This window comes from Myotis nattereri, assembly GCF_964212035.1.
Source record: "Myotis nattereri genome assembly, chromosome: 9".
NCBI classification, from domain to species: Eukaryota; Metazoa; Chordata; class Mammalia; order Chiroptera; family Vespertilionidae; genus Myotis; species Myotis nattereri.
In genome coordinates, this window is record NC_138084.1 from 55,542,292 (window position 1) to 55,686,470 (window position 144,179).

The 144,179-nt window shown below is 41.7% G+C and overlaps 1 protein-coding gene across 1 annotated transcript; it reads right to left on the minus strand.

Moving 5' to 3' along the window:
- Positions 1 to 56,716: 56,716 nt before the first annotated feature.
- Positions 56,717 to 108,799, minus strand: RAB38 (RAB38, member RAS oncogene family). The gene is made up of 3 exons (XM_081099881.1): positions 107,739 to 108,799; positions 85,216 to 85,496; positions 56,717 to 57,639 (listed from the first exon to the last, which is right to left on the minus strand). The coding sequence occupies exons 1-3, from the start codon at positions 107,938 to 107,940 to the stop codon at positions 57,487 to 57,489; spliced, it is 636 nt and encodes a 211-aa protein (XP_080956007.1). The 5' UTR covers positions 107,941 to 108,799; the 3' UTR covers positions 56,717 to 57,486.
- Positions 108,800 to 144,179: the final 35,380 nt, after the last annotated feature.

Genomic DNA, 144,179 nt, shown 5'->3' on the forward strand with positions numbered 1-144,179 from the left:
GGAGCTGGTGCAGGGCTGAGACCTACGTGAAAACTCCAGCGGTCATGCGATGCTGGAATATACTGGAGTTCCAACCCAGGCTGCGCTGGAGAAGGCCCGGTGAGCACCTTGCTCATTATCTGGGGCCTCAGAAATGCTCTGCCTTCGAAGTAAGGACCACATCGCATGTTAACACGTTAAGCACCCAGCCTGTTTTGTCTCTCGGACGGAAATTATAGTGTCAGTCACCGGTGACTGACAGGACACTTAATGTGTTAAGGGGAGTGTCCTGGAATTACTAATAGGAAAATTAAAACAAATGCCCCCAAATGAAGAGTACACCCAAGTCTAACATGATCGCCAAAACCCAACATTACTTAACGCGCCAAAAGAAAAAAATCATCAACACTCCTTTTAGGCAGACAATAAAATTCAGTATTCCTACAGTGTATCATCAACATCCTACATGAAATAAGAATTCACTAGATAGTCAAAGAGGCAGGAAAATCAATCCATAATCAAGCAAAAAAGGGGTAAATAGAAATAGATAATAAGATGCCAAGTTATTAGAATTATCAGGGGGGAAAACTTTGAAATAAGCTGTTGTAAATATGTTCAAGAACTTAAAGGTTTATATAATGAGAGAACAGATGCAGACACTCAGCAGAAAAAAATAAACACTTAATAAAAGGGAACCAAATAGAAATTTTAGAGCTGAAAAACCATAACTCTAAAAGGAAAAACTCATAGGTTGGGCTTGACAGCGTATTTGATATTGTAAAATAAAAGGCCAGGAGCTTAAAACAGACTGGTAGAAATTATCCAATCTTAAAAACAGGAGGAAAAAAAAGACAAAAAATAAATGAGCCAAACCTCAGTGCAGAAAGCAGAATTCCATTTTCACGGATAACTCCTTATTATGGGTCAGTATTTTATTACTCCCTTTTATACCCACTGTCTCATTTAATCCTCACAAGAACCCTCAGAGGTACCTGCGTTCCTGTTTTATAAATGGGGAACCTGAGACTAAAGAGGCGTGACTTCCCCAAGCTCCCAGGCAGGATTTAAGGCCAGGTGTTCAGAACCTCATCCTCCCCACCTTCCGCACAGTTACTTCTTAGGTGGCAGGTCCCCATGCTCAGGCATCCCTTCCGTGCCCTGTTTATACTCCCAAACATCAGGTCCTGTCGGGAGGTTTCTGCAAACTCCAGGATCAGCTACTCACCTTTTCCACCGCCATCTTCCCTGAAATTGACCTCCCTGGCATGTATTTATTAAGAACAAAGCGGTCAGAGCCACTTACGGTGACATCTGGTGATTTGATAGACGACTTCAGACTGATTTCTATTGCGAGACAGTAGTACATGGCCTTGTGGTTCTTTTTCACCTTCATATATTTTAACTGGTGTTAAGACAGATGTAGCTCCCACTTAATATGGATAAGACTTTGTATGAAGAGCTTATACTGCATACATTATTAATTTTTTATTTGAGCACTAATTGCATGGCAGGCACTCTGCCAGGTGCAAGGAACACTACATTGTACAAGATAGGGTCGCTGCTTTCATTAAAATGCATAGTTTCATTCAATCCCGTGTAATCCTCACTGTAGGCCCATTGTTATCAGATGTGTATATATTATTCCCATTTTACAGGTTCAAAAACTGAGCTTTGCAGAGGTGGATTGACCCGCTAAGAGGAATATAAGTAATAAATAAATGTAGCCCGTATTCAAAGCCAGCTGTATCTAATACAAAATCAGGTGCTTTTAAGAAATAAATCATTGTTGATTATTTCAAAAAGATGACTGAAATGGCAGAATTGCCAGGAAATTAAACAGGGTGAGTAAGAATAAGAATCCTGCAAGGCTAGTCTTTATATTAATAACTACCACCTTGGGGCTTGTGCCTAGTAGGTACTTTTCTAGGTCTCCTATATACATTATGTCATTTAGCTCTTCAAAATAACCTTGTAGGCATTACCGTCTCAGCTACAAGTCAGAAAAGCAAGGCTCAGAGGGGTTCAGCATTTTTTCTCAAAGTCAGACAGCCCGTAACTGACACGGCTGGCACTGAAGCACAGGCCTGTCCAACTCCAGATCTTTTGTTCTTAGCTACTAAGAGGCACTGTCCCTTGAACAACAGCTTCTGCTTTGAAATGGCCCGCTCATGCTCAGTCCTGCTTATCTAAGTCAGAAGGGCCACGGGGCATACTCTCTCCCCCCACCCCCTTTCCACACGCCCCTTTCTTAAGGTATCTCAAATGGTGTGGAATTCGCCTGTGAGGTGGGACGGCACCGGCTCTGGAATCAGATTCCCACCCTAACCCTAGCCCTGCCACAACTAAGTCAAGTAATGTCGCCTCTCTGTGCCTCGTCACTTTCCAATCTGGAAATCCAGTCACCCAGAGGAATGGGGCAGATGAGGAGAAGTCTTTAGACTGAGGCCTACTGATTTATAAAGCTAGGTCGCATCCAGGAGCCTCTCACGCCTCACCTGGGACAGGAACAGAGTTGCCGTGTTGTTCAGATCAACACTCAGCATCTGTCACCAAGCCCCACACCTGAAGGGAAGAGCCTGGGTCCAGGACTGTTGGTAACTAACAGGAAGGAAAGGGTGGGCTGTTTTTCCTACGAAGGTTTCTGTTAAAAAAAAAATTTAAGCCTGGAGAGCTAGCATATCTGGCAGCTTATTTTTCAGGGTTCTAGGTGGGAACTTGAGGGAAGAAGAATTAACAGGTCCCTCAAAGTAATCTGGGCCTTTTGTCATGTGGACCCAGGAATCCCGACACAGGAATCACACACACGGCAAACCCCAACCAGCCAGGGAGGAAGCAAAAAGGCTCTGAAAGCTCCTTGATGACAAGGCTAGAGGATTATTCCTCGTTTATATTTAGTAGAACTCCTCCACGCTACTTCCTGCCCTTCCTCTGTGCCCCAGGGGGGCTGGAAGAAGCAAGCTGAATTTGATCAAAGTAGTGTTTCTCTACTATGTTACGGAAAGAATCTGGTATTTTTAAAAACTCGAAAGGGAACCTCTTATTCAATATGCACAATTTAGAAATAATTTCAAAGGACCAAATGCACAGAGAGGCCAATAGTATGGATGATCCCCTGTGGACTCCCAAAGCCCACACATTCTGAGGTTCTCAGGGCCTCAGTTCCCTCCGTTGTAAAGTGAGTTGGTTGCCCTAGAAAAACCTAATGCCGAACATTCTCTCTAGTTCTGACATTTTGTAAGTCTATTAATACGTTGGAGTTCATTTACCTCAGAACCCCTGTAGGTAATAAACTGTCATAAGCACCAAAAATAACCCAGAGGGGAATCTTAAAAAGTTATCTGATCTCGGGTAGCTTTGAGAATATCAATTATTCTCAAGGATAGAAAACTGGAACAAAGAAACAATACCCTTAATATTAATTGCCCTTTCTTATCTGTCTAAAGCAGGGCTGAGCAAAACTTACTTTATTTGCTTTAGTCCCTCAATCTCTTTTGTTTAGAGTACGCACATGTTCAGCCAAATAAAAATGGACATTGTTTTATTTTCAACTAATAACATCCAAGGATGTGGCTTCCCGATTGCTTTTATGTTTCTGTTGTTTTCCAGCGTTTGGAATGACTGGAACAAAAGAAAAGGAACAGCTTAAGAATAACTAACAGCATGAAAAGCAATGCTGAGATTGTGTGCTGCCTGACTCACATCCTGAAGATTTGGAGATTTATGCTGGCCTGCAAAACACTGCAGTGAAACACCAAGAAAAGAGCCTGGAACAGTTAGGATGGCGAGCTGTGAAATCTGTCAAAGTAGGTGCTGGGGCCGAGACGGATGAGAAGCTGCATGGCCAAGTCCTATTCTCCAAGAGCCTCCAGACCTTATGGTTTCCTAATGGCGGCCTCATGCGTTCACCCTGCCCTGCAAACTCCCTGGGCTGGAATGGAATAGCTAACGTTCAAGGTCATGCAATAAAAGCTTGATGGAAAGCAGACATGTTGAGATTCAACCCAATGGTGCAGGTAAAGTGCATAGCACAGTGGCCTTTTCAGAAGCTGCAAAGTCAGTGCTCAATGAATTATACTGGAATCGTAGCAGCAGCAGTAGCACTGGTAACACAAGTAGTCGTATCAGAAGTGGGGATTGTAGCAGTGGTTGCTATTGTCATGCTATCATTAAGTGGGAGGTAGAAGACAAGTGCACATCTGGGGGCAATCTCCTCCCACCTCGTGCTCTTTGGTACCCAGTAGTCAAAGATAATGGGAGCGTTAGCAGGAGAAATGAAGGAGTTTGAAATATGTATGCCAAGTCTTATGGCAGCTGCTTCTATACAATGGCTTATTTCTATATTCCATGTGGGGGATAGTTTCTACTCTGCATTACCGATGAGGAAATTGAGAAACACGAAGTTAAAATTCTTTTCTACAATTTAACACATTTACTAAGTTAGTTACCATACAAATTAGTCACAAATTAGGACACAAACCCAGACTGCCTGGGCCCATCCATGTGCCTCATAGTGCCCACCTCCCCATTCTATATATCCGAAAATGACAAGAACAGGAATGATCCAGTCTGTTACTCATTTTACCATTTATAACATTGCTACTAGGTAGATGTTATTACGTATTCCCATTTAGAAGACCAGAAACTGAAGTTCTGACTTCAAAGATCTCCTCCATTATCCTCACAGCCTCCACACTCTTGGTAGAACAGCAAACCCTCTGTGTTTTTGTGTGCATGTGTGTGTGTGTGTGTGTGTGTGTATGGTGGAGGGTTGGCAAGTAGTCACCCAAAATCCACCCCCCTTAACTATCCTGTGACAACACCTGCTTTTTACCCTGACAACCCTAAGGTTTAGGGAGGATCCTTCCCCAAAGATTTTGCTTCCTACTGGACTTCATTACATGCAGAGCTACCGGGGTGAGGGTGGAAAGGGACAATTCAGAACCCCTGCTGCTCAGCGATGGAGCCAGGTGATATTAACCAGAACAACAAGAGGCACAACCTTCAAGGCCAACACTGGAAATGTTATTAGAGTGAGCATGGGGCAGTACGGGACTACAGGACTTAGATGGGCACAGAGACAGAAGGATATAGCAATCTCTAGAAAGTTGTAAAGAACAACCTCGAGGATTCCTGAAAGTAAAATTGACAATCAAAGCAAATAGATCAACCTTAACATCAAAGTACCAGGTTGTACCTAGTTGCCTAGATTTCTTCACAAATTCTGTCAGTTACAAATTCTCCAAGATGTTAAATAGCTGTTGGTGAGAATTGTAATTATTATTTTCCTTAAGAAACACATGGCTAGTTATGTTTCCATTGTATTTAGCTAGCTAATATTAATAATAGAAAGACAGCAAAGGGAAGGCCAGACATTATAAGCATGGTCCTCTGGGCAGCTTCATCAGGAAGCTGCAACTTCACACTCCCCAGGGAACATCCGGTCCATTCCCTGCAAATTACTGGTGGGTGAGGTCCAACAAAGGGGAAGGTGGGCACATGCACAGTGAAGTCTGGGTGACGTAGGGAAGGTGCTTGTCTGTCAGTCTAGCCTGGGGAACAAAGGTCATTGGCTAGGAGAGGAGAGCCACTGCAAGCGTGCAAAATCCTGAAATGTTAATTGGTGAAGCTCCTAGTTATAGCCCTGAGACAGAGTTCTTGCTCTCCCATTTCCCTTGCTTGCCTTTGTACTCTCTTGCTCCAAGACCCACACTTGGCTGTCATGTGGCTTAAGCAGCTGCATGGCCCAGAGCCATGTGGACCCCAGACGCAATGGACTGCAGCTGGGAACATAAGCTAAGCTAGCCAATTGCTGGACAGGACTGTGCTTTAATGTGGAAAGAAGACTCTGGACAGTGGCTTTCATTCTAGCTCTGCTAAAGGCAAAACTGGACTTCTTCCATAACCTACCAGAGGTAGTTGGAACCTTGGAGGAAAACTCCCTTAATGTTACATCATCAATAAAGCTTTCCCTGATATGTCATCCTTCCATGGGGGCCTCAGAAGATTTTTATTCCTGTAGTACCCTAAGAGCTCCTCTTCCACCAGTAACAGGTGGGGATACAGAGGGCACCCCACCAATAACAGCTAGACCCTGAGCTATTTCGCAGCTATTTGACCAGCTCTACAGAGAAGGAAAGGGGAAGCTTCAGCTGTTCTCTTTCTTCTGGGGTCTCTGATGTGCGGAGTAAACTAAGGAAGCACCCCTATAGGTGAGGACTCAGTCCCTCAGATACTGAGGATCAGCTATTTATATTTAGTTCTTCAGGCAGCATAGTGTAGTCTCACTGTTCTCTTTCCATCCCAGCTCTGCCAACTACTCACTGTGACCTTGGGAAAGCAAACCAAACAACAGAGCTTCTCTTCGCCAATACAATATAATTGGCTGTGAGGATTAAATGAGATGATCATGCTGGTAAAGCACTGAGCACTTAATGAGTGACCAACAGGTGTTAGCTGTTATTTTGATCATTGCCTTCAGGATATGGAAATGTGTTCATCATGCCATTGTGGTGACTTGGATGTTGGAGGAAGGGAGTTGTTGAGTAGGTTATGAAAGCATCCCTCAAATCAAAACTAATATTGCTTCTTTCAGTCAGTAAAGTAGGTGCCTGGTCCTTCTCAAAGGTTCCTATGGGCTGCTGCACCCCCTCCCCTGCCCCAAGCTGTTGGCTAGTCAAAGAACACCTTGAGAAGAAGAAGAAAAATGTTTCCAGTCGGAATTTGGAGCCTTTATCGGAGGCAGCCTGAAGATCTGTTGCCCTCTTCTCTGACCTTTGTTCAGTGTGGAATCTTAGCACCACTGCTGGGTAACTGTGAGCTTGTGGATCAGAGAAAGAAATCCATGTACTTGCCAGCCATCTTCCCTCCACCCACCACGGTAGCCCATTTTTTTTCACATAATAAGTTGCTCACTTGGTGTCCTAGGATAGAAATTAACAGAAGGAAAATGGACCTTTGATTTCCGCACCTAACCTATCAGCCATGAATCAGCTTCTTTTGCCTATTTGGTAGCTAACATAATTTTGGCCACAGGGATGGCTAACTAGTTTTGTAGCACCCAAATTTTTATTGCCCAAATGGGCAGTGGGGTGGAAAGTTCATTACACAGAGGAATTCAAATACCAGTGTTCCAGGCTGTGCACCCTTAAGACAACTGTTTTAACTTCTGAACCTCCGTTTCCTCATTGCAGAATTAGAATAAGAAAAGTTGCTTCCACAGAGTTACAGTGAGGCTTTAGGTTAGATAATAAGAGATGAGAGTATCTGCCTAAAGCACCAACCCAGGTGCCCATGGAATCTAATAAAAATGGTTGAGATAATTGATATGAAGGTATTTTTTGCTCCAGCTAATGCTCACTCCTGCTTCCTAAGAGGACTTCATGAATCCATGGCCACTTTCACCTCCAGAGATGCCACAAGGGGGAGCACTTATCCCTGTGGATGTGCACTGCAGCTCCATTTCCACCCTCCCACCGTGGTCTCTTTTCTAAAAACAGATAGATGCTGAATAAAATGAATAAAGAGAGGCCTAAACTGAGGGGGAAAAAATAAAAAACCACCATGGTCTGCCTTGTACTAACTGCCACTAATTTCCTTGAGTAAGTCACCTACCCTGTTGTAGATCTCATTTTTCCTCATGTGTAAAATTCATTCAAAACTTGCCAGGCACTAATCTAGGCAATGATATGAACCAGAAATAAAAATACTTTAGTCTCTGCCTTCAAAGAATCAACAGTATCATGGTTTAAATGAACTTGCAAACCAACAATTACAAAGCGAAGTGATTAAAGCTTCTATGGAATAATCGGGAGCTTAGAGGAAGGAGCCCTAGGGTTTGTTAAGAATCAGAAAACACTTCACACACAAGGTAAAGCTAAATTTTTAATCTGAAGGAAAAGCAGCAATTCAGTAGGCCAAAAAAAAAAAAAAAGATGGGTACTGCAGGGAGAGAGGATAAAAATACACAAACACAGACACAGGAGAGGGAAAGTCAGTTAGCTTAGGAGACATGAGGGGCAGCATCAGAATTCTTATCCTTTGGTCCATGAACACTTTTTCATGTATGATATTGTAATTATGTGCTTATTTCCATTTCTCTGTAGAGGAGATCCATTTTCCTTGATCTCATTATATTCTCAAATTGATTGGTAATAAGGCAAATGTATATATCAGTGTATATATACTGAGTGGCCAGATTATTATGACAACCTGACGTTTGTAGGCAAATTAGATATAATTTCGCGCTGAAGTTGCTAGAGGGCCAGACCATTATAAATAGGGAAGAAGGTTGTTTACCACAACAGTAGAAGTGATTTTTTTCTGAAGATATGGGTAAACAACACGATTTAACAGCCTTTGAACGTGAGATATATTTGAATGTGAGTGGCCAGATTATTATGACCACCCCATCAGTACTTAGTTGGGCCACATTTTGCCTTCAATACTGCAGCGACTCTTCTTGGCATTGACTCCACGAGATGTTGAAAAGTGATGCAAGGAATTTGACAACATGCCTGATGAATAGCACTGTCCAGTTCTGTGTGATTTGATGGCTGTGGAACCAGCTGCCTGATGGCTCTTTTAACTTCGTCCCACAAATGCTCAATTGGATTGAGATCTGGTGATTGTGGGGGCCACCTAAGCAAGGTAAAGTCTCCCTCATGTTCTTGAAACCACTCCTGCACAATATGAGCACCGTGGCATGGCGCATTGTCTTGTTGGAAGAAGCCATCTCCATTGGGATATGCCATCAACATGATAGGATGAACCTGAACAGCAACGATACTTAGGTATGTTGTGCTATTCAGACGTTGTTCCACATGAATTAAAGGGCCCAAATCATGCCAGGAAAACATGCCCCAAACCATAATACTGCCCCCACCAGCTTGAAGGGTTGTACTCATGCATGTGGGGTGCATGCTTTCATGCTGTTTCCACCAAATTCTCTACCATCTGCATGATGCAACTGGAAACATGATTCATCAGACCACATGACTTTTTTCCAATGCTCGACTGTCCAATCCTTGTGGTCCTGTGCAAATTGGAGACATTTTATCTTGGTAACTGCAGACAGCAAAGGGAGGGCAGTTGTGGGCGACCAGGCTGGCAGGGGAGGGCAGTTAGGGGTGACCAGGCCAGCAGGGGAAGGCAGTTAGAGACAATAGTGCCGGCAGGGGAGCAGTTAGGCATCGATCAGGCTGTCAGGGGAGTGCTTAGGGGGTGATCAGGCTGGCAGGCAGAAGTGGATAGAGGCAATCAGGCAGGCAGGCAAGCGAGCAGTTTGGTGCCAGCAGTCCTAGATTGTGAGAGGGACGTCCGACTGCCTGTTTAGGCCCGTTCTTACCGGGATCGGGCCTAAATGGGCAGTTGGACATACCCCAAGGGGTCCCAGATTAGAGAGGGTGCAGGCTGGGCTGAGGGACAACCCCCCCCCCCCCGCATGAATTTCATGCACTGGGCATTTAGTCAACAAAATGAAAAGACAACCCACTGAATGGGAAAACAGAGTCACCAATGATACATCTGATAAGGTGTTAATATCCAAAATTTGTAAAGAACTAATACAACTCAACAAACACACACACACAAAAAAAACACCTAACAAACCAATTAAAAAATGGGTAAAGGACCTAAAGAGACACTCCTCCATAGAGGACATACATATGGCCAATAAACATATGAAAGATGCCCAACATCACTCATCATCAGAGAAATACAAATTAATTCTGCAGTGAGATATTACCTCACACATGTCAGAATGGCTATCATCAAATAACAAACAAGTGTTGGCGAGGGTGTGGAGAAAAGGGAACCCTCGTGCACTGTTGGTGGGAATGCAGACTGGTGCAGCCACTGTGGAAAACAGTATGAAGGTTCCTCTAAAAATTAAAAACGAAACTGCCTTATGACCCAGTGATTTGCTTCTGGGCATATATCTGAAGAAACCCAAAATACTAATTTGAAAGCATATATGCACCCCTAAGTTCACTGCAGTGTTACTTACAATAGACAAGCTATGGAAGCAACTCAAGTGCCTATCAATAGACCAGTGAATAAAAAAAGCTACGGTACATATATAAGGGCGGGGCAAAAGTAGGTTTACAATTGTTCGTATGGAAGATAATACAATAATTAATAAATAATAATATAAAAATAAACTCTGCATTTTTGAGAGCCAAATTTTTTAAACTTAAACTATATCGGTAGGTACATTGTTAATAACTTTATTAGGGTACTCCTAAGGCTTAGGAAGAGCCACACTCAAGGGGCCAAAGAGCCGCAGTTTGCCGACCATGGACCTAGAGGATATTATACTAAGTAAAATAAGCCAATCAGAGAAAGACTAATACCATATGATTTCACTTATAAGGGGAATCTACAGAACGATATAAACAAATAAACAAAACAGAAAGACACTCATAGATACAGAGAACAGACTGATGGTTGCCAGAGGAGAGGTGGGTTGGGGGACTAGGTGAAAAAGGTGAAGGGAATGACAGGTACAGATTGATAGTTACAAAATAGTCATGGGGATATAACGTACAGCATAGAGGATATAGTCAATAATATGATAACTACAAATTGTATCATTTAGGAAATATAAGGGGGAACACTTTGCAAAGTATATAATTTTCTACTCACTATACTGTATACCTGAAACTAATACAAAATAATATTAAATATAAACTGTAATTGAAAAAATTTTTAAAGTAAAATAAAAAGTAAATCATATCATGCCATTCCCTGCTAATAATGTTCAAAATGTTTTCCATGTAAATTCCTTGTAATGGTCTACAAAGAAACATTTAGCCCCTACATACTTCTCTGTACTCATATTCTACCACCCTCCCTAGCACTAAGCCTGTTCCTTAAATACTCCTGAATGCATTCTGCCTCACTTTCTTTACGTTACAGCATTCTCTGCTAAGAATATTTTTCATCAAATATTTATGATACTCTTCTTCACTTCATTTGGTCTCTATCCACTGTAACCTTCTCTGAGAGTTTTCTGTGAAATATCCAAAATGGCAGCCCAATATTTTTCTTTTTCCATCCTAGAATTATCCACACCTGATACCACAGCATTTAATAGAATTGTATCTGTATGTCTGCAGTCTGTCTTTTTCACACACACAGCTCTTGGAGAGCAGAGACTGCTTTCTGATCCACCCATGTATACTCACTCTTAGGACAGTGCCTGGTGCATGGCTAGCACTTAGTAAGTATATAAGTAATTAAAAAAGAGAAAGCAGATGTAAATGAGTCTTTGCAACAACCAGCACATAGTTCTTGTTCAAAAATAGTCTCTGATGGAAGCTACTGATAAGGACCACCAAACTTTTTTTGGTCATTTGTTTCTAGGGTATGTAAGAATTTACATAGGGTATGCAGAATTTACATGGATGAATTGGGCAGAAAGTCAGTCTTTAAGCTTGGTGAAAGCAATCGTATATCATAAAAGCCTAATATGCAAATCGTCCCCTCAACCAGGAGTTTGACCAGGGGGTGGGGCCAGCCAGCCAACCGCAGGAAGGGAGGTCCCCGGCCAGCAGCAGGCAGCCGCTAGGGATGCTACGTGTGCACAGATTTTGTGCACTGGGCCTCTAGTAATTCAATAAAAGTGGACACCTTGGTAAGGGTTTCTAACAATAGTATTTATAATGGTAATAGCTAATGTTTACTGAATGATTGTGTGTAAGGTGCATGGTAAGTGACTTGCATGTATGAAGTTAGGTAATCCTCACAACACCACTATGAGGGAGATACATTTAATTTCCCCATTTTACAGGTGAAGAATTAGAGAGCAAGATGTATTTTCACAGAACTAAGTGACAAAAATAGGTGTGGAGTCTAGGGATCTGTTTCTTTCTTTTTTTTTTAATATATCTTTATTGATTTCAGAGAGGAAGGGAGAGGGAAAGAGCGTTCGAAACATCAATGATGAGAGAGAATCATTGATTGGCTGCCTCCTGCACGTCCCCTACAGGGGATCAAGCCCGCAACCTGGGCATGTGCCCTTGACCAGAATCGAACCTGGGACCCTTCAGTCCGCAGGCCGACGCTCCATCCACTGAGCCAAACCAGTCAGGGCAGGATCTGTTTCTTAATTACTCTGATACTTTTTCTTCTTCAGGATGAAAACACAAAATTATTAGGATAAGGTTCATTATTTGGGCTGTTTTATTGCTCATTATGAATCTGTCATCATTCACCTACTACTGCTTTTTAAAAAGGTTATAGCTCAGAAACAGCCAGATTGAAGAGATGCATAGAGCAAGGTGTAAGGGAAGGGTAAGGAGTTCCCAAGCCCTTTCTGAGCACACCACTCTCATGAGTCTCCAAATGCTCACCAACCCGGAAGCTCTCCTAACCTTGTCCTTTTGAGTTTTGGGAGGCTTTATTACATAAACACGATTAATTAAATCATCAACCATTGGTAATTGAACACAATCTTGAGCCCCTCACCCCACTAATTGTATTTCTTCTATTTCCATAATTTGTATATACATTCATAAAAAAGATAGATAGATAGATAGATGATAGATAGATAGATAGATAGATAGATAGATAGATAGATGGATAGATGGATGGATAGATAGATAGATAGATAGATAGATAGATAGAATGAAACAGAGAGAGGTAAAGAACAGAAGGGAGGACGGAGTTGCATATACAATTAAGTATGATTGTATTATATAAGCCAGCAATCATGTCCTTGGCTATATATCCTACAGAATTAAAACTTATGTTCCCACAAAAACCTGCACATAAATATTCCTAACAGCTATGTGCAATAGCCAAAAAAACTGAAAACAACCCAATAATTGTCAATGGGCAAGTGGCCAAACATACCATAGAATATTACTCAGGAATAAGAAAGAATAGATTATTGATACACTCAGCTCATATGAATCTCAAGGACAATATGCTGAGTGAAAAAAAGCCAATCCCAAAAGGTTACATACTGTATTATTCCACTTCTATACCATTACAGAAAAGACAAAATTATAGATATGAAGGACAGATTATTGGTTGCCCAGAACTAGAGGATGGGGAAGATGGGTGTGGTTATAAAAAGGTAACACTGTGCTTCAACCTGGATATTTCCTACGGACTTATTTTCTCACTTAATAATCCTCTCTTCTTTTACTTCTACCATGTTGCTAACTCTATTCCTTGCATTCTTTATTTCAAACATTATAATTATCAATTTTAGAATTTCCATTTATTACTTTTCATAGGTTTGAATAATCTCAGAAGCATATTAATCATAATTTTTAAAAGTGTTTTATGGTACCTCTAATATTTCACTCCCTTTGGACTGGTATGTATAATCTATGTTTTTTTTTTCTTGGGATTTGATGTTTTGGTTCTGTTCCCTGGCATGCCTGGTAGCTTTTGACAGAATGTCACACATTGTTTAAGAAAAAAATGAAGAGATTCTGGATCATATTATTTTTCTCCAGAGAAAATTTAAATTCTTTATGGTAAATAGAGTATGGTCATATAACCTTGATAAAATCAGAGATTAAAACATTATGTTTTAGGCATTGCTTTTACTGTTCTACTTCTCTTTTGTGCTTACACCTGAAGCATTTGAGATTTAAGAATCTCAAATGGAAGTTGGGTATTTTTCAGTTCTTCCTCCTTAATGTGCCCTGAACTTAAACTTTTGTCTTCAAAACTGTGAGATTGTAGTTGTTAAGACGAAAAAGGAAGAGCCCCTGGCGTTACTTTTATACATAGGATAGACAAACTTAAGAAAAAAAAATAAAGAATCAAAGGAACAGGAATCAATTTATTTGGGAGCACATGCCCGGGTTGCGGGCTGGGTCCCAGTTTTGGTGGTGGTGGTGGGGCGAGGGGGGGGTGGGGGGGGAGGTAGGCATAAAGGAGGCAGCCGATCAATGATTTCTCTATTATCATTAATGTTTCTATCTCTCTTTCCTTCTCCCTTCCTCTCTGAAATCAATGGGGGGAATTTTTTTTTAATTCAGGTTATTTTTTATGGTGGAGCAGCAGAGCACTGCAAATCAGATCTATTCATTCTACAGAGACTTACTTAACAGGTCCCTTAGGCAAATATTAATCAAATAGGCACCTATCACCCTAAATAAGCAGAACTGTGGTATGGGGAGAATGCAAAATAATGTGCCCAGGGACTCAGGAGCCTCTTGAGAGGAAAAGCTTAAGATCCAGGCCTTTTTAATTTTTTTTTTTTTTGAGGTTCAATCTCATCCTACACCTGAACTGATTAGGTCCCACAGAAGATCCACTCACAGAGGAAAGGGCCAGGAGGGAAAGTTCCAAGAGGGAAGGAGAACCTGGCCAGCCACCTAGGCTCACAGTCAGGCCTAAATGGGGGTGAAAATTGTAGCATGGTTGATCATGGAAACCCTTCCTTATCCAAGAAGAAAACTTTAAATACAATGACAGAGTCTTCCATGTAAGCTGAAGAACTCTGACCTTGAGCAACTCTGGATGAAGAGGACACTCATGGGAACAGGATCCAGACCAGCAAAGATGTCTTGGTTTCTGTTGACCAAGAAACACTTCCCAGTACAGCACCAGTCTCAGCTGTACTGCTTGGCAACAAAAGAAACCAGGCAGTTAAAAAGTGAGCATCTACCTGTGGCCAGGCATGATTCTTCAGTTCTCTTTTAGCCAGGAAGGACTGGCCTCTCTGGGCTGAGGAACTCCCCAGGCAGGCCTAAGCCATTAGTCGGGCACCCCCCAAGGGCTCCCAGCTGCCAGAGAGTTGTCTGACTGCCAGCTTAGGCCCGATCCCCCAGAGCGGCAGATGTACATCCCCCAAGGGCTCTCAGACTGCGAGAGGGCACAGGCTGGGCTGAGGGACCTCCCCCACCAATTGCACGATTTTCATGTACTAGGCATCTAGTCATATATAATGCTGAGCTAACTTGCTTCAGAACTTCTGTTAAAACAATAAGTAAATATAGAAGACACTAGAGGCCCAGTGCACAAAATTCATGCGTGGGGGGGGGGGGGAGAGGGTCCCTCAACCTGGTCTGACCCCTCTCACAGTCCAGGAGCCCTCAGGTGATGTCCTCCTCTGTGGGAGGTGACCGGGCTGATGAGGGAAAGGTGCTGCCCCCATCACCCTGCTGCTGCTGCCACTGCTGGCCACTGCAGCTGCAGGCCCTTGGCCCTTGCTTTTTAGTGTTGGCCCTGCCCCCCACGCACTGGTGGTTGGGGGACAATCTGGGGCCAGGCCGGCTGGGGAGGGGCTGTGGGAGGTTGAGGCACAGCAGGTTGCACCCCATCCAGCCTCTGCAGAGGTGTGGCGCCTGGACTGGGCCCACACTGCTGCCTCTGTGGCTGCCTCTGCAGAAGGGGCACTGGGACTGGGCTGTGCCGTGGCCTGTCCCATGCCACCTTTGCAGAAGGGGGCACGGTGCCGCCTTTTCGCCACCTCTGCAAAAGGGGCCATGGCGCTGGACCGGTGGTGCCAGACCGGCCCACCTCTCTCGCTCAAGCCCCAGACCCACCCGCCTCTCCCACGTGGCACCAGCCCCAGGCCCTCGCAGCTGCTGTGGCTTTGTCCAGATGGACATACAGAAGACGTCCACCCTAATTAGCATATTACCCTTTTACTAGTATAAATGTTTGGGGCTCCCTGAGAGTCCTTCTCCATCCTCCTTCACATCAGTCCCTCCATAGAATTGATCAATATTTACCCTAAATATATCTCTATGGATGCTTTTGTTATTCCATTATAGCCTTATCTGCAGTCTACCAGTTACATCTGCTTTTAATATTCTTATGTACATACCAACTTCAGAATACAATCCATACTTCCTAGCATGGTGTAGGCCTTAAAGATTTGTCCTTCTTGCCTTTCCAGTCCCACTCCCTGCCCTGCCCTACACCCCAGTGAGATGAACAAGTCATCTGCACTCATGGAGCTCCTCTGCTCCTTTGCACGTGTTCTTCTTTCTGCCTGGAATGACCTGGCTTCCTTCCATCTGGTTTCTTGTGCCCCATTTATACTCTGTGTCACTGAATAATGCCTCTGTCAATACATATTATATTGGATTAAAATGATAAGTTTTCTTGCATGTTATACCCAAAGGATTCAGAGTGCCATTAATGTAAGGAATTAGCCTTTCCTAATTCAATGTCTAGGGCTTGGCACATAGAATATTATTAGCTCAAGTAGGATTTCTTAAAAAATAAATGATTAATTGAATGAATTAATTGGTTGTTGATCAAACTAGTGATAACGCTACCTGTTGGCACATGCTTGTACCAAGACATTGAGAAAAATTTTAGTTATTGAATAAATCTGAAAATGATGTGTTTCAGAGTTCCTATTCCAACAGAAACAGCACTTAGATAAGAAAAAAAAAGCTAAATGTATTTTCTAAAAATTGTTTCTCCTACTGAGACTTTCACAATGCAGCTGCTTTCCGTGTGTGTGTGTGTGTGTGTGTGTGTGTGTGTGTGTGTGTGTGTGTCTGACAGGGAGCTGAGCAGCCTCCACTTGACACCTGACAGCGAGTCCCTCCTGATCCTGCTGGGAGCTGCCACAATCCATCCCGTGGCAGGAGCTCTTCTTCCTGCCTCATTAAAATGGAGAGCCAGATCCTGGAAACGAAAATCCACCCAAACCTGTAACTCAGAGAAAGGAGTGGGGTTTAGGGACACATGTAATAGACCCACGCAAGCAAATTGAAAAGCTGGTCCACATTCTAAAATCTTAAAGGCCTTTTTATCCCATCTGTGTTCAATTTGTGTATTGAATCCGAGGTCATAGGATTCCCAGCAGAAGGCAGCTTCACCCCAGGCACCACGTTCTCCCCACGCAGCCAGCCCGTAGGGGAGCCAGCCTGACCCGCTCCCCACTAAACCGAGCAGCCATGCCTGCACACAGCCCTGCTCCACCACCGATGCCCAGTGTTAATTGCTTCCCTGGGCCATGCTGAGAGGCCAGGGTGGGAGAAGCCTGGCAGTATCCTCAGGTGATTGCTGAGGGTTCTCTTCCTTCCTGGGCTCATTATCCCTTTCTGACACAATCACCCTTCAGGTTCCCTCAGAGCACCCAAGTCAGTCATGCTAGAGGATGGCATCTTGGGACACCCTACCCTTCCTCCTGAATGATATAATAGGAGGTTAATTCCCAGCCGCAGTGCCCGGGGAAGCTAGGGAGAGTACCGGAGAGACTGGGGTTTCCCAGGGAGATCTGTGTCAGCTCTCTCACCCTAATTACTGGGAGCAGACAGAAGCTGTTAGGTTAGCAGACCTTACGGGGATACTGGCTGCCTACAGAGTCATCTCGAGAAGAGAGACAGAGAAGAGAGTTGAGACCCCCTGGGACTCTGCTGGGAATGAAGCAAGAGCTCAGTAAAACAGGACACTCAGGTGGCCTTTCTTGTGGCCCTGAGAATGCCTGGCCCAGATCTCAGGACTTACTAAACAATAAGCTGTCTCCAGACTTGGCTCAGAGGCTATGGACAGAAATGTCTCCACAGAGGAAAACATAAGGAAATGCAACTTGATGAAGTAACAGCTAAGTTTGGGGTAGCAACAACCTTTGAAACACAGTAGCACATGCATTTTCAATAAAAGACCTCCCACCACACACCTCACGTGCTTAGCAGTAAAGGAATTTCTGTCTTTTCTGTTGTCGTTGTTAGAGAGGAAGCCTGTGCAAAAGTAAGTCTGCGGGCCACTGACAAACTCTAAGGAGATGAGAAATGATCTCGAAGGCCCATTTCTGAGTCATTGCCACACTGGAATGTGTATTGTTCCAGAATTGTTTCAACTCTTTCATGTGCTCATGCCTGGGTTTTTTTGTGTATTTTTTTAAATAGATGACAACACTCCTAGCTTGATCAGTTTTATGTCATCCACTTTTGTAGAGTCTACAATGTCTAAGAAAGTGCCAAGGCATAAAGAAGGTGCCAAGTCGGTGTTTCTGGAAAAGGAGAAAAAAGGGGAGAAAGGAGCTATGGCAGGATGGAGGCAGGAAAGGAGAGAGGGGGAAACAGATGAGGGACATTTTAGGGTTTTCCAGAATTATGCAGAAATCCACCCTGTGGGCCAAGGCGTGGGTTAAAAAAATTTTTTTTTCATTGCAATGAGTATGAAATGTCCGGAGGCCATGAAGTTAAGCAGCAGTGGACAGATTTTATATACAGCTCTTATTCCCCAAATTCAGTGATCAAGCACTATTTAAATACACCCTGCACAGCTTTTTCCAATCTTCTGCCTGAAGCCGGTCGTATTCAATAAACAAAACAGTCCTCGGCCGAGGAGCAAACAAGCAGAAATCCTAAACAAAAGACTTCACACAGGGCATTTGAATATGTTTTTCCTTCTTGTTCAAGATAGACATGCAGATAGCTAAAGGAAGGGCAGCGCTAAGCTTGGCCCATCTTGCTTAAAACCAATGTCTACCCTTTCTTTGAAGTATTGTTTTTTCTTATAAATATGACAAATGATAACAAGGTCACGACTAGCAGAGACTGTACCCAGGGGAGAGGCTTGTCCTCTGGTAATTTTCCCAAAACAGGAAGAAAGGAGGAAATCAAAACAGGGACTCAGAAAGTATTAATTTTGCCCCAGCTGGTGTAGCTCAGTGGTTGAACGTCAACCTATGAACCAGGAGGTCACGGTTCGATTCCCCGTCAGGGTTGAGGACTCATCCCCAGTATGGGACGTGCAGGAGGTAGCCAATCAATGATTCTCTCTCATCATTGATGTTTCTATCTCTCTCTCCCTCTCCCTTCCTCTCTGAAATCAATAAAAAAATGGTAAGTTCTTAATCTTAACATTTTCTCTTTCACTAATTTTGAGGGGAATATAGGGGAACCTCTATCTAAATATACAGCACCCTTGTCTCTCTCTGAGGCATGAAGACAAAAATGAGTCTCAGGGAACTAGAAACAACCAGAGAGATGAGGACGGAAAGGAGCTCAGGAAAATAACCCCACTGAAAACTGTTTATAAACCCTTGGGCTAAACCCAAAGCTGTGCACGCATACATCTGATTCTAAGTAGCAAAACCTTGGAGAACTGAAACCAAGATACATGGCCACTCAGGACACAGACTGGCCACTAGGTGGAGCACACACAAGACAGATAGAAGCAAAGGCTTTGAAAACCCAACAGACATTAGAATCCAGAAGGCAGGATTGACTTGCAGACTGAAGCTACATAAAACAAAATACAAAATTTTTCTATAATATTTAAATAGGATGCAGTTCTACAATTCAAAATTAGGCAGCAGATAAAGAACAAAGAAAACCTCGACTCACATTGACAAAATCGACAAATGCCAAGGCTGAGGTGACAGAGATGTTGGGATTATCTGACAAAGTCTTTAAAATAAAGTCTTTGAAACAAAATGAAAATATAGAAAGTTTCAGCAAAGAATTGAAAGATGTATGGAAGGACCAAATGGACATCTTAGTGCTGAAAAATACAATGACAGAAATAAAGACTTCACTAATTGGGCTCAGTAATGAAATGGAAATGAATAGAGAAGAAAAGAGGAAGAAAGTCAGAAAACTTTAAGATGAATACATAAAATCAGACACTTTGAACAGTGAGAAACAAGATTGAAAAACAAGTCTCATAGATCTATAGAGCAATAGAAAAGTTCTAATATTTGTGTTGTCAGAGTCCCAGAAAGTGATGAGAAAAATTTTGATGCTGAAGAAAATAGTTGAAGAATGGCTGAAAACTTCCTAAAAATTTTAATTCATGTTCTAAATTATATAACCTCTAAACCAAACAGATAACAGTAGAACTGGATTTCAAACCAATGTTTCTCTTACTCAAAAGCGTATTTAGATCCTGTTCGTATGCTCCCATAGATCTGCATTTGAATTCTATCAGACAGATATTCTCTTTTTTTAAACGTGAAGAGAAGGGTGCTGTTTGGCTCTCTAATTTCCTCTTCCCTCCAAGATTCCTGACACTGAACTCTCAATGCTGCAATGACAACCATGCTCTGGACAGTTTTCCTCAAAGCTGTTTTTTGGGTTTTTTTATAGATGAAACTCCCCAGAGGCCTAATAGAAATGAGGTCACCTGCGAAATCAGCATGGAGTGCTCCCAGTGCACGGGGCTCTTACAGGCTTGGCCTTTGGCTGACAAAAAAAGGGGTGGGGGTTAATGCGAATTTTATATACTTTCCCCCACTGCCTATGGGAAAACCACAAACAAGCACGGAAGTCACCAGAAAGCTGTGTCCAGTGAGAAAGGCGCATTTATCAAAACCAGCAGGAACTTCACCCACACTGGTACAGAAAGGCAAGGTTAAAACCAAAGGAGACCAGGAGGTTGGGGCCATGAGACCAGGCCAGAGAATTTAAATGAGTTGTATTAAAAGCCTTCATTACCTAAAGGTTTGCCAAAGACAAATAGCCACTTTAGTTCTCAGCCAGGTGCCCTGTTAGAGAAAAGGGTTTAAGCATTTTCTTCCCACAGCAAAGCCACTGGCCAAGAGGGAAAAAAAAATCTGAATAAATGACTGAGATGAGAAAGGCAATCTTAGTTATATGCCCGGTGCACATACAGCAAGAAAAGGCCATTGGGATAGTGGAAAGCAAATGCACTTTGAATCAGAACTCCTTGTAAATTTCATATCTCCCACGTGAACTTGGGCAAATCATTTTAACTCTCTCTTGACCTCACTTTCATAAACGATGGAGACTGAAGATGTAATGCTTCCTCCCAAGATTGTTGTAAGAATTAATGCATGTGCAGGGTCTGGCCCGTACCAGGCCACATCTCTAAATGGCTGGGTATTCTGAAGGAGACACTTTTTCTTGTACATGGAATGGCAGTCACTCACATTAGAAAGGCCTTCCATTTTCACCTGGTTCTATGAAAGCCTGAAGAACCAAGGCGAGGATGAAAAAAGGTCTCCTTGAGTTGCTACATCTCTGGGTAGTTTTCTGCATTCCATCAGCCCCAATTTTTACATATTATATAAATAAAACACAAAATACTTCAACTTCCTGGCTTTAGCTGAAGCAGGTAGGTCACCTGAAATGTCAGTATGAATTTTAGAAAAAAGCAAGACAGAAATAAATATCACAAGGAAATTCTTCAAATATGGTTTTAATGCTAAGAAACCTACTGAGAGCTCAGTCCAACTAGGATTCACTGAGCAACAACTGGATATGACATGATCTTTGCTGCCTAAAGCACACTTAGGGAGACAGAAATACCACTAGCCATTCCAGGTGATAAATCCAGTAATGGCGAGATATACAAGGAGCTGAAAGACCATTAAGGAGGCACTAACTTTGTCCAGGAGGACAGGTATGCTTCACAGAAAGTGGTTTCTGAACACAGTGATAGGCAGGTTTCTCAGGGTGGAGGTGGGAACAGGGTTTCCAGGCAGGAGGGACGATGTGTGCAAAGGCACAGAACTAAGTGATGGCAGGAAATCATCAGATCTCCTTCACATTACCATGCTCCAGACAACATGGGGGAAGGAAGAATCCTTTTTCCCAAAGTCAGGACTGTCAGGTTCTAAATGTCCCCCAAGTGGTACAATGTAAGAAATAATATGTAGACAAAAGACCTAGGCTGACCATTGCATACTGAACAAACCACTCTGAGCATTAGTTTTCTCTTCTATAAACACTAGAGGCCCAGTGCACAAAATTCGTGCATGGGAGGGGGAGGGTCCCTTAGCCCAGCCCGTACCCTCTTGCAATCAGGGACATCCCTCTCGCAATCCAGGACTGCTGGCTCCTAACCACTCACCTGCCTGCCTGCCTGCCTGATCACCCCCTAAACCTCTCACCTGCCTGCCTGATCACCTCTAACTGCTCACCTGCCTGCCTGATTGCCCCTAACCACCTCTGCCTCAGCCCCTGCACCTGGGACGCAGGCTTCCGGCCAGCCGCAGGCAACCAGGACCTGGGCTTTCCTCCCTCTGGCCAGCCGCAGGCACCCAGGACCCCGGGTGGCTTTGACCAGGCTGGCCACAGGCACCTGGGACCTGGGCGGCACCACCCGGGCCCCAGCTTTGTCAGGAAGGATGTCTGGTCTATCTGGTCTAATTAGCATCTTACCCTTTTATTAGTATAGATGGGTTAAAGATAATCACTACTTCTTAAGTCTGTTTTGAGGATTTGTTGATATGATAGTCTTCTTTAAATTGTAAATCTAAATGAATGGCAAATACTATGTATATTTCTTAGCTTTGATCATTTATAAATAATCCATATTAATCTTTAATAGCTATATTTATAAAGCAACAGATACTCAGTTCTATGAATAATATTAACATATAATACATAGCAACCACTAAAATATCCTAGGAATTGAGATAGGTATAAAGAGATCTAGATATTTTCAAATCACTTTCAAAATATTTAGTGACTAGGAAGAGAAACATCAATCATTTATATTATGACTTCCCATCTGCAAAGTGTAGGGGAAATGTTTTAGCATGAAAGAGGTTTTATGATGGAAAAAGTAAAATAGTGCAAAAAAAGTAAGAAAACGCTCACATAGATGGTTTATTTTCAAAAACATGACAATTAGGCCCTGACTGGTTTGGCTCGGTGGATAGAGTGTCAGCCTGCGGACTGAAGGGTCCCAGGTTCGATTCCAGTCAAGGGCATGTAGCTTGTTTGTGTGCACATCCCCAGTAGGGGTGTGCAGGAGGCAGCTGATTGATGTTTCTCTCTCATCAATGTTTCTAACTCTCTATCCCTCTCCCTTTCTTCCTGTAAAAATTCAATAAAATATATTTTAAAAACATGAGAATTTTAGGATGAAAATATAAAGCAGTTTGAGAGTTGGGAAAACCTAGCCCAGTGATGGCGAACCTTTTGAGCTCGGCGTGTCAGCATTTTGAAAAACCCTAACTTAACTCTGGTGCCGTGTCACATATAGAAATGTTTTGATCTTTGCAACCATAGTAAAACAAAGACTTATATTTTTGATATTTGTTTTATATATTTAAATGCCATTTAACAAAGAAAAATCAACCCAAAAAATGAGTTCACGTGTCACCTCTGACAGGTGTGTCATAGGTTCGCCATCACTGACTAGCCAAAGGATTATGAGGAATAAGAGGTAAAAGCCATGCAGCTTCCTGGGGAGAATGAAGGAAAGTAAAAAAAGAAATGAAAAAAAAAGATGAAAAAAAAGAAAACCCCCAGAGTGAGAGGTCTGACCCTTAGAGGGCAGCAGCTCAGAAAAGAAGGCACCAGAAATACGAAAAGAAGGAACCAGGGCATTGGGCGGGGGGGAAGGAGGCAGCTCCCAGGCGAATAACAACCTATTTGAGTTAGTTTTGCTTTGCTTTGCTTTGCTTTTGAAAGCCCTCATTCTGCTTCTTAGGTGCCATCTCAGAACTTTTGTGATGCCTTTTCATCTCTGTGTGCGTGGAGGGGGAGGTTAGCTTGTGTGTATAATTTTCTATAAGAGCATCGTAAAGTATTTTTTTTACCTTTTGTCTGGACTATTAATTCTCTATAAAAAATCCTATAAATCACCTGATATGATAATCAAAAACAACTAAAATATTTATTTATTTATTTATTTATTTATTTATTTATTTATTTATTTATTAGTTAACCAAACAACCCTACTTTATGCCAGGCACTTGTCTGGCACCATGAATACAAGGGTGAATAAGGGAGCCACAGCCTCTGCCTTCAGGATGTTTCCAGAGGAAGTGGGAAGATGGCCAGCTGAGCAGGATGGGCCATCACCCCTCTGATAGGAGACGTATGGAACGATAGTAATCGCCTGGTAGAAATTTTGTGTTATTTTGGGATGGGCAAGAATTGGAGTTAGGTTTGTCAAGAAGTCTTCCTGCATTAAATGCAGTTCTAGTGGGCTTTTTCTTCATTCAAAATATTTAATGAGCTTGGCTGGCGTGATTCAGTGGTTGCATGTTGACCTCTGAACCAGGAGATCATGGTGCGATTCCAGGTTAGGGCGCATGCTCAGGTTGCGGGCTCAATCCCCATTGTGGCGTGCAGAAGGCAGCCTATCAATGATTCTCTCTCATCATTGATGTGTCTATTACTTTCTCCTTCTCCCTCTCAGAAATCAATACAAAATCTATTTTAAAAACATTTAATGAGTACCTAAAATTTTGATGCTGATTTAGTAGAAAGAGAACCAGCAACTCTAATACACTTATTGAATGATTCATGTGTTCACCCAGGGAATAGTTAATGAATATTGCTGCCTTTTATAGGCCAGGGACTGTGTGTACAGAAAGAACATGAATGACCTGATTCTTTCCCTCACTGAGCTTCAATGTAGCTGATCTAAACTCTTCAGTGTGCAGCTGAGAGGCAGTAACACCAACAGGAACATTGATCACCGTGCTCCGGGAGGAGCGTGTCCAGAAAATAAGCTGGGAAACACCCTGAGAAACCATTCAGCCCATTCCTCTGCCCGCACAAAGGACACCAACATTCACCTGCATTCCTGGGTGGTACTTGCTGCCCTACTCCCCCAAACCAAACACAGCACACACATTCTCAATCTGAAGGCCTCATCAGGCCTGGGTAGCCCGAAGACATGAAGGAGAGATCATGTGGAAGACGCATGAAGGTGAAATCTCAGCCTCAGACATTGCACCCATGTGGCCCTAAGTAAACGCCTCATTCCCTGGGCCTCACTTTCATCATCTATCCAAAAAGTGGGGGAAGGCATAGCTGTCCTTTAAAGTTGTGGTGAGGATTCAATAAACTAATCTACCTAAAGAAGAGCACAGTATGCAGCGTTCAATGAATTTTGTTTCCTTTGGCTTTAAGATCCTGTCCACTGTCAGGTCCTGTAGTAAAATTCTTAATTTCCCTTGGCAGAATATGGGGTGGTCCTTCATGTTCCTAACAGAACTTCAATGCAACTTTTAAAAATTAAAGCTGCATGCTTTCCCACAAAGCTATGAACTCCTTGAGGGTAGGGATTGTGTCCTCTGTGTCTGTGTAGCCCTGCCTTAGCCTAGTGCTTAAAACCTTTTACCCACCACCCTCCCTTCACCTCCACCCCCTGCTCAATCGCCAGGACTTTTCCCATGAACAGGATATAGAAACAGCAGGAGGCCAGGGAATTTCTTGGCACGTCCTCTCAGGTGGAAAACACTGCTTGGCAAATCTCTGCTCAGTGGACACCTGCAGTGTAAGGTCTTATACATTTCCAGGTGAGTGGCCATACATTTTTGGCAGCCAAAACAAAGGAGGAAATGTATTTACATGATTTGATGTGGAAAGAGGAAGGCCAACCAGAGGCATTAGGAAAAGCACAATTATCTCTGGTATTAAAAATCAAAGAACCATTTCTCTGGGGCCTCACAAAGAGGACACTGTTTAATTTAATTAACAATGCCCACAAGAGCATCTTTGCTGTAAATACAGCACACAACAGAAAGGCCTCACCATGAAACCTAGGGACATTCCTACTGGTCATCTGCAACCTAGAGACAAGTTTTTGTTTGTTTTTTTGTTTTGCAATATATTTTATTGATTTTTTACAGAGAGAAAGGGAGAGGGATAGAGAGTTAGAAACATCGATAAGAGAGAAACATCGATCAGTTGCCTCCTCCACACCCCCTACTGGGAATGTGCCCGCAACCAAGGTACATGCCCTTGACCAGAATCGAACCCGGGACCCTTCAGTCCGCAGGCCGACCCTCTATCCACTGAGCCAAACCGGTTAGGGCTAGAGACAGGTTTTATAGTATGTAGAGCAGTGATGGCAAACCTGACACGCGCGTCTAAGGTGACACGCAAACTCATTTTTTTGGTTGATTTTTCTTTGTTAAATGGCATTTAAATATATAAAATAAATATCAAAAATATAAGTCTTTGTTTTACTATGGTTGCAAAAATCAAAAAATTTCTATATGTGACACGGCACCAGAGTTAAGTGAGGGTTTTTCAAAATGCTGGCATGCTGAGCTCAAAAGGTTCGCTATCACTGAACTAGAGAAACAAGGGGCAATGCAGAATCCGTGTTTTCTGGGCAGGGTGGTGGCAGAGCAGGCCCCCGTGCTGGGTAGACAAGCAGAGTTTTCAGGGTCTTGTGCTTGACACAGATACAGGATCACCGCTGGCCCCAAGGACAATCGTATTCAGGTGACTTTCTGGGAAATTCGCAGGTAACAGGACCTAGTCATGCTCAGTGGTGGCTGCAGCCGTGTCCTCGTCAGGCCCGTTCCATGTGGGGTTTGAGTTTCTGGAAGCTTCAGGTTGAGCCTATTTTTCTACACGACCAAATAATTCTGCAAGCTCCCCAACATCCTTGAATAAACTATTTTCATCCTCAGCTTCTGTATCTTACAACTGAGAAACTGGATTCTTATACATGGTCACATGCATTTGAGAAAACCAACTTAGACACATGCTTCCCTTGCTGCAGTTAGGGTTTTTCAAAATGCTGACACGCCGGGCTCAAAAGGTTCGCCATCACTGATGTAGAGGAACAAGCAGAGAGCAGAACCTTCAGACAGTTCTGCATAACACACTGGTTTCTCCGAGCCAATTTGATATGCATGGAGCACCTGTGACCTTGAGAGCCTGTTCCCTGAACGGTAGATCAGCAGCATTGCACAGTGGTTACGAATCCAGACTGGACTCATATTGACTTAACTACTTATTATTAATTCTGTGACCTTGGGAAAAATCACTAAACCTCTCTGAGCCTCGATTTTCTCATCTATAGAATGGGAATAACAACAGGTTCTATATCATAAGGGTTGTTTTGAGGTTAAAATACAATGTGTGAGAAGTGCTTAGCTCGGTATATAGGACATGGTAAGCATTTTAAAAAATGTTAGTTATTAACACACACTTTGAAGGGGAAATTCATTAACTCTTCCATCTAGTTGTGCCCTTCCCTTGAGTTTGATTATATTTCCCTCTGATTTGTCATTTCTGTTCCTCCCTGGTTGGGGTTCCCTTCGGTACTTGTGCTAACATGAGGCATGGAATGCACTTGATTTTGCAGTTTTCCCTTTGATGGGAAGCCTAAGCCTCTCTTCTTGGAGGAGGCATTATCCTTCAGGAATGCGCCTAACATGGTCATGAGTTAGGCAGCTCCAAAGCCTCCACACACCACCTGCCCTGGTTCGGAGGCGACTGCCTTGGTCTCTGCCCAGAGTGTTCCCCTCAGGGTTCATTGTCAAATGTCACCAGGCCTACTCAGGAGCATTCTGTTCCGGCGTTTCTGTGAGGCCTCTCAGTAATCATTTATTAAGCACCCACCCTGTGCTAGGGACTGTGTTTGATCCTGAAACTGTTACAGTGAACAAAAAGGATCCGTGCTCACAGGGCCCCAGGACGGCTCCTCAGCTCCTAAACTTCAAATGCTCCAACCCCCTGTGAACAGCCCATGGATTCCAAGAGCCCGGTCTAGCTCACTGCCTGCGTGGGCCCAGGGCCTTGAAGTGGGACCAGTGGGCTGCAGCGTGCCCACACATGTGCCCCCTCACTAGGCCGTGCTCTGATTCTCTGGATGCTCACCATCTCCTTTGGAGATGCTAACCTCACTATAACCATCTTGGTAAAAGTAAGCCTTTGTGACTCTATGAAATCAATTAATTACACAAATAGTCAATTTTGTGGATGCTTACTGAGCTCAGGAAATGAGTGGAATTGACCTCTTTCTCTGTTCGTGCTTGGCAAGCTTCAGCTTCTCTTAAAGTGGTCTCTGTTTGGGAGGCAAAGGCCGAAGCAGTTGAGAAGAGAAGCCTTAACATTTGTTTCCTTCTCTCTCCACGAGCACACGTTTGGTTAGAACTGTCCCTTTTTTGTTACCAGAGACCAGCCAGATCCCTGAGTCTTATTAAGACCCAAAGATTCCCTGGGTCTTATTATGACAAGAATACTTGCTTTCATCGCTCTCCCTAGTTTTATAATATTTTATGCCAGACAGAACTTTGAGAGTACAAGGAAAGTTCATGTTTGAGTACCTTCTATGGATCAAGCATTGAAATAAATGTTTTAAAATTATTATTTAATTTAATTTCCAAAATAAAAGTAAATAATGTCATTATCTTATACATGCAGAAGATAGGTGCACAGAAGTCAACCAACTTCTCCAAGATCACCAAGTATGTGAACAACTAAGTCAGGACTGGAAGCTGGATCTAACACCAAGGCCATATTTTCCACTAGAACAGGGAACATTCCGGACCAGATAACTCTCTGTTGTGCGTATGTCCGACGTATTTTAGGATGTTTAGCAGCATCCCGGACCTATACCAACCGCTGCCAACAGGACTCTCTATTTGTAACAGCAAACATTTCTCCAGAGTTGGCCAAACATCTCTCCATTAAAAAAGACTGCCTTATAATGGACTAAGGGAAACCATTTATCCAACCTAAGGAAGCTGTCCTCCTGCAAAAGTATTGAAATATCAAAGTGCATAAGGCAATATGTTAAGGACTGAGGGAATGCAAAGGTACATGAAATATCTTTAAGGAGCTTAATAAACAGGCTTTGGAATCAAGGAAAGAAAGTTGGGCTTGAGTGCGGGGACAATAACTTCCTGTACTGTTCACTAACCTGACCAGCATTATCAATGCCCTGTAGTGATATGATGATAACGTGGAGAGGAATATTCACAGCAGTGACAGTCAATTTGTGATATTGAGCGTTTTACTGATTTTATAAGTGAGGAAACTGAGGCTAAGAGAAATTCAGTAGCCTGCCTCAGATCGGGCACTTGTGAATAGGGAAGGCCAGGATGGGCATCTATTTCTATCTGGTTCTGACCAGCATTCAAGAGGGTCACCAACAGTGAGCAGTCACAGATGCTGTGACAAAAGACCCAAGTGCAAGTGGCTGGGAGGAGCCTCGGAAGTGAAGTGCGAAGAGCAAATTTGGCATGAGTTGCAGAGAGTGAGAACCAAATGAAAACATTTGTCATGCATATTTGAAAAAGACATTCCAAATGCCTAGAGACATTAGCCTGTTTATATACCATAAATGAAGACATCCCTTCATTTAATGATCATTTAAGAATCAAACTGCAATATCTATTTGCCTCAAAAAGAGGGATGATTCTAACTAGTAACATCTTACACTAGAGAAAATTAGGAACATTGAGGCAATGGGAAGGATTTTCTTTTTTTTAACATAACCTTAATTGCCTGCAGGTAAAGAATATCAAATGAGAATATTTTATTTCAACTTGTTCATAGATAGAACCCATTCTGGAGATTTTTCTGCTCTCTCTGCATATGGGAAACTGCCCTAGGCTCTAGAGACCTGCTCTGTAGGAGTCAGCACAGGTGTGAGGTCGGACCTGCGCTCATGTGAGACGAAGCTCAGGAGGAAGATTTACCAATCCACTCTTCTGGGAGCCCACTTGGCACCATGCCGAGGTGTCCCAGCGCGGGGAAACCTGTCAGGCTCACTTTGCTGTCCTCTTCATATGGCAGCGAGTCTTCAACTCAGGAAGCCTGGATTCAGTCCACTCGGAAACAGGGTCATTTTTATAATTTTGGTGAGGGAAAGAACTTTCTTATCCTTTAAACAGATACCATACAAAGTGTTTTAAGTACTAGGGGAAATGTATACTATAAAACAAATTTGAGGAATATTTCTAACACATGATTGAAAAGGACACGAGATTTATCTATAGGTACATAAAAGGCTAAGTGACCGTCCGACTGGTTGGTAGGTATGACATGCACTGACCACGGGGGAAGGTGGGTTGCGGCGGGCAGGAGACAGATGCTCAACGCAGGAGCTGCGGTGACTTGGCAGGAGTGGTTCTCGGGTGATGAGCACCCCAGAACAAGAGAGGAGGGAGCCCAATTCCAGGGTGCATCTCCCGAGAACCGCCCTCTCACAATCCAGGAGCCCTAGCGGGATGTCAGAGAGCTGGTTTCAGCCCGATCCCCGCAGGCCAGGCAGAGGGACCTCACCTGCCAGAGGGACCCCGTTCACTCTGCAGACGCCCTTGGCGCCACTGCGCCGCCCCAGGTGCGACTGGCTGGGGAGGGACCATGGGAAGTTGGCTCCAGGGCACATAACCAGTCTCACCCAGTCCCATCCCATCAGGCACCTTCTAATTAATTTCTTTTCACATGGGCAGGAATCCGTGTACCAGGACACTAGTCCTATCTAATAATAGAAAAAGATGGTAATTAACTGTACCTTCGCTATGCCTCCCATTGGCTAATCAGTGTGATATGCAAATTAGCCGCCAACAAAGATGGCGGCTAATTTGCATACTGCAGGCAGAGCAGAACAGCTCGAGCCGCCATCCGGGCCCTGTGTGCAGCCCCGTCCCCAGCCGGGGCCCACGTGTGCCGCCTAAGCCCCACCCCCATCCGGGACCCCCGTGTATCGCCTAAGCCCTGCCCCCAGCCGGGACCCCCGTGTGCCACCTAAGCCCCACCCCCATCCGGAACCCCTGTGTATCGCCTAAGCCCCGCCCCCATCCGGGACCCCATGGCGATTAGAGAGCAGGAAAGTGCCACCCACAGGCAGCACCCAGCAGGGCCTGACCCCGGGTGCCTTGGCGATCCAGCAATTGGTGACCAGGAAAAGGTGGCCTGCAGGCAGCCCCTGTGTGCACCTGCCCCTGTGTCGCTGTGGCGATCCCAGAGCAGGAAAGGGCGGCCTGCAGGCAGCACCCCATCCTGGCCACAGCTCAAGGGAGAGTACAACATGCAGTGGAAGCCAGGAGCCTGAGAGATCAACAGAGAGGGGCGCCTGCTCCAAGCCTCCACGGTGTGGCTGGAGGCAGGCCCCCAGCAGACACACACACACACACACACACACACACACACACAGCACCTACTCTGAGCCTCCAATGTGGCTGGGGGCAGACCCCCAGTGGGGACACACACACACACACACACACACACACACACACACACACACACGGCAACTGCTCCAAGCCTCCGTGGCGCAGCTGGGAGCAGGCCCCAGCAGACACATACACACACACACACACACACACACACACACGGCGCCTGCTCAGAGCCTCTGCTGCCAGACTGTGGCCGTCAGTAGGACATCCACTGAGGGCTCCCGGACTGAGGGGCAGACTGGGCTAAGGAAACCCCCCCACCCACCCCCAGTGCACAAATTTCATGCACCAGGCCTCTAGTAATATATAAAAAGCATTCATAAACCTGGAAGACAAAGATGAATGAATAATTCAACAGAAACAAAGTATACAAGAAAGAATTTCACATAAAGAAATGAAATTGTCCAAACAATATAAGAAAAACCTGTTCCCCATCATAAACTTTACAAATCCAAATGAGGTACATTTTATACTAATTAGCTTGGTATAAATTTTATATGTAAAATTTTGTTCTCTTTAATATTCTCTTAAATTTTGCTATTCTAGAATAAAGTTTTCTTTTCAAGCTCCCACTTCCTTGGAATTGTCTGGTAGACATATCCTCATATTTTTCAATTACTGAATATAATAGAAAAAAGGAGGAACATTCAATAAATAAAGAAAATTAAAGTAATAATAAATAAATAAATATATTTGGTAGTTACATACGAACTTTACAGTGCTGTGATTTTGCCTGTTTACTTATTTAGTTAATTACTAAGTTATTGTCTCTATTTTATTTGTGTTGTTTTGTGAATCTCTTCTCTCCAGAAATATCTCTACACTTCTTATGAAAGGTAGCACCTAAAAAGTGATAAACATACAGTTGCTATTTAATGGAATTGCCCTACTTAACCTGAGCAAGGAAAAAGATGAACTAGACCGGTGGTCGGCAAACTGCGGCTCGCGAGCCACATGCGGCTCTTTGGCCCCTTGAGTGTGGCTCTTCCACAAAATACCACGTGCAGGCGTGCACGTACAGTGCGATTGAAACTTCGTGGCCCATGCACAGAAGTGGGTATTTTGTGGAAGAGCCACACTCAAGGGGCCCAAGAGCCGCAAGTGGCTCACGAGCCGCAGTATGCCGACCACTGAACTAGACTAAGACTCCAGAGACTCATAGAGTTGCCATAAGAGATTACACAAGGCATACTTATTGGAGATCACCCAAGGGTTTGCCTAAGTCATATTCCTTCCAAAAAAGTGAACTGGAATCTGACTAAGCTTCTACATCTAACTGCCAATTTTCAGACATACAGTTAGCAAGGGAACAATTAAACATCACTGTAAAGTTGTGAACAAGAAAACCCAAACTATAAAAAACTGTGCACCCACCTCACCTGCACCCTCCCAGAGCCAGCAGTGGGTCTTCCACATACCAACCCATCCAGTGAGATGGATTGTGCATGGACAGAGCGGATACGTGCAGAGCGATGGTAGCACTCCCACTGGGGCTGCTGTTTCTTGCCCTGCTCCGACCAGCACAGATTTACTCAAACCAAAAAACCTGCTAGTAACCCGTCCCACAAACCTCAACATCCCAAGTCCAGTGAAAGCCACCGCGAAGGCAGTGGTGGTGCTCTGCAGTCAACAGCCAGTGCCCACGTTCTCTCGTTTTCGCTTTTACATATCCCCTGTTAAAAGACTTGGGCCAAGAAACGTCTACGCAGAGAAGTTAAGTAGCTTCCTAATATTACAAGCTAATTAATAAGTGACAGGGCTGGGATTCAAGCCTCTGTCCAACTCTAGAGCTACACTCATTTTAATAGATCACAATGATCCCTATATTAAAGACATATAAAGAGAAAGAAAAATAATATTAAGTCTTAAAATGGCAACATATTAAGCTTAGTGCTTTTCATACAATATTTCATCTAATCTTCAGAGAGGTTAGTTTTCTCCCCACTTTATTTTGAAGAATCATACTTAAGATTTTAGTCTAACTTCAAATAACATCTTCCCACTGTCTATCAAAAGCAGGAAGACTTGGGTTAAATCAGGCCCCAAATATCCCAAAACACTCTACAAAAGGGCCAACTGATATTTCGATATTAAGATTTGAGGTTTAAAATGTGGTCAAAGACTAAAGTGGGAAACATGGTATGATGTTAGATATAGGCAGATATACCCTTATTTATTACATATACATTTTAAACATGGGTGGGTTTACATAAACTATCTGGGTGTTGTTAACTGGGTTCTATTTACTTTGGATTTATACTCTAAATTTTTGGAGCTATTTTTTAAATTCTGTTTGCTATTTTATATATGAAGGTGTTGTCTGATCCTGGGATCTAGAAATATAGCAATGGCTTATATAACTTTAACAAATCTCATGTAAAACAGTAAATTTTAAGACTAGGATGCAAGCTGGGATTGCAACAAAGGACTTAGCATTCCCACACCCTATCATTTTGTATCAGCCATAAATTTTTTCCTTTTCATTCAATTAATATTTGACCAAAACCATGTAAAGAGGCACTTCATATTAAAAGCCAATATTTGTTGTAAAGCTATTACATAAAGATATGTACTCAAATCAGCATTTTATATTATTACAAGCTTATACTTTGCCTAAAATGAAAAGTCAAGCTTTTCAATCAGGCTGTGCTAAACAATGTATTGATATCTATATCAAGAAATTTTTAAAAAATCAAGAAATTTTGGGGGTCAACCGAAGGCAAAGGACCTTTAAACCCAGCTCTAATCCATTTTAATTTAATGAAAATAAATATAGTGAGGCAATTTTTTCAGTTCACACAGAGCTATCTTGAGTAGAGCACTGGAAAGTAACATGGGCCTGACCTATTTTAAGAGCTTTCCCAGAAATTAGATACTAGATATATGAATATCCTCTATATGACAGGTGTAATGTATATATATCTAGAGAGAGAGAAAGAGAGAGAGAGAGAGAGAGAGAGAGAAGAGACTGAAGACTGAGGTCACTCTCTGGTTAGCAAACATCAGAATATCAAAATGGAAGAAAATTCCGCTTTTCACTCTAGATGGTGAAAGCTGTACGATAATGTTGTTCCCACCAAAACAGCAAGAAAAGGAAAACAAGCAATCTATGAAATTATAACTTTTCTCATAGCCCATCAGATAGCTGAAATTGCAAGGCAGTAAGACCTGGATTGAATTTCAATGAGTGATAAGTTCCTCCAAGGAGAGGCAGAACACTTGAACTATGTCACTGTTTATAGAACAGGGGAGGAAAAGTGTCTGCCATAAAGTTAAGAAAACATCAGGTAAAACTGTAATGGATTTTTAAAGGACAAATGTGTGCTAGCATAAAAGTTTAACATAACTGGGAGCTGAAAAGGCTCAGGAGGAGTTCACAAATACACACTCAAAAGCTCTTCTTCTTGGGCCTTGACTAGATGCTCATAAGGAAGACTGTTGGTAGGGCAGGAAAGTGGAAATAGCCCTGCCAGGTGGTGCAAGCACACAGGTCATGATTGCTTCAACTGAGGATAAGCATAAAATGTCCCTGCACCTAAATAAACACTTTTTGAAAGAGGACACGAGGAAGGCCAAGAGACATATGAAAACATGCCCAAAGTCACCAGTCATCCGAGAGATGCAAATCAAAGCAACAATGAGTTCCATCTCACACCAGTCAGAATGGCTATCACCAACAAATCAACAGATGACAAGTGCTGGTGGGAATGTGGAGAAAAAGGAACCCTCTTGCACTGCTGGTGGGAATGCAGACCGGTGCAGCCACTATGGAAGACAGTATGGAGTTTCCTCAAAAAATTAAAAATGGAGCTCCCATTTGACCCGGTATTCCCACTTCTAGGAATATATCCCAAGAAATCAGAACCACCAATCAGAAAGGATATATGCACCCCTATGTTCATAGCAGCACAATTTATGATAGCTAAGATTTGGAAACAGCCTAAGTGCCCATCAGCAGATGACTGGATTAGAAAACTGTGGTACATCTACACAATGGAGTCCTACACTGCTGTAAAAAAGGAAGAAATTCTTACCATTTGCAACAGCATGGATGGAACTGAAGAGCATTATGCTAAGCGAAATAAGCCAGTCAGAGAAAGATAAATATCACAAGATCTCACTCATTTGTGGAATATAATGAACAACATAAACTGATGAACAAAAACAGAACCAGAGTCATAGAATCATCGAATAAGCTGTCCAACCTATTAAGGAAGGTGGGGGGGGGAGGGGGCGGTCGGGGCGGTAAGGGACTAAGGATCAACCAAAGGACTTGTATGCATACATATGAGCATAACCAATGGAAACAGAGAGTAGGTGGGTGAGGGCATGTGCTGGGGGTTGGGGGCGGCCGGGGAGAGGTCAATGGGGGGAAAAGGAGACTTACTTTAAACAATAAAGCATTAAAAAAAATCTCCCCGTCCTCCAAGATACTTCTCTCATAGAAGTCAAAGCTTTCAACGTCATGGATGGAACTGGAGAGCATATGCTAAGTGAAATAAGCCAGTCAATGAAGGAAACATACCACATGATCTCACTCATTCATGGATAATAGAGACCATTATAAACTTTTGAACAATAATAGATACAGAGGCAGAGCTGCCTCAAACAGATTGTCAAACTGCAGCGGGAAGGCCGGGGAGGGTTGGGGGGCAGGAGGTAGGGGGGTAAGGGATCAACTAAAGGACTTGTATGCATGCATATAAGCATAACCAGTGGACATAAGACATTGGGGGATAGGGGAGTCTAGGGGACTGTCTAGGGCGGGGGGATAAAATGGACACATATGTAATACCCTTTGTAATACTTTAAGCAATAAATTTAAAAAAAAATAAAAATAAAAAATAAAAGTTAAAAAAAAAAGAAGTCAAAGCTTTAATCCACTGGGAGAGGGGCAGAAAACTTTTCACAGAGACACAAACACCTACCTGGGTGTAGGCATAAGATATACCACTTTAGAAGGAGATAGAAAGAAAACCCATCTCCTGTAGTGGATGGGTTAAAACAAAACAAACAAACAAACAAAACCACCTCTCACATGCAGCAGGGCAAGCAAGATCTCTTGTTTCTCGGAGAGTGGCAGAAGCTAAAGCCATCTGACCTTCGTAAAGGAGCAGGGAATTCTCTAGGGTTTAGGATCCTGCACCAATTCAAAGCAGAGCTCTCCTACCACTGCAGGTGCAGCAGGAAAATCTTTGCCACCTGAGACACACTACAATTAAAGACAGTGCTTGCCATTTTGAAAGAGTGAGAATATTGATAAAGATCCATATTCTCACCTTGAGGTCCACAGGGTTACCTAAAACTGAGGTTGGGCAAGGAGATTTGAAACTCTCCCATCAATCTCGCCACAAGGAACAAGCAATGGCACAGTCTATTGCTGAGAGGAGCCAGAGCAAGGAGAAATAACCCTGAGGCACTATGCAAATTCAAGGACTCCTGAAAGCTGAAGATAGATTGGGATCGCCAGGAATAAGCCCTCTGGTACGCCAGACCCTACACTAAACACACAAGTGGATGGATTGGAAGGCTTTGGTGCACTGAGACTAATGTCAGCAACAACAAAACCCAATCCAGCTCAATTTCTGATTAGAATCACTCAACCTCTCATTTACAAGCTCAGTGGGGAGACATAGCCATTGCAGGGCATAGATATAATTTGCCTATATGTCCCCTTTCATATATATATACACTGTCCAAAATTCAATGAAAAAAATGACAGAACACACACAAACACAAGGAGAAAATATCCCATGGTCTACAATATAGTCTATATTATGAGAATCAGAGATAATTTATATGTTGGAACTATAAGACAGAAACTTTAACATAGTTTGATTAATGTTAAAGGAGCAATGGGGGAATTTTAGAAGAAAGATGAAATGTATAAAAAGGAGTGAAATGGCATTGCTAGAAATAATATACACAAAATCAGAGGCGAAAAATTCCTCATCATGTTTATCAGTAGACAGGACACAGCAGATGAAACAATAATTATACTTGAAAATAGCTTAACAGTTACAGTGGGAAATAAACATGAACGAATAAAAAGAGGACAAGGCATCACAGAGCTGTAAGACAATATCAATGGTCTTACATCCATGTAACTGAAGTACTAGAATAAGAAGAGAGAGAAACTGAGTCATAAAAATAAATATTTTGGACTTAGTGGCTAAGAACTTCCAAAATTATTTACAAGCCAAATTCTAGGAACCTCTGAGAACCCAAAGCTGATTGACTAAATGTTAAATAAGAAAAATCTATCAAGTAAACACACGTAGGTCCATCATATTCAAACTTGTGACAGAGATAAAAATAAATCTTTTTTATAAAAAAAAATAACCACAGGAAAAAAGGAACAAAATATTTCCTTTTCTATAACTGCAGTTCAGCAAGGGCTACCCCCTTGTTTTCATGGCTAGAGAAGCAGTGGGGTTTGGTACAAGGCAACATCTTTCAATTTACATATACCCAGAATTGACTGTTGGTTCTAACTCTCAATAGCTCTGAGATCCAGGCAAATTGCCTAATTTATTCGAGACTCTAGTCACTCTCATATGAAATGGGGCCATTTCATAGACTTTCATAGGGTTAAACGCTTATCTCTTTCCCTGTTGTCCTGTGTCGTCTTCTTCTTCAGAGGACTAAGTCTTCTCTCTTTCATAACCTTGCTTAAGTTACCCATCAGAAAATCCTTTCTTGAATCCTAGTTGTGTCTTATGCTTAAGTCTATCTAGCCTAAAAGTTTAGAAATATGGTGTTCATAGATTATGAATTCAGGTCTGAATAAAAATAACTATTCTTCTATACTGACTGACAGTCTCTACCAAATTCCTATCCATCTTCTAACACAATCCTAATCTCTCAGTCTTTTCAGTAAAATCAGCATTTCTCATCCACTATTGCCCCGAGTTTGTTTAATGTGACCATCGTGTGTGCATGTATGTGTGTATGTGTGTATGGGTAGAGGTCAGAGGGTTATTTGGGACCCTGCTATAAGCATCTATCCATAAGTTAATTCAAAATATGCCTATTCCCACATCTGATAGTCATTCTGAACAAGACGCACCAGTTCTGGACCAGTGGTAAAGCATTTGGCTCCATTCAGTTCTGGGAGGCTGTCTATGGCCCCTCTGCCCTGATTGTTCCACAACTGCTTCTGCTCTACTTACTGCTTGCACACAAGAGTATAGTGAGCCTGAGGATCCCCTCACTGTACTCTGTTATAGAAACACAGGGCCCTGTGAACTAGAACCTTCCACCAGGCATCAAAGTTCAGAGCCCATCTTCCTGGAATGGCTAATCTCTGACGGATGCATTCCAGAATAATGTGATCAACAACCTCTCCTTAGGCTTGCGTGTTGAGGTTTGAGTTACAAAACAGCTTTTAGCCAATGTGACCAATCAACCACAAATGCCCCGAGGACTATAACTTCAAGAGTGATTTTATATTGCAACACATGAATGAGTCCTAGGAAATTTACTCCGTCATTGGGAGAGCAATTGTGACACACACAACAGGCAGTTCATTGTAAAAGTGGTTCACACGTGAGGTAGTGTGGCTTAGTGATTGAGAGAACATTCAGTCTCAAGCCTCTGCTTTCCTTCTCACTAGCTGTGTGACCTTTCTGTGTCTCAATAACCTCTTTGAAAAATGGGAATAATTGGCCCTCATCCTGGTATTGATGAGAGGATTAAAAGAGATTGCGTATATAAAGTTCCTGAAACACTGCCAGGTATGTAATCAATGTCAACAAAATGATAAATATTACTGTTAATATATATAACAACAAAATATTGATTTATGAAAAAATGGGAAGTCACTAGATTTATCTTTTAAATCCTAAATCTCAGGCTCAGTTTTCTGCGAGTTTATTAATTGTAGACATTTTTCTTATTGAACTTTTTACTTCACTGGGTTAGACCTACATTTCAGGATGCAATGGATAACTAATGGAGGGGCAATGCTCCTAGCAAGAGAAAACAGAGGAAAAAAACACAACACAATAAAATATAGAAAATATCTGTTAGGAAGTAGCAGAAAATTTCTGATGCAACTGGAAGTTAAGGGCCTGAAATTCTGGAAAGGAAAGCCTCAATCTCGTGGACAGACCCCTTTTACGTCCTTTACCCTGCGGGACGTTTATTGATTCTGGGAATGGACAGGAGGCTGACAATTCAGGCTTTGAATCTGTGCGTGGGGGACAGAAGAACTAGCAGGGTAGTTGGAGGCAACTTGAGGAGCTTCAAACACACTACCAGCTTTCTCCTCGGGACGTGTGCAGAATACTGGGCCACATGGGGTGGAAGGCAAAAGGGCAGGCGAAAAGCCTCTAAGAAACTGAGCAGGGGCCTTGGCCAGTGCCACTCAGTGGTTAGAGCTTCGGTCCACACTGAAAGGTTGAGGGTTAGAGTTAGGGCATGTACCTGAGTTGCAAGTTCGCTCACCTTCCCCAATGGGAGTGCACGTGGGAGGCAACCAGTCTATATGTCTCTCTCCTCCTTCTCCTCTCTCTCCCTCTCCCTTTCCTTCTCTCTCCCCCTCTTTTCTCTGAAAAGCAATGGAAAGAAGTATCCTCAGGTGAGGATTAACAACAAAAAAGGAAAAGAGCTGAGCAAGGGATTTTGAGTAGTCTCAAAAACAAAGTAGAGATTTCTGCACTTCTGAGGAGGAGAAGTAAGGAGTCTAATAGGCTCCCAGTTGAACACTCTGGGCGGAGAGGGAGAACCAGGAATAAATGGAACCTCATACATAGGGCTGCAACTCAGCCTTTAATCACAAATGCCCATGACTGGAGTAAGGCTTACTCTCTGCCTAGAAAGAGTAAAAATGGCACCATCTGGAGTCTCTATCATTTTAAAGAGACAATAAAAATTTTTACAAAATTAATTAGACCCATACATACAGACCACCTGACCACAAAACAATAGAAAATTAAAACAGACAGCAGAAATAGATCCGCCAGTTATCTGTTGGAATAGGTAATGGGGACTTTGTGATTAACATGACTAAGGTGAGGGACAGAGATAAGAAATGACAAAAAGATTTTAAAAACTTAGCTAAAATTGGTTTTATAAGACAAGTGAAAATTCTAGAATTGAAATATATAATATCTGAAATTAAATTAATTGAAGTTTTAAAAATAGAACTGATAAGACGCCTTTCTGTTCATTAAATTGTGCCACTAGTGTACCACATGCATCATGAATGATGATTCACTCTTCTTTTCCCCATTTAGTGTTCTTTCTCCCAGCTCTCAGGCTGTCTCTCAGGCTCCAATATTAATACAACCACATACACAGCACTGAGTGCCATATACAAAGAATCCAGGATGAGTCACTGCAGGTGGAAAGAGTAGCTGAGAGTTCAAGAGAAAAGACTGGTAAGGCATGGTCAGTCCCCTCATAAAAATGAAGAAGCTCAGAATACACATCAAAATGCAGGGGAGTGCCTTCTAGCCCAAGCTTCTTATGAACTAGCTGTGAGACCTTGAAAAAGACATTTTCCTCTAAACCTCTATTTCATTCTGTGTAAAACAAGAGGGTGACCCCGATATATATATATGCCTAAGATTTCTTCCAATATTAAGATTTAAAGCAAACTGAGCTTTAAAAAGGCATAGTTCAGAAACCCCCCCATAAACTTGTAAAAGCATCTACTCATGGCCCTCCAAAAGATGTTTTAAAATTGGCTTTGTTGAAGTATAATTTACATACAATACATTCCACCCATTTTCAGTGTGCTTTTCAATACCCTTTGGCAAATATACATATAGTTATGTAACCATGACCACAATCAAGATAGAACACCAACAACCCCCAAAGTCCTGTGTCTCAACAGTGAACCCCAGCCTCTGGTAATCACTGATCTGATTCATGTCCATGTAGTTTTGTATTTTCTAAAATGTCATATAAATAGAATCATTACAGCATGTAGTCGGGCTTTTCTCATTTAACATAATGATTTTTAAATCTATCACGTTACTGCATTTATCAATAGTTGATTCAGTTGGTGTGTTGCTTAGTAGTATGCCATCCTATAAATAAAACATGCTATGTTTATCCATTCATCAGTAGATGCATGATTGGGTTGTTTCCTGTTTGGGGCTATTATGCATAAAGTAGCTGTGAACACTCATGTACAGTTTATTATCTAGACCTGTTTTCATTAACTTGGAGGAAATACCTCTAGGTAAGATATCTGGTTCATATGACAGCTGTATGTTTAACTTTATAAAAAATATATACCAAACTGTTTTCCAAAAGTAGCTGTACCATTTTGCAATTCAACTAGCAATGTGTGAGAGATCTGTTGATGATGCTAGCTATCTTCTCATGTATTTACATATCATATGTATATCTTTTGTGAAATAAATGTCTATTCAAATCCTTGGCTCAACTATCTCATTTTTTAATTGAAATTTTTACTGAGATAATTATAGATTCACATGCAGGTTTAAGAAATAACATACAGCAATCCCTTGTAAAATTTTCTTAGTTTCTGACAGCTTGCAAAACTGTAGTATAATATCACAACTGGCATATGACATTGGCACAGTCCACCAATCTTATTCAGACTCCCCCAGTTTTATTTGTGTATATGTGCTAAATTCTCTACAATTTTATCACCTGTGTAGGTTTGTGTTTCCACAGACTCAGTTAGGATACTAAACAATCTAGAACCACAAGGGTCCACCTGTGGCCCTTTTATAATCACTCCCACCTCTCCCACATTCACCTACCTCATGTCCATCCCTAACCCCTGACAACCACTAATCTGTCCTCCATTTCTAAAATTTGGTCATTCCTTTAAAAATTATGTAATTGAAATCATACCGTATGTATCCTTTTGTGATTGTATTTTTCACTCAGCATATTTCTTAAAGATTCATCCAAGGTCTGTGTTTCAATAGTATGGCCCTTTTTGTTGAATATTATTCCACGGTATGGCTACAGCACGCAGACTGGTTAAGCACTTGCCTAAAAGACATTCAGGTTGATTCTAGTTTTTGGCAATTACAAAGAAGGCTGCTATGAACATCTGTGTACTTAGGGACACTGGGAGAAGGATTCCACTTTGCTCCTTTCCCACCAAGACATAGCAGGAGGCCCAGTCTGGTGAAATGCCTTTTCCTCCTCAGGCAGTCTCGGCAGGGTTTCTATCATCTACAGTAGTACATGTTACAGTGTTTTATTTTAATTATTTGCTGCATCACAGACTTTTTGTCACATATTTGATTTGCTTCCTCTACACATTTGCCTCACACCCTTTGCAAAAATTATTTTGAATTAGATCCTAGATCTAAAAATAAAAGCTAAAACTCTAAGTAAACATGGAAGAAAATCTCTATAAATTTGGATTATGCAAACATTTCTTAGGACACAAAACACATGAGACATAAAAGAAAAAAACAATATTTTGTCCCCAACTAAAATTAAAAATTTTGGTCTTTCAAACACACTAAAAATAATGTGAAAATGCAAGCCACATATTAGGAGAACATACTTGCAATTCATAAAAGTGATAAAGGTCCAGTTGTTCAGAATATTTAAAGAATTTTACAACTCCAAAGTAGAATGCAGACAAGACAATTAAAAATTGGGCCAAATCAGGGCAGGCAAATGGAAGAGTAAAAAGGGACTCAGTTAAATAAGGACCCAATCCAGGAAATTTCTAAGATTGTCCTCTTCTACTTAGAGAAATCTCCATCTTGGAAGGGATGGGTGATCACTGGGGCTTGGGTTTTGGTCCATTAGTTCCACTGATGTGTCCAAGTGGCATATGGTCATCTCAATGTGCATTTTCTCCCATATCCATCTATCTCCTGGGCTAACATATTCTGCACCACCTCCACCCAGCTGAAGGTAGGAAGCATGGAGAGTGTTACTCCTGAACATGCCCCCTTTTCTATGCCACAAATCTCCATTTCTATTCTTCCAACATTCCCCTGCAGCAGTAGCAACATCCCCTTAGGCCATAAGAAGGGAGTTACTTCTGAGGGCAATGAGGCTGACTACACAATGGGTCACAGCTCTAGAGGTCAGGGGTCAATGAGGGCTTAGTTTCTCAGTCAAAATCAGGTGCTAGTTATAACTGGATATCCACACATGCAAAAAAGTGAAGTTGGACCCCTTTCTCAGCTAATAATCAAAGATCAACTCAAAAGGTTTCATAAACATAAGAACTAAAAGTTTTAAAACTCTTAGAGAAAAAACAGGACTAAATTTTCAGGACCCCAGGTTAGGCAATACCTTCTTAAATATAACATCAACTACACAAGTCACCATAGAAACAATAGATAAATCAGGTATCATAAAAATAAAGTTTTTATGCTCCAATGATGCCATCAAGAAAGTGAACAAACAACTCATATATTGGGAGAAAAGATTTACAAAACATATCTGACAAGGGATATTTCTATATAGATTTATATAAAGAAATAGTTTACAACTTGATAATAAAAAGACAAGGTGCAAAACGTACAATGGTAAATGATTGAACAGATATTTTTTCAAGGAAGATATACAAATGGCCAATAAACACATTCAAGGATACTCAGCACCCTTAGAAATCAGTTAAATGCAAATCAAAACCATAATGAGTTAATACTTCACATCCACTATTGTCAAAAAGAGACAATAACAAGTGTTGGTGAGCATGTGGAGAAATTGGCAGCCTCATACATTGTTGGTGGGATACCAACATTTTGAAAAAGAACTTGGCAGAACCTCAAATAGTTGCTGCATAGAGTTACTGTATGAGCCAGAAATTGCACTCCTAGGTATATATCTAAGAGAACTGAAAACATATGTCCGCAAAAACTTGTACATGAATGCTAAGTGAAAGAAGCCAGTCACAAAAGACAACATATTATGCGATTCAATTTATATAAAATGTCCAGAATAGGCAAATCCATAGTACAGTGGTTCTCAACCTTGGCTGCACATTAGAATCACCTGGGAATCTTTTAAAATTCCTGATTTCTGGGCCTCATCCTCCGGAAATTCTGTTTCTTTGTTATGGGGTGAGGCCACAACATTAGTAACAAAGAAACAGAATTTCTGGAGGATGAGGCCCAGAAATCAGGGTTTTAAAAAGATTCCCAGGTGATTCTAATGTGCAGCCAATGTTGACAATCACTGCCATAGTAGAAAGTAAAAATTAGTGATGGGCCACGGATGGGGGTGGGTGGCAATTGAGAGTGACTGCTCATGGCTACGGGATTTCTTTCAGGAGTAAAACAATGTTCTAAAATGGACTGTTTTCATTCATCAGATAAGTTTGTAAATATAGTGAAAACACTTCATTATATTTAAAAAGTGTCTGCTGCAACTTTATGTTCTCACAACTGTTCCTCTTGTTGATTAAGGCGCTTACCAATTCTTACTTGGATTATATAACGGCATCCTAACTTGCTCCCACTCCAGTGCCTTCAATCCATCTTTCATGCTACAGCCAGAAGAAACTTTCTAAAACAGCTGTGGGCAAACTACGGCCCGCGGGCCGGATCCAGGCCGTTTGAAATGAATAAAACTAAAAAAAAAAAAAAAAAAAAAAAAAAGACCATACCCTTTTATGTAATGATGTTTACTTTGAATTTATATTAGTTCACACAAACACTCCATCCATGTTTTTGTTCCGGCCCTCCGGTCCAGTTTAAGAACCCATTGTGGCCCTCGAGTCAAAAAGTTTGCCCACCCCTGTTCTAAAACCTAGAACTCATGGTCTCTCTGTTTAAAACCAATGGTGACTCCAGCTGCTTACAATACAAGACATCCTTACCATGGTTTCAACCCATAGTTTCAGCCCCAGCTTGACAGCTCCTATACTGCAGCAGTCTCTCCATTATTCACAGGGAATGCATTCCAAGACCCTCAGTAAATGCTCAAAAATGCAGATACTACCAAATCTCATATATACTATGTTTTTTCCTATACATACAAAACTATGATAAAGTTTAATCCCTAAATTAGGCACAGTAAGAGATTAACTATGAATATAATAGAACAATTATAACAGTATACTGTAATGAAAGCTATGTGAACGTGGTCTCTCTCAAAATATCCTCTTGCACTGTACTCACCCTTCTTGGGATAAGATGCCTCCGTGATAAGATGAAATGAGGCGAATGATCTAGGCATGGGGACCTGGGGTTGGGTGACTCCTGGCCTCCTGACAATTCGTAGGGTCGTGAGCCTTGACAATGTCATGTCTTTTATCCACAAATTCAGTGCCTTTTCCATAAGCTTTGTCACACACTGTGCCCGTTACTTTTGCAGTTTGAGGTGGAACAGTAAGACCAACACTTACTTATTTTTCCTTCTTCACAATTTCACAGGCAGATCTGTTCTCACCGTAGATCTCACCATGGGATTCTTTTCACCTCCTCACTTCATGAGAGCACGTCACTGACTCTCCTTGGCATATCCGCATTGCCAGCTCCAAGAGTCTTGCGCTTTGGGGCCTTTATTCGTAAAGTAAAGGTTACTTAGGAGCAAGTTGCTCTGCTAACCAAGGCGGCTGCCAAGCGGCTACAGGTGGGAGTGTTTAGTGCAGGTGCAGGTACAGCGGGGAGGCGGGGAAAGAGGAGGAGTCACGCAGGGACGAGGCAGGACATCGCGAGATTTCATCTCGTTACTCAGAGTGAAAAACAACACGTGAATTGTTTATTTCGGGAGTTTTTCACTTAATATTTTGGTCCACAGTTGACGGGAAGTAACTGAAACTCTGGAAGGGAGACTGCGATGAGGGGGACTGCGGACTTACACAGGAAGCGCGTGGGCACCTGCCAATGAACTCCTCCCTCACCTTTCATTCATCTCCATACATTCTCTGTCTGTGCCAGACGCCGTACCCTCCTTGTCTATACTGAAAGATATACTTAGCTTTCCTTGCTACCTGGGAAGGTTTCTCCAACTGCCAAATCCAACGAGCTACTCCTGTACTGTGTTTCCATGGCCAGCTGACTACTTAAGATATAGCTTTGATGATTTGTTTTGAATATTTTTAATATATTTTTTATTGATTTCAGAGAGGAAGGGAGAGGGAGAGAACGAGACAGAAACATCAATGATGAGAATCATCGATTGGATGCCTCCTGCATGCCCCCCCCTCCCCCCCCCCGGGGATCAAGCCCACAACCAGGCATGTGCCCTTGACCGGAATCGAATTCCAGCGGCACTCTATCCACTAAGCCAAACCAGCCAGGGCTGAAGATCTGCTTTATGTCCTTTTCCACTAGCCAGAAGCCCTGCAGAAGTAGGACCTGTGTTTTATACGTGTTGACATCTCCACTCCCGACACAGTGGACATCTCTGGGTGAATGAGGGAAGAAATGAAGCCAGGTTTACCAATATAGCACCATTCTCTCCCATTCCAGGATAGACACAGAACTGAAATACAGTGGGGCCTTGACTTAGGAGTTTAATTCTTTCTGAGACCGAGCTTGTTAAGGAGCTCGTTAACTCAAATTACTGTGTCAACTCAATGCAAAATATCGGCTGAGAGACAGCTGGTATCTCAAAAAACTCGTTAGTCGGGACACTTGTAAATCAAAGCCCCACTGTATTACCCAGCCCTAAACACAAGGAAATCCTATCATTTGCAACAACATAGATACACCTAGAGGGTATTATGCCAAGTGAAATAAGTCAGATCAAGAAAGAGAAATATCATATGATTTCACTTATATGTGGAATCAAAAATAATAATCCAATATAATAAAAGCCTAATATGCAAATCTACTGAACAGCAGAACAACCGGCAGAACAACCGGTCACTATGACACACACTTACCACCAGGGGCAGATGCTCAATGCAGGAGCTGCAGCCAGCCCTCAGGCCCCAGGCCAGCCAAGGTGGTACCAACGGGGACCCCCCAATCACCATGCTGATTGCCCCATAGATCAGCCCTGATTGCCAGCGTGGCTTAGGGACTCTACCCATGCACGAATTTCGTGCATTGGCCTCTAGTAAATAAATAAATCACCAAACTCAGAGAAAAGGACAGATTTGTGGTTACCAGATGTGGGTGGGGGGATTAAAGAAACGTGTTCAAAAGGCATAAACTTCCAGTTATAGATAAATAAGTCCTAGGGATGTGATGTACAACTTGATGGGAGCATCTGTTAAAGTTTGCCAGATGAGCCGCCCCCAATACTTGTAGTGCTTGACATTCTCTTAGGACAGAAGTTGGGGTCTAATCTCTCTAAATTCTAAATCTAAATATATGGTCACTGCAGAACAGACCCTTGGCATATAGGGAACTTTTGCCTGTGATAACTTAAATTTTAATTCATATCAGAATAAGAAAAGTTAACATTTCCTCAGTTCAAGATTCCACAGACTCCTCTAAATGCTTCAAATTGTTTATCTCATTTAGTCCAGTCACCAATTTGATAATAACGAATTATGTTCTTACAGTTTTATCAAAGTGTTTAATTATGGGTGACTTCTGATGGCTTTCCTTAACAATAAATAAAACAACACATACACACTATAAAGTAAAAAGTAAAAAAAAAACCACCTCATCCTCTTACCCAATCCCCAGGAATGAGGGTAGTACAATTTAGGACAGATGTCATAAACTCTGAATCAAGGTCAGTTAAGGAAAATTGAAAAACATTTATGAAATGTCCCCTTATAGGGGCTTAACATTTTTCTTCTTCTTCTTCTTCTTCTTCTTCTTCTTCTTCTTCTTCTTCTTCTTCTTCTGAAGGAAAGAAAGAAAGAAAGAGGAAAGAAAGAAATAGAAAGAAAGAAAGAAAGAAAGAAAGAAAGATGGTGTGTAACCTTAAAACAACAATAAATAGTAGTATAAGAAACTACTTTATAACAGCATATTAAATTTTAATCCACTGTCCAATAGTCCTTGATATTTTATATTCCACCAATCCAACATATTAAAGAACCTGGTTCCCTTTTGAATTCAAATAGAAAGCAATATTTCTGGAAGAAAATGCCATGTCTGTATTTATCCTATTATTAGAATTCTAGTTTATACAAAGTTATGGTGTAAACAACCTCAGTATACATATTATTGCCATGAATTTAAAACTACTAAGATAATTCCATTAGTAGTCATATTGTAATAACACTTTTGGTGAAATAGATGTACTATAATACTAACTTTAAAACACAAAGACTTGAATTATTCATTTTAGGATTATTATGCACAACCAGGTTTTGCAAAGGCGTCCAGGTTTCATCTTTCAAGTAGACAAATAATTCTTAAGAAACCCTGTTTTCTCATAAACTTATCTTTTATTTACTGCTATAGCACTTCTTTTCAACATAGAGAGCAAACTAATCTTTCCCAAGGGTACTACAAAGGAGGGAGAGAAAAGGGACTGAACGCTGAATTTAGCCTGATCTCCGATTAAAAGTGACATTGCTGTATGTAGCATCTTGCTTTCAGTGTTTGCAAAGCTTTCTATTCTCATATATTTACTACTGATTTACCCCCAAACACACACATTGGAAGACTTCTGTAGGAGATCTGCAATTTTATGAGTACATGTAGGGGAGATGATCATAAATTGCCATGCTCTTTGGATATTATCATACATCACTGATGAGAGTATAAGTTGGTAATATATTTTCTGAAAGTAATTTTTGGATTGTTTTAAAATTTTGCATAATGTCTGATTCGATAACTTCACTACTGGGAATTTATTCTGAAGAATCAATCATAGATGTGCAAAAAAATTATTTTGTAGCACTAGTTAAAGGCAAACTATTGGCAATAACTTAAATGTCCAGCATTAGTTGTTTAGTTGAAAACAACACATGATATATAGCAATACAACACAATTTTTATTCATCCTTAAAATGTATGCTATATAAAAATAATTAAGGAATTAAAAGGTGTTCATGATCAATTATTAAGAGAAAGAAATTAGGTCCCAAGACACCATGTTTAGAGCAATTCTATTTAGACAGAGCTGGTTATTTAGTATAGTGGAATCATGCATACATTTTATATTAATTTTAATTATTTTCTTCTTATAAGAAGAAATATGTTATAAAGACATTGCTACTCTTTCATACCACAAAAAATATTGTTTTGATTCCCATTGACATAAGCTTGCTAATATTTTCAACAGCTGGCCAACAAAGAAATGTAATAATATACATAATTATGTTATTTAAATTTTATGGTTTACATTCATATTTATAATTATACTACTGTATTTATACAGTTATTTGCTTATATAGAAAAAAAATTGGACAATCTGCATTATCATTCCCATGAATTCAGACAGAGAAGGTAAAATGAACCTGGGAATCATGGGGAAAATAAGAAAATAACGATAGCCAACATCTGTTCTTACTATGTGCCATAATGTTTGTCTCAAGTAGAGTACTCAGAGCTGTGCCTGGTAGAGAATAAATGCTATATGTACACCTGATATTGCTACTCTTGCCTATTTATTTTTAGGATATTGACTGTTTAGTTATTATTAGCAAAAACCATCTGTCCTTCCATCAGCTGTATCTTTAAACATTTTCCTAGTAGTAGAATAGTTGAAGTCTCTAGTGTTATAAAAAACTCCCACTGAAGTGGGAGCTATTATCCTATATAATAAAAGGGTAATATGCAAATCAATTGATTGGCAGAACGACCGGTTGCTATGACGTGCACTGACCACTAGGGTGCAGACGCTTAACACAGGAGCTGTCCCCCTGGTGGTCAGTGCACTCCCACAGGGGGAGCACCCCTCAGCCACAAGCCCGGCTGATGGCTGGTGAGCGCAGTGGCCGCCTCCGCGGCAGCATGGAGAATGTCCGACTGACAGCTTAGGCCCACAGGGAGTGGGCCTAAGCCATTAGTCAAACATCCCCTGAGGGCTCCTGGACTGTGAAAGGGCGCAGGCTGGGCTGAGGAGACCCCCCCCCCCTCCAGTGCACAAATGTCGTGTACCAGGCCTCTAGTTGTAAATAAACATAATGTCCAAGAACATGGACCTTGAGGACCATGTATATGGACAGACTCAGGGCAAGTCTAACCACGCTGTTAATGACTGTGTGTACATATTAGTCAGGAGAATCTTAGTTACAAGTAGCAGAAAATCAACTCAATATATCCTGAACAGATGAACGAAGAGCCCAAAGAGGAATTTCTTGCCTCATGTAACTGGGAAGTCAGAGGTTAAATCAGAACTCATATAAAGCCAAATGTAGGGACACAGATGGGGTTTTTATTTCTCCTTGCCGTCCTTTCTCTCACTACTTGACTCATCATCTCTGTGTATTGGTATATGCTCACCTGTCACATATCACATGGGATGAGAAAATGATGGCCATTTCCTATGACCTCCCCACCTCCCTCTTCTTAAAGCTTTGATGGGGGCAGGGAAAGGCAAAGGAGTAAACTCTGAATGGTCCAGTTGGCTCACAAGCACAACCCCAGATTTGTCACTTTATTTTATTTTTTTAATTAAAAAATATTTTATTGATTTCAGAGAGGAAGGAAGATAGATAGAAACATGAATGATGAGAGAGAATCATTGATTAGCTGCCTCCTGCAACCCCCACATTGGGGATCAAGCCCATAACCCGGCACATACCCCGACCGGGAATTGAACCATGACCTCCTGGCCCATAGATCAATGCTCAACCACTGAGCCATGGTGGCCAGGCTAGATTTATCACTTTAGGAGGAATGGGATCCTCTGGTGAGCCCACTGTGGTCAGAAGGGCAGATACAGTCTTTATTTTAGAAGCCCTGCCAGAATCACATGATGCATTTGGATACCCATTTTCTGTCATCCTGTTTTCTTATCCATAAATGTGAAATCAACCCCCTGAATTGAGTGATAATGATGATGAAATCACATGATGTTTGGAAAAGATGTGATAAAGGACCTAAGCAAAAAATAACTATTAACATTAATTACAATAATAAAAATGAAGAATGTCATGTAGTACAAACAGAAACAACCGTCTTTTTTTTTGATCCATAAATGTTTTGCCTGTCTTGTTAACCTACTCCATTTCCCCAAGGACTTAGCAAACTTAAAGAGCAGGCACCCATGACTTGTATTCTTCATGTTTCCATGACAACAGCTATCACAGAGAAAGGAAAGAAACTAACATATATTAAGCACTATGCACTTTAGTAGAAACCTTGACATGTGATCTATTTCATGCAACAAACACAGCAACTTGCTCAGAGCAGTCACTTGATAACTGTTTGATTAAAAAGTTCAATGAATACAAATTGATGTTACACATTTGGCATAAGGTAACTGCTTAAAAGATCAGTTCAAGACCAAATAGAAAAATTGTATTGTATTACACGTAATAGCAACTTATATTTGGAACAAAAACACTTTTGTAAGGTCTCCTTAAACTCTTTTGAAAGAAATTTTTGTTCTAATAGAAAGTACAATCTGAGTAAGTTGGGATTTTGAATTTTGGAGTCTGATGTTTACCATTATAGTTTCAGTGAGTACAATGTCCTTAGGGGGATAATAAGGCCTCTGCCTAGGTATTAATATCAATAATATTAATACTGATTCTGAAAATCAATCAAATTGAACAAAATAAGTTGGTTTGTTGAAATAGGAATTCCCAGGCTCATCACTGTAGTGTAGCAGTGCGTGCACACTTCCTAGGAACCTTTGCCCTCATCTTTGAGAGTTACAGGCTTAGCCCATCAGTGCTTCTGCCCTTTTTATCCAGATTTCTCAGGCTCTTTTCTTTCCAATATTGGGGAGTTTTCTGGTGCTTGGGGAGTGCATAAATCCAAGGACATTTTCATACAGAAACAGCACAGATGAAGTTGAATTGAAACACATGCATTATTCTAGTTCCACTATCTAAGAGTCATGAATTCGGAAATGATGACTAACCATGCTGATGACAGCAGTGCTAAAAAGTACCTCCAAGGACTCCTTCCTATGGAATAGCACAGTGGTCGGCAAACTGCGGCTCGCGAGCCACATGCGGCTCTTTGGCCCCTTGAGTGTGGCCACAAAGTTTCAATCGCACTGTATGTGTGCGCCTGCACGTGGTATTTTGTGGAAGAGCCACACTCAAGAAGCCGCAGTTTGCCGACCACTGGAATAGCACCAGGACCATATTCTATGGCAGGGCTAAATAATGCGTTGGGGAAACAGGAAACACTCATACTGATTTCTCCTGTGGCTCCATTTTTCTCTTGTCACAGCTTTAGTATTATTTATTTACATACCATACATTTCACCCATTTAAAATATACCATTCGATGGGTTTTAGTATACTCACAGTGTTGTGCGGGAACCACTACAATCAATTTTAGAACATTTTCATCACCCCTCAAAAGAAACTCATATCCTTTAGCAGTCATCCCAATCCCCTCAAGCCTAGGTAACCAGTCATCTTCCTGTCTCTGGCCTCGGTCAGGTGGCTTAGTTGGTTGGAGCATCATCCGGTATACCAAAAAGATTGTGGGTTCAATTCCCTGTCAGGGTACATTCCTAGGTTGTGGGTTTGATACCCAGTCAGGGCACATATGAGAGGCAATCAATGTTTCTCTCTCATTTTTTATCTCTTCTCTTCTCTCTCTATCTCTCTCACTTCTTCTTTCTCTGAAATAAATAAACTTATCCTTGGGTGAGGATTAAAAAGAAGAAAGAAAGAAAAAGAAGAACAAGCAAAAACTCATAGACACAGATAACAGTATGGTGGTTACCAGAGGGAAAGGGGTTGGGGGTAGTAAGGAATAAAGGGGGTCAAATATATGGCGACAGAAGATGATTTGACTTTGGGTGGTGGGCCCACAATGCAATGTACAGAACATGTATCATAGAAATATACACTTGAAAACTATATGATCTTATTAACCTATGTCACCAACACATTTAATTTAAAAATTTTAATTTTTTTTTTTTTTTTTTTGTAAAAAGAGCTGTGCAAGTGTTGGAAGTAATTTGAATTACTTACAGAGATGTAAAGACTGCAAGGCTGTGCCATTGTGCTGATCCTTGAAGAATGAATAGAATTTCCAGGCCAAAAAAAGGGGGGTAGGGGGATATTGCAAACAGCAGGAAGAGGTAGCTGAACAAAAAGCTTAGTGTGGCTAGATCACAGTGTTGGGATGTCAGAAAGAAAATGGTAGGAACATATTGTATTTCCTTAAACATGATTGGAGCTGCAGTCTCTGAATCTAGAAACAAATTTTTTGTTTTCAGGAGAGATCTCTTGGTTTGAACATTTGACTTCTCTCTTGGTACATGGTGAATTGTTTACATGTTTGAGTCTCCTTCCTGATCATAACACCTTAAGACCTGAGAGCATGACTTAGTCTCCATGACTATGCCTAGCCAAGTGTTGGGAATATAGTAACTATTCGACAAATGCTTAGTGAGGAATTAAAGGGATCCGTGAATCAGTGAATATTCACTTTGAAGACTGAACAAACCACACTTTTCTGTAGTGGATGAGGATTAAAAAACATTTAGTTCTGACCTCACAATACATATCTCAGAACTACATTTCAGTGGATATTTAGGGGGGAAAGACAGTAGATTAGAGATTCCATTGGAATGAAAGTTATTGTTCAGATGCACTGTCTTAAGTACTACCTACAGCGGAAGCTCACTCAAGAATGAAAAGCGCTTCACTGGGGGGTGATCCTTGGAAGCAAGGATAGAGGAGTAGTGAGACAGGGAAGGGAAGGAAACCCAGAAAGTTGTGCAGTGAGCAGGTTAGCACTGTGTGAAACTGCCTCAGTCCCACTGGGGACATCTGAAAGAGTGTACAGAGCAAGCCTCAGATTATCCCACCTGAGGGGCGAGGAAGCTGGACTTTACCGATTTATGTCAGTTTTAGATGCAACTGCTCTTGGAGGTGTTAACTTTATAGCACTCTGACCTGTCCGGCATGCAAGACAAATACACTCCATGCATTCATAGAAAGCTTTTAGACGTATGCTGAGAGGATACAGACATTCCTTCTGCTATTGTCTAGTGCACACCTTGGACTTTCTGTGCTTTCACCAATATTTTTAAGGAAGTCACTAGGGGAGAAGGGAGCGGGGGAGAGAGATTGAGATTACAAAGTGTACTTTGGTGGGCCAAGCTAGTCTCCACCGTTGTACTTAATCTTGAGACCATAATTGATATTTATCATTTCCATCCTTTACCACTTCTATCCCTTGACCAACCTGCTTCTAGTCTAGGTTCATCGCTGGTGCAATAATGCAGTCTTCAATACCTGAGGGACTGAGTCTCAGGTTACCTGTCCTCCTTGTAACCCAGTTACTTATTCTCTAGTTATTTGTCCCGAAGCAATGAGGGAAGATGGGAGTAGAACTTAACAAGGTAAAACACCACCTTATCATAGATGTTGTTGCAATCACCCTTTAGGTTCTCACCAGGCCTGGAAGCATCAAACGGTGCCTCACTGAGTCCCATGATTTCCAGACATACTCCTCCCAGCTCCATTATTTAGCAGCCACCGTAGGTCCTCTTGACAATTAGGATGAACTACCTCTGCCTGCAGAGCAACTGTCTTCTCTAACACCTGGCCTGTGGGCATGGGGAGCCAACAATAACCAGGTGGCAGGTGAAGCTGTAGATTTAAGGGAACCTTTATTATGTCCCCTGGTAGAGCTTTCTAAGCCTCTAACTCTGTAGATCCTGAAGTTGTAAAAAGGGGAAGCTCACTTTCTTAAGTGAATTAGTAAAAGTGAGAGTAGGGGGCAGGGTGATGGGCATGATGCCTACTTTCACTTCACGAAGCTAGCTATCCAGGACACAAAACTAAATATACTAACAGCATGTAATAGCACCACATCTTCAGCCTGAAACATACAGGGTGTCATTCCAAGTAAAAAAACAGCAACATAGTTACAATGTCAGACCTGGTCTACAGAGAACAGTCACCACTGAGCTTCTCATTGATGCTGGTGTCCCTCTTTTTGGGCTCCTTATTGCTTCAGTGAAGGGAGTGTCTTTTGGTCTCTCCTGGGGAACATAATTAGCTGGTAATTTCTCTGGCATCACAACATAAACACATTATAACATGCCCACCTCTCGGGGACCTTGGAGCTCTTCTCCAGTACTTTGAAGTAGTTCTGGCAGCTCTACATCATTTATTTTAAGCCAACATTGTTTCCAAGCTTTAAATAGCTATTCCAGTAGCACATTGGGATCAGCTCCAAGTGTACTTGTCAGACTCTTAAAAATTAACTCATGAAAGAGTAGTTTTATAGAAAAAGATTATTTATTATTTGGTCTTACATTCTGTCCTCCCTTATCCAGCATCTCAAGATTAGTTTCTTAGAATGTTCTCAGAGTCCTACTAGTTCTTACCAGCCAGGTTCCATAGTTCACTTGCTTAATGAATGACCCATTTCACCCTGCAACATAGGTCATGCCTTTCTGCTCAGGTCATGCTGAGAATTGATTCTAGTTATTTGTCCAGGAGCATTGAGGGGAGGTGGGAGTAGAATTTAACAAGGTAAAGCACCACCGTATCAAACTTCCTACTGAGGTGCGGCTCTCATGAGTCTGTTGGCTGTCTTCATAAGATCATGCACCCAACTATCTCCTCTCCTTCAGTGTCCAACTCCTTTCTGAAAAGGATCCTGATTTTAATGGCTAAGACTTACTAGCTTTGTGAATTCAATCTCCTATACAACTCTGCTTCTCTGAAAGTGAAATCTCAGGCAGGGTTTTCAGCATGGTCTATCCTGTAGCTCAGAAAAGGAGGGTTATTTTGATAATTGGTTGGAGGTTTTCAAGCTTTCACCTCAAATCCTGAATTGAATGTTGGCTTGGTTAGTCTGTAATTTTTTTTCCTAACAAATTTCTATGGAGGTTAACTAACTCCACAATCCCATATCTTTTCAACACAAGAGCAAGAGAATTCCTCCATCTATATTCTATCCCTGATAGGAGTCTTAGTAATTATGGGGCTACATTTTGCCAGGGATCAGCCCCATGCCATTGTGCACCAGCAAGGGGGTCCTTGCTACTGCCTGGGTGGTGCTTGATTCATTTCAAGAAGCTGGTATTGAGGAGTTGCTTCCTAGGCCATCTCTGTTCTGAATAACTTAGGCTGGGCTTGGGTTCCTCCATAAGACCCTGAACAAAGATTTGAGAGAAAGTAGTTTATTTTGGAAGTGAATCCAGAAAACACCAGTAGAGGAGTGGGGGAGTGATGATAGAAAGAAAGGAAGCTAATAAAGGATGAGTAGGATAGAAGGTTTCCCCTGTGGGGACCAGGGACTTATTACCACTGGGATTACCACTGGGAAGTTCTGAGACATTGCATAGCGCATGCTCCAGGATCGTCTTTCTTGAGGGACAAAGACCTAGGGTATTTATCCCAGAATTCCTGCTGTCATAAGTTGAGGGCTGCTCCTAGAGATATGAACTCTCTGGAACTTCTGGTCAACCTGCCTTGGGATCAGGTGCTCCAGAGATCAGAGAATGCCCTCACGAAAAGGGTCACAAACACAATAAGAAGCTGTGTGGTTGGTGCTTATGGAAACAGTGAATGCCACAATAATAAGGGTAGGACACACAAAACATCTGTTTCAAAAGATAAAACTCCTGAGTAAATGATGAACATCAATGGAAAATAATGCCATTGAAATGTAGTAGCTACCTGCACCATATCAGCACCACAGCCACTGTGTAAAAGCAAGATATCACCATGCATATTTTAGCTGTGTGTGTGTGTGTGTATGTTAACTGGTCTGGCATCTTTATTGATCAGATTATCTGAGGCTATATTTCTCTGCTTAACCAAAGAAATTTGTATACACTACTTACTTTCTTGGCCTAAATGTCAATATGAAGAGTAGGTATAGATGGAATGACTCATATCAGTTTTAATAGTGCTCAACAGTTCCTTTAAATGCACATGTCCCATCTCCTGTTTGAAACAGAACTTTAGAAATGAGTCTTGAGAACCATGGATACCCAGTCCCCCAAAAAGTTCACAATACTACGAAACTTGGAGCATTCTCAGAAATAAGGAAACAGAGTCCGTTAATGTTTTATTTTTCACTTGTGAAAATATATACAATATATATTACATGTACAGAGTCCCACAGCATGAGTCAGAGAAAGCTAACAAAATGGCACAAACAGGGGGCAGATCTTTTTCATACATTTTCCAGTTAAACCAACATTCAGGGCATGGCAAGCGACAATAAAAGCAACAACAGCACAGGAAGCCTGTGTGCATGACTCCGAAGAGCTAAATCTGAGGAAACTCCTAGGCTTGTTGGGAATGGAGGTCATGTCTGGAGAAAAGACCATTTCGACTTAAGAGGCCGGTCAGAGCAGAAGAGAATATATTCAAGCCTGGGCAAGATACCAACGGCAAAGCCAAAGCCAGTGCTCAACTTGCCAGCGAGTCTGCCCTTCTCCCCTTTCTCTTGAAAACCTGAGGCCTTGGCTGATGCAAAGAAGCAAATAGCACGGCCCAAGCTCATCCTGCAGAAGGGTGGTCAGCTACCAGACATAATTTTTTAACACACTAAATATTCTAAATGCTTGTAAACACAGTTGCTGATGCTGGGTGGTGCGGGTGGGAATAGGGGGCGCAGAGGCAGACATTAAAAACACATTTGCTATTTCTCTCACATAGGAAAGACAGAGGCATAGATCTTTGGCATGTCGCCTGTGTGTCTCTATCATGACATTTTCCCAAAATGGTAGAAGCTGAGGCACCACGGCTGAGAGAATGGGGTGATGTGCAGCACGTGCCAGCACAGCGCCCACTAGGACTTGGCACAGCTGGAGCAGCTGAGCGCCCGGGGCGGCGTGAGGTGCGGCTTCACCACGTCCGGCTCGATCGACTCCATCAGCTCACACTCGTTGGCGAGGATGTGCTTCACCAGGCACCTGGAGGCTTCGTCGATGTTTATGTTTTCCTAAAGGGGAAAAACAAAACAAAGCAGCTTGACTTACTTGGTATTCTAGATGATGCTGGAGCAGAGACTTTTATGTGACATGAGGGCAATATTTCTGGCAACTCATTTAAACATCCCTTCCTATAGGCTGCCCACGCGGCCTCTCTCTCTTCCCTTCACTTTCATGTATTCTTTCAAAGCGCTTTGCTTTTGAGACCTTCACAAAGGTAAACGTGCTTCTGTTGGTCTGTCGGGCAGGAGAGATAGTGTTTTGTAGGCTCACTTAATAGGTTGAATGTATGCTAGAGGGCAGTTTTCTTATTTTTCACATACCCTTACACTATAACGTCATATTGCAAAATATTTACTTCCAGTGTACCAAACACAAAATCTGGATCTCCAGTGAAGTCAAATTTGACTGTTTTATCACAATTTGTAGAACTTCTCTGATGTGTTTCCTCATATTCAGTGTAAGCAGATAAGGACGTCCTTGTCTAATTATTTTACTATAAAACCTTGTCCAATCTAAAGTATAACTACTTATCCCTAATTTGTGTATGTGTGTCAAAGTTGTTGATATACAGGGTGTCCCCCCAAAAATGTATACACACTTTGACAGCTGATGGTTCAATTTTGAAAATGATATGTACTTTAATCAACACTGCCTTTATAATTATTCAAAGTGTGAATATACATTTTTTTGGGGGGACACCAATATTTTTAGGTCACTGTATGAAATATTATTACATGGAAACTGTAAGAGGCAGTGATTGTTTCCAAGTGATATTTATGACTAACGCCTAATGGTCATATATCTAAAACAAGGTTAAGTTCTGGTTGCTTTTGTGCATTTTTGTGATGTGTCCTTGTTTTTTTTTACAAGACTAGTATTCATGTCCCTGAGCCTCCCCTTTCCTCATCTATATAATCATCTTGATAATATTTATCTATCTAATAAAAAGTTGCTTCCCTTCACAGTGTGAATGTACTGGGTACTTCGTATACATAATCTTTTAAAATCCCAGGGTTTGTTTTCTGTTCTTAGTGATTTTGTTGTTATTGTTGGGGTGGGTTGTGGGGAGGGGGCCTGTCTGCCTTCAGCTCAAGTACCTGCCTCATGCTGGGGAAGTTGGTCCATAGAGAATAGCTGCCTTCCGCCCTCTTCTCTGCTGTGCAGGTTCCCATGCCTTCAAGTCACGGCCCATGCTTGGCATGCTTTCCGGCACTCTTCCTCTTCCTGGGGTGATGCCCACAGGTCACACTTGAATTATCTGTTCCCAGACAGTAATCTCTCCAAGGTCGGGGCACACCCAGCTCAATGCTTTGCTCTCGAGTCCAGTCACTTGTTGTGACCAATTGGAAGCCAGGACCAGGTCCTCTAATGCCTCAGATGCAAGGACAGTGGGGAGTGCGTGTAGCCTGACTTAGCCTTCTGGGCCTTGGCTTCCTGGGCCAGCACATCTCCCTAAATAAGACTCACGTTTGGGAGGTTATGGGGTGCTGGCCCAGCCATTACTAAACCAATACTTTCGTGTCCAGTTGAATATTGCTTGTGAGTTGGGGAAGGAGACAACAAAATCCCTTACAAAACACCAACCATGAGTTATCATCACATCAGTTTATAGAAAATAAAACTGAAGGTTAGAGAGATTAAGAAACTTCCCCAAGATCACACAGTGGATGGGTTGAAGGGCCAGAACTCAGACCCAGTCTTTTTGACATCAAAGCCTGGGTCTTTCTAAGCCATATTCCTTTTCAAGATTGTTTCAAAGAGCAAGTGCAATAACAAATAAAAAGTTTTTACCCCAGCATTAGGCCCAAAAGATGCTAAATGAATCTTAGTTCCTTTCTCCTTCTTATGTTAGGAAAAAAACAACAAAACAAAACATGTTTCTATGACAGGAAAATCTAATTTTAAGCATTAAAAAGGGCCCTCCTTCATGTACAATATAAGTTAGTTTTGGCAATCATATTTTTTTAACCCCCACTCACATCTAACATGCCAGTTAAATGGGGTTTTCTTTCATTAATATGCAAAGTGGCAAAATCTAATAACTTGAGAATAAAATGCTGGTGTAGACAAATCAATACAAATCTATCATCATTCTGAGAAAAACAACTAAAACCTAAGCCCAATTAATGGCAGCCTAGACAGTCACTTTGGTAAAAGATAAAATAAAACTGATGGGTTAACACACTGAATAAAGGCTAGTTGGTGTCAGGACTAGGACATGGGGCCATATCTAGTTCTATCAGAGCCTGCTTTCAGACTGTATATAGGAGCAAGTGGCAGTTCATGGTGACTGAGCCACATTTATTCATTCAATTAATATTCTTTAGATTCCCACTAAGTACTAGACATATAAAGAAAAACACAATAAAAGAATTCCTGTCCTTGACTGAGCTTATACACTATCAAGGTTTAGGTAAACAGAAGAGTAATGTTGGAAATGGCATCTTGAGCCAGATCACTGGCTTGGATCCTAAGTTGGCCAGGTAGTCGCTGAGGTTGTTCTGCAGGTGACGTGTCAATAAGCACAATACCGGGTTACAAATCCATTACCAGACAAAACTATACGATGCTTAGCACTCTGTTTTATCCCTTCATCTATCAGTAAGTATTTAGTAAATACTTCTCATGTGTACCATGGTGCTGCTTGCTGTGGTAGTCCTATGTCAGATTAGAGATTTCAAGAGGAAGCCAGAAAGAAAAGCAAACCCATTATATACCACTACACTTACCACATACAAACTACACAAAGGCATGGTGTACGGTGTTTAGAGCACAGGCCTGAAGTCAAACTCTTCTCTCAGCTCTCCCACTTTTTGGTTGTATAACCTTGGAAATATTCCTTTGCTATTTCCTGCCTCAGTTTCCTCATCTGTAAAAAGGGAACTAAGAGATCTACTTTCAAGGTGATTGTAAGTTAATAATGTTAATAGCACATATGAAATGCTTAGACAAATACTTAGACAAGGGCATAGAGGATACATTCAATAAATGTTATCTATATATTCTTCTCATTTAATCATCAGAACACCATTATGTGCATGTTCTATTCCTTCATTTTGCAGCTGAGGACAGAGATTGGGAAGGGGTAAGTGGCTGGCCCCAAGTTACACAATAGGAAGTGGGATTGCCAGCTATGAGCCCAGCAAGAAGAGTAAACACTAACATTCACCATATACTTACTACAAAAAGCCAGGTGCATAGTGTTTAGAGCAGAGGCTCTGAGCCAGACCCTGTCTCAGCTCCCCCAAGATATGCACTGGGAAGGAGCCACATTGTCACTGATTTCAACACACGACAGTCACATGGTCAGCATGGAGATATGGAGGAAGAAGAAGTTCCCCAAATAAAGGAACGGCATGGGCAGGAGATACGTTTCCAGTATAAACAGAATAGGAGCATGTAGTCAGGAACTCAGGCAAGGCTGGTTCCTATTGCTCATCCTTCTGTACACCACGGAAGTCACAGCCACGTGCCTAGACTAGGAAAGGGAATAGCAATATAGAACCAACGTTCCACTCCCTCTGTCCAAGGCCAGCATGGTTCCTCCAACCTGACCTGATAGAACTACAGGCTCAGACCTATTGGGTGGGCAATTATATTGCAATATAATTGATTGAGCTGTTTGGCACCCAAGTACACAGACAAGCACACAATTTGTAGGTGATTGTGAAGACATAGAGCTGCTGACTGAAGGGGGAAATACTCCCTGAGGATTTTTATTTGCATTTATTCTAGAAAGTAGTAATACCATCTCTGGGAACATCTTTTGCTAAAAAGGAAATTCATACTTTCTATGACTTCCAAGAGAAGTACACTTAGACTGAACCTGTGATTTATTTACATATTTACATCATGACAAGATGGTCTATTGTGCAGGCTGCTTTAGGTTGTTGTATGCTCATCTCTGTGCCTCTGCTCAGAATCTTTTCATTTATATCAGTGAGCATGCCTGGGAAACAGGCTTTGACATTCCCAATAAAGCACTTTAGTAAAAACAAATGGTGGTAACCACCAGTTATTATTGAGTGTCTACGCTGGGCATAGAGTAGGTGCTTGACTTATGAAATTATGTTCACATCCTACCCTCACAAAAATCTGTTAAAGAGTGAATAGCCATGTGTTAAAGGAAAGGAGACTTTAACCTTTAACAAAATTATGCCCAGAGAAGAACAAGGCCTTGGTCAATCTGTCATTCCAACCAAGCCTGGCCTAACTCCACTTCCTATCCAGTTCCCATACATTACCTTACTGTGTCTCCCAGGATTAAAAGAGCTATGGAAATAAATTTCATTTATAAATCAGTAGGTCTCAATCCTGGCTGCATATTCAACTCACTGGGGAAAGTTAAAAATAATTGGTACCAGGGCTCTCCTCCCAGATGTTGTTATAATTTATCTGGAATGGGGCCCAACATGGGTATTTTTTAAAAGGTTCTCCACTTCTTGAAATGGGCATCCAGGTTTGAGACACACTTGTATAATTAGGAATATCTTTAAAGGCACTCCTTTTTAGTTCAATAGTGAACTTTCTGGAAATATCATTTAAGGCAGTGATTTTAAGTTGCACTGATTCTGATCTTCCTGTAGATAAAGGCATATAAATCTAACTATCTGAGGTCTTGGGTAATTGTCAGTTTTTTAATTAGCTCTTCAGAACATCTGTCTGATGGCAAATTATTTCATCTCTGACCGCTGGTGCCAGAGAGCAAAAATATCCTAACAGAAAACCTTCACATCTGCCTACTTGGAAACTGGCAAATAATTCATCTTCCGCTAATCTTTCCAAATACATCAACCTCAAACAAAACACCATGTACCAGCGGCTCCAAGGTTAGGGCACTAAATTCCTCAGCCTTGTGAGGTATTCATTAGAGTAGATGGTCCACTGGATAGTAACACCATTCTAAGAAGTCTTGCACAGAACAGGGGTCATAAAGTCCTTACTCTAAGATTCAGCATTTGTTTTTTGAGCATATAAGTGCCGAACATTTTGCTGGTTTTCATTTACTTTAGTTCCTATCTAACATGGGGTGAGCATAGTGGACACCTATATTTTTGCTTAGCACTTCCCCTCATCTCTAATATCACGCCCCATTTCCTTGGGTAACTGCCTCCTCCCACTGTGATAATGAGCTTCTACTGGGGCTCCTCCAAACTGAGCCCCATGTCTCAGAAATTGCTCTCAGAAGGTGGCATTTCACCTAATCTTTGTGACAAAGCTGAGGTGGGAGGTGCTGCCCTCATTTTACAGATGAGAAAAGAAGTGAGATTCAGCAAGGTTAAATGACATACACATGGTCTCAGTAAGGGGTAGCATCTGATTTCCAACTTCAATCCCCAAAGCGTCCATATGTTCTTCATTTTTCTTCTCCTGCTGACTTCTTAGGGTCTATGGCCAACAATTTGTTAGTGCCCAGGTGAAGGTCTGCCTGAACCCAAAGCTCATGCCACACTTTCTCCATGAAGGAAAGAAGAATATGAGTCATTCAAACCAGGTACTAATGATGCCCTACTCTCTGCGAGTTCCCAGACTTTAGTCTGTGTGATATACACTGGGAAGGAGCCATAAGGTCACAGGACAGAGTCATCATGGAGATATAGGGAAAGAAGATAAAAGTTCACAAATAAAATCAGCTCTAAAGACTGTGCCCCTCTGACCACACCTCCCCCGTCTCCAACATAGTCCTACTTCAGCCACTGTCCTTTAAGCACTAATGTCAAAGTCCATTCAAACCCTCTTTCTCCCCTCTTCTATAGTCTCAGGGCCTCCTACCCACAACCTTGGTACGTGCCCTGACTGGGAATTGAACCCACCACCTTTTGGTGTACGAAATAATGCTCCAACTACCGAGCCACATCGGCTAGGGCTCCTCTTAAAAACGTTTATGAAATTGAATGGTCAACTCTAGCTGAACAATTTCTTTCCAGAACTAGAGTTTATCTTTTATTTATATAAAAACTCTTCTGTTCATAATTTAACTAACTCTTTGTTACAGAGTTTGAAACCCTTGTTTTCCAAGACAGCATAAATTAAACTCTGCCAACATTGTTAGAAAAACATTGCTTGAGTGAAAGCATATAGGAACACAAACTATGTGTAAAAATGGGTGTGTTGCTAAAACTTAACAAAACCATTTTATAATCACCTTTTTGTATTTGGAATGTCATGATACTAGCTAACTACAAGAACTCTGGCATCAACCCTTGAACCTAAGTCTGCCTCTCCCTACCAAATCCCTGATGTCTAACTCCTAAGTTCCTCAGTCAGATAACAAGCCATTCTTACCCTGAGCAACCTCACTTAGCACATGCTATATAATTTACTTCTTCCAGATATGGATTAACACCATCCTTTTTTTCATTCCACAAACTTTTAATAGCAAAGAAAGAGGCGATACATCAATTTGAAGTTCTCATCATGTAATATTGACATACATACCATGTAACTAAATGAAATCATTTATAATTCAGCCAATAATCACTGAGCATTTTCCATGGACCAGGCACTATTCATCAGTCTTTACACTCCTTGCTTTAATATGCTATGGAGTCAACCCTTAGGTGATGATCTTATTAGTTCAGGCCTTTTCCGGCCTCCGCTTAGAGATCATGATGGTGATGTGCTCCCACCTTCTCACAACCACTGTGGCATTTCATCCTAGGTCAGGTCTTGTGTGTTCTCTTCTCCAGTCACATGCCTCCATTTCCCCCTATGACAATCATCTTATATATTTTTTCTAGACTGTCTCCTGGCTACTCTAATTTAAGTGTAACTACAATCTTATGTCATCCCCAATTCCCAGTTCAAAAAGACTCTGTTGGCCCGGCCAACATGACTCAGTGGTTGAGCATCAACCTATGAGCCAGGAGGTCAGGGCACATACCCAGGTTGCAGGCTCGATCCCCAATGTGGGGCATGCAGGAGGCAGCCAATCAATGATCCTTTCTCATCACTGACATTCTTGTGTGTATGTGTCCCACCCCCCCTCCCTCTCTGAAATCAATAAAAATATCTTTTAAAGACTCATTTGGCTCACACTGCCTGCTCAGAATCAGTCCAAACCAGCAAACTTGAGAGCAAACCAATCTGGCCACAACTCAACTGTCCTGGCTCATCTCCACTGGCCCCCCTTACTCGGCTGACTTCCAACTGAACTAAACCACAGGCCATTCCCTAGAGGTGCTTTGCTTAGGTTAGTCTTACTCCATCTCTATCTGTAGATCTTCTGCCCATTCAGAGTGAACATATCTCATCTGGTTTTCTTTTTATTTAAAAAAATAAATAGTTGACATTCAATATCATTTTACATTAGTTTCAGCGTAGGGGTTAGACAATTATATAATTTGTGAAGTGATTCCCCTGATAATTTAAGTACCGACTTCATTTGGAAGTGTTTACTAGTAGCTACTAACATCTAACTGATTCACAAGGATTTCATTTTATTCTGCTTTAAACTTTTATTTTATTTTTGAAATGTTTTTTTGTTGATCTGAGAGAGAGAAAAAGGAAGAGGGAGAGATAGAAACATCAGTGATAAAAGAGAATCATTGATCGGCTGCCTCTTGCACACCCCCTATTGGAGATCAAGCCAGGAACTGGCCATGTGCCCTGACTAGAAATCAAACAGGCAACCTTTCCATGCATGGGACAAAGCTCAACCAACTGAGCCACACCAATCAGGCTCTGCTTTGAACTTTTTGATATAATTCTGGTATATTTCCCAGTTTCAGAATCTTCTGGTCATCTTAAAATTGTATTATTTGTTCATTTGTTTATTTAAGAAGAAAGGTAAAGAAGGACTCCGAACTAGCCCAGCTCTGCCAAATGCTAGTTGTGTGACCTCAGAGAAGTCATCATAACCTCCCTCCCAACCTCAGTTTCTTTACCTATAATCTGTGATTAAAAATAATGCTGCCGAAACCGGTTTGGCTCAGTGGATAGAGCGTCGGCCTGCGGACTGAAAGGTCCCAGGTTCGATTCCGGTCAAGGGCATGTACCTGGGTTGCGGGCATATCCCCAGTAGGAGATGTGCAGGAGGCAGCTGATTGATGTTTCTCTCTCATCGATGTTTCTAACTCTCTATCTCTCTCCCTTCCTCTCTGTAAAAAATCAATAAAATATATTTAAAAAAAAAATAATGCCAACTTCATAAAGTTGTTGAGGATGTGCATAAAATGGGATGAGAAATGTGAAAGAACTCAGCAACAATGTTGACATAAAATAGGCCCTGAAAAGAAAATATAACACTTGGGAAATAATGCAACATTACATTAATATTATTAAGTTATATATAAGAATGTTTGGCCCTGGCTGAGTTGCTCAGTGGTTGGAGCCTAGTCCTGTGGACCAAAAAGGTTGCACATTCAATTCCCTGTCAGGGCCCATACCTAGGTTGCAGGTTTGATTCCTGGTCAAGGTGTGTACAAGAGACAAATGATTGATGTTTCTCTCCCGCATTGATGTTTCTCTCTTTCTCTTTCTCTCTGTCTCTCTGTCTCTCTGTCCCTCTATCTCTCTCTCTCTCTCTCTCCCCTCTTCTCTCTCTCTCTCCCTTCCTCTCTCTAAAATCAATAAGCATATCCTCAGGCTCAGGATATAAAAAAAAGAATGTTTGGAGGGACAAACATACTTCCTTGTTAGAGTAACATATCTCAAAGTGGGGTCTGAAGTTTCATAACAGTATTAGAGGCCCAGTGCATGAATTCATGCACAGGTGGGGTCCCTAGGCCTGGCCAGCGATTGAGGTCTATGGCGGGGGTGGGGAGGAAGGCGCGGCCAGGGGAAGGGACCACAGGAGGTTGGCCAGCCGGTGGTGGGTGGGGCGGGGGAGGCTGTGGGAGGTTGGCTGTGGGAGAGCACTGACCACCAAGGGCCAGCTCCTGTGTTGAGCGTCTGCCCCCTGGTGGTCAGTGTGCATCACAGCAACTGGTTGCCAGTCGTTCTGGTCACTTAGGCTTTTATGTATATAGATAGGATAAAAAGGTATCTTATGGTTAAATAAATTTATGAAATGTTAAGTTAATAATAATTCTTTATCACAAGGTTCCTCAGAGTCCTAAATGCTCGCAGAATGTGGCATGCGACTGAAATTCTTGCATTAAATGGAGAAGAGGTTTAGCATTCTGGTGGGAGCACACACGGGGAACCAAAGCAACAGGGAAGAACTCGGATCAGAAGGTAAAGATCCACCACAGTAATGTGAATTAAAGAAAGGCAGATCAGGCTGGAGGAAAGCAAGCAGTTCCCCTCCCCCCACCTCTCATCTCCAAGCACAGAATGAGCTTCATAAACTCTGGTAACAGAACTCTCATATCATGCTCTGTCTCCCTGGGCTGGTGCTCCTCTTTGCAAAATTTGGCAACTACTGATCAGGAAGACTGGTAGTACATATGGGAGTGTCTGTGGATGGGGGGTGAGGTGGGGAATAGAGACAGTTATGAAGTGATTTTGTATTATACTTATGGTTTTTTACCCTTACCTAGGTGGTGCTAGCCCCAATTTTACCTTTCTCCATTTTTCTGAGCCTAGCCCAAAACAAAGTTCCTATGATTTCAGCAGAGCAGAGTGAGATCATGCTAATAACAAAGTTGGGAACATGGGCCTGACAGATGATGATAAAGTCCTGATATTATCCACCCTGATGCACCTTCTCTGACCAGTGCCCTACCTCCCACCTGAGCTGGTCTGGGTTGTGTAACTCGCAGGTGCTTCCACAGCAATCCCTACCCTACCTGTTGTTACGCACGATTGCAAAGACTTTTAGAAATGTACCTTCTCACTACACAGTAAACTTCTTGAGAGCAGAAGTGGCACTTTTATGTACTTGGAGTGTTGCCAGCATCTTATACAGGGCCTGTCGGCATGTACGTGTTCAAGAAATTTATGAATAGCCCTAGCTGGTTTGGCTCAGTGGATAGAGCGTTGGCCTGAGGACTGAAGGATCCGAGGTTCGATTCTGGTCAGGGGCACATGCCCAGGTTGCAGGCTCAATCCCCAGTGTAGGGTTTGCAGGAGGCAGCCGATCCATGATTCTCTCTCATCATTAATGTTTCTATCTCTCTCTCTCCCTCTCCCTTTCTCTCTGAAAACAATAAAAACATACTTTAAAAAAGAAATTTATGAATAAACTGTGAAAGGGAAAGAAAAGTAGACCAATACCAATTAAAAATCACACAGAAAATACTGAGTTGTTCTATGTTCAAGTCTATAATACGGAAGTTTTTTAAATTCAAGACAACTTTAGAGAGAGAATTAATAGATGTGGGTCCTAGCCCCCATGTAGCTACAAACCAGCTTATTCACTCTAAACAGATCAGGTCTTCTCTCTGGCATCATTTTCCTCAGCTCTGAGAGGAGAGAATATATACTTTGCCTTTTTTCCAAACAAGATTAAAGGTAACTTGAGACTATCTCCAGTCGTTGACTAATGCAGTTAAACTTGTGGGTGTCCTAAGAATAATGCTCCCTTAATGGGAAAGATTTCTCACATTGAGAGTTTAAGTATAAGACATTTATTTAGGCAATCATTTACTACTGCCAGTGCACTCTATCAACATGATTACCCATAATCTGTTGGCTGCACAAATCAGAAACCCACTGAACTGCCTAGGTCATCTGGAGGGTAGCGCCCAGGAGTGATGGAATGGCTGAATGATTCAGGCCGCTCCAAGGAACTTAGGAAATAAAATTAGACTCTGAAACACCATTAGTTCAGCTTCCATTTTGCTATCTGCCCAGCAGCTTTTTGCATATAAAGAGGGAGATAGCTGCAGCAGCCTTGAATTACATCCTCATAGCTTCGCCACCCAAGTGAAAAGGCCTCCGACTCCCAAACTGGGTTGAAGAAATCCTGGGGAAGGACTCTGATGAGTCTGGCTTCAGTCACATGTTCACACTGGAGACTAAAGCAACTCTGAGTCCAGAAGACAATGGTACCAGGAGGGGCCCCACTTAGGTTATGTGGGAACTATTGGCCGTTCACTATGACTTGAGAGACAGAGTATGGACAACCTGTGGGGGAGCTAAAAGGGAATGGCTGGTATAGGAGCACAAAACTGGCCATGGAGGGTCACTGCAAAATCAAAAAACCCTGTTATGTTTACTATACTGCTTTATGGACATTTGCAATCATCTACACTAGTGAAGATGTATGTATTTACATTTCAGACAGACATAAACAATTTATGATTTTAAAAGAAATGGAAAAATATTTTTCATAAAGTGTGGCTTATAAAAGAGACATATCTAGTGGCATCTGATGACTTTTACACATGCAGAATAAGTGGGCAGTGGAGGCTCCTATATCCATCATGCAAAAAGGGGAAAGCAGAGTTGAAACACAAATCATCTGATAAAAAGTGCCTCTTCAGAAAGGCATAAAGTAGTTGCTGAATAATTTTTTTTCAGGAAAAAATAAAGAAAGAGATAAAAGAGACTTCTTGGAACTTTAGACTTCACCTTAGTTCTGATTTTCTGGTTGTTTTTACAGGAGTCCACCTAATTAAACAGGTTGAAAAAGGCAATAACTTTGCCAGATAAAGGACATTTCTGCTTCAAATGTAAACTTCAAAAAAATCTCAACTTTGTTCCTGAAAACTATTTTCTTGCATTATAAACTATTATTTAGAAGACAACTCAGCTATTCTTGTTTACCATGGATACCCTTTACTTTTTCTTTCTGCCTCCTTCTGCTGGTATCATGTATATGTAGCTCTAGGTATACAGCTAATAAGTCATTTAGATTGGTTGACACTTTAATTATAAAAATGACTTAAAACGGAAGGATGTTCTTTTTAATATACACATATTCCTAATTAAAAGGAAACAGACTAAAATGTTAATGAATCAATTGGTGATTTGATTACAGATCATTTTAATCTTCTATTTATAATTCTGGTTGTTTTCTAAGTTATTCATAAGGCAGATGTACTATATTAACATTTATATTCAAAGGTAGGAAACAAGGAAAATAAGAGTGCTTAATTTTGAACCATAAATAGTTTACAAAGTCCTAACATCTCTTTCTTATCCCTCAAGCCCAGACAACAGGAAGGAAACAGCATTTCTATACATATTTCATGAACTGTAAAATAGAAATATATAAGAATAAATGGAAAATTATATAGGTTTTTCTCACAGATAGAAAAAAATCTATAAGATTGAATCTGGAGAAAAATAAGGACAGGTAGCTCAAATACAGAAATTCTAATTACCAGCATGAGTAACCCAACAAAGAAGAAAGGGAGGAGAGATCTAAGAGAATGCAGTCTGACTACAGGAATATCTCAGGTAAGATCAGGTTTATAAGTAACACACCCAAAAGACAGAAGAAGGGAGGTGATTCAAGAGTGGCCTGAACTCATCCAAGCCAAGTAAGAACACATGCACAGAGAAAATGCTACAGGCAGAAAACGATAGTATTGGGGTTTATTTGGAGCAAAAGTATTATCACAGAGGCACAAACTAGTGCTTGAGAAATACGGCACAAGCTTAACAGATGGCCCAGAGAAGGCAGAGCTCACACACAAACTCACTTCACTTGCTCTTGTAATAAACATTCAGGTTGAGCAATCAGGATACTACCTTTCACATCTTATCTTTAGAATAAAGTCCCTCATACTGTCCTGTGGACAGGGTGGCTATGGATTGGCTCCAAAGTAAAATGGGTAAATTTAATTGGTTCCAATGGTGGCCGAGGGCTACTAATTATTTAATTACACTAAGCAAGAAGATTAGTTTCTAAGGAGGTGGCACCCAGCTCAAACCTCTGATGGGAACTAACCTAATTTTTATCAGAAGTTTGGATAAAGTCAAAATATCTGCGCCCTCTACTGCCTCGCGCCTCTCCGTGGACTGATTTCCTCTTTTAAATGTGGGAGTGCCCAGAGCTCAATCCTTGATCCTCTTACCTGCAACTGACTTTTCTCCTGAACTCCAGAAGCACAAGCAACTATCTACCTGACATCTCATCATAGTTATTTTCTAGATTTTAGTGTAACAGTCATCCCCTGCTTATCTGTGGTTTTGCTTTCCATGGTTTTCACGACCTACGGTCAATTACAGTCCAAAAACATTAAATGGAAAATTCCAGAAATAAACAATTCATAAGCTTTAATTTGCGAGCTGTTCTGATGATTGTGATGAAATCTTGCGCTGTCCCACTCCATAGCCCAGGACATGACTCATCTCTTTGTTCAGTGTATCCACAGTATATGCCCTGCCCACCCATTAGTCACTTAGTAGCTGTCTTATCAGATGACTCATGGTTTTACAGTGCTTGTGTTTAAGCAACACTTACAGTAGCCTAACACTCATCACAATACCTTTGTCACTCCCCTCACTTCACCTCCTCCGGTAGGCATTGCATCATCTCACATCAGCACGAGAAAAGTCAACACAGTATAAGATAATTGAGAGAGATGGATCACATTCACATAACTTTTATTAAAGTATATTATTAAGTTGTTCTATTTTATGATTGGTTATTGTTGTTAATATCTTACTATGCCTGCTTTATAAATTAAACTATCACAGGTATGTAGTGTAGGAAAAAAGATCGTATCTATAGGGTTCAGTATACTAGTTTCAGGTATCCAATAGGGATCTTGAAACACAACCTCTGTGGATAGGGGAAGGTTGCTGTATACAAAACAGAGTGTTGGCTATCTCTCCATTGACTCCTTCACATCTCAGGACCCCTGCTTCAGAAAACGTCAACTCTACTGCTCCAGTTACTCAGAAACTGTGGAGCCACCCTCAAATCCTATCTTTCTCTCATTATTTTCACCCAAATTGTCAGGAAATTCTCTCTGCTGTGGTTCAAAAATACATGTAGAGTTTGACTATGTCCCACAATTCCTCTTTCTTAGATAGTGCAATAGAGTCTTCGCTGATCTGTTTCCAATCTTCCCCAATACTGGTATAATCCAGGCTCGACACAACTGCCAACATGATTATTTAAATCCAACTGTATCACATCTCTGATCAGACCCAATGTCTTCCCAACTCACTCAGGGCAAAACCTAAAGTTGTTACAATGCTCTAAAGACTCAACATGACCCCATCACTTCTCTGACCTCATCTTTATCGTTCTATTAAAGCCCAGCTGTCAGTTCCTGCCATAGTGCCTCTGCATATTCTACATTCTCTCCCTGGACTATTCCCTTCCCAGGAATCCATATGGCTCAATGTTGTCCCTCCTTCAAAGCTTTAATTTAAAAAATAAAACACCTTCACTTTGGAACCTTCCCTGGTCACTTGTCTAAAATTGCTTTCCTCTTTTTGAACTGTCCCTTGCATCCCATCCATATATGCCACACAAGTTCTAGAATTCTTCCCTTATTTAATTTTTCTCCCTAGCACTTAGCTCATCTGACAAACTATATGTTGCATGGATTTATCTTTTTATTACCTGTCTCCTCCACTGCAATACAAGCTCCAAGAAGAAGGTATTTCATTTGTTTTGTCAACTGGGATAGTCCCAGTGCCTGTCACATCGAGGTGAGGTGCTCAGTGATTACTGAAGAATGATGAATCAAACTATAAAATATTTAGTTCTATCATAAAATGATTCTGAAGTGCTATATACTTGTCATGTGTTTCCATGCAATGGTGAGAGAAGACATTATAGCATGATAATGTGGGGGTTAGGTATGGGTTTCTATTACTATGGCAAAACTAGATCCCTTTAGACTTTGATAATTTGACTTTTCTCCTCATGTCTGCCCTTCTTTACAAAAATCTGAAACACAAAAACTTATAACCAAATGAACGAGAGAATGGTCATTCTCTTTCCAGAAGAACTCTTCTTTTTCAAAGGGACTCATCTGGGGACAGCTGCCATAATTAGCCCCATGAGGTAGCATAAACATTTGGGAAACACAAGGTTTCAGAAACATATTACATGGACAATGGTAGCACCCACTGCTGACACTCTCTCTTTATTTTGGGAACCCTGAAAAATATGGAAGCTAAAAGACTTGCCCTGTGGATCTCAAACGATTGTGCCTGCACTAGAAAATTCAGTGACCAAGAGTTAGACAAATTCTCATCAGAGAACTTCTTTCCTCTAGAGCAATTTTTGATAGGCAAAATTATTCTCAAAAGAGGACTTTGCTTCATTTAGTTCAAGGAAATGGATAGACAACTCTTGATTTTTATGTCATTGGCTTTTTCTAAAGTTTTCCTAGGATAATCTAATCACTTTAGAACAGTGATGGCTAACCTATGACACGCGTGTCAGAGGTGACACGCAAATTCATTTTTTTGGTTGATTTTTCTTTGTTAAATGGCATTTAAATATATAAAATAAATATCAAAAATATAAGTCTTTGTTTTACTATGGTTGCAAATATCAAAAATTTCTATATGTGACACAGCACCAGAGTTAAGTTAGGGTTTTTCAAAATGCTGACACGCCGAGCTCAAAAGGTTCGCCATCACTGCTTCAGAATATCCCTAGGCATGTCAGGCTAACCTCATTTTTAAACCTTGCCCTGGCCAGTGTGGCTCAGTTTGTTGGGCATCATCCCTGTGCACTGAGAGGTCCTTGACTCAATTCCTGGTCACAGTACATGCCCAAGTTGTGGACTTGATCCCCAAAAGGGGGTTTGCAGGAGGCAGCCGAATGATGTTTCTCTTTTATTGATCTTTCTCTCTCCCTCTCTTGTTCTAAAATAAAATAAAAATTATAAACAATAATTTTTTATTAGGTCAGGGAAGAGGCTGCTCAAGAGCTGTTGCTGCTGCTTCTCACTCATGTCTAATGAGATATTGATTTCCCCCCAATCCCTGCAGGCTCCCCCAAGGAATCACTACCTCACTAGTCAGCTGAGTAGACCGAGATGGAACAGAAGGCCTTGGGAGAGCAGGGCTGTCACTCACAAATCTCAGGGTGCTTCAAAGATGGCAAACAAGGCACATTAAAGTAGGTAACAGACCACAAATCCAGGGACAAACAAAATCAATACTGAAAAATATGAAGTGCACGGGGAGGGAGAAGTCAAGCATGTCTTAGTAACAAACTCCCTCCTGAAACAAGGAAGCAGCCCTTCCCAGAAGGTTCTGACAGTGGCCCTAACAGATGAACCTCGCCTGTTTGTTTTTCTTTAAAAAGTAGAAGCTGAGCTCTGGCCAAGTGGCTCGGTTGATTGGAGCGTTGTTCTGTACATAAAAAGGGTGCCAGTTCATTCCCGGTCAGGGCATATACCTAGGTTGTGGGTTCAATCCCCAGTCGGGGTGCATACAGGACAACAACAGATCAACGTCTCTCTCTCTCTCTCTCTCTCTCTCTCTCTCTCTCTCTCTCTCTCTCTCCAATAAAAAGAAACACACGTCCTCGAGAGAGGATTTAAAAAATAATAATGAAATAAAATACAAATAGAAGCTGACAGAAAGCACCAGGTTGATCCAGAATCAATCAGAACTGAATTTAAAATCCTAGTTCTGACACTTACCAGTTGTGACTCTGAGTAAGTTACTTATATCCCACTATTCTTTGGATTCCACATTATAAAATGAGGATAAAATAATCCTACTTTTAAAAGAAGCCATAATAAAATATATAACAACTAAGATTGAGTCAGAAACTAAATATTTCAAATAGAATCTCAAGAATAAAAATAATGGAAAAAAATGTGCATCAGAATTCAAGAGATTTCAACACATTTTTTGAAATCTGAAAGCAATGGAGAATAGTAGTGGATTTACTAGCATGTATGTAGCATGTTCTAAAGGTATATAAAGGGAGATATGGACAATAAGAGAGCTCAGTAATTCCCACAGAACCCAAGACTCATGTGCTGAGAGTGGCTGAAGTCAGGGGGACTGCTTCAAGTTCAGAATAGGGAATGTCAGCCGGACACTTTCCCCACTTCTTCTCATAGAATACCAGCACTAGCCATCTACACCCCTAGGCAAACACTAGTTTATCCTCTGAGTAAACCAAAGAAAAGGAACTTGAAACTCAAGAGACACCAACATTTTTCCTATGTAGGTGCTATAGGACTGAAAAATGTGTCAACTAAAAACCTGCCAATATGGCAGCTGGACTACCAGTTCCCTCTCCCAGAACCCTGGCATCTTCACCCCTACCAGGAGAGAAGACTTCTTTAGGAAAAAAAAAAAAAAAGACTTCCCATAGCTGACATCTGGGAGTCCTCAGTGACTACCCACCTAAAGTGAAATCCACTCATCAACAACCAACACAGCCCCTAACCAAAAAGCCTACCATGCACACTGAGCTTAGTATCTGCTTTTGATGGTCTAGTTCCCAAAAATGAACATCAGATGTATAAGAGGAACAGTCTACATAAAATAATTATGTTCTTAACTAAGAATAGATGCTATGAAAAAGAATAATGTGAACAGGAAAGCTCTTCAAAATTAAAAGTATGATTGCCAAAATTAAATAATTATAACAAAGGATTGGAAAGTTACTCAAAAAATGTAGAAAATGAAATAAAAATTACAAAGTGATGAACATATGAGGGGGAGGGCAACATAGTAGGTGCACGGACTTAATTCAGGAGGCTACACCAAACTAGGAGTTCCATAAAGAAAGAACCATACATAAATGAATGAAGGGGAGAAAAGGAATAATATTTCTTAGAACATAAGCTGAAAGAGCTCACAGAGGGCCAAGCACCGTTAACGAACAAAAGTTCACAATAGCAGAGCATTGCGGAACTTCAGGTTATCAGGGGTCAAGAGATGATCCAACATTACAAAGCTGCCATAGTCTCAGGCAGAGGTAACAGCTTCTCCTTCAGGTGCTCTCGCACTTCTCAGAGAGGCCAGCAGTTTTTATGGAACTTCATACTATAATTACTCAGTTATGTCAGTTTTCTTCCTGAAGACTGGGGCTTAGCAAACTGGCTAACTGAATAACAGTCGTTGTTCAAGGAATACTTCATGAATGAAGTGAATGAATGAATGAATGAATGAACGAACAAATTAACCAAGTGTAGCACAATGCATCTTAACCAATGTGCTTATGAAAATCACTAAAAAACTGTTTTCCAAAAACATACATTCTCTGCCCCTCTAGGTGTCTCTAAGAGTAGGGCTGAGGAGTCTAAAATACTAACAAGCTTCCCAGGTGCTGCTGATACAAAACTCTGTTCAAGAATCAGTCATTGGACAGAGCTCTGGACTAGGTCTGAAGTCTAGGCCTGGTTTCTCCAATACAAGTCAGTAAAAGGCCTCTTTGGAACTCCAGTTCATTATTAGTAAAAAAGGTAAATATGCTAGCCATTGTGTGTGGCTCAAATAACAGTAGCTGAAACAAACAAGAGATACATGAAAAACAAGATTATGAGAATTTCAATGAGGAGAAAACTGCTAAATTCTGGTTCTGGGGTCTGAGGAGGAATAAATGAGATGTTAAGATCCACAGGCTAATGGTAGAGCCCTGCATGCTGTGTGGCACTAAAATCTCCCTGCTGTGCAAAGTGTCTAGGGAGGTTTCTGGATGAGAGGAGTTACATAATGTGCAGTCCTCTTGGGAAACACAGCAGTGAATTATTTTTTCTGCTTCTACACAGTTCTCTAAGGGTGAAAATGCTCCCTCAAAGGGTAGGGGAAAGAATAATACAGTAAAAGAATCTTCTGAAAGAATCCTTGAAAAGCAATGAAACAAACAATTCTGTTCCATCCAATAAACATTGACTAAGATCACCCTCCCTGTGCAAGCCACCATACTCATAGAAGACAAGGAGGATGTTGTGCACAGTGCAGGGGTCAGGCTCCAAAAGAAAGAAGGTTAATGCAATGTGGTAAGATACAGGAGAGAATGCCCACCCAACAGTCAGTAACAGATGATGCTTGAGCCAAGTCATAAAGGAAGAGTTAGAGGCAGGTGAATAACTGAAGGAAGCATGTTCCAGGCAGGGAGGAGACCAAGATGTGAACAGGGTAGAGTCACTGGAGGATAAATGGAAGGACAAAGTAGCCAGAGACAGGCTTGGAAGGCAGAGGACAGCCTCCCTATGGGAATTTCTATTGTCCGGAACAAGGAGCTTGTGAAGGATGAGTAACTGTATTTAAGGGTCATGGCGTGGATGTCTGGGTGGATGTGACATCTCCAAACTATATTATCTGATTTACAGCAAAGCTGATGAGGTTCGTGTCAGACATGTTGGGTTTGAAGAGTTGTCTGAGTGAGCTCCAGGTAGAGATCCAGGAAATATGGAGCCTGAAGTTTGAGAAAGTAGTCATGGCCAGAGACAGAGATCCAGGAAGAAGGCTGGCTCCAGAAGCAGACTCTGGTTGTAATCATTCTTCACTAGTAATCCATGTCTGAGACCAGGAGACATGGTTTACTAGCGAAGACCAGGGACCATCTGAGTCACGGTCGGCACCCAGCTGCACCCAGGCCATGTTTTCGTTCCCAAAGGATACAGGACCCTACCTGCTTTTTCCTTCTTCCATCACCTATACTTTCCACACAGCTCACCTCTGCCTCAGATGAAGCTCAAGGTAGAATAGAGCCTTAGGAGCATCCTCCCTCCTTGAAATTTGTAGAGACAGGCACATACGTATTTTTTCTTAAAAGATTTGTACAGCAATAAATATAATGGGGAGCTAGAAGAGAGTGACACGCAACACCTTCCCTCCTGCATACCTAGCTATGGTTATATTCTCTGAGGGGCCATTTCTAGTTCCCTACAATGTCTTAGTTGTAGCTGGATTTCAGATTATCCAGTAAATTAAACACATAGATCTAGATAACCTTTGGAGAACTAATTAACTAAAGATAAAAATTCAAATGTTGTTATTAAGGTTTACTGATTCCTAGGCAAATGGGGTAGCTTGAGTTTGAGCCTCTTGTACTTAAGCTACTCTCAACTTCAAGAAAGCATTGCATTTTTTCATGTAGGGCATTAAGGGTCTGTCAGAGCGATGATTCAAATGGTTGTACTACAGCCTAGTACATGATCATGACTATTAAACATTTCCTTTAAACGCTGCCTCCTAACTTTGCTGGGCCCTTTATTTTATGACCCTAAGTTCAACCAGCTCTCATCAGATCAGCTAAAAATGCAGGGTTAAATGTGCTGTGACCAATTAAATCAGTGGAAGCACAGCATACAACCTCATCTAAATTCTTTGGAGATGGGTAGCTAAAACCTAGAATATCTACTTCCCATCGGGAGTTTTAACAATAAAACGTTTTAAGAATAAGAAGTGGCACCTAATAGCATGCTCTGAACTCAACAAGGGCTCAATATACATGGTTCAGAGCACAGACCGAGACAGTCAGTCATTCGGTGCAAATAGTGTCGAATCAATGAATCCATCAGCGACTGTCAAGAATTTTTCATGGTTTGGCATTTGAAAAATGGGAATAATCAGAGATCATCTACTACCCAACTTAAAGATAATGAAGATTTTTAAAAAATAATATTCTATCCTCAACCCATTAAAAATTAATTAGAATAACTATCTACCCATACCCAAGTGTAATTATCTATGCATTTCCAGTTGGTATAAATACATTATGTTTCTAAGTGCACATTTTCTGAAAGCCTATAAAAAGAAATGATGTGTGATACTTCTCTTCAAGCAGCTTTCAGGAAGCTAGCCACTTCTCAACTGTTGCATTTTTCAGCTTTGCAGAGCAATTTAAAAATAATGATAATAATAATAAAAGCTCACTAAACTCAAGAAAACACAGAAAATTTTCCCTCCACATGAAAATCCCAGGCCAGCATAACCTAAATGTGTTCCACTGTTTTGTTAAGTGTCCTACGGGGCCAAAAACATTTAGGAACTGCTACATGGTGTAGCTCTTTTTTGGAAGAAACAGTAAAAAGCCATTATGTATATGACACACCATCATTTTCAAAATCCACAATGACATAGGACATATCCTGACTTTAAAAATGTTAACATATGGCCGAAACCGGTTTGGCTCAGTGGATGGAGCGTCGGCTTGCGGACTGAGGGGTCCCGGGTTCGATTCCGGTCAAGGGCATGTACCTGGGTTGCGGGCATATCCCCAGTGGGAGATGTGCAGGAGGCAGCTGATCGATGTTTCTCTCTCATCGATGTTTCTAACTCTCTATCTCTCTCCCTTCCTCTCTGTAAAAAATCAATAAACTATATTAAAAAAAAATGCTAACACATGAAGGAGCAAAAAGTATATGTTAGAATCAAAGAAATAGCCTGGCCGGTGCTGCTCAGTGGTTTAACATCAACCCAGGAAACAAGGGGTCACCGGTTCAATTCTGGGTCAGGGCACATGCCTGAATTGCAGGCTCGATCCCCAGTAGGGGCTGTGCAGGAGGCAGCTGTTTCATGATGTTTCTTTCTCACCAATGTTTCTGTCTCTCTATCCCTCTCCCTTCCTCTCTTTCTAAAAATCAATAAAAACATATTTTTTAAAAAGAATCAAAGAAATAGGTAGTAACATAATATAGCTTTAAGGAAGTTACCTAAGTCTCAACTCTTTTTTTTTTCTTTAAAATAGTAATGATAATAATGCTTACTTTACATGATCCTGCTAAGGATTGAATGAGTTCATGCACATAAAAATCTTTGCACAAAGCTAACATATAGCAAGCAGGAAGAAACAGAGGCACTGTTAGCACTGAAGACAGCGGTTCTCAACCTGTGGGTCGCGACCCCTTTGGCGGTCGAACGACCCTTTCACAGGGGTCGCCTAAGACCATCCTGCATATCAGATATTTACATTACGATTCATAACAGTAGCAACATTACAGTTATGAAGTAGCAACGAATAATTGTCTGGTTGGGTCACAACATGAGGAACTGTATTTAAAGGGCCAGAAGGTTGAGAACCACTGACTGAAGAAGTCCTAAGAAGTCCTGCAGCAAGGGAAGCATGTGTCTAAGTTGGTTTTCTCAAATGCATTTGACCATGTATACAAATCCAGTTTCTCAGTTGTAAGATACAGAAGCTGAGGATGAAAATAGTTTATTCAGGGATGTTGGGGAGCTTGCAGAATTATTTGGTCGTGTAGAGAAATAGGCTCAACCTGAAGCTTCCAGAAACTCAAACCCCACATGGAACGGGCCTGACGAGGACATGGCTGCAGCCACCACTGAGCATGACTAGGTCCTGTTACCTGTGAATCTCCCAGAAACTCACCTGAATACGACTGTCCTTGGGGCCAGCGGTGATCCTGTATCTGTGTCAAGCACAAGACCCTGAAAATTCTGCTTGTCTACCCAGGACGGGGGCCTGCTCTGCCACCACCCTGCCCAGAAAACACGGATTCTGCATTGCCCCTTGTTTCTCTAGCTCAGTGATGGCGAACCTTTTGAGCTCGGCGTGTCAGCATTTTGAAAAACCCTCACTTAACTCTGGTGCCGTGTCACATATAGAAATTTTTTGATCTTTGCAACCATAGTAAAACAAAGACTTATATTTTTGATATTTATTTTATATATTTAAATGCCATTTAACACAGAAAAATCAACCAAAAAAATGAGTTCACGTGTCACCTCTGACACGCGTGTCGTAGGTTCGCCATCACTGCTCTAGTTGCTCACTTCTGAATCAGTACGATTGGTGGAATCTAGGCCACGTGCCCATGCCCTTGCTGCAAAGAAAGCCCGGGAAGAAAGTTTTATGGGTTCTTCCTGGGGAGGCGAGCCTCCCATGGCTAGATGTTCCCCCAAAGACAGCAAATGTGTTTCATAATTGCTGGAAAGCCTAACACATGCAAGATTTCCACTACACTATGAAACGTCTATGCATCCCCCTGGAAAACTAACTTCCTGTAGAGAACAGTATTGTACATATTCCTTCTCTCTGCAGGACACACATCGACATTCTCCTTTTTAGCATCAGGGAAGACTCTAATTGGGTGGAGTTTAATGTAAGAAAGCTTCTTCCTAGGGCACCCATTGATCATTGCACATTCTGAGGAGAGGGTGGGCCTAACAGGTCAGACTAAATAGGACAGAAACAGCCTAGGACAGTGGTCGGCAAACTCATTAGTCAACAGAGCCACATATCAACAGTACAAGGATTGAAATTCCTTTTGTGAGCCAAATTTTTTAAACTTAAACTATATAGGTAGGTACATTGTTAGTAACTTAATTAGGGTACTCCTAAGGCTTAGGAAGAGCCACACTCAAGGGGCCAAAGAGCCGCATGTGGCTCGCGAGCCGCAGCTTGCCGGCCACAGGCCTAGCAAATCTGCCAGGAGGAGGGCCGATGAGGAGGGCCCAGGAGAAAGGACTCTGAAGTTCTTTCTGTGAATTTGGTTCCTGTCCCCACTAGTGAACAGATAGAATTTGTTGTCCCATCTATACTGGTATTTTCCTGGCGTCCTGTTTCTGAACATACCATATATGAATCGCTACACCCTAAGAGCAGGATGGAGCAACTTGGAAAAGGCTGAGATATAGGAATAGACCTTGTGCCAAGTGCAACTGCTGTGAGCCACACACAGATGCTGACACCCAGACCAGTGGAGGGGGTGTGGGAACAGATAGATCATAGGGATGTTGAGTATATGTGTCTGTGTGTGTGTGTGTGACCAGACATAACACATCCAGGGGCCCCATATGTCATTTCTTGCTCACAGCAACTCTAGAAGGCAGGTGCCTATGATCAAAGAGTGAATCTAAATGGAGCACTGGACACCGAGAATGCAGCAGGTAAATGGGTCAGCAGAGGGCAGAGCCCCGTCACCACTGAGATGGGCCCAGAAGACAGGAATGACAACTTTGGGGCTGCACTAACAAAGGCAGGCCAAGGCTCTCATTCTAAAGAGACAAATCCACCAAAGCACATTGTAAGGATGGGGCTTGGGCACGGGAATGCGTAACATAGCCATTAGTGGAGCTCAGGTGTGATGTGGACAGTGTAATGTATTGGAGCTCCTGATCTATAGGGTGACCATGTAAATTTTTAAAAAATCCTCACTTGAGGATGTTTTTATTGATTGATTGATTGAGAGAGAGAGAGAGAGAGAGAGAGAGAGAAACTTCAGTTGGTTGCCTCCTGCATGCACTGACTGGGAACTGAATCTGCAACCCAGGTATGTGCCCTGACCCGGAATCAAACCCATAACCTTTTGGTTTATAGGACAATGCTCCAACCAACTGAGCCGCCCAGCCATGGCTGATCATGGAAATTCTAATTACAAACCAGGAATGGGAATTTTATTAATAATTATGCTAGAACAATAGGCATAAACCAAGAATGTTCCAGGAAAATGGGACATAGGATCCCCCCAATTAAACATCACCTAGCCCTAGTGAATCCACAGGTAGAATTCAAGTAAACATGACCGATAAAGGGAAAGAAAGTAACTGGGGAAAAAAAATAATAAAAACCAAAAAAACCTGACTTAGGAGAGACTGTACTTCTACTCTTTCCTTTGGTTTTAATATTCTAAGAGATGACATTAAAAAAAAAAATCAGAGATGCTAGCATATATTTAATTTTCATTTCTTCTCTCTTAACTCCTAGCCAGAAGCTAAGGATGACTGTTCCAGCAACAGCACGGGGCATGAAAACTCATAAAAAGTTACTCCCCAAGATGAAGAATCAAGAGGGTCAGTTTGCCTGGTCAGTGGCAAGACGGGGGCTGGTCTCAATGACAAACTCCGCTAACTCCCTGCTAGTTCCAGCTCAGAGACGGCCACGCTGGCGGTGATACCCACAGGATTTCTGCCCTCGGTGCATTAGAAGTTTCAGAGACAGAAGAAAGGAAATCAGATGTTTATCACCAGACTGATTGTGACGTCTCTCCAGAGGATGTTCATTGTTAGCAGATTCACTTTCTAAGAGAAAGGTCTCTATGGGGAATGTTCCTGATGCCCAATGTAATCAAAGAAAGAATCCGCAGCGTCTCCAAAGGCTGCCATCTTAGCTTCCGGCTGCCCAGTGTGATCCGAGCCTCAGTAATACCGTCCTCAGAAAGCAGGCAGGACTTTATCAGATGCTTTAGAAGAGACTTTTTGAACAGTCTGACATGCCAGCAGGCCAACCCTGCAGCATTTATTATTCCTGGCCTCCCAGGAGTTAACGCTGAAGACCAACCTGGCACCGGGAAGCCATTTTCACTAGTAAGATACTCAGAATCGCGATTTCAATAGCCGCATGTTTGGGGAGAACAGGAATGTTGAACCTTGGTTCTACCTTTTACAGTGAGGCCTTGTACCCTCTTGGTTGTATTAACAGTTGAGTGCACTTTAGGCTTGTGAAACTCCCTCCACACTCTCTCTGTTGAAAGCTTCTCATCAAAGTTTACATTTGCAGGGATTTAGAGGATTATATAAATCAGTGTGGAGGGTCAGCCGGGCCTTAAGTTAATGACCATCATGCCCCTAAGCAGAGTTCAGGACGGCCACGGTGGACCAGGCACGTCAGGGTGGGCGAAAAGACGTCCAGAAGGGCCTTTATCCCACAAGCAGTTTCAACCCTCCCCACAAATTCACAGGCTTCTTCCTTTCTTTTCTTTTTTTTTCCTGCTAGCGCGTATTCACTGCCCAACACCCCATACATTTTACTTATATTTGGTTATTGCTACGGCTGTACATGAAGTCAGGGTTCTGCCTATTTTGTAAATACCTCTGTTCCTAGTGCCTGCTGCATAACAAGTGCTCAATGATATTTGTTGAATGAATAAATGGTGGAAAAGCCCCCTCCCCCCATATAAATATAAGTCATTCATTGAGTTTTCCCTTCAGATATAAAGTATCCAACTGAGAAGAGTCCTCCAAATCCTACTTCTGGGCTGAAAGGGACTCTATTGAAAGAAAGGAGTTTGGAGACAGGAGAGGACACTGAGGGTGGGGCTAAGAGACAGGAGAACTTTTAAAAGGCCAGACTAACATCCAAAAATCAGACTATAAAAATGTAATATTTCTTAGAGATCTGCAATGTATCACACTTGTGAGTTTTGCTCTATGTGTCTCTCTTTACAACAATAAATTCTTAAGACAAGCAAACCAGAAAGGCTCGGCGACAACCCGTAAGTAGAAAATGATAGATGCTGTGACTTAAATAAAAGGAAGCATCTTAAGAAATCGATGGAACAAGGAGTTTTAACAGGAAAGAAAGGGGGGGAAGGGGAAAAGTGCACTGAGACTCCAAGAAGGAACTGAGAAGTAACCACATGTAAACGTAAGGCCAGCTCAGAGACGGCACAGAGAGGAGGCAGGAATTGAGACTCCCCATGAAATGGTGGCAACAAAACTAATCCCAACCAGGACAGAAAGTGTCCCCAACACCCTCTTCCCCATCATCTCCCAATCCAAGCAGCTGCTTAATCCTGCTGGTGTTTCCACTTCAGTGATATTTTCAAATCAGGTTTTCCTTTCAATCCCTAATGCCATTAGCTTAGTTCAAAGGCTTGTCATTTTCCTGTAGGAATGCAATAATGACCAAGTCACTCTGCCTCCAGGATGACCTCCCTGGAATCTATCTTTCCCTAGCGCCCAGCGTAAAGTCTGTCAGAAGCTGCCCCTGAGCCTATTAGAATGATGCCCATCAGGTTATATTTTCAGACCATTCTCCAGTGAGGTGCACAAATGTTCGCAATGAGGCCCAAGTGTGAATTCCATAGTTAGAAACTGTGCAGAGACAATGCCTGTCTATGGACAGATGAGCCTCTGACAACTAGCGCAGTGCCGATGCCCCACAAGCATGTAATACCAGTTCCACAAATCAATAAAAGTGGAAAATCATGACATAAAAGTGTGGAATGCAATCCTAATAATGTAAAATACACACACATATATGCATACAAAAATTATCCAAAAATACAGCAAAATATTTATTTATATCATTTATGCATTTTTTAACTTTCAAAATGACTTAAAAAATTTTTTTTCTCTCTCTCTGATAGGAAAATACAAGAATACACACAAAACCAAAAGGGAGTAGAGCAAGAATCATGTACCTGACAAATCAGATAGCAGTGTGGGGTATTATGAGAGGTACATCACCCTTATCACCTACAGCCAATGCTTCATCTTCCAGCCCTGCCCCTGCCCCACTTCCTGTTCCTCTCGGCCACCCAGGAGAGTGAGCAGTGCCAACCAACACTATGGCCTTCATATATATACTTGCTACTTTCACTCCACTATCCTAGTATGCCCAATGCCACAGTCTGTGTCCCTGCCATCTTTTCATTTCGAGGGCAAAACACAATTCCCGATCCAAAAGAACATTACGTGTTGATGGAGTAAATTAATTAATACATGAATAAGGAAGCAACACTGAATGTGTGGCCCACTTCTTTCATTGATTCTAAAATCCTACCTACCTAATAGGGTTGCTGTGAGGACTAATGAAAAAATGCTTGTAAAACATGCCTGACACATAAGCACTCAAAAAACGAAAACATTTATTAACTATTATCGACAGGATGAGGTACAAGATGCTTTGCTCCCTTAGCCACAATCATCTTAAATTGCAGATAATAGTTCCTGTCCTGCCTCTCGCCCCTTGAGGTGAGAAAGTGCTTAAAGCAGTTTGGGAACTATAAATCATGAGGCAAACACATGTTATTATCGTGATGATGATGATGACAATGATTACATGGCATTTTCTTTGTGACTCTTACCTACAATAAGTTTATCACTTAAGGTCACGTTACCTTTGCTGAGGTTTCAAACCATCCTACGAAACCGTGCTCCTTGCAGAACTGGTCCATCTTGAGGCCATTGTTCAGGAGCACATCCTTGCCCTGGTCACATTTGTTGGCCAACAAAACCACTGAAACTGGTTTGCCATTCGGGAGACTTAACTTGGAGTCCAAATCATTTTTCCACTTGGTCACTGCTTCAAACGTAGCTGGCCTGGTGACATCGAAGACAATGAATGCACCCATGGCTTCTCGGTAATAGACCCTTGTCATGTTTCCAAATCTTTCTTGACCTATCACCAAAAAGAAATAGAAATCAAAACCTTATTGCAATTATAAACTATATATGGCAACCTTATAAGGCCTCTGGTATGAGCCAATCACTCAGTTAAGAGCTTTATTATTTTTCTTTAAGGAATGAGCTAAATACACAATCATGGCACATCAGCACTTTGTTTTTTATTTTTGAGTCATTAATTTAACAAGTATTTATTGAAACTGCTTTGTAACCATGTAATGTTCTAGAACTGTGCTAATACAGTATCCCACTACCACATATGGCTACTTAAGTTTAAAGTAATTTAAACTAATTATAATTTAAAACCCAGTTCCTCCGTCACACTATCTAATAAATTTTAAACGTTCAACAACCACAGTGGCTAGTGGCTACAGTATTACACAACTCCAAAGCAGAACATTTCTGTTACCATGGAATGTTCTACTGGACAACACTATCCTCAACACATGGGATACAATGATTAAAACATGAGACTCCCTGCCATCATGGAGATTACATTTTAATGGGATGATACATTATAATGATAAATATAATAAATAATGTAGTATGTTTAAAAAGTATCCACAGTGAACTCTGATTAAGGATAATAGTAATAGCTAGCATTTATTGTATGGTTACTAACCATCAGAAACGTAACTTACATAAATGATCATGAAGGTACAATTATTACCCCCATTTTAAAGTGAGAAAATTGAGACTTGGTGAGGCTAAGTAATTTGTTGAAATTGTACAAATTAATGAACTTTTGAAGTCGGAATTCAAATCTAAGCTTTTTGAATCCAGAGCCCATAGTTATTTAGGAACACTGAATGTTCTCAACTAATAGTCTGTACTAGCTCTCCTCCAGGTTAATGTACCAGGAGTATCCCATCCAGCTCAAGTGAACAGATAACAGGTGCATATGTGTCTATGCCAATCTCCGGACAACATGCTAGGAATGCAACACAAACTAGATTATCTCTATTGTAAATAGTGTACAAACTATTGGATAAGAAAAGCCCTCTGATGAGAGAGAGAGAGAGAGAGAGAGAGAGAGAGAGAGAGAGAGAGAGAGAGAGAAAGAAGAAGAAGAAGAAGAAGAAGAAGAAGAAGAAGAAGAAGAAGAAGAAGAAGAAGAAGTAGTAGTAGTAGTAGTAGTAGTAGTAGTAGTAGTGGAGGAAGGGAGGGGAGGGAGGGAGGGAAGGAAGGAAGGAAGGAAGGAAGGAAGGAAGGAAGGAAGGAAGGAAGGGATGACTGATCTTTTTTAGACCAATCAGCTAGAATCAGTTTTGCTGTGATTCTTAATTTTCTAATGAATATTTGCAAGATTATTAAACACTCTAAGTTTAGCCCTCCTCATTGGCAAAATGGCAACAAGAATATGCAGCTCAAAAGGTTGTCATAGGATGAAATGAATTAACATGTGTAAAGCATCCAAAACAGTATATTAGAATACCTGCCACTTAAGTTTTCCCTCCCTTTCCCCAGCATGTTAAAAATTATGAATGACAATATGATATGGGTAGTAAAATCATACTTGCAGACCAGAGCTTATAACAAAAACTGACAGGTATTTCAGCTGATTAACAAAAGAGAACAAAATCTCACTGGTTGTCACTCTGTCCACTAGCAGTTGCTAAAGACAGCTAATGAAAACTGGGTTTATATTTTCTCAACAAAAAAAATCCCAGAAGTGTATGATCAGACAAAGGCCTTTTACTCTGTCTTGAGAATTTATTTTCAGAGTCTTACAAAGTTAAATAAATTAAAACAAAGGTAGGTATGTATTCAATGAGCCAACTCATCTTAGAAGAAAATGCTGAAACTGGCATGTACCTAAAAACATACAGGTCAGCACGCCTCTGAGAACACTTTACATTGAACTTGGAGCTCCAGGTTTTGTGATGATGAGTTTGCACTCAAGCTACCACACTCTCTTGGAGGCTGCTATGTTCATATTGGCACTTGCACTGTGGATTGTAAGGGAAAATGATCCATAAACCACAAGCACTTAGTGGAAATGGAGGAAGGTCAATGGTTCCCATCCTGGTGTGGAAGCCTATGTGCTCGGAGCATTTGTCAGAGCCAAGCACGATGACCCTAAAACATTTCTGATGCGGGTTATACCACAGAAGCAGTTTTAATGGTATTTTCACAGTCATCCAGTCAATGAAAGAGAGGGGTATAATACTCTTCATAGGACACACACTCACAGGTAAACTCTCCGTTTCCCCAAATTAGTTTTACATTTCTTTTTTCTTTTTTGGTCTCTGATGCAAAAGAGTGATTTCCTTTGATACCATTCAGGGTGGCCGTGACCTTTCAGGGATTCGGGGGGAAGAAAACCCTCTGTGATCACTCAGGGCTCGGAAGGCCTCTAGGCTTTGGAAGGATGTCTTATGATCCCTTTCAGGGAACTATTCAGATGAAGGGCAAAGTCATGGGTTATTCAATAATCTACTTGTCCAGCAGAAGGCCGCCCTCCAAAAGGAAGAGTTTACATTTCAAATATGTGGCAAAAGGTAATTTTCAAGACTGTGCATAAGAGCAATACACATAGGTTTAACACATTCATAGGAATTCCAAAAAGAACATGTGTCTATGTTTGAGTTTGTGAGTGTGTGTGTGTGCGCGCATGTGTGATGAGAAACAAGAAATAAAAAAATTTTGTTTCTAGAAAAAAAAAGACCTTTGTTTATCGGGGTCACTGGGCCAACAGGCTTGGGACGTTTGTATTTTTGGCGTTCCAGCAAGAGGTCACATTCAGACCAGGGCATTTCTGGCGCACATTTTATCCTGCCTATCCTGTCAGCTGACAGCCCTCTCTGCTGTTTCTTATTAAAAGAATGAGAACCATGTGATTTCTAGTGAGTGCCTGCATGTGGGAAAAGTAGAGACCTGATGAGTTTTTCACAGGTAACTTACTGTTAAAACAAACCAAAAAAAAGACCAGAGTTAAAAAATCACCCTTGTCCGGCAAGTGGGGCCCAGTACTTGAGCATCAACCATGCACCAAGAGGTGACGGGTTCAATTTCCGGTCAGGGCACAGGTCCGGGTTGCAGGCTCAATCCCCAGTGTGGGGCATGCAGGAGGCAGCCCATCGACAATTCTCTCTCATCACTGATGTTTCTATCTCTCTCCCTTCCTCTCTGAAATCAATACAAATATTTTTTTTAAATAATAGAAAATATAAAGACAAAAACAGGTCTCAAACAGTTGCCGTGCAGCAGAAGAAATCACCTGCTGGGTGTACAGCCGAAGGAAATGAAGCCACTACCTGGAAGAGATATCTGCACACCCATCAAAAGATGAATGGATAAAGAAGGTGGAGTGTGGACACACACACACACACACACACACACACACACACACACATACCAGAATAGAGAGTATTATGCTAGGAAAGTAAGTCAAACAGAGAAAGAAAAATGCTGTATGATCTCTTATATGGTGAACCTGAAAAGCCAAACTCATAGAAACAGAGACTAGAATGGTGTTTGCCGGGTGCTGAGGGTGGGGAAATAGGGAGATGTTGGTCAAATGGTATAAACTTCCAGTTATAAGATGAATAAGTTCTGGGGATCTAATGTACAGCATGGTGACTATAGTTAACACTACTGTATTATAAACTTGAAAATTGGTAACAGGGTAAATCTTAAATGCTCTCACCACACATACCAAAAAATGGTAAGTATGTGAGGTAATGGTGGTGTGAACTCTACTGTGGTAATCATTCCACAACATATAGTATATCAAACCATCACACTGTAGACCCTAAATTTACACAATGTTATATGTCAATTATATCTCAATAAAGCTGGAAAAAAAGGGAAATGATCACATAGCTGGTATGGTTCAGTGGTTGAGCATCCACCTAGGGACCAAGAGGTCACAATTGGAGTCCCAGTTGGGGCATAGGCACGGGTTGCTGGCTCACCGGGAGCATGCAGGAGGCAGCTGATAGATGATGTTTCTCAATGTTTCTATCTCTCCCTCTCTCCTTCTCTCTCTGTCTCTCTCTCAAAACAATATATTTTTCAAAAAGGAAATCATCTGAGGTATTTATAGAATACCCATTCCTGGGCCACCCTCCATCTTGCTATGCTGACTTTGTGTGGGGTCCAGAAATCTGTTTTTAAGTACTCCCTGGGGGAAGTCTTAAAACTCTATTTCTACCAGAATCTACTTTCAAAATACAAATATCATCATTGTGCTCTGCTTTTATAGCTCTTCAATGGCTCTCTCTCATGCTTCAAAAACAGACACCTTTTTTTAACACTAAACAGAAGGAATCTTTGGCTCCAACCGCCTTTCCGAACTCTTCTCCTGCCACTTCCTTCAAAGTGCTCCAAGGCCAAACCACACTGGACGACTGTGCTTCCGAAAACACATCCTGCATCACTCCTGGAGGTCTTGTTTTTTGTGTGTGGTTTGTTTTTTGTTTTTTTTGCATCTCTGTTCCCAAAGCCTAAATTCCATCCTGTCTCTCCTCTCACTGTTCAATTGTGCCTGAAATGCCACACATTTCTGCAACCTTCCCTGTCCTGCCTGCTGGAACTAGTGCCCCCCCTCCCCCGCTTTCTCAGACCTCCACAGCATTTTCTTTGTCTGATACCATTCACACTTATCATGCTCTGTATTCATGCTTCTGTCTCCAACATCGTAAAAACCTGGAGAGCAGGTTGATCAGTTTTAATGTTGTAAATCCAAGGCTAGTTCTTCACTTTTTGGATATAGTAAGAGCTCAAGATACTAAGAAACAAATTAACAGAAATTAAGATTCCTTCTTCCTCTAGCACACAACATTTATCATGTATTCATGAATTAGTGCTGCATAGAAATGCACTTACTCTACATTCCACATGAATTTCCCGTAAGTAATCAATAGATGGAGAAAACTAACATTATTCTTACACAGGTTGGTGCATATCTGTTGCAACAAGTCTCCAGACCAGAATGTCATGTTTTCATAATCACTATCATCTTAAGAAATAATTCCTTGGAATCAATTAACTCTATTACAAAGAATATATATATTTTGGGGTCATGACACAATCAATAAAACTAAAAGTGCCACAGAGATGGTCTTTATTTCTAGGGAGCAATAGTATGAAAAGCAGGAACATAAAAGCAAAAGTAAACATGGATTTTGCACAAGGAACTGGGCGGGGGGTGGGGGCAAACTACCCAATTGATAGAATTGTCAAATGGTGACAATGTATAATGGCTTCAACTGGTTTTGAAGGCTCAGGGAACCCCACAGACAAGAATCAGAGTCGGCCGACATCCTGGTGAGGAAGGTCTTCTCATTTTTAAGAGCCCGTCTGACTCTCTGGCAATGATTCTGAAACTCTTTCATCTTCTCTCTTCTCTTCTTGGCTCCACCAATCCATTGACAGAAAAATGTCAATCAATTGCAATTTGTCCAAGTCACCTAAGGTTATATCCTGAAATGAACCTTGTGTGATCTTTCCCTACAACATCATTCGCCACCAGAACCAAGTTTCTGCAGCCCCCATGACAAACACTGCCTCTGTATACAGGAAGAGTTCAATTCAGCCTCCCTGCTGAGTGAAGAAATAACCTGTAATTCTTGATCCCCTCCCCGCAGATTACTGGCAGGTTTAACAAGTCTCTAAGTCATTCTCTGTCATGTCTCTTGCATTCATCACTTTCTTTCCACTCCCACTAAAATCACTTCAGTTAGGACTATCTCATCTCATCCCTTCACTTAGCAACAGATTTTGAATGCCTATTATTTTCCAAGCCCTGTTCTAGCAACTAGAAAAAAAAAACACAATTGAAAATCTTTGCCCTTATGAAGCCCACATCCTAGTGAAAAGATAAGAGTAAACAAAAAACTAAGTAAGATACATGTATACTCCCTTCTCTGGTGAAAAGTGCTATGGAGAGGAATTAAGCAGGAGAGGAGAAATGGGTACGTGGGTGGGAGGGTAATGTTAAGCTGCATGGATAGTGATGACTCACTGAGAAGTATCATCTGAGTAAAAACCAAAAAGAGGTAAAAGAGCCAGCCATAAGGATCTTTAGGGGAAGAGGGTTTTAGACAGAGGGAACAGCAAGACAAAGATGCAGAGACACAAATGTTCTGGCAAGTGTTTGGACAACAGGAAGGAGACTGCCGGCTGGGTGTGCCATGAGGCAGATTACAGGGACCAGATTGCAGACAGTTAGGGATGTTGTGCAGATGCAGCCTTTTATTCTGGACGAGAGAGGGAGGCACTGAAGGACTGTGAGCAGATGAGAAACATGAACTGATAGAAGAACATGGTAAAGGATGCTGCTGCACTGAGGCAGCGGTCGCCGACCTTTCAGACCTCATGGACCACCAGTTGGCAAGCGCTGCACTGAGGAATGATTTGCTGGGGTCAAGGCTGGAAGTGGGGATAATACTCCAGACCAAAGTGGTAGTGATGAAGGTGGTAAAGATGGGTTGTTTCTAGATATATTTGGAAATAGAGATGACAAATGGGATGCAGATTGTAACAGGATTCAAGCACGATTCCCAGACTCTTGGCCTAAATTATTGAAAGTATGGAGTTGTCATTTGCTGACCTGTGGAGGTAAAGGTTTTACGGAAGTCCTTTGAGATTCTGACATGTTAATATGAGATGTCTGTTGGCAGGTATGTTGAGTAGGCAGTTGTATATTCCAGGCTGAAGTTCCAGGAGTGGTCAGAGATGAAATTTAACTTGTACTTTAACTTCTGTACATCTCTGCTTCTTTCAAAGCCCTGTTTTCACCCCATCATTTCCCTAATTAAACACTTTCAGGGATGCACTCCTGCCTCCAGCTGATGCCAAAAAATCAAAGGCTGGGCTGCTAACATATATGACCCACACAAGATTTAAAGCAATTCTTTCCCGACAGTTATAAATTGGGAGACCTCTAATAAAACAGATACTGCAACATCTTGAAAACTCAGAACATTCAGAAATGCAGGGTCTACATCATTTGACTACTCTTTAGGTATTAGTTCATTTGATCTGATTAGTAACAACACCCAATTATAAAGAAAAAAATTTGCTGAGATGCTATTCCTTTTGCCTTGTAATGTACCATAAAAACACTGCCTTAAATTTGTGTATGTATATCAACTTTAGAAAAATAAGTCTAACAAAAAGTATTTCATATTCAATGAAATGTATATTATGTATACAGATTCATTTTTATTATCGTAAGGCTCTTATAAAGGGTTACCTAGAATCCCATGTTTGTTTCTTTGCATAAAAACACTCCTTAACACAGTTAGCCTTGTTCTAGTACATCATCCAGCTGTACGTGGAATTTTGTGGAGGAACAAAATGGGAGCCAGGATTTGGGGGAAGCTTTGCTTGCGCTTCCTAGGAAAATAGAGAGCAGTAGCTTGGGTGGGTCTAGTATTGAGAACAGAAGCTTTCGAAAAGAAAACAAGTAAGCATTTGCCAAGTAGAGAAATAGTTCCTTTATTTTACCCTCTGGACTCCTATGGAATTTTCAAGGTTACACACCTTGATCTACAAGGTCAAGGATATTCCTCAGACTAAAATCAGGATACTGCCCAAAACTATGCCTTGCTAGGCTCTGTTAAGTTCTGCTTCCTGATTTCATGCCCACTCATTCCATAGCACCCCTACTCCCATTGGAACATACCCTTCCCTTATTCTCTACCTAAATTCTACCTCTTCTTCAAGGTTGTACCAAACCCTACATTCTGGCAGCCTGTCCCGACTACTTGGCCCCATACTCAACTCTTTCCTCCTCAGTAGGCACACAGCTCTGCCATGGATCACCTGCTCGCCCTGCCCTGCCCTGCACTGCTTCTGATGTGCTGTACGCCTCTGCAGCCTGTGTCTCCAGTTACACTGCAGATTCCTTGAGCCCACAATGCGTTACTCAGTCACTGTCTCCTTACGTCTCCATAGCACACGCACTCTGAGAGGCTCTTAGTTTATGCTCAGGAAGGACTTGCGCAATAGAATGGAACTGGTGATACAAGTACTCTTTACAGAATGAAGCAACGATTTTTAATATTGATTATTTTTTGGGAGAGGGAACCCCAACAGGAAGAGGAATGAATTGAATAAAACAAGATCTCTGATCCAACTCATTTACTTTCTATGCCTTACTTGCTCCTTCTTAAGATCCACTCTGAAAAAAATCTGTCCCCAATTCAGAGCCACCCAAGCTCTTTATGCAATTTCTTTAGTTCCCCCATGAACAATGGTTCTCGTTTCATCTTACAACTGGCTATCATCCCTCATAGGCACATCTTACCTCTATTCAACAAGAAGGTAAATCTAGATACAGTGTATTGAATTAAGGTAATATGTGCAAAAGAATAAGATGACAAAAAGTAACAATTGGTTTCTTAGATATCCATAAATAATAGCATTATAGAAAGGAAGGATGGATAGATTATAGTGATCTGTTTTTTAAGTTAAATTTAAAAAATACAGGGTGGGGGGAAAGTAGGTTTACAGTTGTTCATATAGAAAATAATACAATCTATACTAATATAAGGGTAATATGCTAATTAGACCAGATAGACCAGACATCTCCCGGTTGTCCAGTCCTCCTTCCAGACAAAGCCACAATGGCAAGGGCTGAGGCAGACGCGGTTAGGGGCAATCAGGCTGGAAAGGAGCAGTTAGGGGAGATCAAGCTGACAGGGGATTGCAGTTAGGGGCAATCAGGCTGGCAGGGGAGGGCAGTTAGGGGTGATCAGGCCACCAGGCAGAGTGGTTAGGGGCAATCAAGCAGGCAGGCTGGTGAACGGTTAGGAGCCAGCGGTCCCAGATTGCGAGAGGGATGTCCGAGGGGTCCCAGATTGGAGACGGTGGAGGCTGGGCTGAGGGACCCCCTTCATCCGTGCATGAATTTTGTGCACCAGGGCTCTAGTAATTAATAATACAAAAATAAACTGTTTCACATACTCACAACTGTAAGCCTACTTTTGCCTCACCCTGCATTTTCATTAAATTCTGAATTTATATTTAAATTTAAGGCAGTGTGTGTGTGTGTGTGTGTGTGTGAAAATTAGCATCCCAGTATCCCATGAGATTTTTATCAGAATTTATTTTGATTGGGGTTCAACGTTACTCAGTTTAATGAAATAATTAACTTGGATGGAGAAATAAGATCATATTGTAATGTCATAACCAATGTTGGATTTTGGGGTGGGGAGAATGAAACCAATCCACAGAAAAGGTTGACATAAATCAAGATATAAAAATCAGCATCTTATATTTTCAATTAAACTAATTAAAGTCTAAACAAATACCTACCAAACTACCTAAAAATATCTGAACTCTAAGCCCAAATGTATTGGCAGGGGGCGGGGAGGGGGGAGCTAATTCTGAATTATTTAGCATTTGAGACATAACCTCTAAGTAAGCTTTAAAGATACTTTTATAAGTAACTCAAAGAGGCCCTGGGCTCTAAGGGTTTCACCCTTTTAAAAAACTTTTTTTTATTAATTTTAGAGAGAGTAAGAAAGAAAAAGAGACAGAGAGACAGAGAGAAGAAACATCGATTTTTGTTGTTCCACTTATTTATGCATTCATTGGTTGATTCTTGTATGTGCCCTGATGGGGATCGAGCCCATAAGCTTGACATATCAGGTGACACTAACCAACTGAGCTACCCAGCCAGGGCCAGTGTCATTCTTTTTTTTTTTTTTTTTTTTGTAATATATTTTATTGATTTTTTTACAGAGAGGAAGAGAGAGAGGGATAGAGAGTTAGAAACATCGATGAAAGAGAAACATCGATCAGCTGCCTCCTGCACACCCCCTACTGGGGATGTGCCCGAAACCAAGGTACATGCCCTTGACCGGAATTGAACCTGGGACCCTTCAGTCCGCAGGCCGATGCTCTATCCACTGAGCCAAACTGGTTAGGGCCAGAGTGTCATTCTTAAAGAATTTCCAGGTTCCTCAATAGCAAAAATTCCCCAAATGTAAGCCATGGTACTCTGGGGTGCACAGTGGTTCTTAAGATCAATCAAAAATCTCGGGAACTACTAACTTGAGGTAATTCACAATTTTAACATTAGATCAAGCTACATTCCTTTTCATGTGATCATACTGTCTTGAAACTGGGTTTTCACAGTTTGCGTAATAACAAACAAAAGTCATGTGAAGATAAATGAAAGACAGGAAGTGAGAGTGGTGATGCCTAGTTTAAAGTATTGTTTTCTTTAAAATAAAAATATGCATACCACACTCCTCTGTATAAGACAATTTTTATTCCAATCCCATCAAGCATCATAGCTATTCTTATCTTTAATACTCAAACTAGAGACTTGTGTCCCTCTGTCACTGTGAATTCCTGAAGGTAGTATTTAAGATGGTTGTTATTAAGTCAAACCACTACATGCCCATAGCAGTGCTGTGTGCAAAAAATACAGCGGATTCAAGTCTTAGCTCTACCCAAAAGTGGAAAGGTTCAAAGACATAGTAAGTTATTGCTTTAAAATAAATAATGTGTATCTTCTAAATGCAACTTAAACAATTTATCATTTGTGAAAACTATTGCATTGCTATATCACCCACTGGGAAATATTAGAATAGAGTGGTTAGAAAATGGGATTTATTTATTTTTATTATCTATTTATTTATTTTTGTTAACCCTCACTTGAGAATTTGTTGTTGTTGTTGTTGTTGTTGTTGTTGTTGTTGTTGTTGTTAGTCCTCACCTGAGGATATTTTTCCATTGATTTTTAGAGTGGAAGGGAGAGAGATGTGAGAGAGACACATCGATTGGTTGCCTCCTGCACGTTCCCCTGCCAGGGCCAGTGATCAAGCCCGAAACCTAGGTACGCGACCTTGACCATAATCAAGCCCAGGACCCTCCAGTCCGCAGGCCAACGCTCTATCCACTGAGCCAAACCGGTTAGGTCAGAAAATGGGATTTATAAATAAACAAGTCTCAGTTTATATCTCAGCACTATCACTTACTGTGTCATTTAAAAGTTTTATGCATTTTTTTGCTTGTTTATGTTTTCTAATCTAGTCTGTCTAAACCCAGTTCTCTTGTCTCTATGACAAGCTCATTGTGCATAATAAATGAAATAATACATAAAAATGCATAGCACCATGCCTGACACCCAATACATGGTGGCTATTTATGCCATTGTATGGAAGAACAGTCCTCCCAACAAGCAATTTAAATTAATTTGTTCTAAATTTCACCTTACACTTTCGATCGAAATTTGTATGAATCCTTGACACTGTAGATAATTCCTCTGTCACCATTAAACTAGGGAGCTAATGTAACCATTTTCAGAAAGTGAAGCTGAGATTCTACATGACACAAGAAGCTAAATCTTTTCACCCCTCCTCTTGAGAGAAAAGATTTAGAGAAGGCTGATGGGGAAGAAAGGTTAAATAATGTATCAGGATAACACAGGCTGCACAAAGAAGAGGCAGAGCAGAAAGTGATTTCCTTCAGACATTTGCAATGATTGCCTATCCTCTTCTTCTTCTTTATTTTTTAATCCTCGCAGGAGGATATATTTTTATTGATTTTTAGAGAAAGAGGAAGGGAGAGAGAAAAACATTGATTGGTTGTCTCCCCAACCAGGGATTGAACCCAAAGCCTAGGTATGGACCCTGACTGAGCATCAAACCCGCAACCTTCTGGGGTATGGGACAATGCTCCAACTAAGCCACCGAGCCAGGACTATCCTCTTCTTAAACTGTTTTCCTTTCTCTTTCAAAACTTGCCCTGGCTTGGTCTCCTCCTTCTTCTTTGCTGACTCCACAGTCATTCACTAAATTATATAATGAGGTCTGCTAAAAAAGAAAGATATTTAGAGAAGTGCAAAATAATGTAATATGTTGATTGCTAAGGGGAGAAGGGCTAGAAGGGAATTTAAAAAGTTGCATGTGTCTCAGGGGAGGCAGAAGTTACCACTGGAATGAGAAAATTAGGGAAGTCTCTGTAGAGGAGTTGCCCTTTCAGAATTGTCTTAAACATCAGGTAGGAATTAGATACATGGAAATAAAGGGAGGGGCTCACTTGTTAACCGGCAAGAAGAGCAGGAGCAAAGGCACAGGGACAATACCATGGGGTGTGAATAAGGAATAGCAAGGAGTTCAAATGGCCAGATGTTAAGCCTCATGATGGAGGGTGGGGTGGGAGGAAATTATATTAGGAATGTCCCGTGTGGCCAGACTGTGGGTGCCTCTGGGCATCCTCTCTTCTTCACTGCATGAACTCCTACAGGGCGGGGCGGCTACCAAACTCAATTATTTGTGTGCCCCAGTACTTAAAACACCAAAATGTCTTGCGTTAAAAAATAGTTTTTAATTATTCAAATCTCATCACTAATAAATCACAGGAGCCTACATACTGGTTCCCGTTCTACCATTAACTCTCCATGAGCCTGAGAAACTAATGTGACTCCTGCCCTTTCAAATCATAGCTTCCTCGTCTGTAAAATAAAGGATTTGGTTTGCTGGGCTCTCAAGATTTTAACTCTCTGAAAATGATCTTTCATGAAGTCATTACTTTATCTACTGTCTCCAAAAATCATAAAATTTTGTCATTTTACTTCCAAATGACTCACATTTCACTTCAAATTATGAAGACTTTCTTAAATGAGGAAGCACAGTTTTTAAGAATGGTCTTTAGCCCAGCTAGTGAGGCTCAGTGGTTGAGCATCCACCTATGAACCAGGAGGTCATGGTTCAATTCCTGGTCAGAACACATGCCAGGGTTGCAGGCTTGATCCCCAGTAGGAGGCATGCAGGAGGCAGCCCATCAATGATTCTCTCTCATCATTGATGTTTCTCTCTCTCTCTCCTTTCTTCCTCTCTGAAATCAATAAATATTTTTTTTCTTTTTTTTTATATATTTTATTGATTCTTTACAGAGAGGAAGGGAGAGAGATAGAGAGTTAGAAACATCGATCAGCTGCCTCCCGCACATCTCCCACTGGGGATATGCCCGCAACCCAGGCACATGCCCCTGACCGGAATCGAACCCGGGACCCTTCAGTCCGCAGGCCGACGCTCTATCCACTGAGCCAAACCGGTTTCGGCTATTTTTTTTTTAAAGAATGGTCTTTAAAGTCACTCCCCAGTTTTTGTTAATCCTTACCCAAGGATATTTTTCCATTGATTTTTTTAGAGAGAGTGGAAGCGAAGGGCAGAGACACAGAGAGAGAAGCATCAATGTGAAAGACATACATAGATTGGTTGCCTCCCATATGCACCCCAACCAAGGCTGGGGATCGAGCCTGTAACCAGGGACCCTTCAGTCCGCAGGCCGACACTATCCACTGAGCAAACTGGCTAGGGCCACTCCCCAGTTTTTATGGTGAAAAAATAAATTAGAATGCCCCCTTAAGAAAAGAGCTTACCATATATATGGATTCCAAAATGTATGCACTTTTATATGTTAATGTTCATAAAATTATGAAGTCTTTCAAGCATGAACAAAATTAAGTTTATTTTGTTTTATAGAAAAAAATTTTACACAACTGATATACCTTCGAATTAAAGCAGTGATGAAAGAGTTGACTGAAAAACTTCGTACTGAACAAATACTCATTGAGCACTTACTAAGTACCAAGTACTATGCCAGGTCCTAGGTGACAGTTTGGAAGGAAATGACATTCCAATGCAGTAGAAGAGGACCTCTAATCTGGGGTAAGCCTGGGATATTATGGGAGCAGAGAAACAGTGTCTCCCAGTCGCATGGGCTCAATAGAGATTTCCTGAAGGAGGTGGGATTCTGAAGGTGACGGGGATCCACTGAAGGAAGCCAACAGAGAATATCTAACAGGATAACAGCCCCATCCTGAGAAGTCTCACCTCTGTGGATCACAGACTGATGGGTGGGGAAGCTTGAGGAAGGATGGCTATTAGGAAGCTGCTACAGCAGTTCAGGTGGGTTGTGAAGAAGACGTGGCTACTGAAAGGAGGAACAAGAGTTATTTTTCAAGGTAGAAAAGACAGAATTTGACGGTTGGAAATGGAAGGGCATGAGGAAAGGGGGGAGTTAAAACCTGAGTTATTTTCAAAGAGCAATTTATTTTTTTTCATGTATCTTTATGGTTGAAAGTATTACCGATGTCCCCTTTGTGTGTGTTTTTTCCATTGACCCCCCTCCACTCTGCACCCACCCCTCCCAGACCTTCACCACACCATTGTCTGTGTTAAAAAGTAATGTATGATCATATAATCGTTTAACCAAATACTTAAACAGCTGAAAAAAATTAGTGGAACTTAGTAGTTTGGAACCCCAGGCTATCGTCACGACATGACCCTGTCAAGTTGAGGAAGGCGACTCTAGTACACCCACATAGGAGATCAGAATCCTCCCTTGACACAATAAACCTGATTTCCAGCCCAGGAGCACTGGGGCCACCATATTCCTCGGAGAATATCCATCTCAGAGTCAAACTGAGTGAAAGAAATAAAGAGGGTTTTCCACGGTTGGAAAGCTTTGCAGGATTCCCCAAAGCTAATCATCAGAAAAGTGGGGTGGGAGGAGGGCTCTAAGCCTACCACAGGACAGCTAGCCTCAACAAATGCTTTCGGGCAAGTGATGACTCCAATGTCAACCCCAGTAATTGCTTAATACCAAACCGCGTTTATTGAGCAACTACTATGGACCAGGCATCATGTTCTACTTACACTTGGCCCAGTTTCCTCACCAATAAAACTGGAAATAGTACGACCTAGTTTCCAGCATAATTGTGGTGTTAAAACTACAAAGATTGCTATGGCAAATTGATAAATGCAAGGAATTATCGCTCTTCACCTTGTTCAGCATACACCTTCCTTCCTAATTTGCTGTTTCTATCTCACCACCTTCTCCTCACACATTGTAATCTGTAGCGATGCCAGCTTACCCACAGTTCTCACTATGTCTCCTCACTTCCACCCCATGCCGAGGGTAAGCCCCATTTTTTGCTTCCTTTTTAACACCTGATACTTCCCATTCAGAGAACTCATCAAAAACAGTGATTAAGCAATCATCTCCATGATTAGCTTATAATATCTTTATGCCCCATTAGACTCAGATTCCATAAAAGCAAAGATTTATCCATTTCACACCCCCCCCAAATTCCTCTGCTTTTCAAGTGAATGAAAACGTTTTCTCAGGCAAGATGTTATACCTCTCAAATCCTCAAGTTTTAAAACTACTATTTTAATAAAATGCAGTAAAACAAAAAGAAAAATTATTTCAGTGCCACTTTGCCTGTCCTGAGAGTAACTGTGTTTCTGACAAGGCCACAGTGAGACAGATGCTGGGTTTCCTTTTGTCATGGCCAGGCCTCAAGGACTCCGGTCACCTCTTACTTGCTAGCACCCCACACACTCCTCCCTCAATAGCTCCATGACTTAGAATCTGTGCTCCTTCTAATCTCCAGCCCTCCCAGCACCCTCATCCCCACCACTTTAATTCTTCTCATCATGATGTATATAATCTATAGGCAATGCATAGCCACCACCGTGATGTCCTGGAAAGATAAACTTAACCTTGGGAGATATAAGAGCAGGAGCCAGGTGGTATGCCAGCAGAACAGTTCAGGATTTGCTAGTGCTGTCCCCGGGCCAGGGAAGTGAGTGGCAGATGAGGCATAATCACTATCTGATTTGGAGATTCATGGTGTGTGCAGGTCAAAGAAGAAGGAGAAAAGATGGCCAAGGTTTCAAGTCTAGTGAGTGGGAGAAAGAAGTATAGTTAACACAAACTAGAAAGTCCAGGGTGTGTGGTTTAGTCTAAGCTAAAAATGTCTAGTTTAGACTTACAAATAGCACACTTTGCTATTTATCCTTAAGAGGGTTGATTGTGGATATTGTCTATTTGTATTCCTTTGTTGTTGCATCCTTTTGTACTTTCCAATTTTGCTACGTTGAGCATATATTACTTTATTAATAGAACTCAAATCCTGTTTTTTAATGCAACCTTGCTATTGACATATTGATCTTGCAAGATAAATGAGATATCATAAAAAAAGATGCCCAACAGGAAGAGAGAACTATATGTCTGGAGCTCATAAGAAGTCAAGGTCAGATGCACAGTTTTGGAGCTGTCAGCATAGTGTTTAAAGCCATGAGAATGCATGAGAGCCTCAAGAGAAGGAGACAGAATTAGAGAGGGCCAGAGAATGAACTTCTGTCTCAAGCTGTCCAGCCTGAAGTCAGTCACAGGGAGTAACCAGTGCTAGGTACAAGCACAGGAAATATCAGACTAGTTAGAGCAGTGATTCTCAACCTTCTGGCCCTTTCAATACAGTTCCTCACGTTGTGACCCAACCATAAAGTTATTTTTGCTGCTACTTCATAACTGTAATGTTGCTACTGTTATGAATCGTAATGTAAATATCTGATATGCAGGATGGTCTTAGGCGACCCCTGTGAAAGGGTCGTTTGGCCGCCAAAGGGGTCGCGACCCACAGGTTGAGAACCGCTGAATTAGAGCTTGTCCTGCCTGCTCAGGTTTAATCTCAGAGACTTGGCTGGGTGTGGTGTGGCCAGAACCCTGTGTGTCCCACCAGAGTATTTTGGAGTTACCTGCATCGATACCCTTCACTCACAATTACAGTGACTTGCTTTGGGCCATCATGGCCACTAAAACTGTGAACTTTTTGAAGCCAGGAATCAAGTCTTGTTCCATTCTTTATCCTACTTTGTTTCCCCCTCACCCAGCACAGTGCTTAACACATGACCAGGCATTTAATATACAAATCTGCTGAAGAAAACAACCACACACATAAGAGTTGCTCCTCTCCATGCCCTCCTTCCGTCAAAGGACTTAGCTTTCCTTGGTCCGTCTGCTATGCGCTCTCCTGCCTGAACCAGTTCTCTAAGTTCTAGATGAGGGGGCAAGTCCCATGTGCCCAGTGCTCATGTGTTCTAATGACTGTCCTGCAAGAAGCCCTGCGGTGCTTTCACACACATCCCTGCCCCTACTTTGAAAGTTCACCCTTTTGCTCAGTGTACATATTATCCACCTGTAAGCATAGAGCCTTTTAGTCTATATGGTAATTAGAAAATCTGCCATTAGCCAGGCAGTAAACTGCCCAGCGGAGAGCAGCCCCAATTAGATATGCTTGTGTGTGTGTGTGTGTGTGTGTGTGTGTGTGTGTGTGTGTGTTTGACATAGTGGTTCCAAATGTAGCTCTTTCTACATTTCTAGGTTATATTGATATTTCAGATCCTTCTTGTAAAACTCCTTGGAGAATCACAGTATTTTGAAATAGATACTGAAAAGATGGTCAAGCCCAAACCCACGCGGAAGCACGTTATAACCTCTAAAACAACACACCACTCCGACCCACAGAATCTCAGGGCCTCCGGTGTGGGGAGTCCGAGTCCCGAGGCTCCCAGTTCTAGGTCCAGGCTGCCTCCCTCGCTCACTCTGCCTGGTGGACAGGTAATGTCCTCCAAAGCTTCTCATCACTAGGCCTAGGCTGGGAAAGTTAGTACAGAGCTGCCCCGCAGGAAAAGGTTTTTCTTATAAGTTGGATCTTGTTTTAAGTATGTAAAGGCCTTGATTATTGAGTCTTGCGGTGAAATGCTTACATAGTGAAGAACTGTGCTCTAAATAATCTACCAACTTAATTCATTTCCCACAACACTGGTTAAATCTACAATTGGGTTTTCTGCTGTTCCTGTTCTTCTAGGCCACTTGCTAGCTCATGTGACCTTGGGCAGGTCCTTTGCCTTTCTGACTCTTAATCTTCTCTAATACAAAACAGATTTAACACACCTGCTCTACCTACACCCTCAGGGATGCTGGGAAGAACAAGCTGGAAAATGTGGGTGAAAGCAGTTTGTAATAACAATTAAAATAAGAGTAATAGCTAACATTCATTCAGCATTTATTTTGTGTCAGGCACAGCTTCACATGAATTAATTCATTTCATTCCTTTAACAAATCTAAGATGCAGATTTTGCTATTATCCTCAGTTAACAGACAGGACACTGAGACATAGAAGCCAAGTAACCTGCACTAATTACTTGGAATAAGAGGTTGAAATAAGTGACCACACACTCCCTGAAGAGAGTAGAATATATTAAAACTGATACAGATGGCCAGAGATAGCACAGTGCAAATATGATATCACAGAAAAATCAAACAATCGCCATTTTAGAGATGTGGCAACTCAGGTCCAGCCACGTTTTGTGGCTTTCCCACTGTCAAGTATTATTTATTTAGAATATTATATATTTAGAATCTGTAATTTAGAACATGTATAAGTATTCCTTTTTTAAGTTGTGGGAAGTAGAGCAAAGCAGTTAGGAACCTGGGTGCTGGATTCAATGCCAAGTTTTTAAATTCCAGCATGACCATTTAAAGAGCTATTTTACTGGGAAGTTAAAAATTAAACATCTGTGGACAACTATAAGAATAAATCCTTAAGAAATGCTAGCTGCTATTCCTCTGCCCCAATCCCTACAGCTAGGCCCCAAAGCACGTCAAGAGCTCTAGAGAAAATTGCACAGTTCTCTTTGAAAGTGGTAATAGCATTAAGATTTGGAGAGGAGAAGGGAAGAAAGAGTTCAAGTGTGAACTTTCTGTTTACTGTTTTTCTGATAAATCTCTAAAAAGAATAAAACCTAAAATTAAGAATCAAATCTTCATAAACACATTTTCATTCCATTTCCTGCCACTGTCTGCACAGGGGTCCTGAATAATATCCAGAAGTCCATTAGAAATAGGAGGCAAAAGGAAAGCTAACCCATCTACAGAAGAAGCAAGTCCTTAAGAAGAGGGCATAACCCCCATGGCCCACCTGTACACCAGGCACTCACAGGCCTATGACCGTAAACAGCATGACTTGATTGCAAGACAGACAGAACTGGGTCAACTCCAGCTCTGCCACTGATTAGCTGTGTAGCCTTGGGCACAGTGACTCAATTTTTCTCTCTAGCAAGAGCTTCTGAAGCCACAGCTGGCCCAGCTGCTCCTCTAGGGTGGGATCCCTGTGAGTCTCCTATGGGGTTTGTGGGATTTATCCCATTGGTTTCAAGGCCAAGTTCACACGCCCTGAAAGGTACTTCCTGGAGTCTTTTGGGATCAGACTGGTCGGTCTAAGGGGCCACAAGGGAGATACTATGGGAATATGTTGGACAAATAGGACCCCACTTGGCATTGAACCAAATGAATATCAAGAGTGTAACTGAGCCAAGATTCCCTCGGTAGCAAGTTGACCTGACATCCCATCAGGACAAAGCAGGTCTCTCTCTCATCCACACCCGCAACCCTCTCTAAGCAAGGCCCACCAGCCTTCACTACCTGTTCTTTCCAGGTACACACCAGAGTTGAGGCCAAAGGAGAAAGATAAGCATTGCTATGTTTGAAGAGTGAGGCTGTGATTTGAAGGTACTGTACTAGTAAAGTATACTTAGCTAACTGGAGTCTGGGAAGGCAGCTGAGGCTGGGTTTCATGAATTCATCCCTCACAGGGCTACTTATGAGGCCTAAAACATGTTAGTGCTATGCCCCAGTCATCCCTTCCCACAATGGCCCAATTTTCCCCAACCAGCTTTGCCTGTTGCCCAACTTCTAACTCAGCCTACAGGGCTTTAAGGATGGAGGCTGCCAAGAACAGGTTACTGTAGAACATCAGCTCTGGGACAAGAAGCTTGCCTACTGAGATGCTGCACGCACACCACTGTATTTGTAGAAGTGACTTTCCAAGGCTTCTCAGATTTCTTACCTACCCCAGCTCCTGTGACTATGGTCTCTACACACCCTTAGTCCAGAACCAAGGCTGGGGAGGCATTTCTAAGCTTGGGAGTTGAACTGCTCATGATAATATGTTGTAATATGGGCAAAGGTAAACATGGTGTTTTGGAACAGATTATATGGACCATAATCCAGGAACATAATTTATTAGAATTTAATCAGTGCATTTATATCATGTGTTTCTTACCTAGCCTTCATATACATGTTTTAAAAAAAAAATGCCCAGCCAGTATGGCTCAGTGGTTGAGCATCAACCTATGAACCAGGAGGTCATGGTTCCATTCCTGATCAGGGCACATGCTCAGGGTTGTGGGCTCAATCCCCAGTAGGGGGCATGCAGGAGGCAGCTGATCAGTGATTCTCATCATTGATGTTCCTAGCTACTGTAACAATAATCCTTGTAGTTCCCCTATATAGAAGGTACTAGCATCTTTAGCTAAGCATTCGTTAGTTGCTTACCTCTCATTGGTTGGGAGAAAGTATTTTGCCTACTTAAGATAAGGAAACAGACCAGTAGGTTAGAGAACTCACCTAAAATCACCCACAACATATGGGATAAAGGGATTCAGACAAAGGCAGCTTGACTCTGGAATTTAGGCTCTTTCTTTCTTCCCTGCCAGGGGAGGACACTGAGACCTATGGGAATTCTATAACATGCTGGGGTCGCATCCTTACTTACACTAAATAATTATGGCAAACAGGAAGTTAATTCTAAACCTGAACCCTGGACTCTTCCAGCTCATCCAAAAGAGTTTTCAGACACAAAAATGCAACAACAAAAGTGCTTGACTCATAGTGGATTTTCTGGATGAAAAGCCCAATCAGATAGTGGCTGATGACATCTTCCAGTGTCTGATAACCTCTGTGCCGCAAAAGCTGCTGAAGATGACTCTAAATGCACGAATCTGTCTCCATGCCAGCAGTGTTTCGTAAGAATTTATCATAAGACCTGGCAGCTGATGATTAAAGAGGCACTGGAGTCCCAAAGAATCAGAAATGCCCTTTCAAAAAGGTTCCACATTTGTTCTTGCTTCAAGCCATGATAGAGTGTTTCCAGTTGAATGCACCAGCTAAAATGAACCCATTTTCTGAACGAGAAGCAGCTAGTTCAGTCCAGCACCTCAAGAGGATCTTGGTGCCACAGACCATAAAACAGTCACAGGTGAAGTGGGATTGAAGAGATTCAACCAGAGGCCCAGAGGACCTTAAAACTTCTGAGCACCATTTGTGGAATCTAAGTAACAAAATAAACTGATGAATGGAGTGGATCCAGAGACATGGAAGCATAGAATAGAGTGTGGTATATCAGAGGGAAGTCGGGGGAGGGTGGGTGGGTGGGTGGGAAGTAATCAACCAGGGACCTTGTATGCATATATGCATGGCCCATGGACACAGATGAGGCCATGCATATATGGGATGGTAAGGGCCTGGGGCATGGAGCGGGCTGGAGGAGGTCAATGGAGGAGAAAAGGGGACATCTGTAATACTTTCAACAATAAAGAATGATTTAATAAATTAATTAAATTTAAAAAAAAAAAAAACTTCTGAGTAGGAAGATTCCTGAGCTGTCTGTCATTGTCCAACCCCATTTCCACTGAGCAGGGATGCACTGAGCTGCAGGGACTTGTCTGAAGTTACGGAGTGGCAGAGCCAGGACCAGTAATGAGGGGCTGTACAGGGCCAGGTTGCAAACAGCTTCAGTCCAGGCACTCACTCTCGGAGTAGACACTTTTGCATCTTCACACTCCACTGTGCCTAACTCCTGGTACAAACTCTTGGAATCAAATTCTGATTTCAAACACTATAAGGAAACGTCTCATTTTCCAGGTTTCTCAATGAAAATTTTAGGACCAAATCAAGAAATCGTATGGTGAATGTCATAAACCCTTGGACCAAAGTGCCCCTAAAATATCTACACAACCTCCTTTTGGGAGATGACAGAGAGATAGAGATGGCGTGTAGGAGCAGGGGAGAGAAATAATACTGTAACTCTGTAAGTATGTGGCTTACTCAAGGCAGACAACCTCATACTCGCTTGACTGAGGGGAGAAGAGAGAAGAAAGTTGGAATAAAGTGAGCGGCTCCTCGAGCCGGGAATTCCCTGGGTTCCCGCTGTGAACCAGTCTAGGCTAGGGGCTTCCCCTGGGTTGGCCAAGGAAGGCGGGCATGACACTCAGGGTCGCGTCACCAGCCCAAAGCCCGGAAAATGAGCTGGAGGCCAAGAGCTGAATGCAACGCCAGATAGTCCTCCTCTGCGTCCGGAGAGGCCGCGCAGGGCAGAAGGCTCCCGGGAGCGCGCGTGGGAGGGAGTTACAGCAACAGCTCCACGCGCCGGAGAACGCGCTGCAAGTTTCAGCGACAGCGAGAAACTTTTTTGTTTTCTTTGAAACCAACTTTCCAACCCACCAGGAAGAGTCTCTTTCGGCGGCGCAGCGCCCCCGGAGACCTGGCTCGCCCCCTTGGCCGCCACCCTTCTCCTGGGGGCTGGGAACCGGCTGCGAGGCGCCCCCGCCCGCCCTTGACCTCCTTCCCGGGTTCTCACCTGCGATGTCCCAGAGCTGCAGGCGCACCACGGTGTCCGGGTCCCAGTGCAGCACCTTGAGCGCGAAGTCCACGCCGATGGTGGCCCGGTAGTGCGAGGAGAAGTTCTGGTGCACGTAGCGCTTAATGATGCTGGTCTTGCCCACGCCCAGGTCGCCGATTACCAGCAGCTTGTACAGGTGCTCCTTGTTCGCCGCCTGCATCCTGGCTGCCCGCCCGTGCTGTGCCGAGCCTGCCTGGCGGGGAGCGCAGCGGGGCCTGGGCGGGAGAGAGACTCGTGGAGCCGAGCGCAGGGCGGGCAGGCGGCGGGCGGGGCGGGGGCGGGGGCGGGGGCGGGACTCCTCTCCCGCCTCCTGGAGAAACGCCCAGACCCGCTCAGGGGTTAATCCTCCTTTCTACTCCTCGTTACCGCCTTAGGAGTGCATGCAGGAGGAGCTCTGGGACCGGAAAGTTGGGGGTTCCGTGTTCATGCCTCTTGCAGGGGTAATGCATACAGCGCTGCCCAGTTTCCAAAGCGTTTTTCGCGCCTGTGATCCTGGCCATAAAGCTGTGAGGGGCGGATTTTATTTCCCATGTAGGCGAGCCAGAAAACTGAGTGTCAAAACAGTTATGTGAATGGCAGGAGATGATCCCGACAAGCCCGGCTGAAGACGGGTGCCACCCTCCCACACTGTAGCGAGAACCTGGAAGAAGAGACTGTGTGTTATACGCTTTCAAGAGGCAGGATTTGTGCAGGCCCTGCGTGCCCTGGCTTTCCAGGCAGTGACCTTGGGCAAGTCATTGGAGCTGCCCCAGCCTCCTGTGGTGAGATGGTAATGGTGAAGCAAACCTAACGGCCGCCTTGGATTGTGAACACGGAGCGGTTTCACACCTCTTCGACTGTTTATAGTCCAACCCCGAGCACAACTGGGCTGAACCATTGAGCCTGGCCGCTGGACACTTCAGCTTTGAGTTTCATTGGCAGACTGTTTCATTGAAGTTTCATTAAACAACTGGTCAGATTCTTTTGAGTGATAATAGCAGCATTTATTCAGCACTTGCTATGTGTCACTTTTTATACATATGTCACTTAATCACCCCAGCAGCCTTAAAAATAGAAACCATTATTTTACAAAGGAGGAAACCAAGACTTTTAAAGTAACGTTCCCCGGGAAAAGAGGTAGTGAGGAAAAAGCCAAATTCAAAAAGCCAGATTCTTTTGGTGTCAAAAAGTTTGGGGGTTCTTGTTTAGTTTTGTTTTCATTCATTCTTTAACCAATCTATATTTGTGCTTGGGATGATACAGAAATAATACAGATTCCAGGTCTCAAAAACTTCACCTTCTGTGGGTGGAGACAGACAAAAATAAATAAGTACAATTTTTAATATATTAGTTGGTGATAAAGTAGGGAAGGGGATCAGGAGAGTTGGGGTGGGGCTGGCCTTTTAGACAGGGGGGCCAGGGAAGGTCTCACCCAGAAGGTGGCGGTTCAGTAAAAACCTGAAGTTGGTGAGGAAGTGGCACGGGAATCCAGGGGATGAGCATGCTCTACCAAAATGAATCACTTTGTGCCTGAACGTTCTGGGGAAATGAGCAATGCCCACATTGTCTCATTTCATCTTTCCAATCGTCTTATGGAGTATTTTGTTCAGTCTATAGATGAAGAAGCCAAGACAGGGAGCCGCTTTCCCAAGGCCCCACAAGTGCTAGAACTGGGATTTCAACCCAGGCCTGTGTGAGACCAAGAATGGAAGGTTTGCAACGCCCTTGACTTCTGTCTTCCCCTGACATGTAGCCCTCCACAAAAGCTGAGGGCTGCCCTAGGTGCCTGACCTGCACAAATCACATCAGCTCTTTGAGCCTCAGTTTCCATATCAACAAAACGAGGCTAATATCTATCCGCCTGAGCGAGTTGTTGAGAAGACTAGAGAAAATATAATACAGCGTGGAGCCTAGAGTAGGTGCTCAATGATTGGTAGCTATTCCTATCAAATGAGGGACACGCTTTTTATACCATGTTCTCTGACATAGGCACTGTGGACAGGCACTATATCGTATCATCTGTCTTCTCAGAGGGTAACGCAGAAGCTGTGTTCATAATGGCACTCAGTGAAGGTGTATAGAGTTGCACTGGTTTGTGTTTATTGATACTGAGATAGGTAGTCATCGCTCCTTGGTTTCCACCCACACAGGGACACACCAGGCAGATTCTATCTAACAGGTGAGCCACGTATTCTTCCTACCTGCTGATGTGTTGGCCAACACGGTAGCTTTGCTTGGCAGGGAGGGCAATTCACAAACCTGAGGTGCTTGAGCCATTCTCAGAACCTACAAAATCAGGGATGACGACAAAGTAAGACTCTTGCCCGATCCAAAATCCCAGTTCTGTAGATCTGAAAGACAAGTCTGGTCTGGGCGAGGAGGGAATGGTGATAGAAACAAGGAGGGGGTGAAAGTTTGAGACAGAACGTGAGCCAGCCCTCAAATGTTATGCCTGACCCAACTTTTTCACAGGCCGCAGCCTGTTTCCCAGCGGCCTCGGCTGAGTCATCCTCCGGCTCACCTGATCTCTTCTGATCAGGAGGATGTTGGAGGATCAGATGTTTAGATTTATTACGTGGGACAGGCAGGCCAAGATTCAGGTTTTCTGGGACCTGAAGTTTATAAAATTAGGGGGAAGGAGACTCTTTAAGCAAAAGAATACAAAATTGCTCTGGCCAGGTAGCTCAGTCGGTAAGAGTACTGTTCCCATATGCCAAGGTTTTGGGTTTGATCCCTGGTCAGGGCACATACAAGAATCAGCCATTGAATGAATAAATAAGTGGGGCAACTAATCTCTCTCTCTCTCTCTCTCTCTCTCTCTCTCTCTCTCTCTCTCTAATCAATAAATTTTTAAAAGAATACAAAAAATGGAGAAATGGTTCCTGACATTTCAGCTCACTGCTTCCCTGGGGACAGGAGATCCCGGTCAGGGGCAGCAAGGGCGACCCTGGTGAGCAAGCTCCCTGGCCAGCAGGAAGTCTGTGCAGTTGGTTTCCAGAGTCATGCATTTAGGTCTCATGACAATTCTTCACAGTGGGAAGAAATTACTCTCGGTTTGTACTTTTAAAATCTTTTAGACTTCCGTGGCTTGGTGAGCACCCAGGGTAGCCGTTCAGTGAAATCTTTGTCAAGGTCACTCAAGATCTCTGAACCTGAAAGTCCTCAGGTGAAATGAGGGAACTGGGTCACAAGATCTCTGGGGAGTATTTTCAACTAGGACATCAGAATTCTGGCTCTTCTAGACACCCTCTGGAAAGAGGGACACCCCGCTCGTTCTAATCATCCCGCCCCCCATGGCATCATTACCCATGAGGTGAAACTTTCTGTCCTGAGCTCCACCTGCCCCCCTTTGGGAGACATGGGAGAAAGGCTGTGAAAGGACCATTTTGAAGCAAGCATCATACATCATACCATCGGACTCTTCTCGTCCCATGGATCTGTTCTCTCCTCAGCTATTGTACCTATTTCCCAGGAGAAGGGCTCTCCAAGCACATTCTTCCCCCAGAGGGCAAGCCTTTCTGTGCTCCCTGGCCTTGCTTTGACCTTCTTTCCTTCTCTCAGAATTGGGCTGCAGATAGGAAGCTGTGCAGCTGGGGACAGAATAGAAACTAGATTCAGGCCGGAGCTGTCGAGACGAAAGGACATTAGCAAACAGGTAGATCATCTTTCCTCCTTGCTCCCTCTACCCCCACATGACAAGGCTTCCCAAGAAGCCATCTGTCCCAGCCTGTGAAACCGTCTGCTTCAGACTCCTCAGGTGGATGCCTGGCTTTACCCTGACAAGCCGCCCTCCCTCCTTCCTTAGTGAATGGCTGGGGTTTTGCCATGTGGCTCCTCCTCCCAGCAGCCACACTGCTGTTACAATAGTAACTCTCAGAGCATCTCTGATGATGTTTTGATAATCTTTCTGCCCCCAAATCGATACACCACAGCACACCCTCTCCTGAAGGAGAGGCATGCAGATGACTCGTGTCTGCAAAAGGTTGTAAGACCACGAAGTGCTCAAACTTCAAGCGTGGAATGGCATTCCAGAAGGAACAGTCACTGTCCAATGTGGGTACATATTCTTGCCCGTACAAATGATTGGGAATTGCTTCGTAAACAAAAACGTGAAACACTCAGGTTTCCTGCCCAGGGCTGCTGTAGCAGATGAGTCCCTATGACTTTACCTCACGTGCTTTCACCAATAAGAGCGCCATAGGGAGAAAGTCATTAGCTTATGTGGCTCTTAATTTTTGCTCTGAAGACATACTTTAATGGCTCTAAGATAGGGCGCCAAAGAGTCTGTTGTAGGAAACGAAGGTCATTTTTCTTAGATCAAGGCAAAGATTATATCTTCAAAGAGATGGGCTTTGCTCTGAAAAGGGCCTGTAAGGAATGACCACAGCATTTATCAGACAAACAGGGACTCTTGAGAGTGAAAGGGGGCTCTATTAATAATTACACCAAACCACAGGAACAAGCCAGAGCTTCCACAGGATGTGTATTCCTGAAGCAGACAGACCTCTCCAATGAGATCTACAACTAAGAGTGGCATTTGAAAAATCTCCTAAATCACCGTTTTAATAAATAGGCCTGCCAAGTTCAGGCTGCGGCTCACTTCTCTGTTGTCTTCAAAGAGTTCCCCTTTTATCCTGCAGGCTTGTCTGAAGCCTGTGCTAACCTGCAGTGGGAGTTACATGCAGAATTAATTCAGAGCTGCTGCAGTCGTCTGGAGGTAGGCAACACTTTTTAGATTATTTGGAGTGAGGCCGAGGTAGCTTCCGTATGGGAAGTGCTTGAAATGAACACATTCCAGTCCACAAAAATTTTGATGTTGGATTTTTTTTCCTCCTGAAAGAGAAGCTATAATAGGATATTTACTGATTATCATGCAGGTGAGTTTCTGAACCCACTGTTAGTCTGGACCAAGAAAATTAGATTATGCTCTAAACCTTTTTCGGCAGATTTATTACCAATTAAAATTATGTGCCATAGCTGCACACATTAGACTTGCATTAAATCGACATGGCTGAGTTAGGACTCATTTTCCTCCTAACCCAACCACAGGGATGAGTACAAATGAGCTACCAAACGGTCATTTGAGAAAAGCATTGAAGCAAAATGATTCTATATGAACTCAGAGTTTCAACTTCCTTGTATTGGGTGCCTACAAGGGGCCACGCCCTTTACCTTGGTTAATTTATTTAACCCTCATAACCACCCTGTTAGTAGGTACCTCTTATTTTTATAAGGAGGAGAATGGGGCTCAAAGAATTTAAATGATTTGCCCGAAGTGACAGAACAAAAACTGTAACTCTAATTCCTAACTGCATGCTTTGCCCCCTATGCCACACTCCTTTAGCATGTAAAATCCAGGTCCAGTGTTATTCCTGTGACACTACTACATATGCAGGCTGTAAGGAAAAAGGGTTGATTCTGATTCTCTTTTACGAAGTCCTAAGTATGTAGGGAAACATCCACTAAAAGAGGAAACCAAAGATCTATGATTCAAAGGTAAAAGGGTTATATACCACACTCACTCAACAACTCAGCAAAAAGGCAACAAATGCAGCATGTGCTTCTTCTGTGGGAGTGACCTCGCCCACATATGCAGAGAGCATAAGCCAAGGGGTCCGCCTCTGCTGCTCTCCGAGAAGGCCATAGCTGAATAATACTGAGGTGCTCCTGTGAATGAGCCCCTCGTCCATGACAGGTGGGGACACAGGGACTGGTCTAGCTCAGAGGATAACTTAAGAAAATTACTGACAGACCTTTTAGGGCACCAATCAAGAAACATTTATACGCAAAGCACTCTGACAGAATTTTTTTGTTCAGGAGTAGGGTCAGGAGTGGGGTCTCGGATTTATGCACAAGAATGTGTAAGAGATAAGCCCCTACCATCAAAATGTTTGCATTCTGGTTGCAGGGTCAGTCAGCATGTACATACATGGCCATCCCACTCTCCCTCCCCTTCTCCTGTACTTCCTAAGAGATCCCTTCACTGCTCCCTTCCCTTCTCTGCCCACTGCTAACTGTGCCAGTCTCCATCCTGGGGACTCTGGCTTTCCCTGCAGGAGCTCATCCACTCCTGTGTCAACAGAGCAAACCGGGCCAGAGAGTAAACTCTGGAAATCAGGCGGGCTTATTTGATTTCACATTGCAGTTTCACCGCTAACCTGTGATAAGACCTCAGTAAAGTAATTTAACTTCTGTAAGCCTGTCTACTCATGTGTAAAATGAGGATAATAATTTCTACCTCTTAAAGTTGTCAGGAAGCCTAAATGACGTAATGCAGCGAAGTGCTTATTAGCATCGCATTGGGCCTAGGATGTGCACTGAAAAGAAAATGTTAAGCTATCAAATGTCTGCTGAATATTTCTATATCTGCATTAAAACCCCAACCTTACCCCTGAGTTCCATACCCTTGTTCCAACTGCCTTTTGGGCATGTCTGGCAGACATTTCAAGTGCAAAGTGTGCAAAACCGAACTCATTATCTACCCTAACAGACTTGTTCCTTTTCCTGTACTCCTGGTTTTAGTCAGTGGTTGCACCCTCACCAGAGTCTACCAGGCCTAAGAACAAGCTTACACGTGACTCCTCCCTCTTTAGCACCCACCCATCCCATCAGCCCGAGTCCTCTGATCCCACCTCAGATACATTCCTGAGTGTGTGTCCTCTACTCCACGAAAGTATTACTAGACCACAGAGGTGAATATCTACTCAATAGTATTGCGGGCAAAGGACTTTTAAGCATTATGAAAAAGGCAGAAATCATAAAAGGAAAAAATTTTAAAATGTATGTATATAAATCATCAGAAGTCAAACAAATGGTAAATGTAAACTGGGGGAAAATTTGCCACATTTAAGACAGGCATAAAGGAAATATAGCTTACATATAAAAAGGCTTTATAAATTATTTTAAAACATCCAAATAGATAGAGTCACGGGGATATGAATAAACAACTGACCACACAGAAAAATAAAAATGCTAATAATAATGTGAAAAAATATTTTCATTAGTAATAGAAGTAGGATAATTGTTTTAATACTAAAAATACCCACTATTGACAAAGATTCGAAGAAATAGACGATCATAGGACCCTGGTGAGACTATACTTAAGAAAAAAGCTGTGGGAGGGGAAAAGCTGCATGGAAAACTTAAAAATGCATGTGCCTTTGACCTAACAATTCCACTTGTAGAAATTTATGCTAATAAAACCATTAGAGAGAGAGGTTTGTACACATTTAATTTCAGGATACTGTTATTTAATATAACAGTATTGCTTATCACTGTAAAAAAAGAGGAACTTCTTAAATATGTTAAATATAATAATGCTATAAATATGTAATGGCACATTATACAACCTTTATAAATAATGTTAAAGAAAAATATTGAATGACCTGAAAAGATGTTGAAAATTCTTTTTTACAATATTTAAAAACTGAAAAAAATTATAAAATATTCTAACACCCAGTTTGGCATAATGTTATATATAATTTTCACCTTATATATGTATATGTACTATTTGTTATAGATATGTATTCACACAAATGCATAGAAAATTATATACCAACTAGAGGCCTGTGCCCTCTCACAGTCCAGGAGCCCTCGGGGGATGTCGGACTACCAGGGAGGCGGGAGAGGCTCCCACCACTGCCACTGTGCTCACCAGCCATGAGCCTGGCTTCTGGCTGAGTGGTGCTCCCCCTGTGGGAGCACATTGACCACCAGGCTCCTGCATTGAGTGTCTGTCACCTGGGGGTCAGTGCACATCATAGCGACTGGTTGGTCTGCCATTCAGTCAATTTGCATATAGGATATGTTATCAGAGACTCTCTATGGTGAGGTTACTGCTTTACTGTATTACATTTCTTTCTACTTTTATATTTTTTCCCCTCTCTTATTTTTACAGGGAATGTTATTGATTTAAACAGAATAAAACAATTTCCTTCTAAAAAATGGATCGGCACCTAATGGGTCTTGGATGAGGATTCCCAGCAGTTAGGGCTCCACGTTTCAGGGATCAGCACCGACGTGGCTTTTCTAGGCCTCTCCACCACATGCGCAGTATCACGGTTTCAGCTTTCAGTATTTTTGGCTCAAACTTTCAGGTCCTGCTTCCACTGATCTTATCAGTGCTGGGATGTTTGTCCTCCCAAGGGAATCAACACCATCTCATTGGTGGCAGAGTCAGGCTGACACTTCAGAACACCATACAGGTCCCCACACTGTCCCAGAGCAGCTGTCAGAGCAGCCCAGGCCTAGATCACAAGGTGCTGGCAGGAGCCTTCCCACCAGTGCCATGTGCCTGAAAGGACACTTACCCTTTCCTCCAAAGACGTGGTGTTCCCAAACCGTGATACCATTTTGTCTCCTTCCTGCCCTACTTTTCCTCTCTGACACCAATTTGCTCATTCATTCATCCAATATCCCCCACACCCAGCCTGTCCTTTCACTCAGTCCCTCGTGCCATCTCACCCAGAATCTCCCGGACTCCATTCCCCTTCTTAGACTGTGTTCCCACTCCTGGATCAATATTCTTCAAAAATAAATTACTTCAGTCGGGCACTGCTCTGCTCACAACCTCTGAACTTATTTTATGTGCAGGGGGAATAAATCCTATCTTATTTAATCCTTCACTGAGTCGTATTTTCTGTTCTATGTGGCCAATCCGAATCCTAAATAACAAGCCTCCTTGAGCCAGATGGGAAGAGGTCCTCTCCCTCCCTAGCACGCCTATATAATAGCAGTTCATGTGTCTATGTCCCACCAGCATTAAGGACTGCTGGACTGGAAGTTCTAAGGGCTGTGTTCCATTCTGACTATGCCACTAACTCTCAAGTCAGCCTGGTCACCTCACCTCTCACCCTCCAACCCCTTTGAATAGCTTCTCTAAATGGATAGGACATTCTCAAAGATAATCTGACCATATGCACTGAGTCTTACATACAGGCATAATTTCCAACAACTAGTAAATTCTCTTTAACTAGACATTACTGTTTTAATAATTCATCCCAAAGAAATAATCAGTCTTTCAAAGATTGTGCACAAGATATTAATGTAGCACAATTTGTAGTAGCAGCCTGAGTACCTTGGGGAAGAGATTCTTACCTAGACAGCTGGGATCATCTTCCCCAGGTACAGCATGGTGTTGTACAAATTGGCCTATGTTACAGGGAATAGAGACACAAAGAGGACCAGAGAGACCCCAGACATGTCTACTAGGCTTCTTGAGGCTAATAATCTTGTAAAAAGTTCCCCAAAAGGAACCAGGACCTCTAGGTTGTTGGACACCATAAGGCTCAGGAAGATCAGTGCTATAGGTATCCAAACCTCCAGTGTTTTGTTGTGTGGGTTTACAACAAGTGTTTACCACAGTTTAAGTAAGAGGGCCTCCTCTCCACTGAAACCATCTTAACGCTCCTAGTGACAACCATTGCTGAGTTTTTGCGGATGCTTCCTCCATTTGATGAAACAATTCTTCAACCAGACCTTTTCTATTGACTCATCACAGATGAGGTCCTCCCGTAATCCAATCTGGGCCTGTGCTGTGGATGCACGCTTCTCTCAGCTGTTCTGGGATAAAGTCTGTGCATCTCCAATGAGCACATTTGCTGACATGAGCTCCTTTGAGAGTGAAAGAGTTGAATCAGCTGAATCACTCCTGAGTCATCCGTGGTATCTTAGTTTACTTTATGTTACGTATTTTTTGTAATACAAGGGTTTACAGTTGGTTGATTCTTCTCCACTTAGGAAAACCTTACACTTCTAGGAGCTTTTCTTGAACCATTTTTAAAGCAGCTCTCTCGGAGAGTAACCATCAGACAAGCAAGTTCCTGAAGCTTCCTCATCTCCAACCCCTTCGGGGTTGGGGCCTCTCAAATCCAAGGCCCAGTCTCCCAGCTCCTGGTATGCGAGGCTGACATTCTTTCTTGCTGGTACAGACTGCTGAGGCTCAGCCTGGGGGATTAGACAGCCCCTTGCCCTCCAGAGAAATGGGCCAAATAAATAATAATTGAAGATGAAACGGATTTTCACGGTTTCAACTAAGGCTAAGAAGATTACTGTATTCTAACCCTAATCACAGTGGTAGCTTTACTGCCACCCGGGTTCACAGTGAGGTCACAAGTCACTGGCAGTAATAGAGGCCTTGGAGGAGTAAGGATTGTGTACCAACATGCATTGTCTGCTAATTAGCTAGTGCTGCCTGCCATTTATTATACAAAGAAGTGAGCAAAACTAGGAAAAACAAGATTGGGAACACTGGGCTGACAAGCATTCCTGAAAAGGCTGTAATTATGGGTCCCAGCGAAAAGAGAAGCCGTGGCTGTCCTGGCTGAGAGAAGGAAACAGGGATTGTGACTGAGTGAGGACAAGGGTTCCTGGAGTCCCACACATTCCCTTTAAAGGGTTCTCAAGGAATTACTCAGACTCACTTGCTTTGAGCTCCAGCACTGGGGCAACAGCTCAAAAGGCACCACGGACATATGAGGAGGAACTGAATTGTCTAGATTCAAAACGAGGGCTGGAGGAGCAGTTTTCTCCCAGACAGAAGTGCTGGCAGATATCAATTTTCCTTTGCTGAGCCTTCCCCAAAGAGCTTGCAGATGGCTCCATATCTGAAACTCCACCAACCTGGGTAACACTGTTCACCCCACCCAGGTGATTCCTTGAGACCCCGCCCCAACCAACTTTCCAGCCCACCCAAGCAGTTTCCAGTGGCTTTTCTATACAAACAGCTTCTCTTAGCTCATGGTTTAGACTTTCCTAAGATCTCTTTAAAAAGCAGCATTTGGGCTCTGCATACCCCTTACCTCTTGTTAAGTGACCTCAGGCCTGGCACTGGTGGCAGCTGGCCTCTCCCAGGTACCTCCAGGCACAGCACAAGTAGCAGCCATCTGCAGATCACTTTGTAGCTCATGTTGGGTAGCCCTGGCAGGGCACAGGTGATGGCTGACCAGGGCCTGCACCTCCCAGAAAGCACAGAGCCATTCATATGTTCATTGAACTATTACTTATAATAGGCAAGATATGGAAGCAACCTAAGTGCCATCGATAGATGAATGGATAAAGAAGTTGTGCATATATACAATAGAATATGTTTCAGCTGCCAAAACTGGTTTGGCTCAGTGGATAGAGCATCAGCCTGTGGTCTGAAAGGTCCCAGGTTCGATTCCGGTCAAGGGCATGTACCTGGGTTGCGGGCACATCCCCAGTAGGAGATGTGCGGGAGGCAGCTGATCGAAGTTTCTCTCTCATCAATGTTTCTAACTCTCTATCTCTCTCCCTTCCTCTCTGTAAAAAAATCAATAAAATATATTTTTAAAAAAAAGAATATGTTTCAGCCATAAAAAAGAATGAAATCTTGCCATCCACAAAAACGTGGATGAACCTAGAGAGTTTTATGCTAAATAAAATAAGGCAAACAGAGAAAGACAAATGTCAGATGATTTCACTTATATGTGGAATCTAAAAATCAAAATAAACAAATAAGCAGAACAGAAATAGATTCATAGACACAGAGAACATTTTGACAGTTGCCAGATGGGAGGAGGTTTGGGGGGAATGGGTGAAAAAGTTAAGTGATTTAGAACTACAAATTGGTAGTTACAGAACAGTCATGGGGATGTAAAGTACAGCATAGGGAATATAGTCAATAATACTGTAATAACTACAATATGGTGTCAAGTGGGTACTAGGTTTATCAAGGTGATCATTCATAAGTTATATGACTGTCTAATCATGAGGTTGTATACCTGAAACTAATGTAATATTATATGTCAACTGTAATTTAAAAATATATTTTAAAAAATAGACAAAGGACTTGGATAGACATTTTTTCCAAAAATATCTTTGAATTGCAATAAGCACATGAAATATGTTCAACATCACTAATCATAACTATAATAAGATAGCACAGTACATCCAGTAGGATGGCTACTATTTTAAAAAAGTAGAAAACAACTGTTGGTGAAGATGTGGAAAAATTGTACACTTTTGGTAGGAATGTAAAATGGTATAGCCACTGTGGAAAACAATTAAAAATTAAAAAATAGGATTAATATATTATCCAGAAATTCCACCTCTGGGTATATGACCAAAAGAATTGAAAGTTGGGTCTCAAAGAAATATTTGTACACCCAAGTTCATAGCAGCATTGTTCACAATAACTAAAACATGGAAGCACCCATGTGTCCATTGACAGATAAATGGATAAACAAAATGTGGAATATACTACATACAGCAGAATATTATTCAGCCTGTAAAGGGAGGGAAATTCTGCAATATGCAACATGAGGTTGAACCATGAGGACATTATGCTGAGTGAAATAAGCCAATCACAAAAAGACATACTATATGCTTCCACTTATATGAGGTATTTACAGTAGTCAAAATCATAAAGACAGAATAATGGTGGTTGTCAGAGCTTGGGTGGAGGGAAAAATGGAAAGTTATTATTTAATAGTATAGAGTTTTAATTTTACAAGATAAAAGAATTTTAGGCACAGGTAGCAGTGATGGTGGTACAATAATGTGAATATATTTAATAACACATAACTGTACACTTAAAATGGTTAAGAAAGCAAATTTTATGTGTATTTTGTCACTATAAAAAGAAACGAATAAATTTTAAAAGCCTAATTATTGGGTTTAGTCTCAGCTCTACAACTTAATTGCAGTGAGACTTATGTAGTCATTGGATCTCTCTTAGCCTCAGACTCTTTATCAGTAAAATGTAATTAATAGTTTCCACCCTCTCTACTCACAAAAATCAAATCAGATAAATGACTGAGCAATTGTTTATTGCAACAGAAGCGATCACTATATAAAAGTTATAATTTCTCACTACTCCTATTGTCTCCCATTGTAATACTAAAAGAACTCTGTTGTAAGATGTAAAACTAATATATGACTACAAGACTTACACTGTAGGGCTAAAAGTATTCCATTGTCCATACTATAAATCTAAGACTAAAAGAATTCAACCTTCTCTAAGAAAGCACCACTGAACATTGCCAAGTAGAAATGGAGTCCTACCTCCCTAGAAAGTCTTTCACTACAAACATTTCATTGCATCTTTTTCTGTTATTTATTTCTATGTTTATTTCTTTGGAATGTGTATAAGTAGATATGTATAATTATAACAATACTATATAATATGTGCCTTGGTTTCTCAATTCTGGTTGTTTCCCCAGTGAGGATTTCCTTTGTTTCAAACATGATAAAATGTATTTTTCCAGTCATAGTCCATTATCCCTTAAATGTATATTTAAGATAAAGCTCAGCGAATTATCACCTTTGAAACCAGATAGTGATTTTTATGTATAATATTTCTAGAGTCTTATGAGTCATTTTTCCTTATTTATAACACATTATGAAGTGATAGATCATTGGAAATGCCATGTTAAGAAAATATCATTTCCTTTTTCAAAAGAATAAAACATATGTCTTTTTCCCCAAAATGAGATAGGAAGTAATAAAAATATTTTTCTGGAGTTATATAAATTATCTTTCATATATTTTGGGAGATCATCCAAAATACAAATATCACAAAATATCAACGTGGTATTTGAACATAACTTTTAGCACATGTGAATTTTCTACATCTAATTATACTTACCACTAGCACTTCTTATCTTGAGTGCATCAAAGCATTTCACACATCATAATAAAGTTTTTTTAATTAAAGATTTAATTTGGGGTGATATTCAACAGAGAAATTCTGCAAAAATAATCTTCATAAAATTCTATCCTATATAATAAAAGCCAAATATTCAAATCGACCAAATGGCAGAATGACTGGTAGCTATGACATGCACTGACCACCAGGGGCAGATGCTCAACACAGGAGCTGCCGCCTGATGGTCAGTACGCTCCCATAGGGGGAGTGCTGCTCAGCCAGAAGCCGGGCTCACAGCTGACTAGTGCAGCAGCAGTGGCATAAGCCTTTCCCGCCTCTGCTGCAGGCGGATGGTAAGGAGCAAGGGGTCCCGGACTACGAGAGGGATGTCTGACAGCTGGCTTAGGCCTGATCCCGGGGGACAAGGGGTGATCTGGCCTAGGCCAGCATGTGTACATCCCCCAAGGGGTTCCAGACTGTGAGAGGGCACAGGCTGGGCTGAGGGACTCCCCCACCCCCAATGCACAAATCTCATGCACCGGGCCTCTAGCATATGGCCACAAACTCAATTTCTAGAGCACTACAACGAGTGCTCTGTTTCAAGATAAATATACAGTAAATGGAATCAAACAAACCCATTATTTTCATTTTTACCTATGATAATTATTTGTTAAAATGAAATGAATACAAATAGCAATTTTTAACAAGTATGGTCAGCTAAATAAATAGCTTTAAAAACTTTATTCCGTCTTTCTGTCTTTCATTTAAAATATCTTCCCCTGCCATTATTTTAGTTTTGGGTCCTCTGCAATTATTATTTTGGATGTCTAATTGCTCTTTATCAGTAACACCCGTAAAATATGTCTAAGAAGTGGCAATGGACATCATCTCAATTGCACAGGGATGTGCTACTTTTAGAGTCAGAAGAAGAAACTATCCATTTCAGTCTAGGTAGAAAAAAAGTACAGATCTCATAGAGAATATTTTTATTTATATTCATTAGACTACTCAAGGGGCATGTAATCTAGAGTGTTTGTGTAAGGATGACATTTCGATGTCATCTTGGAATCTTGGATGGAAATTTAACCATTAACATGTTTACCTAAAACAAATGAAATTAGGAGATTAGAAATTTGGGAAAGAAGGAAGGAAAACAGAAATAAGAGAGGGAAGAAGGGAAGGTAAAATACATAAAGAGAAGATGAGAAAGAAACAGGAAAAGAGGGAGTACTTGTATTCCTACTCTGGGCCAAGAATTTTCACTGGTATTGTATCACTTAGCTATCAGTCTAAGCTTGAAATAATGGTATTATCTATATTTTTACAATGAAGTATTGAAGCTCAGAGGAGAACAGCTTAATTTCACAATTAACATAACCTGTAAGAATACAGATCTTTTTGCTGGTGGAGGGTCTTGCCTTCAATTTGTAAAATATGTAACATCTGTGAAGCGGAATAAAATGAGGTATGCCTGCAGCATCTAACTTCAAAGCCTATATTTTTTTTTTCACATACCACACTAATATTCTTGAAGTTGCCGGAATGTTCTATGAGCTTTTCTCCTGCCTGATTTATGGAAACGGCTCAATCTGGCTATTTTCTAGCACACTGCAGCATGTTTGATACCCAATAGACACTCAATGAATGATTCCCAAAAGCAGAAGAAATGGGAAAATGAGTTTTTGTTCTTATAGAGGACACAAAGGGAGGGAGACATCAAAAGATGAGAATGACACTCAGCTCTATTTCGCTTAGAAAGTAAATTTGCTTGAATTGAGTTTAAAACGTAAATTCAGATTAGCTATCACCAAAAAGTGTGATTTGGACTCAGATGATCTCTAAGCTGGGAAAGCGCGCACACACACACACACACACACACACACACACACACAAAACAGAAGTTGGTTTAAACCAGTGACTTATCTGTGTATTTTCTTCTGCTCTAGGGAAGCTCAAAGGTGTGGTAATAGATTCCGAGGACTTGGTGTATCCTCACAGACAAAATTCCTACTACAAGATTAAATCCCAAATAAGCATGCCTTCCAAAGGCTCCTTCAGATCTGGAATTAACCTGCCCCCAAACTCCATCTCATGTATTTTGAAGCCTCATCACCTGGGCTGAGTTGAATCTCCCAAGATGCAGGCCTGATACCTGAGATGTGTTATGGGGAACTCAAGCATTAAACACTCAGACTGTGCTTTACAAAACTGGGATAACAGGACGGCAGCAGCAGGTGTTTGGTTTGTTGCTGTTAATGGACAATTCACTGGGCAACTATATTAATTACAATAGCAAGATGGGCATAGCAAGTAGCAGAGAATCCAACTAAAATAGCTTTCAACAATAAAAGGAAAGTTAGCTCACAGAGTTGAAAAGCCTAGTTACATGGCAAAACTTGACTGAGTAGCTCAAGGGTACCTAGAAGGATTCAACTTTTTTAGTCTTTCTACTCCACCTTCCACAGTATTGGCCTCTGTGACGAAACTATTAGCTATGCACCCAAGTTTTTAGCTCATTCTGTTGACACGAATGGACTATATGCATTCGCTAGCGTTCCTTACAGACAGGTTGTGGCCATATGAATAGCTTCTAGCCAAGAAGATGGCAAAACTGATGTGTCTACTTCCATGTGTAGCCCATGCAGGATTCCCATGCTTTCTCCTTCCACTTGCAGATAGAGAAAAACGTTAGTCTTAGGAGCCATGTGTACAAGATGGAAAGCCTGGGTTGGCATCAGTTGAAAGAGAGCCACCTGCCCATGAAGAGCACCCAGGAAAAGAAGTTATGGTATTTGAGCTATTGCATTACTTTATTGACTTATTTTAAAAAACAGATACCAGAAGCAGAATGATGCCCCAAGAACAATCTAAACTTTATAAAGATGGTTTAGTTATTTAGTTATAGATAAAACACGCTGAAAAGCTGGTGATCCATATTGTACAATAGAAAAATATTTGATAAAACAAATGCTTCAGTAATTTGAAAGGTAATTATGAGCACAGGGGAAGTGGTTGAAAAGATCCAGAATCTCAGCTATATATTGCAACTATACAAACAACTTACTGCAAGAAGGAGATCAGCTTAGGTAATCATTTTCAATCACAAATAAAAGTAACACATAGATTCCAGGATTCAGGGCCTCAAAGCATTGAAAAAGTTGACTTAGTCTGGACCTCAAACAGTAAAAGGTAAGAGTGAAAAAAGCTTTAGACCACAGCAACCTAATAACATGTGGCATTCCCACAGATGCCTTCCGATGGTTTCTAGGTAGCCATTGTTGAGAATGAGAGGTATGTGATGAGAAAGCAAACATAAAATGAACCAGGTTTCAGACTTAGTCTCAGAAAACAATGGTGTATTAACCGTCAGGTGAAATTGCCTGGAAGCAAATAGTTCTACTAATTTTCGGGGAAAATGAATTGCTAACAAAGCCGGAACCAATACTAAAAATGCCTTGACCATTCACGTCTCAAACACATATGAGTCCCAAAATTTCAAGAATAGAAAAGAAGTATGACATTTCAGTGACCCTTGAGGAAGGACTACTCCCCCCAAAAATTTCAGCTATCGCCATGAAAGGTAATGGAGGGTAATTAATAGGAAGTACCTCCTGGGAGAGGAGTTAGGACCTGCAGAGAAAAAAAAAGATGAAAAAGTTTTTTACAGAAAGTAGAATAAAATCTAATCAAGGAATCTCCTGCATTTGTCAGGGGCAAGGGACCTCACAATGCCTGCCTGACAACGTGTTCATCATTGTTATGGACCACAGGCTGTGGCAGAATCCCACTCTTCTTCTTGTTGTTTTTTAAAAACAATTTTTTTAGAGAGAGAGGAAAGAAGAGGGAGAAAGAGAAACACTGATGTGTTTCCTCCATGCCCCCTACCAGGGATTGAGCCCACAACCCAGGCATATGCCCTGACTGGGAATCAAACCCAAAACGTTCATTGCACGGGAGGACACCCACCCAACTAAGCCACACCAGCCAAGGCAGAAACCCACTTCTTTCTTTGTTTAAATGGAAGTTTTAATTACAGTGATCTCATTCTTGTCCCAATACTTTTCATTGGTGGGCAGGGGAGAGCAAATAATTTTCTCTCCTTTGTCATGGAGTAAGTATCTTCTATTATGTGGAAGAGTAAAAGTGGTATTTGGTGCCCATAAAGGTACCATATCACAGAAACTTGCCAACCATTCTCCAAAAACTACTTCCATTTTTTTTCCCTGGGATTATAGTTTGACTCTTATTTGCCACTGGCCTTTTGGTCAGATATGGCCATGTGACTGATGTCTAGTGAGGGCAATGTCACAGACGTGAGCAACCACTTTCAGAATTGACTCATAAAAATTACCTACATGTGATCCTTCATGCTTTTTCTCTTTCCATGGCCTGATGGAAAAGAGATCTTGCAAGCTGTGTGCTGAGAATGCAGTGGCTGCAAGATGTAGAGTTTGGACGCTTCTGTTTCTAAAGGGGGTGGAGTAAAGGAAAAAGAATTATCCACCTTCTTGAAACAACCAATAAAATGGACAACATTTTTTGTTGTTGTTAATCTTCACCCGATATTTTTAGAGAGAGTGGAGGGGAGGAAGAGAAAGGGAAAGAAAGAGAGAGAGAGAGAGAGAGAGAGAGAGAGAGAGAGAGAGACATCAATGTGAGAGAGACACATCGATTGGTTGTCTCCCACACTCACCTGACCTGGGTGGGGATGGTACATGCATGCCCTTGACCAGGAATGGAACCTGTGGCCCTTCCATGCATGGGCTGCCACTCTAACCATTGAACACACGGGCCAGGGGACATCATTTTAAACAATGATTTTCAGGGCCATAGGCATCAGGTAATGAAGAACAATGATCACTGAGAGACAGCAAACAAGGTATGCCCCTTGCAGCTGCCTTGAGAGAGTTTGTAGGACATGGCTGAGGGAGAGAGAACTCAGGCACAGCCCAGTGTACTGTCTGAATTAAGAAGTCATAGATGGGAGTCTGGAGCACCAGGACAGCTAGAGTTCAGTAATATTTTCCATCCACAGTTGGGGAGCCACTTTTTTGGGGGGCCAACTTATGTTACATGTGGATTTTCCACTGTAGGGCAATTCAACACCCCAACCCCTGCATCAGTCAAGGGTCAACTTCACTATAAAGGAAAGAGCTGCCCAGGAAGAGAAGACATGCTGAGATTACACCTTAAGTGTTTTTGCAAAGTACTGATTAGCAAATGTGCATGAAGAAACTATTCAACTTGTCTCAAGTATGGGTCAAAATTAGAAGAGACTAAATGCTTCTCTACTCTTGCCTAATAAATAATGAAAGCAAGTCCTGAAAAGATGAAAATGTTTATAACTAACATAACAGCATTCAAGAACAAAGCTCAAGGATGTTTTCAGGAATATAAAAACCAGGTGGCAAATGCTACTATGCCACGTAGCCTTTTTTCAAAACAAGAAATAAAGTGGCTTCTTAAGCATAGGTGTGCTATAGCCAACAATGACAAAGAGTAAGAAAATGTCTGAATGGATGCAGGTTTCCTAGTCACTTCCAAGACTCGGCAATGAAGTCCCATTAAATCTGGGAGAGCAAACACAAGAATAAGTGGATCATTTGCAGAACTGCGGATTTATGTGCCCTGGCATGCTTGTGGGTTTATCATCACCTCGGTGCTATGTGGTGGCTGAAAATTATAGCATTATGTTGAACTCAAACTAGACTGGTATGAGAACAGTCAGTTCAGGTCATAAGCAAATCTATTGGATAGGTCATTTGTTTGTACCCACCATCTTGTACAAATTCATTGGCAGTGTGTACTGTTATAAATATAAAATAAAGGGATTTTTATTAAATGGTTCTTTAAATTTTTCAGTATTGTATTTTATAATGAGTGATTAATGTATTGACCCACTAAAATAGTATTTTAGTAGTTACAAGAATATTTCTATATCACCACCAAGCCAGCAATGCAAGAAATGCTAAAGGGACTGGTGTAAAAAGAAGAAATAAAAATCCCAGAAAGAAAACAGCCACACACACAAAAAAAGAAATGGCTACAAACAAGCACCTTTCAATAATAACTTTAAATGTAAACGGACTAAATGCTCCAACCAAAAGATATCGAGTGGCTGAATGGATAAAAAATCATGACCCATACATTTGCTGTCTACAAGAGACCCACCTCATTAGAAAGGACTCACACAGACTGAAAGTGAAGGGATGGAAAAATATCTTTCAGGCTAATGGAAAAGAAAAGAAAACTGGGGTAGCAATACTTATATCGGACAAAATAGACCTCAAAGTGAAGGCCATAACAAGAGATACGGAAGGCCACTTCATAATACTAAAAGGATCCATACAACAAGAAGATATAACCCTGATAAACATATATGCACCCAATGCAGGAGCACCCAAATACATAAAAAATCTTCTGGAAGATATCAAAGGAGAGATCGACAACAATACAATCATAGTAGGGGACTTTAATACACCACTGTCATCACTGGATAAGTCCTCTAGACAAACAATCAGCAAAGATACAGCAATACTAAATGACTCACTAGATCAGATGGACTTAATAGACATCTTCAGAACACTTCACCCCAGTGCCACGGAATATACATTCTACTCATGTGCTCATGACACATATTCAAAAATAGACCATATATTGGGTCACAAGCAAAGTATCCCCAAATTCAAGAAGATTGAAATCATAAAAAGCGTCTTTGCAGACCACGATGGCATAATATTAGAAATAAACTACAATAAAAACAACCCAAAATACTCAAACACCTGGAAGCTGAATAGCATGCTATTAAATATTGATTGGGTTACCAATGAAATCAAAGAAGAAATTCGAAACATCCTGGAAACTAATGACAATGAAAACACAACAATCCAAAACCTATGGGACACAATGAAAGCAGTCCTGAGAGGGAAGTTTATAGCTCTACAGGCCTATCTCAAAAAACAAGAAAAAATGGTAGTAAATCAGCTAACTCTACAACTCAAAGAATTAGAAAGAGAGCAACAAGAAAACCCCAGAGTGAGCAGAAGGAAGGAGATAATAAAGATTAGAGCAGAAATAAATAACATAGAGACCAAAAAAATAATACAGAAAATCAATGAAACCAAGAGCTGGTTCTTCGAAAGGATAAACAAGATTGACAAACCTCTAGCCAGACTCACCAAGAAGCAAAGAGAAGAGGACCCAAATAAACAAAATCAGAAACGATAGAGGCGAAATAACAACAGACCCCACAGAAATACAAATGATTGTTAAAAAATACTATGGACAGCTCTACTCCAGCAAACTAGACAACCTGGAGGAAATGGACAAATTCCTAGAAAAATACAACATTCCAAAACTCAATCAGGAAGAATCTAAAAATCTCAATAGGCCAATAACTATGGAAGAAATTGAAGCAGTCATCAAAAAGCTTCCAGCAAACAAAAGCCCAGGACCAGACGGCTTCACAGGGGAGTTTTACCAAACATTCAAGGAAGAACTAAAACCTATCCTCCTCAGACTACTACAAAAAATTCAAGAGGAAGGAACACTTCCAAGCTCATTCTATGAAGCCAGCATCACCCTAATACCAAAACCAGGTAAAGACAACACAATGAAAGAGAATTACAGGCCAATATCCCTCATGAACATAGATGCCAAAATCCTCAACAAAATCTTAGCAAATCGGATTCAGCAGTACATCAGAAAGATCATACACCATGACCAAGTAGGATTTATCCCAGGGATGCAAGGATGGTACAATATCCGCAAATCAATAAACGTGATACATCACATAAACAAACTGAAAGAAAAAAACCACATGGTCATATCAATTGATGCAGAAAAAGCATTTGACAAAATTCAACACCCATTTTTGATAAAAACTCTCAGCAAGGTGGGAGTAGAAGGATCATACCTCAACATAATAAAAGCCATATATGACAGGCCCACAGCCAACATCATACTCAATGGACAAAAACTTACACCATTTCCCCTAAGAACAGGAACAAGACAGGGATGCCCACTCTCACCACTCCTGTTCAACATAGTACTGTAAGTGTTAGCCATTGCAATTCGGCAAGAAGAAGAAATAAAAGGCATCCAAATTGGAAAAGAGGAAGTAAAACTGTCCTTATTTGCAGACGACATGATATTATACATACAAAACCCTAGAGACTCCATCAAAAAGCTACTAGACTTAATACATGAATTTGGCAATGTAGCAGGATACAAAATTAACCCCAAGAAATCTGAGGCATTTCTATACACCAATAGTGAACTTTCAGAAAGAGAGATTATAAAAACAATCCCGTTTACCATCGCACCAAAAAAACTAAGCTACCTAGGAATAATCTTAACTAAAGAGGTAAAAGACCTCTACTCAGAAAACTACAGGACGTTGAAAAAAGATATAGAGGAAGACATAAACAGATGGAAGAACATACCGTGTTCATGGATTGGTAGAATCAACATCATTAAAATGTCCATACTACCCAAAGCAATCTATAAATTCAATGCACTTCCCATTAAAATACCAACGGCATACTTCAGAGATCTAGAACGAACTCTCCAAAAATTCATCTGGAATAAAAAAAGACCCCGAATAGCTGCAGCAATCCTGAAAAAGAACAAAGTAGGTGGGATCTCAATACCAGATATCAAGTTGTATTACAAAGCCACTGTTCTCAAAACTGCCTGGTACTGGCACAAGAATAGGCATATAGATCAATGGAATAGAATAGAGAGCCCAGAAATCGGCCCGAACCAATATGCTCAATTAATATTTGACAAAGGAGGCAAGAACATACAATGGAGCCAAGATAGTCTCTTCAATAAATGGTGTTGGGAAAATTGGACAGATATATGCAAGAAAATGAAACTAGACCACCAACTTACACCATACACAAAAATAAACTCAAAATGGATAAAGGACTTAAATGTACGACAGGAAACCATAAAAATTCTAGAAGAATCCAAAGGCAACAAAATCTCAGACATATGCCGAAGCAATTTCTTCACTGATACAGCTCCTAGGGCACTTGAAACTAAAGAGAAAATGAACAAATGGGACTACATCAAAATAAAAAGCTTCTGCACAGCAAAAGAAACCATTAACAAAACAACGAGAAAACCCACTGTGTGGGAAAACATATTTGCCAATGTCATATCTGATAAGGGCCTAATCTCCAAAATCTATAGGGAACTCATACAACTTAACAAAAGGAAGATAAACAATCCAATCAAAAAATGGGCAAAGGACCTAAATAGACACCTTTCAAAAGAGGACATTCAGAAAGCCAAGAGACATATGAAAACATGCTCAAAGTCACTAATCATCCGAGAGATGCAAATCAAAACAACAATGAGGTACCATCTCACACCTGTCAGACTGGCTATCATCAACAATTCAACAAACGACAAGTGCTGGAGAGGATGTGGAGAAAAAGGAACACTTGTGCACTGCTGGTGGGAATGCAGACTGGTGCAGCCACTATGGAAGACAGTATGGAGTTTCCTCAAAAAACTGAAAATGGAACTCCCATTTGACCCTGTGATCCCACTTCTAGGAATATATCCCAAGAAACCAGAAACACCAATCAGAAAAGATATATGCACCCCTATGTTCATAGCAGCACAATTCACCATAGCTAAGATCTGGAAACAGCCTAAGTGCCCATCAGTAGATGAATGGATTAGAAAACTGTGGTACATCTACACGATGGAATACTATGCTGCTCTAAAAAGGAAGGAACTCTTACCATTTGCAACGTCATGGATGGAACTGGAGAGCATTATGCTAAGTCAAATAAGCCAGTCAATGAAGGAAACATACCACATGATCTCACTCATTCATGGATAATAGAGACCATTATAAACTTTTGAACAATAATAGATACAGAGGCAGAGCTGCCTCAAACAGATTGTCAAACTGCAGCGGGAAGGCCGGGGAGGGTTGGGGGGCAGGAGGTAGGGGGGTAAGAGATCAACTAAAGGACTTGTATGCATGCATATAAGCATAACCAGTGGACATAAGACACTGGGGAATAGGGGAGGCTGGGGGACTGTCTAGGGCGGGGGGGAAAAAAGGACACATATGTAATACCCTTTGTAATACTTTAACCAATAAAAAAAAATAAAAAAAATAAAAAAAAGAATATTTCTAATAAAAATTAAATTAAAATGATAGTGACAGTGAAAAATGTCCAAAGAATAGGCCATGGCAATTCAAAAGAACAAAATCAGTACACAAAAATTAAAACATAAACCAAGCAAATGCCTATTTGTATGATTAAACTCAACACTGGAATTTAAATTTAAAAAAAAAATGACATCACCTATCACATTTAATTAATATTTTAATTTTTAATTAAATAAGTCCTAGATTTATATATCTAATCTATGAATGTGTTTTGATTTTTAGTTTTGAAGAGCTAGGGAGTTCATAACGAGTCTTATTTTTATACATATTTTGGTAACATTGTAATTAAAATAAGTTAAACCAACACTAGGAATCCATGACAATTTTTTCATTTTATGGGAGGTCTATATTATACTCAAGTTTGAGAAATAATTTTATATAGAACATTTTCTTATATGTGTAATTAGAGGGCTACTTCTACATTTCTGATATTCTCAAGTTGATGGGAAAAGTACCAGGAGAAATGGGAGAAGTAGGTAGAGGAGGACTGTAGGATGAAAATGGACCACCCAGAAATTCCTTACACCTTAGACAATTCATAAAAACCCTTCATGAAAGGGAATCCTTCCGGGTTGGCATTGTTCCTTTCATTGATACCCTAGACTTAAAGTGCCTTAAGGAAGTTTTCATATCTTATTCACCACTTTCTTGCACTCCATCTTATTTAACAATATGCATATAAGTAAATACAAGTCAAAATTGGTCAAAATTAAGGAAGTGGAAAGTTAGTCCATAAGCCACACATATTTCAATTGAATAAAATTTATTGACTATGTATTGAGAATAGTTACTACACTAGATGCTGTGGATGTACAAATGAAAATATAATATTTACCCATGAATAATCACTGAGAAATATAGAAATAAATTATATAACAGTATGGCAAATATACTAGTATATGGTAAATATATATACATATAGTCCAGGAATTATTCCGAGGATGGAATAATTAATTTCAGAATGGTAGTGGTTAGAGGGAGAAGGGTCAAGGAAACTTTTAAATAGGAGATGGTTGGAATCTGTTTTAATTACTAAAAGTACTTTTCTAAGTAGGATAGCCTGTGGAGATCATTCTAGGCCAAGGGATAGTAGATTCTCTAGGTAAACAATGGCCAGAATTTTAAAAAATCTAACTGAATGAAGCAGTGAATTTTATGACAAAATAAACTATCTAGAAAAGTAATATGTTACATTCACTCAAATTGAATAATATATTGGACTTTACCTATTTAAATATACTATACTAATTTAACTAAACTCATCTTCCTAAAACCAAAAAAGAGAATTTTATATTATAAGATATTCTCATATGGAAGGTGGACATTAAGATTTAACACTTCAGCCCTAACCAGTTTGGCTCAGTGGATGGAGAGTCAGATTGCAGATTGAAGTGTCCCAGTTTCAATTCTAGTCAAGGGTATGTAACTTGGTTGGGGGCACATCCCGAGTAGGGGGTGGGCAGGAGGCAGCTGATCGATGTTTCTCTCTCATTGATGTTTCTAACTCTCTATCCCTCTCCCTTCCTCTATGTAAAAAATCAATAAAATATATTTTTAAAAAAAGATTTTACACTTCACCTGGTGTACAAGTCAGAGAAACAGAATAGAATTAATAGATAGATAGATGATAGATAGATAGATAGATAGATAGATAGATAGATAGATAGATATTGCAGGAATTGGCTCGTGTGATGATGGAGACTGAGAAGTCTCACAATCTACTATCTGCAAGCTGGAGACCCAGGAAACCAGCGATTCAGTCTGAGGCTGAAGGCTTGAGAACTAGGGGAGCTGATGGTGCAAATCCCAGTCCAAGGACTAGAGAAGATGAGAGATGTGTAAGCTCAAACAGTGAAAGGGGGAAAAAAAAGGGGGAGAGGCAAATTCCTCCTTCCTTTGCCTTTTGTTCTACTCAGTCCCTCAATGTACAGGGTGATAACCACCCACATTGGGAAAGTCAATCTTCTTTGCTGAGTCCACTGATTCAAATCTCATCTCACATGGACACACCCGCACAGCGACACCCAGGAATCATGTATAATCTGGGCACTCTGTGGACAGTGAAGTTAACATATACATATACCACATCTGGTTACCTCTGTGATGGGTACTTTGATCATATTTATTCTTTTTTGTTGTTGTTAATCCTCACCCAAGGAAATTTTTCCATTGATTTTTAGAGAGAGTGGAAGGGAGGGGGAGAGACACAGAGAGAGAAATATCTATGTGAGAGATACTCATCGATTGGTTGCCTCCCACAGGAGCTCCAACCAGGACCAGGGATCTAGCCTGCAACCTATGCTCCCTTGGTATGCTCCCTTGACCAGAATCAAATGCGGGACCCTTCAGTCTGCAGGCCAATGCTCTATCCACCAAGCCAAACCGGCTAAGGCCATATTTATTTTTATATCTGTGTTAAGAGAAGGGTGTTTGAACTGTACTTTTCTGTTACCAGAAAAGTTAGTGTAATAAAATAGGCTCACCACAAATAATGCAAAGATATGGATCTTAAAACATACTATTAGTGAATAGAGTTAAACTAATATCCCAATAATTGATTCCTTGGCTTTGAGCTCATGAAATTACTCAGCAAAGCTTTAGTGTCTGGATTGAAACTGAGATGAATGCAGTTTAGTAGACATCTGCTAAAGAAAAATAGGGCCTTAATAGAAAGTAATAACCAGAAAGTACAAATCATGTGACGGTCCTTTAGCTCCAATAACCGGAACTATGAAACTGAAACCTTGCAACATTTTGCCAAATGTAAGGACTTTTGAGTGATAATCAAAAGGGATCTTGGCTGACAAATTGGGCATTGCTCATCCAGCTTCTTTGATGAGTGAACATGGGTTCCTTGCCCTCTCACTGGGGCTGTCTTCCCAGCATTCCGTGGTCTGTGTACCACCAGACACTTATGGCTTCCCTACAGGGGGACACACTCTTTTTTTCTTAGTTCCTGTTCTCATCTACTACCCACTCCTCCCTCTACCAACTGTCACAGCTCCACCTGCACCATCTGCCCTGAGGCCCTTCAGAACTAATTCCACGGTGTCTTTATTCCTGTTCTTATCTGTCATTTCCCTAGACTCAGAACTCCCAGATCAATCTCTGAAACGCTCATCCTTATGACCCCTAATATGACCACACTTTTGAAATCCTTCCACTATGCCCTCAGGAACTCATGCATTCTGTTACCAGAAAAATCCTCCTTTTCCATACCATTGTCTCTGAACAGTCTCTATCCCTTCTGGAAACCAACTTTTGCTAAGGATCCTGCTTCCCCCATGGCTGTCTAACATGCCCCATGTAATCATTAATATGTGGTTAGCAGTTGAGACAAAAGATCACAGGGGGACTTCCAGAATGGTTTCTTTCAACCTCCAAGCAAATGAGCTTCGGTGGCCATGCAATTATAGGAGAAACTAGCTTCCTTGTGTATTATTTTATGCTCCAACTGGAACAGACTACAGAGAATCTTTGAGTTCTAATCTCATGTCTCTTCCCAGTAGAACTGTGATTAAGAAAAAAAAGGGGGTAGGGAGTCTTTGGTATTGCCCAAAGAGCCAAGGTTTGTACTCACTTCCAGAGGTTTGAATGCTGGCCCTTCAGTCTCCTACTTGTGTGACTCTATGTAAAATTCATAACCATTTGAAGTGTGAATTTGTCTTATTTTTAGAACGTAAAAGGTAATATCTTTGAGATTGAAAATTCAGAGGTAATTTAAATAAAATATGTATACTAAAAAATGGCATGTGTTCTTCTCTTTTGGACTTAAATATACGTCTGTGAAGCCTTTGTTTAGGAAAAGGGTGTTTGAACTGTACTTTAGATACCATATCTCTACAGCTCTTACAAAAAGAAATAATATAACAGGAAACCATCCTACTTTTCAGATTTGTCCTTTAACTCTACATTGAAATAAAATACCACTCCCACTTTGTATATTCCTTTTCATTATCTAAGCCCTTCCATATATATTGCATTATTTTCACAATTTTGCAAATATAAGTTCATGCTTATATATAAAAAGACTGAATTTCAAAGAAATCCTTTTAATTTCATACTGCTCCTCAATGAAAATAATCTACTTAGATAAACTGTGGATCAATGATGGTGAAAGGGGTTTTAGGGATAAAATAGGCAGGTTTGGGGAGTTTTAGGAATGAGGAGGTTCCATAGGAGAGGAATGCATAGATGGAGACTTGAAGACTCCAGGGTACTTATCTTATACAGAGGATAGAGAAATGCCACAGAAAGAGGAGGTCCAGGCAGATGGAAACATTTCTGACCCGAGAAATTAAAACAGCCATAAACCAAGGATGGACAGGAGTATCTCTGGCTTGAGCAGCTGGGAGATCAAAGGCAACTCCAACCAGCAAGATAAGGGGGAAAGAGGAGTGCAACACATGGGCTTTGAGCTTTGAAACTAATACCATTAGCAGAATGACCAATGAGGAAAACATGGGGGTCCCAAATTTAGGAAAGGGACCAGTAAGAAAGGGTCAGGTTCAGACAAAGAACTGAACTAAGGGACACAAGACACATTTTATAGATTGATTTTCCCATTAGAGAGAGAGAGAGAAGGCTTTTTTCATGGGGGGTAGCGGGGGAGTCTTCCCAGGAGACACTCCTGCCCCGATGGAGTTTGTATCTTCTTCCAATAAACTTCTACATTCTTTATTAAAGAAGCCTTTTTGTCCATGAGTTAATTCTTCAAACTTCATGAGGACACACGGGAAGAAAAGTCTGCACCCCAAAACCCATGTTTCGGTGGTATCTCTAAATATAAGAAATTCTTAAACTCAAGAGATGATTCATAAAATTAAAAAGATTTAATATAATAAAATGTAGTTTAAGTGTTAGAAATTAATAAAGCAAAGGATTTCCCCTTTCAACAGTAATAAGCTGGATATTACCCATACACCCACTGGGCATAAATAATTAAGACTAGAAAAAGTCAGATAAATTTTACAAATCCTAATTATTTTTAAAGGCATCATCAAGGTGCCATGGAAAACAAAAATTAGATTAAAATTTCAGAGAAGGAAGTACCCTGAGTAAATGAGCTCTTGACCTCAAATCATTTTCCCCTCTAAGGGCATTTGCCCATTCTAACTTCAGGCTGAGGACTGGGGTTAGCCCAGGCCTAGGATCTCTGCTGGGGAAAGAGAAATCAGAAAGCCTTTAGCAATCATGCAGGACTGGTATAAAAATGAACTGGAAACTTGAGGGAGCTCAAAGACTACATACAAATTAGTTCCCAATTTCCAATGTGTGGGAGGGGGTTTTCCACATCACCAATAATTCTCTGATACCAGCTAGGCAGACTGACAAGTCAATTCAATCCTTACAATGCTACCCTAAGATAGCATCAGATTCCACAAGAGCTCAGTCCCACAGGACTGCCTCCATCCACTCAGACACAAGTCACAAGCCCAGGTTATCAGCTGTGCTCCTGACAAGCAGCTATAGATTGGAGGTCCCAATGATCCCCAATTTGGGTTTGATTACTTTATGAGACTAGTTCATCAAATTCAGAGGAAAACATTTCACATGCTAGATCACCAATCCTATCTAATAATAGAGAAACATGGTAATTAGCCATACCTCCACTAGCCTTCCCATTGGCTAATCAGGGCGATATGCAAATTAACTGCCAACCAAGATGGCGGCCGGCAGCCAGGCAGCTTGAAGCAAACAGGAGGCTTGCTTGCTTCAGTGTCGGAGGACTTCAATGTTCCCCACCTGCCCTGCCGGCCTCTGAGCTTGCAGTTTAAGAAACATTGTTACAAATATAGAAGCTAAACAAAACCCCAGAAACCTGCTTTCAGCCAGCCGGGCTTCAGCCAGCAGGACCGCTACACTGTTTCAATTATAGAACAAATGCAGATCCCTGCTTTCAGCCAGCCGGGATCTCAGAGCTGGAGTGAGCAGGACCGCAACAGTATTACAATTATAGAACCCAAACAAACCAAATACCTGCTTTCAGCAGCCAAGGCCTCAGAGCTGGAGCCAAGCCTCAGAGCTAAAACTGGCCCAGAATAAAAAAAAAAAAGAAAGAAAAAAAGGACAGGTTGGGAGCTTCAGTCACCCACCACCCTGAAAACAGCCCTCAGCCCCTCATCCAGGCTGGCCAGGCACCCCAGTGAGGACCCCCACCCTGAAGGGTGTGTGACGAGCTGCAAACAGCCCTCAGCCCCTCACCCAGACTGGCCAGGCACCCCAGTGGGGACCCCCACCCTGAAGGGTGTGTGATGAGCTGCAAACAGCCATCATCCCCTCATCCAGGCTGGCCAGGCACCCCAGTGGGGACCCCCACCCTGATCCAGGACACCCTTCAGGGCAAACCAGCCGGCCCCCACCCATGCACCAGGCCTCTATCCTATATAGTAAAAGGGTAATATGCCTCCCAGCACCGGGATCAGAGGAGCCGCGAGGCCTCCCAGCACTGGGATCAGCGTGACAGGGGGCAGCGCACAAACCCCCTGATCGCCCTGCAGCTCTGTGTGTGACAGGGGGCGGGGCCACTACCCCCCTATCCGCCCTGCTCTGTTCGTGACAGGGGAAGGCACCCCAACCCCCTGATCAGCCCTGCTCTGTGCCTGATAGGGGGGAGCTCCCCAACCCCCAATCGCCCTGCGGCTCTGTGTGTGACAAGGTGTGGCACCCCAACCGCCTGATCGGCCCTGCTCTGTGTGTGACAGGGTGCGGTGCCACAACCCCCCCCCACCCCCCATGGGCCCTGCTCTGTGTGTGACGGGGTAGAGCCATAACCTCCCCATCGGCCCTGCCCTGAGTGTGAGAGTGGCGGCGCCCCAACCCCCTGATCGGCCCTGCTCTGTAGGTGATAGAGGGCGGTGCCCCAACCCCTGATCCGCCCTGCTCTGTGTGTGACAGGGGATGGTGCCCCAACTCCCCTATCAGCCCTACTCTGTGCGTGACAGGGTATGGAGCCCCAACCCCCCGATGGGCCCTGCTCTGTACATGACAGGGGGCAGTGCCCCAATGCCCTGATCGTCCCTGCTCTGTGCATGACAGGGGGTGGCGCCGCAACCTCCCTATAGACCCTGCCTTGAGTGTGACAGGGTCGGTGCCCCAACCCCCCAATCGGCCCTACCCTGAGTGTGACTGAGGGTGGCATCTCAACCTCCCGATCCGCCCTGCTCTGTGCATGACAGGGGGCGGTGCCCCAACTCCCCAATCGGCCCTGCTCTGAGCCCGACCAGGGGCTGCACCTAGGGATTGGGCCTGCCCTCTGCCACCCGAGAGCAGGCCTAAGCCAGCAGGTCATTATCTCCCGAGGGGTCCCAGACTGCGAGAGGGCACAGGCCATGCTGAGGGACCCCCTTCCCCCCCCTGAGTGCACAAATTTTTGTGCACCGGGCCTCTAGTTTATTATAAAAGTATATAACTCAGAAACAGCTAAATGGAAGGGCTGCACAGGGCGAGGTATGAGGAAAGGGTCGGGAGCATCCATGTCCCCTCCAAGCATACCACTCTCCCAGTCCCTTCACATGTTCACCAACCTACAAGCCCTCAACCCCAACCTTTCAGGTTTTCATAGAGGCTTCACTGCTTTAGACACGATTGACTAAATCACTGGCCATTGCTGATTGAACTCAATCTGCAGTCCCTATCCTCTCCTCTCTCTGTGTGATCAAGAGTGGAACTGATGCCCTAACCAGTTTGGCTCAGTGGATAGAGCGTTGGCCTGCGGACTGAAAGGTCCCAGGTTCGATTCTGGTCAAGGGCATGTACCTGGGTTGCGGGCACATCCCCAGTAGGAGATGTGCAGGAGGCAGCTGGTCGATGTTTCTCTCTCATCGATGTTTCTAACTCTCTATCCCTTTCCCTTCCTCTCTGTAAAAATCAATAAAATATTTTTAAAAAAGAGTGGAACTGATCCAACCCTCAAAGCACACAGTTGGCTTCACTGGCAACCAGCCACACCCCCACACTCCGCCCCCATGCTTAGGTGCTTTCCAAGCCACCCTATTAACACAACAAAAGACACCTTAATTGTTCTCAGCACTTAACAAATTCCAAGGGTTTGGGGAGCTCTGTGCCAGAAAAGGGGAGGAAGACCAAATATATTCTTTCTTATTATAAATCACAATGTCATAAAGGCCCTCATAAAATAGTTCCTAAATTTGGGGACAGAAGAGAGGCTGGGAGTGATGCAAAAGACTCTATAAGAAAAAGTAGAAAGTTCCTTGGTCTCAGGGTGATTAGAATATAAAGAAAGACCAGTGATAGGAGGTTGGTCTCAAATACACAACGAACCTCTCCCTCAAGACATTGGCCAGATCTTGCAATTGTATGAAGTAGGTGGCAGAAGAGCTGTGTGAAAACCTCTGAAGGACATAGTTGTATCTCCCATGGGTTTTCAGTACTAAAGAGACAAAAATGTGCCAATCTCTCAATCCAAATCCCAAGCTTAGGACTGTTACGTGCTTCTAGTGATATGCCTTCTTTATTGTCATGTGATGACCCTCCTGATCCATGGTGATATTCCACATTCTAAAGTTGACCTTGCATTACTGTAGTAACAGCAGCTCTTTTGATTAGTTTTAGGTTAAATAAATATGTACACATCTCTCTCTCCCATAGCAGTTTCTCTCATATTTTTGATAGTGTGGGAGGGTACCTTCATTTTTAAATGACCAAAAAAGGTTTCAAATTACATGCATGGATATGTGTGATGGCCATGTTGTGAAAAGCATAAAGTAGGGTGCAATTTATATGTCCCTTCAACATGTACTCACAACATCAATTTTGCAAAGATACATATGACCAATGAGATTCTTATAATCAAAACAATCTCTTCATTACATTCATGATGATGCTCAACAATTCTCAGGACACTATATTCCAACTCTTCCTCTTTATTTCCCAAACAGAATGCAAATGATTGAGAGATGATATTTAGTCATTTAGTAAATCCATTACGATTTATTTTTTAAACATAAACCATTTCTTGAAAAATTTACTTATTACGCTAACAATATTTTAAATTAGTAATTTTCTCAGTATTGATTGAGGGCAGACCCATAGCTGAAACAAAACAATATATGCCAATACCCACTCCCCCCAAATTCCAAAGGGATAGCAGACCATTTGTGTAGATTTTTTTTTTTTCAATAAATGTGACTAAAAAGCCACCTCCTGAGTTGAGATTGAAGGATGAGAAATTTTTTGAAGGAAAGTAGTTGAGAATGTTGTAATATATTTTCCTCACCACTTGCTCCCAAATTATGTAAAGGGTGTACTACTCTTTCCATCAGGCCTATTGAGAAAGGCTTTAAGACGACCACTTAGACAACTTGATATACATCCCCTGGAGTGTGGAAACTAATGCCTGAGAAATCTACGATGAATGGCTGTAGCTATTGTCCTAGTTCCAAAATGAAAAGTCATATCTACACTGGGAAGCAGCTTAGTTTCCATTGATGACAGGAGGAAGATGCAAATGTGTCAAAGATCCAACAAGGATTGTAGAATAGGAAGCCAGCCAATTGTTTAAAAATAGACTTTGTCAACCTGGCTGGTGTGGCTCAGTTGGTTGGGTGTTGTACTATGCACCTAAAGGTCACCAGTTTGATTCCAGGTCAGGGCCCATGCCTGGGTTTGGGCTCCACCCACTATGGGTGGCATTCAGGAGGTAGCTGATCATGTTTCTCGCTCTCTCTCTCTCTCTCTCTCTCTCTCTCTCCTCTCTCTCTAAAAAAAAATCAATAAAAATGTTTTAAATAGTCTCTGTCCAAGAGTCAGCTTCATTATAATTGTGTTTATTAGATTCCTAAAGAAAGGGGTGGGGGTTGTGAGTGAACAGCCAAGAGGAAGACCTTGCTGACATCAAGGGTATAGAAATCAGGTGATCCCAATTGGGAAGTCCCCAAGGAACTGACAAATGTGCCTCATAAGGGAAAAAATAAAAATCATTTAACATCCACCATGTCCCAAATCACTAGCTCCAGATCACAACCACACAATTGAAGACTGGCATTTCCTGAATCTAACCTTTGTTCTCTTCCTGCCCTGTTCCTAGAGAATTCAAGAATTAGAGTTCATGAGAAGAAGTCCATCATGCTTCCTACCCCATTAACTGGCTTCCCAACGTGATGTCGGTGCATGTTGGAGAAGAAACCTTCGGTTTCCAGTGGATTTCATAGTTTGTTTGTTTTTCAGAGTGGACATTTCAATTACTAGACTGAATGTGTTCTCAGAACTAAATAATGTTTTATTATCTGCGAGTGACTCAAATAGTCTTATAACACATGAGTTAGTTTTCAGATGGAACAGGGAGAAACTGCATCGTAGCAGTTGTAAGAGCTGCTATTGGTAGGGGGAGACAGTTGTTTCTGTGGGTATCCTGTCACAGATAGCTAGATGCTGATCAATTCCAGGGAACAGAGGTAAAGTAATTTCCCAGCTTCTATAGCATTTGGGTTGGCGTAATGTGACTGGGATCTGCCCAATAAACTGTCAGTGGAGATGTGCTACTATGTAGACCTGGCTATACTAGTAAACCACCCCAATGATTCCCTAATTTTCTCCTGACATCATGCCTAGAAGTGAGGGCCTCTGAGATTATGTATGATGGGAATCTTGCTACATGGTAGGAAATCAAGATCCCTGAGTCACTGCTTGGAAGCCAGCACCATCCCCAAACTCAGCAAATCACCTGACCATATGCAAACTGTAACAGGAGCAAAAATAAACTTTTATTTTTTTTTAATCCACTGTGATTTCAGTTTGTTTTCCTCAACACAGCCCTAACTCTCTTTCCATAAAATTCTGACAATATTAGCAATTATATGCATAGTTCCCACAACCGATTCTGATTAATCAGTGGGTGTTAACATTAAGTAGAGAATAATTTCCTTGGAGAATCAAGTATGCAGGCATCTCTCCTTAAAGCCAGATGAGAAACACAAAATCACCCAAATCTGTTCTTTAGTGAACAATGTCATAACACTGTTATGTGGAGGGAAGAGAAGGGTATGTCTATCTGAGGTCCACAAGAATGGGTAAGATGAGCTGAGAATTTAAACCCTGCCCAATCCTAAAACAAGGCCAATTCTTGATTTCTCAGTGGGAAGAAAAGTATATAACTTCTAATTAAATTAATGAGAGATTTTGGTGATGCACAAATTTGAGCTTGGCCTGGAGAGATTGGTAGGATCTGATTAGACAGAGGACAGAGAGGCTATTCCAGGAGGGAAGTGCAGCCCAAACAAAGGGTGCAGGTACAGGGATGAGTGTGTTACAAGCATAGGAAATGGACCAGTCACTAACCATGATAGATCCCAACATTTGGACCATGGATATTAAGAATGAAAAGATCAAAAGGGGTTTAGGGAAGAATTTTGAATAAAGGATTGATAAGATAGCATAATTTGACTATTAGATGATTCCCAGGGATAATATATTGTGACTAGGGGCCCAGTACACAAATTTGTGCACCTTGAAAAGAACTGTAGACTTCGAGGCTGTCTACAAGGGTGGGTCTTGGCCCATCCTCCGAGCCCCCATTCACCTGCTCCACCATCCCACCGAGGCCAATACCCACCATGTTCTGCATGTGCCCCCTGGTGGTAAGCACATGTTATAGCGACTGGTTGTTTGGTTGTTCCACCATTTGGTCTATTTGCATATTAGGGTTTTATATATATGGATATTACCATGTGCCAGTTACTGTACTGGGAGCTTTATATTTCATTTACTTCTTATAATCCAGTGATGCATGTATTTTTACAGTCTCATTTTATAAATATGAAAATTGAGGCAGAGGGTAAGAAGGTAATTTGATCTCAGTTAAAAAGCATAGTGAGTTTAACATCCAGAATTCAGGCTCAGGTAGTCTGACTCCAGTAAATGCTCTTAACCACTATACTGTATTTTGAGAATAAGAAGGTGAGGGTTGGAGGCAGTGAGGAGTAGTGGAAAGAGCTTTAACTTTGAAATCATAATAATCTTGGCTTGAATCCTTTCTCTATCATACAAAGTCTTGGCCACACAAAACTTTCTGAGTCTGAAAATACATACATTTATATATATATATATTATTAATTTATTTCAGCGAGGAAGGGAGAGTGAGATAGAAACATCAATGATGATAGAGGATCATTGATCGGCTGCCTCCTGCACACCCTCCCCCCACTGGGGATCAAGTCCGCAACCCGGGCATGTGCCCTGACTGGGAATCAAACCATGACCTCTTGTTCATAGATCAACACGCAACCACTAAGTCAGGCTGGCTGGGCTAAAAATACATACATTTTTAATAAAGATAATACCACCTACATTTATTTATTTATTTATTTTTAATTTAAGAAATCTCTGGTATAAAGGGTAACTTGTAAGGCACATAGAGCACAGTAGGTGGCTCAACACATAGTAGACTTTATAACAGTGCAGCATTGTATGTGGCACTGCCTGATGACACTTGCAGATATGTGACTGGAGCTGGGGATAAAGGTGAGTGTTGAAGCAACAGCTACCTATACAGTGGTTCTCAACCTTCCTAATGCCACGACCCTTTAATACAGTTCCTCATGTTGTGGTGATCCCCAATCATAAAATTATTTTCGTTGTTATTTCATAATTGTAATTT

Bases quoted from the DNA above. Each gene is read 5' to 3' on its own strand.
- RAB38 (XM_081099881.1), bottom strand. From the start codon at position 107,940: ATGCAGGCGGCGAACAAGGAGCACCTGTACAAGCTGCTGGTAATCGGC. The intron at 85,497-107,738 runs GTGAGAACCCGG...TTTTGGTGATAG, and splicing joins GCAGCTCTGGGACATCGCAG to GTCAAGAAAGATTTGGAAAC. The intron at 57,640-85,215 runs GTAACGTGACCT...TTTCCCCTTTAG, and splicing joins GGTTTGAAACCTCAGCAAAG to GAAAACATAAACATCGACGA.